We start from the raw sequence: 144,179 nt of genomic DNA, 5'->3' as shown, positions 1-144,179 counted from the left end.
TTAAAGAATATATTTAAAGTTACTAATATCTGTCAGAATATTAACATGATTACCACAGAGTTGCGTTTTATATTAAATTTCTAAATTTGCATTTCAATGTTCTTTAAAATTGTTTTTTTAAGACTTTCTACAAAACTGTGGTTGTTAACGTTTTTGTTATTTTATTTAAGTTTACTTTAAAGGAGTAAGAAAAATATACCTAATTATCGACGGTTACATTGGGGATTTGGTAATAGCTGTCTCAAAAACCTTGAAAATGACACCCATGCCGAAAAGATGTAAAGTTTCGTCGACACCATCTTGGATTTTAGTTTTGACCTCATATTGGTTAATAGATACCCCAAAAACCATGAAAATGACACCCATGACGAAAATATGTAAAATTTTCGTCGGCACCATCTTGGATTTTAGTTTTGACCTCATATTCGTTAATAGCTACCCCAATAACCATGAAAATGACACCCGTGACGAAATGATGTAAAATTTTCGTCGGCGCCATCTTCGATTTTAGTTTTGACCTCATATTGGTTAATAGCTACCCCAAAAACCATGAAAATGACACCCATGTCGAAAAGATGTAAAATTTTCGTCGGCGCCATCTTGGATTTTAGTTTTGACCTCATATTCGTTAATAGCTACCCCAATAACCATGAAAATGACACCCATGAAGAAAATATATAAAATTTTTGTCGGCGCCATCTTGGATTTTAGTTTTGACCTCATATTGGTTAATAGCTACCCCAAAAACCATGAAAATGACACCCGTGACGAAATGATGTCAAATTGTCGTCGGCGCCATTTTGGATTTTAGATTTGACCTCATATTGATTAATACTTATTGAATAGCTACTCCAACTCCTTGAAAATGACACCCATGACGAAAAGATTTCAAATTTTCGTCGGTGCCATCTTGGATTTTAGTTTTGACCTCATATTGGTTAATAGCTACCCCAAAAACCACCCACATTTGCAAATGTGTTTGCTACTTAGGAAAAGTTCATATTTAAAGATATAGGTAATGTGAATGTGTGGTAACGAATTTAATTTATTTCATTCCGACTGTTTCTCGGAATAACATACATTTACTAAGAATTGCTTACAATGCCGGGTTTAATATATTGCCGGTAACATATAATATTATGTATGATAATAATTCTTAAAAAAGTATTTTATACATTTCTTAAAAAGCTTCGATATTGTATACAATAATACAATTCATATTCAAATTGTTGTAAAATAGTCACACTTTTTTAAGTTGGTTGAATACACTAAAATACTTATAAGGATCGTACCTACTAATAATAGTAACAAAATGAATTTTTAAAGTTCCCAGTAATCTTCTGGAATCAATTTCAATAAAAATATAAAAAAAAATAATATCAAGTATGAAGATGGTCTATAAAATGGAATGCGCTATGTTTACATGAGCGCGATGTTCCCGCGAACCACGTGGCGACGTTAGATACCTAAATTTGAGTAACGCAGATTTGTGACAGCGTCCTTAAAACGAAATGAATAGGTAACACTAAATTACCAAATTATTATGTGCCCAAGTCTGTTGTAAGTTGTTTATGTTATTACTTACATCTAAAAATGGTCCTGTTTTAAACTCCTGTCTATGTTTCATCTTCAACATTATACCTACCTATATATATATACATAAAACGTAACAAAGATATAAATGACGCGATAATTTTAATTTTATGCCTGTGATACTTGCATTAACTATAATTCCGTTTATGTATAGTCTGAATTTACAAGCTAGACTCACAGTCTAACTCCAAGCTAATAATTGTTCCAACTACTCATTATTGTAAATCAAAGTTCTTTGACAGTAACAAGTAAAACCGAGTAAAAAGCATTATGATTCTCCATAAAGGATTTGCAACAATGTTGCTGTTGAAGCCAAGTCACTGCGAATACATAGATCAAATAAATAAAAACCTGATATCAAAACTGTGTTCAACGTTATTTCAGTGCAGTTGGTTCGGTTCTGGGACCTTATTCATATGCTGTTTTCTTAGAATGTGGAATTTAATAATAATGATTATGCGGCATTTTATTTAAGGTAGGGGAGACCGGGTACAAAAGTAACACTTTGTACTTTTGCCTTGATTTCTCACTGGGTGTTACTGTTATCATTAAATTAATATAACCATATATAAATTCAGTTCATATTCTTTACACTAGCGTTTCAATTTATTACATTATGTAGTGTTTTATATTAATAAACGAAATTTAAAAAAAAATCGTCAGTTGTTACTTTCGACCCCGTAAGCAGGTCGAAAGTAACACGTCGTGGGTCGAAAGTAACAAGATAAAGGGGTTGGTAATTAATACAATATTATGATGGTAAATCAACAAATTATTTGTTTAAAGACTTTGTATTAGTAAAACAAACCAACTTTTGTATTTTAAATATAATACTTACAAATATAATACAAAACAAATCGATAAAAAATATTCTTAGTTTAAGTAATGAGATTAATTAAAATCATTCTTTTATAATTAAAAATTCTACATCCTGCATCCATCCACAAGCATTCCCAGCTCCATCACAACCACCAGGACCCTCAGCAAAACGAAAAAAGCGGGATGTGTTCTCCTAGAGCATTAATGGCAACAGTAACAGTTACTAATTTTCCAGGCTCTGCTAAGGTTATGGCACCTATGTACTTGTTTAATGCCTTTTTATTCTACAATTTTGTTAGGTTTTGGTATTATAGTGGTCACCCCTGTCTCGTCCATATTCCAAATATCTTTTGGCTCAAATTGGTACCTTTCCCAATACCTCAGCAAGGTTAACAAAAAAAATTATTCACATTATGCTCGTTGATGGAGATAACCGAAAATAAACTGTAGAGCACTCGATTAAATAGTCACGTAGATCAATTTATTTGTTATTAGTAAATCTCGATCGACGCAAGGTAGCTGCACTAGTATTCCCGGCTTTTATTTTTTTTATAAATCTAATAATATGATAATATGGCAAATATTATATTTTTTGCAACGCTTCTAAAGCGCGTCACACACGGTGAAGATACTATAATATTTTATGTTAAGATTCTCTAATATAAAACGTATCTTAAGGTATCCGGTATCAGCGTTCTGACCATCATTTTTCTTTTTGTCATTGCGTACTAAGAACCGCCATCCTGTTACAATTGTTACAAATGATCCACAAAATTTCGAGTCATTTGTAACAGGATGTGACGTGTGCCAAAATCATCTTTCAAAACGCTCGTCAGCCGTGTCGGTAATTCCTCTATCTAGTTCGTTATCACGGCATTCTGTTGAAGTAAAGGTGTAAATAAAAATATACATAATCATAATGGGACAAAAATAACATGTTACTTTTGTACCCATAGGGCTATGTTACTTTTGTACCCGTCTATATTTTTGCCAAGACGTGCAACAAAACTTTAAAACGGAACGTGCTACATTAAAATGATTATGAGCAATTCACAATTACTCTAATCAAGAATGGATATGCAAACATTCAGATTTCTATCATCCTTTTAAGATTACGTAAACGTTTAATAAAAAAATGTCGAAAATCTTACTTTTGATTCGTGAAAACACGTTGTGTCCTGTCACACAGCCTAACAACGCGTGGCGCACGCGGCGAATGAATACAATTAAGGGGGGCACTCTCGGCTATCACCTGACAGAGGCTAAGCGGTGTTCGCCCATTGGATAAATCTAGAGAGCATTTGTTACTTTCGACCCACCGTTACTTTTGTACCCGGTCTCCCCTACCTATAGGTAGGTAGGTAACTGTTTGTTCGAGTTTCCAGAAAGTTTAATATTTCGTTATTTAATCAGACACTGTTTCATCATCATCATTATAAATAGAAATAAAAATTTTCACAATAAATTGTTCACCCTTTAAATTTTAACGTGTATTACCTGTACTGCTCATCTATTTCTATACACAAAAATTAATCAATCTTTTTACATCCCACTACAATTAAAAATAGCAGCAATGATATCGTATCTGTAACGGAACAAAATAAAACGACATATTTATCGGATACCTACTCGTCGTGGGGTATTAATCTGGAGGGTTAGAGGGCGCACACGTGTGGCCGGACGTGCGACACGATCTTTTGTACGGATTAACACTTCTAGCTGCTATTTTACACCCTACGACACGACTTACGACACGGATTATAACTAAACTTACTTTTAGATACTGATTAATTTAAATTGTACATAATATGTGCTCTATACATATATTTATTGTAGAACATTTTGATTTCAATGACAAATTCTTTATTGTTTTGTGAAATAAGTTATGAGGTAAATAAAAATGAGGTAGAGACAGCCAGTAAGTAATTTAAACAGCTATAAATATACTCTAATAAATCCACTTATTGAATGTGAACTGACTGAGGTAACACAATATAAAACGAAATAAAATTTCCATACGTTGCACCAACCTATTTTACTACGTCTTAAAAATAGTCGTAAAGTGTAAATGAGCTGACAAGTCATTAGTTAGCGAGACAACGTCTTAGTATAAACAGCTACTTGTTTATCCAACACTCTACACCTCCGGAACTACTTAACTGGATTATCCAATTTCGTCCGATCGCTTCACCTAGTGTTAATACCTTAGTCCTAGTAACGTATCTATTTGTGCATATTGTAAAGTTCAAGTTTCATTTTGGAAAAGAAAAGCATTTGTTTAACTTTATTTTTATTTTACGCAGTGAAAACGTATACATATTGAAAACAGGTATAAAATATAAATCATACTTAGTACAATTAATGTATTAAGTAAATATTACTTTGTACATTATACTGTCAAAAAAACAAATTGTAGGTATTTTATCTACACTAATATTATAAAGAGGAAAACTTTGTTTGTTTGTTTGTTTGTTTGTTTGATTGTAATGAATAGGCTCATAAACTACTGGACCGATTTTAAAAATTCTTTCACCATTCGAAAGCATTATCTCCAAAACTCTTCAATGCTACCTTGGAAGAAGTATTTAGAAGCTTGGCAGCTCGATGGCAGAACAAAGGTTTTAAAATCGGTGAGCATCGATTAACAAACCTTCGCTTTGCTGATGATATTGTTCTCTTTTCCTCCACAGCCTCTGAGCTACAAACAATGCTCGAAGACCTGAGCGATGCAAGCCTCAGGGTCGGACTTCAGATGAACATGACCAAAACAAAGCTTATGACTAACAGCACCAAAACCACCATCATTGTCGAGGGTGGGTCGGTTGCATATGTCGATGAGTATACTTACCTTGGCCAAATAGTTTCTTTTCAAGCAAGGCAGGATCAAGAAGTTGCCAAACGCATTGAAAACGCTTGGAGAAGCTTTTGGTCGATGAAAGAGCTGATGAAAGGAGACTTGCCTCTTTCACTAAAACGAAGGCTCATGGACATGTGCATCTTGCCCATCCTCACCTACGGTGCACAGACTTGGTCATTGACTGATCGCCAAAAGTCCGCACTTGGGGTTTGCCAAAGATCAATGGAGCGCAGCATTTTGGGCGTAAAGCTTTCTGATCGTATACAAAATAGAACGCTGCGCTCAAAAACACAGATTGTCGACGTAGCCCATAAAGCTGCCGAGCTCAAATGGAACTGGGCTGGACATGTTTGCCGAATGTCCGAAGAGTTGTGGGCAAAAATCACCACTATGTGGATCCCCGACAATGGAAAAAGGCTGCGTGGAAGGCCCAAAATCAGATGGCGCGACGAACTGGACTCTCATTGCAAGGAGTGGACAAAAATTGCTCACAATAGGAAAACGTGGATGAAGGGAAGAGAGGCCTTTGCCCAGCAGTGGGACAGCCATGGCTGAATAATAATAAAATAATAATAATTCGAAAGCTACATTATATCCACGAGTAATATAGGCTAGGTTTTATCCAGGAAACCCCACGGGAACGGGAACTATGCGGGCTTTTCTTTGAAAACGCGGGCGAAGCCGCAGGCGGAAAGCTAGTCTAGAATATAGATGTAGAGTAAAAGACCAAACCGTATCTATGTTTTTTACCCCGTGGGCGAATTAGGTATATCGATTATCGAACCTTATTTTTTGCATATATTTAATAAAAGTTTAATTTTTTATAACCCAGCACTGGGAAGGGTACCTACCATATTTTCACAGAGTTCGACGAGAAATAGTAAAATGTCAGCGCTACATTACTTCGTGCGATGAGTGGAGGCCGCCGAAAGCTCGTATTTTTTTCTTCACCTCGCCCAGCCCATTTCCTTTCTTCCCGTCGTTAAACCTTTGCCTTTTTTAATTTTAGAATTGTATGTAGATACATAAGTTGTGGAGATTGCCGACAACTTACAATCGGGCAATCCACCAACCTCATTTGATATAGAACAACCATAAACAAAACTAATTACACGCGTATTTCAAGTATGCATTACTCTCCTATGCTGCTGTATAAAAGAAGGCGCTGCACTTATAAAAACATCTTCAACAATATCATATTAATATGTTTCTAACGATTTCCTAATACTCAACATGCCTCAACGACGCAAGGCCATGTTTCCGCAAATCTGTAATTGTGTTTCGACTTTCAGTACACTACTATTTTTATGTCATGCCATAAAAAGTGTTTTAGGCGTGTTTATTGGTCTGGTTGCAATATGGCTGCATTTTTTATTAAATGGACCATTAAATGCGGAATATGTCTGATGTTGGTTATTATTTTATGGTTGAACTTAATGGATAAATAGTACCTAAACTATAATCTATTTCCTATTTACAGTACACTACAACCGTAGAATTAAGTTTACCTAATACCTACGCTAAAACCGAATAATACGTTGCTATCTTAATACAAAAAAAAAGATTTTTTAATTAGTAGAGCTTGAGCTCTACGTTAAAATTTACCTACTCGTATATTGCATGCGTTTAATAAGCGTGTAAATAATCCAAAAGCTAATAAGATGTGATTGAAATAACATGTAATAAGCAATTTTAAGGTAAGGGTGTGCTGAAGATGTAGACATTTGACGGTGTCTCTACATATGGTTATTTTTTAAATTAAATGTGCTGAAAAACTATGAACTTCTATTCTCTAGTTTAAATGAAAACCGTGTGTTGCACACGTATGTAATTCGTATGATAACATAGGTAAGTTATAATCTGTTTTATGAATTTCTGCGACAAAATCTTAGCTAATGGTAAGTAAGTATAACAAAATATGACTAATCTAAGTTCTCGTGCAATTGCTAGATACAGAAAAGAGTTATACACGGTTTCACAGTTTTATAAAGAAAGCAGTAAATCGCACAAGATTCCTGTCTTGCTGAATAAAATATAAATAATGAATAAATCGTGCTTAAAACTTTCTATTTGCGTGTATCTCCACAATTCTAGAAACTGAGTATTTCTTGTATTAAATACGAAAGTTGAAATTATTGTCATATCCATATAATTGACTTTTTATTGTGATTATCGGCTTGGAATTTATGTAAGATCGGATTATGTATTCCTCGTTTAACTATCTGTATAAATGAATAATTCCTAGGAATCACTCGTGAGAAGCGAGAAAACATATGTACGCACTTTAAACGGTATTTTCCATATTAGAATAAACTAGGTATTTCTTCATACATATTACATAGCAAAGTTACACAACTCCTCCCATTTATCATTCTTATATACATACGCCTTGGTTCAAACGGTTATACATAAAGTTTCATTTTGTATCCTATTTTTAAGGTTGTAAAAGTTATTTTGCAATCACAGAGGTAGAGATGAAAGCAGATATATAGGGGCTTCTTAGATCGCACATAAAGCTGTCTTTACGGTGAATAAATTAGTGCTAAAGCCTAATGGTCTAGTCTAGATATCTCTGCATTACGTGTTTAGTCGCAGTATATTCCCTTCTCAAGCATAATAAGATCTCTTTTATTTAGTTTGTATAGTAGCTACCTATAGATAGAAATTTGTTTTTATAGGTTACCTATATCAAGACGAAGGACTGTGTCCTGACTATAAATATAACACTTTCCTTTTCTAAATCAAATTGATTTATAACCGACTTCAAAAAAAGGAGGAGGTTATCAATTCGGCCGGTATATTTTTTTTTTTTATGTATGTACACCGATTACTCCGAGGTTTCTGAACCGATTTACGTGATTCTTTTTTTGTTCGATGCGGGATGGTGTCGAATTGGTCCCATAAAAATTTTATTCGGATAGGCCCAGTAGTTTTTATTTTATGAGCATTTTTGTCTGTAGGTATTTGTAAATTTTGGAAGTGCAAGTTTGAAGTCGGTTGTTTTTAACGCAGTTATCACTTGTTACAGGAAAGTTAAGCCACGAAAACTAATATATACCTACCTATCCAACAGAACATAATTCCTTCCATGGATTGAGAACACAATCGAAGCATTAGCTTAGAATAACATTAAGTACTTAGGGGCTCTACCTATATATTTTACCTCCTAAGGTATTTTATCACACATTGTTTCATAGTTTATTTTCTTATCCTCGATTTATGCTTTTTATAAAAGGAGGTAGCTAACTTTATAATGTATCTGTACCTAGTATATCCAATTTTCAACCGAAGTCGCCAAAAGCGATGGAACTTCTCAATTCGTAGCATATCTTTTAAATGTTAATATGTACTAGGTACTTATCTCTGCACAACATTTTGATATAGGTAAGGAATAAGGAGAGCTCACTATAGGCTGCATGGCTCCAGCTTGATGCTATTATGCTCTTAAGCTAGGTATAAGGTCATTGACTCTTGATTATATAAGTGACATTAGGTACCTACGTTATTCGGTCCTAATTTTTCGAGATAAGCTTAACCGTATAGAGAGGAAAGGAAAAGGAAAGGTAAATAAAAAGTCATAATTGTTCTTTCGTGCATCTTTATTTAAATACCTAAGTATATATTATTTACATAAATATTAGATTTTACGAATCTGCTTTATTCAATCTGCTTTATAATACAAACTGAAACTTATTCATGTAAACTCTTGTAAAAATAAGCAGAGAAGCACTATAAATAAAATATCTTATAATAATATAACAAGCTCTTGGATCAGTTTCTGTAACTTGTAAGCCAACTGTCGATCGCCTCTCGGACTAATTCTGCGGCACTTATTTCGACATACGTCATAAAGTTTCTTATATGGATGTATTCTTAATATACTTAGTGCAAGTAGCCATTAAGAGTCATAAAGATTAATTACATTAAAAATTACATTGATGGAATTCAATCTATTTTTTTATTTTCATTTAATATTCTTAAGTTTCGATTCATAAAGTTTCGGGTGGGCTTCTGAAACTGAGAATCTAGGTACCAAAAGTTCGTTTGAATTTGTAAAAGAAGGTTCAATAGGTACTGTTTTATGTATACCTACACATAATTTTGTTTATTAAAATCGTTTACTATGGAAGCGATTGCCTGTCTTTTATGCCTCTACAACACCGATTTGTATGAAATTTAAGCTGAAAATAGATGAAAAAACACGCTAATTGTTTGAAAAACATACTATATTTGAGGTGTAATGCTACAATTGCACGATTTTCAAGGGTGAAGTCACACACAAAGTCATACACAAACTTCAAAAATTAAGTGTAATATTATGTTTAAACTACAGCCTACCCCTAAACACTAATAATTTTTAGTTTCAGTTACGAATGGCGCATGATGAGTTCTAGGATATGAGGTACTAGATTTAATGATATAAAACTAAATTATAACATTTGATTCACAGAAAAACTCACATAAAATTGAATCTAGTTTTCCTCTCAAATCTTTTTATCCACCCAAATCTCAAACCTTTAATTGCACATTTCTTTAATCGCGTGGAATCTCCCAAATACCTCTATCCAAGATCAGCGAAGCGAAGATTGGCGATAGCTCTGTCGCATTTATGCAATGTGTTAATCCAGTCCTGATAAAATCGCACCTTTTTAGGTTAAAACAAACCACATACTTTGTGATGGTAGGGAATAGGGATAACAATTGGTTAGCGAGAACCTATGAAGTTAAGTTGTTGGTAGCTGCTTGAATATATATTCATTGTTATTGAAGTCGTATTGCAAACATCAACTGTGTAAAATTCACATACATAGAAAATTTACTTAATTTGTTATCTTTATACAATAAACTGAGATGGTCATAGCTATTTAAATAAATTATCACCTTAACGTACTCTTGGTTAGACTTGAATTTAAACGATTCTTCTGAATTCATTACACATAACTTTGTGAATTACCAATCTCTTCCTACAGAGCAAGGGCTCTATTTTATATCCGAGTCCCACTTGTCAGTAGGTAGTAGGTACGCACTACGCAGAGGACTATGGAGTACCTAAACTAAACTCATGATTGGTTCTATAAAACGGCTTTTAGTGTCGGGGTCGCTGGTATTGTAATAATTCCTAAACTTACCTTATAATTATGACAAACATATCATTAAACGTTTCTCTAGCTATTAATACATAAATCCACCTCCAAGCCACATGTCATAACCGTTCAAACAGATGCAATCGAAGTTTATCAACAAAAAGTCAAAGCGCGCCGGTGTCACCTCAGTAATTTATTATAGGAAAATATCCGTCTTATTAAGCTCCTAATGAGATTTCGGGTAATTAGGTCGGATTGGAATCCGGAACCGCTAGGGATGGGGCACATGTGTTTAGTTGGAATATTGTATTGTGTAAGGCGCTTATAAACGGACAGGGAAACGCTCGCGAACATTATGAAATGTGGTGATAGGTATATTTTGAACTGGCTCTATGGTGTTACAACTACAAAATGCTATAAATTTGAAATATACATCAAACTCAAACTCAAACTCAAACATTCATTTATTCAATTAGACTACTATTTAGTAGCACTTTCGAATCGTCATTACATAATTATTTTAACATTTACCACCGATTCGGAAAGCAGTGATCTATGGAGAAGAATCGGCAAGAAACTCCATAGTTGCTCTTTTAAAATCATGTCGATATTACATAATATGTAACTTATATCTAAATACATAATATATCATAATATACAAAGAACTATCCTGTGGTTTTTACGCGACAACCCTCCATGGGTTTTTATCGTCCATATATTCCTGAATACTGTAGTACGCTCTCTGAACTAGTACATTTTTTATATAAGTTTTAAATTTAGAACTACTAAACTCTCTAATATTATGAGGAATTCTATTGTAAAAGCGTATACCTTGACCCATAAATGAATTTTTAACTTTAGCTAATCGGAAAAATGGCATTTCAATTCTATTTCTGTTCCTTGTGCCATAACAGTGTCTATCTCCTACTCTTGTGTGTAAGTCGGCGTTTTTGTGTACATGCAAAATATTATTAAATATATACTGTGATGGTAGAGTAAGTATACCAGTATTCTTAAAGAGATCTCTTAGTGAGTCCCGAGCACGTAAATTATATATAGAGCGAATGGCTCTTTTCTGTAAGATAAATATAGTTTCTATATCTGCTGCCCTGCCCCATAGTAGAATTCCATAGGACATAATACTATGAAAGTAGCTGAAATAAACCAATCTAGCTGTATCTTCATCGGTGAGATGCCTTACCTTTCGGACTGCATATGCTGCTGAACTGAGCTTACCTGCAGCGGTGTTGACATGGGCTCCCCACTGTAGTTTCTCGTCCAATGTTAACCCAAGAAATACAGTCGATTCTGTAGGGTGTAATACCTCCCCGTTCAAGGTAATATTTCTGCTCAACTTTTTAACGTTAGGTAGTAAAAATTCAACACAAGTTGTTTTTTTGGCATTTAATAATAAATTATTAGCAGTAAACCAGTCGGATATGTGTAAAAGAGTACTGTTCACTTCGTCAACATTTGGGTCATGCCTATCCACATTGAATATTAATGAGGTATCATCTGCAAACAGAACTATTTCACACCTATCCTGTAAATAATAAGGTAGATCATTGATATATACCAAGAACAAGAAGGGTCCTAAAATAGATCCTTGTGGAACACCAATGTTAATTGACGCACCGCTAGAACGTTCTCCATTAACAACTACAGTTTGTATCCTATCATGAAGGTATGAGGCTATGAGGTTCTGAGCTTGTCCTTTAATCCCATAGTGATTAAGTTTACGCAATAAAGTACAATGTTCAACGCAGTCAAATGCCTTGGAGAGGTCACAAAATATCCCCAAAGCATTTTTTGAGTTTTCCCATGCCTTATATATATGTGTTAGTAGTGCAACTCCAGCATCTGTGGTTGAGCGCCCCTTTGTGAAACCAAACTGTTTGGTGTGCAGCAAATTATTAGAAACAAAGTGACTAGTCAATTGGTTTAATATTAACTTTTCAAAAACTTTACTTAATGTTGGTAAAATCGAGATAGGTCTATAGTTGTTACAGTCTTCTTGATCACCTTTTTTAAATAGAGGTATAACTTTACTAAACTTTAGTAAATTAGGAAATGTACCATAGTCACAACACCTATTAAATATGAAAGCTAAATTGTTTGCAATATTTTCTATTATATTATTAACTAAATTTACGGACATTCCCCAAAGATCACAAGTATTTTTTAAATTAAGTGTCTTAAATGCTGTAACAATATCATTAGCAGTTACGTGACGCAATTCAAATAATGTACTGCACCCCGCAACATGGTCCCTCAAAAAGGTCTCTGCAAGTATTGAAGACGAATTTAAATTATTAGTAATGCTAGCAGGGACACTACTAAAGAAATCTTCAAAAGCAAGCGCAACATCAGCATTTTTGTCAATAACCATGCCATTATTTACAAGTTTTATGGTATTACTTGATTTGCTTTTACCCATTTCACCATTAATAATAGACCAAACTGTTTTAACTTTATTATCCGAGTCGCGTATTTTATCCCTGATATACAAACGCTTCGCAGTAAAACAAACAATTTTAAAAGTTTTTGAGTAATTTCTAACATAACTAAGAAAAGATGGATCTTTATTATATTGCTTCATACCATATAACTCATAAAGAACAATCCTACACCTATGTATGCTAGGTGTCGCCCATTTACTAAATGGTAAATCCTTGGTAATATTTAAAGATTTAACTTTAAATATTTTTTCAAATTCACTATGAACTAAATTAAAAAGATTTTTAAACATTTCACAAGGATTATTATGACAGGATTGATCATTCAGTACGGGCAGGTTTTTATTAATATTATCTCTAAATTTATTAATGCCTTTTTTAGTTATAGGCCTAACATTAGTTCTTTTAAATTCAGGTAAGCAATCCCATTCAAAAACTACTTTCTGGCCACAGTGATCCGAAGTGAGTGTATTGAGAATATTTTTCTCTAAACAGATGCAGTCGCAGTATATATTATCAATACAGGTTGCAGAAGTAGGTGTAATTCGTGTGGGTTCATTAAAAAGTTTATACAGGTTAAATGACTGAAACAAATTAACAATTCGTGTTGCCGTTTGTGTTTGTAAAAGTACATCAATATTAAAATCACCACATACTATAACTTTTTTTTTACTCCTACTTAAACGCTTTAATATTTCTTCCATGACTGTCTCAAACATATTAAAGTCACTGGAAGGGGGTCTATAAACGCAAACAATAATGTAACGCTCCAGTTCAACACAGGACAGTTCAATGGTCCGTTCTACAGAAAGACTAACAATGTCAGTTCGTTCTTTGCATTTTACACTATTATGTACAAAAATAAGAGAACCTCCATGAATAGCATATGTCCTGAAGTATATACTTTTTAATTTATAATTATCAATATTTATTAACAACTGACATTGTTTAAGCCAATGTTCTGTTACACAAAAAACCTTAATACTATTATGATTTAAAAACAATTCTATTTCTAATAATTTGCTAGCCAAGCCTTGAATGTTTTGATGTACAATAGAAAAAGTCTGCTTAGCTGTTGTCTTATATACTAGTTTAAATCTAGCTTAGGGCTAGATTTTCTGTCAACACTAGGTTGGTGTATATAATTACTACTACATAAAATTATAGTAGATCCAGGGTCTGATACCGAACATGTACCAGACTGGTTAATATTATATGCTATTAACATAGCAAGTTCTCGCTTATATCTAGATGGCAGATACACTGTATTCTTTGTCAAAGTAAAAGATTTAATACACAAATTAATGTCAAAGTAAATAAATGCATCACAATGATGATTTGTTACATTATACAATTTTAAATTCATATTATGAATTAATCTATTTTGTTCTTGTGTCAAACCAGGTAGGTATGGCAATGTACACAACATAAATTTACATTTAGTCTTACTACTAATTTCCAACATTTTTTGAAATCCTACATCAATATCCTTATTTTTTACATCTCCATAAAGTATAATTACAATATTATTCTTATTAAAACTGAAATGGTCAAGTGATTTGATTATATAATTAAATGAACTGTTAGGAGTGCAAATATTAGTGACTTTAAGCCCTAAATTGTTGAGCATAGCGCCAAAACCCTGACCAATATTATCTGACAACACAATAATTTCCTGCTCAGAAAGGTGTTTAGTTTTACTAGTTGAAATTGTTGTCACAGGTTTTACACTATGTATGTCTGTGCAGTCAAGCTTATGGGACGACATTTGCTCATTGTTACTTTTTGAACACTGACATACATAATTATTGGTCAGCGACTCAAAGCTCATATTTTCAGTACTCAATTTAATTAAGTCATCTGCCTGTTGTATATGCTCGTTTATTTGTATTTGAGCAGCAGAATATTTCTGGTTGACATCATTTAACATATGACTTAAAGAGTCTATCTTCTCCTTTAATTCATTTGTTTCTACATCATACAAGATTTTATAATATTCTAGATCCCTATCTGGGGGCACGGTAGTGCCCCCGCCAAGACGAGCCAAGCGAACAAGCGAAGCGCACGGGCACTACCTACCTTTTCTCGAAGCGCTTCGACGTTTTTTTGAACCCTCATAACTTGGGTTTGGATTATGCTAGATCAACAAAATATATAATAGATATATTGTCAATAGCGGACTTATTGAACATATTAAGTTCTAATTACATTAGCTTTTATACTTCAGATTTTATTTATATCTAAAAAACGCTAATTTCGTCACTGACTCACTGATGATCATCAAAATTCTTAAGGTATTTCCTAATGTCCTAGAAAGCTGAAATTTTGTATGTAAGCTAGTATTAGCACACAAACAACAAAAAAATTATAAAACTTGTAACTTTTATCCCCCAAACCCTTAAACTAGGGGATGGGAGTTTGTATGAGACCTGTAATTTTAAATTAAATTTTGATGACGCTAGAGGTCTAATCTAATAATCTAAAACTTGGTTCCCTTAGATATATATGTTTATGTATAGGTACTCCTTGTTAAAAAAAAATTAAAAATTTAATCGACATAACTAGAAAATTTTGTTACAAACAACTTACAAAAAGAAATGAAATCCCACCAAAAACATTTTCATGTAAAATGTTGCCAAGACGAGCCCATTTGACTCGCACTGTCAAAAAGTTATCAGATCTCATGTAGAGCCAAGCTTCTAACACTACACGCCCTAACTCTACAAGGCCTAACTTCACAAACTCTACACCTTAGTCAAAATATGTGGCTTGGCCGTTCGTTACTACAAGTACTATTGTATAACACAAAAGTAATGAACAGTGAATTAATTTTTCACCTTACGCCGATGTGAATGTAGCGAAATGGCCAAGCCACATATTTTGACTAAGGTGTAGAGTTTGTGAAGTTAGGCCTTGTAGAGTTAGGGCGTGTAGTGTTAGAAGCTTGGCTCTACATGAGATCTGATAACTTTTTGACAGTGCGAGTCAAATGGGCTCGTCTTGGCAACATTTTACATGAAAATGTTTTTGGTGGGATGATATTTGTCTAACTCTTGAACCAGGTTTTTCTTGTCTTTCTCTAATTGAATTACATTTTTTAAAGAACTCTTCCTAACTATTGATTGGGTACGCTTGATAAACTTACTTAATCTAAGGTATTTTTTCAACTTCTTATGTGAAGAGAAATTGATTTTTTTAAAGTTTACAGAGCCACTTAACTGTCCACATTCAACTAATTCATCATGAAGACTACTTGGTGTGTTGCATTGCCGCTTGGGATTGTCCTCTTGCACTTCCATTAAGCTACATTCCAACTCAGCGATACGGCTAAGAGCTATCTCATGGTCACTAGAGCACTGCTGGAAGCTGTCCACAACGTCTTGGAGGGCTTTGCACTTGTCTTCACTACAAATGTATTTCATGTGTAGTTCAGCCAGCTCGGCTTTTAGAAGAGAGTTCTTTTTAATTATTTCTTGAATTTCTAATTCACTTTCATCCCGCTCTTGTATGAGTTTTTCACATAAAGATTGTGAAACTTTCAAATCATGGAGTGTAGCTTTTAATTTATTCTCCATGTCCTTAGCTACTGCCTTGCGGGTCAGCATGTTGTATTTTTTAGTTGCTGAAACGGATGAAAGAAAATGTATGAGATAATTATATTTGAATACTATTATGATAGTAGGTACTAAATGTTGATAAGTGTTTATCGGTATGATGTAGTAAGAGTAAAGAATAATATTGTCTGGGGCGATAAGTTTTTGTCTTCTAAATTGCTTCCAACTTGTCAAGCAAAGTGAGACGGTAACTTTTGTGCCAATGTATTTATTGTGACGTAGCTCATTAAATATGAGCGGTGTTGGTATAACAAATGAATGTAGGTGTTGTTTATAATTAAATATGAAATTAAAAAACTAGTACTCCCCTGGTTTATGGAAGATGTTTGAATTTGGATAACCGTTGACACGTTGACCTCCGCGTTATACAAAACGTTGCGTAGATCCCATAGGTGTGTTTCACAATAATTTTCACTTGTACAACAATGTAATGGTTAATAATTACTAATATTTTCTATTTAAGCACTATACAATTCGTTTTAAATAATTTTATAATTTAAAATCTAACAGCTGATGTTAACTTTGCTGTTGACACCACCATCCTAATAATATTACGGTAGGTAAGTGAAAATTTTACTACATAAATGATTCAATTCGGTTAACTTGATTCAGTTACAGAGTAGATTGATTATTCTTCGAGTAAATTGCAAATAACTAAATCTTTACAACAAAACTAGAATGTATAATAGAGAAGGCATTTAAGTACAAAACGATTCCAACGAATATTATTAGTTTACATTATCATTTTCTCAATAAAAACTCACAAAACGTTCGCGTGTAAGCAGCCTAAACCCCATAATGAGATAGCAAGTTATCAGTCCGGTCACGGTTTATCGCTGTTAAGGGTTTGTTTGCGCCTTGCGTCTTATTTCAGAAACGCCGCTAATGGCTCTTTTTGTGAGAAAATGCCCCAATTTGCATTTAAACGCAGTGGAGATGTTGGGACATGATCATTAGAAAGTACTTCTGCTTAGCATTTACGTGTAATAGGTGATAAATATTGATAAAAGGATGGTTTTAATTGAGTGAACTTTAATTTCATAAAGGATGTAATAAATAATTGTTTTACTATGTTATCTTATAAATCCGTAGGCAGGTAGGAATGTAAGGTTAGGTACCTATAGGTACAGTTTGCAATACGTATTTAAAATTAAGATACATTTTGTTGATATTGATTAATAGATACATTTATCATTTTATGTACCTACTTACAGGTATTATACCAGAAATTGTATATGATATAGGGTGAACTGCTATGAATAATGCTTTAAGTATCTACCTATTTACCTTCTTGTAGGTACCTAATTGCAATTTATGCCTAGAATATAAATTTTAACAAACTTTTATTAAATGAAGCTTACAGATACTGCGATTGTTTATATCGACAGTCTTTTTACATTAACAATTAACATTTACTGAAACATAACATTTAATTTTTTTCAGGCTTGTCTCGGAGTACCTAATATGACAAAGGGGCCGCTAACAGGCCGCCAAGGGCAGCTGCCAAATACACGAGCTTATGATTAACTACACACAATATTTGACAACTGTTTTTGTGATGCACTTTTTGCATACATTTTGTATCTATCTTGTCTTGTGAGATTTTGTACAATTAGCGCGTAATGAAGTGACGGTAGTGAGTTATAGAAAGTTTACTGTTAGTTTTTTTAAGCTAAATAGCAAATCTACTCTGTATTAACATCCAATAATGAATAAATAAATATTTGTTATTAAACATTTGTTTTATTGAACAGATATTAGGTAGGTAGTTACTTTCTTGATAAAAAATATCAAAGTCAATTATTAAGTTTATGAACATAATGGTCTAGCCTCCTAAGACCCCGCGTACAAAATTTTGTACAAAATAAAATAGTGTTATCTGACCCAGCTCTATAATATAGTTTAAAGTAGTAACCGCCCAGTGTACAATTTTTTGTACTTATTCTTTTGACAAGTATAGTTTTTTTCAAATCTTCCCGCAAATATTTTCACATGTCAAAATAACTTAAATAGTTTGTATTGTCTATGTTATCAACGCTGCCAACAAAAAAATAAGTATATTTTCAAAACTAGCTGTGATGAACGACGAAACCTGCCGCTCCCTCGTGCTAAGAGTAAGTTTAATCTCAAAATACTTATAAAATCACTAGTTTTCCCACGTCACTGTTAATGTTATTTTATACTATAAGGTATTACACACTATTAATATTTTTTGTTGCTGTATTGAATAAAGGTGATTCACAAAGTCATCAATTATTTTGTTCAATATTTTGTACATTGGTTCTCAGTATCAAACGTTAGGTATCTGCTTTTCATAGAGAGTATTTTTGTTTTTATTTTATTTTCTAATGAAAATGAGATTCTTCAGTGTCTAAATGAATAAGAATATGAGTCAGAAGCTGAAGAGGACTTTTTTGAATATAATAAGACAGATGACGAGTACATGCCAGATGGAAGAGAGTAATCTTCATCTTCAAGTTCTTCTAGTGAAGATGAACAGCCGCTTATTATTGAAGATGACAATGATGATTCTCCTTTTTGCGAGGATCAAGTCGCAGCAGAACACGAATTCTACGTCTATGTCTAAATGTCTACGTTGGACACGTGGTTGTAGTGGTGGAAGAAATATTATAAGCACTCGCGGAAGAAGGTAGTCGTGGGACTAGAAGTCGAGGACGCGTAATTTAATATTGCCTTAATAGAAGTTAAGCCTAAAGATCTCAAATGGAAAAAAATTGTTCTCTATTTAATTTCTATAATAAACTTTATTTTTTGTAATTTTGATTTATTATTTTCTTTGCTACATTATGATTTAAGACCCACTGTACAAAATTTTGTACAAAAGATAGAATTATAGAAGGTGACCAAAAATGTCCCATAGACACAGCTGGTATTATGGTAAAAATACTTTCGAAACCCTAAAAGGTATAGCTTCAAAATTACGATGTTTTATGTCTCTGGGTCTGACAGCAATAAATTAATTTGTGCATAATTTTGTACAGTGGGTTTTTACGACTACCTCTGGTAGTTCCGATCTGGGTCTTAGGAGGCTAGATATCAGGTATAGCTAACCATTACTGACTTAACAACGATGAGAGACAGGACGCCACAGTAGTTTATTCGACCTATTAAAAAAATATCGTCATTACCAACTGGTAATGACGATATTTAAAAATAACTATTTTAGCGATAAAACATCAAACATCTTAGTCGAAAAACTTCACAAGATAAAACTTCATACCAAACATCTACATAGATAATAATAGATACACGTAGGGATTATTATTTCTCTGGTTTAAAAGTTAAAACAGACGTGGAATATCTTTGTGCAAATACAAACAATAATGAAGTCTCATCACAAATCCCCAGAGATGCTATTAACTTGAAACTAGGTACTCTTTTGGGGATTTGGGAATATATTGTCTACATATTGAGTTTTATTGTTTTGAGTTTTACAGTTAAAATTAGTGCCCATAAATCACTAGATGATCACCAATTCACCACCATGGTACTATATCTGGATATCTTATTAGGTAGGTAGGTAGTTTAATTAGAACTATATTTTTAGGCATAGGTTAGTACCTACTGAAAATTTAATTTTATAACTGTTTTTGTTCAATATGATTTTCAAGTTTAGGGTAGGTAGATACTAGAAAAATAGCTAGGTCTAGAATTCTAGAGGAAGGATTTTTTCCATAGCAAACATAAAACAATTAAATTTCAAGCAGAAGAAAGCTTAGGTACCTAACTACTAAAAAATACCGCTAGGTAGGTAGTTCTTATTTGAAAATTTCTCATTATTATCCACCTATTTACTTAAAAAAGTGCGTTTAAATACCTACCTACTGCATTCGCGTATATTCGCTTCAACAACCATAGGTACTCATTGGCAGACGATTGCATCTTTTAACATAAAATTAAATGATATCCATTTTAATAGAAGAATGCAAAAGATGTGATGCGGAAAGATACCTATCTCATGTGTTACCTACCCACATTCTTTTGTTAAATACCCACGTACCTATTAGGTATCCTACATAATATATAAAATTACAATTTACAATAGATGCGATTTCTCACCTATATTATCATAAATATACCTATTTAACTGTAACAGAATAGAATATAGGTATCTACATAATTTCACTAAATTCAAGTTTATAGAAATATTTGCTGAAGTAGATGTTAAAAATATATATATTAAAAATAAGCATAAATGTTTGTATATGAACCCAGAAACTAAATAGGTACCTACCTAATTCCACTCAGACGACTCTTAAATAAATCTGACCAGTAAAGGGTACCTAAATAATTTCTACACAAAAATATACCTACCTAAAAGTATTCCGTCTATTGCTTTTGAATTGTATAACAGCTATGCGTTTATGGTCAAAACAAACCTACAAACTATAAAATAAACAACATTTACAGCGATTTCCCGAATTTAAATGCAACCACTCCAGCAATTAAGGAATTATAAACAGTTCCGAGGTTTTCCAATAGTGTCTAATTGTGTGATATCCTCATTAACGCTCCATTAGCATAAATAACGCAGACAAATCGTCTGTTTGTTTAACGATAGCTCAGGAACCGAGGAATGTACCGAATCCATTGAGTGTTGTTATTTGTGTCGCTGGGACGCCATTAACGGCCTTTATGAGTGCTTGAGATTCTATTGTTCGCGGTTGAAACAATATGCTGCTGAGTTTATTTCCGTTCTATTCATTTAGAAATGTTTTCACAAGTTCCTTAATTTTGGTTGTTGAAATGGATCGACATAATTGTCACAGTATTTTTATGGTATTTTCAGAGGTAGTTGCTGATGTTTTTAATGTGTTTTTATGTAAATTAATGTCTGTGCCCTACTTAAGTTATTTCTATTAGAATTAAACATAGTATAAAGAGAACTAATATCCCACCAAAAACATAAATGTAAAAATTGGAGCCGAGTTCAATCGTTGACTTAATTTGCCACAAAAATAACTGAGATCTAAAATGTGTGCCAAGTCCTGTAGACAGTCCAGAAATTTATTTACAAAGATGTATTAAGTTCTTAGGTGAACTGAAAACTCAATTGTTTTATTTTCCCTACAAACTAAACTTTTCCATTTTTCCATACATACAAAATTAATGTCATTGAAAAAAAAATTAAATACAGATAAATTCAGTATTTTCTGATTTTTTCCTTTGTACACTCACTATTACCTAGTTGATTACAAAAATTGAACTTTCTAGGTCATCTGGAAGTGGGTTAGGTTTTGCTTATATCAAGAGTAAGTCAGTCTAAAAATTGCGATTTTTGGACATTAGGTAATATCTACGCAACTGTTTAATCTATATTTATGAAATTAAAGGTTCTTGTTTATCTTGGGGTCCTCATTATATGTACCAAATTCGGTTTGTATAAGTTAAATAGTTTTCGAGTTATAAGGGGGTGAAAAGTGGCTCCAAATGTTCGGGTAAAAATACACACGGCTGCTGCTCGCCAGTTCTCTTCGCTTGAACTCGGCTTGACACGCTGCCGCGTGTCTAGATACTATGGTAGATATAAATTTTACCAAAACCATCTAGGTACGTTTTGAAATTAATTGCTCTAATTTAATGAAATCGGCGCATTTGCATTTGAATTATAATATTCAACATTTTTAAGTAGGCCGGCAGTACCTATAGAATATGTCCTACCCGCTCGGACCGCGGCTTCGCTCGTGTGGTGAAAAGAAATGATCACGGGAATGGGATATTTCACAGCCGCAAAAAGTAGCCTCTGTCTGTAGTATACTTACTATTTGTCTGTGTGTACTTACCTACTTGTATACCTACTACTACTATAAGACGTAAGGATAGTAAGCTGGGTTGTAGATAATTGCAATTCAATATAAAAAATACAATAGTAACCTAACTGTTATTTTTGAATATTCTCTGGATTTGCTTTAATGATTCTACTTACCCGACTACGGCGAAGTAAAAGGAGGGTTATGATTTCGTCTTAATAATATTTTGTGTAGCATACTTACTAGCGGCAAATGATGTATCGGACATAATATACTTAGTAAGAACTAAGAAGTAGAGATTGCTCTTTTGCCTCTTTTATCGACTTACTAGCAAAATCAAGATTTTATAATTATAGCTCATGTGTTAACCTTTATTGTAAATTGTAATGTAGAGTTTCATCCAAATCTGCCGAGTTGTTTTTTCGTGATAGACTGACAAACATATATATCTACATGCATCCATCCTCAGAAATTTTCGCATTTATTGCGTAGGATATGTAAGTAATATTTTTTTAAAGTCTGAGCAACTCTCATACAACTAACTGTATTCGACAAGATAGACTAATTTCTACTTTGAGTATCTAATTAATAACGAGATCGGAATTGTTTCCTCCTAGTATCTATCTTTCTTTTGTTATTTAGGTATAGCACCCAACCTTTCTCTATCTTTAAGAGACTAAAAAATTCTTAATCATCGAAATGTTCCAAAATAAACTCATGCAAGAAATAAAATTAAAACAACCATTCGATTTTGTATATTATATTTATTGAGCCCGCTCGATTTAAGCTGTAACAATATTCATGTAGATACATCATAATTAGGACGCCTTCACACTACACGATAACTCGCAGTGTGAACGCGCCTTTACAATACGGTCATTTACAAATTGAAGCTGTGATAAAACTATAGATTTTCCTTGGTTTTTATATATATATTTCCTAGAATATATCAAATAGATTCGCTTACTTACATACAATTGTCGTAAAAATGTGAAAATTAACCCGTATGTAAGCAAAACGAATCTTTTTATATAATGACACAAGGTTTTTTGCATTTTTGGTAATTTTACATTATTATTGATTTACATAATTATGAATTAAGTGGCATGATAATTATTTAATTAATGTCCCAATTACATGAGAAATCTGAAAGTGGAACATGTATATAATATCATTTAGGTACATAATATTTAATTATACTTTTTGTGGTTATTACTCAATTACAAATGGATATGATTATATTATATAAATATATAATTTGCTGTTTATATTATTATTTCACGCATGATCAGCATTGTAATTGTAATGTTTAATGATGATCTGAATATTATAAAATAAAATATAAGGGGGCGTTATTTCTAAGGGTACCTACCTAAGATATTTATTTTAAACATTTTAGTGAGACCCTTAAATAACGAACACCCCCCTTAATTTAGAATATTTAACCAATTGGTGATTATTTATTATCATTATTAAATAAATATTTCGCGTTTTATATGATTCAAGTTTAAAAACATTTCAAAATTCTTTAAGACTTTACAAAAAAAACTAGATTCTTGTGAGAAGCAAAATATTTATTTAATTCTGATGATAAATTCATATATCCAGTAAAAAAAAAACAAATTCCAACAATTACATGCCACCAATTATTTATTTTCATATTAAATCCATAGTTTTATAAATTGATAATTATACACGAGAGTAGTCGATTTTATTATTAATACATTCTTCTTGCTAATTTTTATTGTTTAATTAGGCAAATATTTTTTGTTTTGTTTATTAATGAATTATTTAATAGATAGTTATTTGGATATTATAAAATTATTAAAAATAAACTTAATATGAGGTAAAATGATAATAGAAAATTTTTACTGTTCTTGTTTTTTCAAAAAATCCCGATTTCAAATTACAATTTAACTCAAACAAGTTTTTAATTTTTATTTTACGGTTCTAAAAAACAAAAAAACAATTTGCCCAATCAAACAATTCGATACAATTGCATAAACGAGCGCAGAGCTGCGAGACCCGACGCGGTAAGGATTCCGTATTTACATTCGCGGTAGCTTTCGTTATTGCACATTCATTATATTAGATATACATGGAGTGTCGAATGCGGTTACGTTATTCAACTATTGATATTGATATGTGGTTTTAAGGGGCAGTGAATGTGAAAATATCTAGGGTTCTTTTGTTTGTTGGAAGAAATTATTAACTTATTGTGTTAAAAAGTGGATGATTTTCCGACTTCAAAAAAAAGGTTTTATATTCCACAATATTTATTTAAGGTATGAAGTGAAGTCATTTATCCATACAATTTAAACTTTACACGAATATATAATAATGTGGAATACCTACTGACATAATTTAATGTAAGTTTATGAGATGAAAAATATGACAAATCAATTGAAATTTGAAAACAAATACAATTATCTTGTATGGAACGATAGAAAAATATCGATGTCAGCGTTAGGTTAGTCCTACAGACTCTAGAACACTTTCTTCAAGAAATAGTCCTAAACGAAATAAAAATAGATATCTAGCTGTGCAGTACCTATACTATGTCCAAGTCCATTCAATATAACCATAGTATAAAATACTATGATATAACGCAGTATAGTATATAGTTGAATAAATAACGTGTAACAAATGATCATATCGTCGGTTCTCGCAACGCAGTATATTATCTAGCTACACTTAACTATGTACACTACACTAACTTAATATATCAGGTAATATGCACTATTTACATATGCCTACACTAGCTATGGCGCCTGACATGTGACCTCTCATTTAGGTAAGTTATAAGTAAATATATCACTGAATAAAACCTAGATATGAAAGAACTTTTAACGGATTAAAATCGGTTTACGTAATAGTTAAATGTATCCACCTATTAAATGGATGTAGAACCATGATTATTTAAAGAAAAATAAGTATACGTTCAAAGTCTATAATGTCTTAAATAAAGGTATACCTATAATATAGTCATAATACAAAGCTTTATTATTTTTAAATTTAATAATTTACTAGCTGCTCCGCGCGGTTTCACCGCCGTGGCTCCACTCCTGCTGGTCGTAGCCTGATGATATATAGCCTTTAGCCTTCCTCGATAAATGAGCTATCTAACACCGAAAGAATTTTTCAAATCGGACCAGTAGTTCCCGAGATTAGCGCGTTCAAACAAACTAACAAGTTTTATAATATTAGTATAGATTCAAGTTTATTAATAGTAGAAAATACTTCTATTTGATGCAAAATAACTATGTTGCCTTGAAAAGCGTGTTTAATCATTAATGCCTTGCCTTCATTTACAACGTGTTTTCATGTAAACATTTCAATAAAAACGAAACATCTATATAACAGAACAATTAATATATTTTATTTGTTGCCAATTGATAGAACAGATGCGTTCCTTACTGGTCGCTCGCAAAAAGTAAAAATGAAGACATTATTAAAATAACTTTAGGTAATTAGCATGGAATATCACCTGCGACTTATTATTCATTGATTCGGTTTGACCCCAACTGACCACTCGGCCAGATGTCGCCATTGTATTATAATTGTGTCACATTTAAATGATAACGTTTTGAATAAGGGACACATGGTGACATGATTCATGTCGGCTTTTTGTTTTAGCTTTGCGTTTTGCATTTATCGAGGCGTTTAAACGTTTAATTTTCGAAGTTTCGTATCACACACATGATCATATTATTTCGCAATTTCAGAAAACTCCATTCTCAGATTACTTTTTTTTTTCTCTAATCTTTTCAATCAATATCTACCTACCTACTACCTACGTAGTAAAAACAAATGAATGTATACCCAATATTTCATTATCTTTATAAATTCAGCAAATTTATAAAAAAAAGAAAAAAAATCTCAAATGAGAGATCACAGTTTAACGCCTAAATCACTAGACCTAAAACTAATGTCTTTTTACAGCCTTAAGAGTTTCCGTCCGCGACGCGTCGCAGTCGCAGCGAGTCGCAGCCAGTCACCAGTCGCACGTGTTTAGAACCAATATAGGTCTTTAGACGTGTCCTGCACTTGTGCTTCAAGACCTATGGAAGAAAAATATTATTAATTTCTTTTAAATAGTAAAAACAAAATAAATTGATTAATAGAAAAAACATTACAATGAAATGTTAATTTTTTTGCACATTGCTCAATACCATGCTCATAGGTATCTCAATTATACTGCTAAATTATAGGCTCACTAGCTTTCCGCCCGCGGCTTCCCCCGCGTTTGTCAGAAAAACCCGCATATTTCCCGTTCCCGTGGGATTTTCGGGATAAAACCTATCCTATATGTTAATCCAAGTTATCCTCTATATGTGTGCCATTGTAATCGGTTCAGAAGTTTTTGCATGAAAGAGTAACAAACACACACACATCCACACAAACTTTCGCATTTATAATATTAGCAGGAAGTAGGATAGGATATAATTTAGCAGTGGGTAGTTCAATGTAGCATTTTAGTTTTTACTTTTTACTCATATTTCAGAGAAAAGTAGAGACACAAGTTGATAGAGGTTTTATCATACCTAATCATTTTTTTAACCTCATAAAACCACTGCATTCTGAAAACCCATATCATTTTCTTTGCGTTTGTAACGTTAGAAGGTTTAATTTGAAAGTCATGTCCTTGAAGTTGTACGTAGTTGCTTCTACCGATTAAAAGTTATTTACAAACTTCGGCCTTACATAAGCACTAACCTCCGTATACTTTTAGCTGAATCTCTAGTACTATCTAAATTAAATTATTGCATAAATGTGTATGGACCTTGTTTGCTTCAACGTTCGCAACGTCTAATTCAAAGAGTGCAGAATGCTTGTGTTAGGTACTGCTTCAACGTCCCTCCGAGTTCACATATAACACCTTTTTTAAACTCCGCCAAAATGCTAAGCATGAAAAGTAGACAAGATCTATATTTGGCTTGTCTACTTTTTGACCTGTTTAAATCCAAGCGTCCTTCGTATCTCTACGAAAAATTAAGATGGAGAAAAGATCATGGTTTGAATCCAGTAAGGAGCGTAACTAACGTGCTGTCCATCCCCCGGCATCGATCGCAAGCTTTCCGTGGTAGCTTTAAGTACTGTGCGACGAAGTGTTGGAACAATATCCCTCCGCCGATAAAACAAGTGTGCTCAAAGGGCTCTTTTAAAAAAAAGTACAAAATCCACTTACTTAACACACAAATTCAAAAGTAGAATTATATTTTATATCACTCCGCACTGCACAGACTTAGGGCTGCCACTAAAAATCATTTCTTTTTCTCATTACATTTTACTTCTATACTATCCGATCTGTATTTTATGTATTATTTTTATTTATTCAAATTACTTTTATGTAACTATTGGTTTTTTAAAATTTAATAATAACTATATACTTACTTTATTTCTTCTATATATGCTAATATCTATAGTATTTATATTTTATGTTTGGTACGATGAACTTCCTCGAATGGGTCTTGGCAGAATATCAGCGTTATGGTTCGCTTAGAACCATGACAATGTGCTGAGCCAAGACCTTTTCAGGAAACAATGTTTTTAAAAATTTTTCTTTAATGTTATTTCAGATTGCAAATGTTTTTTGTTTTATTTTATTGTTTAGTATTTAAAAATTGTACTTAAATGTTTTCCTGAATAAATGTATAAATAAATAAATAAATAAATAAATAATATATTATATAACCTACGAGCTCAGCAAGTATCAAGAGTTTAAAAATATTCAAGAGATCTCTACATTTTTAAAAATTGGTAAGCACTGTACTTTTAAAAACACATTTCTCCAGTAACACCATTATATCCCAATATTAATGACCGCTCTGTTAAATCAAATAAACATGTTAAATATGATGTCGAGTATGCTGTATGTATGTCAGTGGGCACCTCGCGATCGGCTTTGATTTATGAGATTGTCTCGCGAGCGGCGGGCGGCTGATTGTTATAAATGAGCTCGGGCTATCAGTTCGATTCCCATCTGTTAACTGATCGACTGATACACGTGATTAATACAAATATTATGGGATGGCTCTACCGACTTATAAAAAAGAAACGTCATTTTTTTGATGATTTAATCGATATGTGCGTAGTTTTATCTTATGATAAAAGTATATTTAATTAGAGAAATATACATTAGGTAAATATTATATGAGATGTTTTGCGAAACGATCCATTGAGAATTTGTGTTTGTAGTTTATTATTTACCGCCTACCGGAAATAAAGGAAACAAAGTAATTTTACACAGATTGAAATTGCTAACTATAATTTCTAATATGTAGGTACTAGGTAGGCATGTATTTTGTATACGAAGGTACAATCTAAAATAATTACTCTATTTTAATTTTATTGTATTCATGGACCTTTTTTTTAGGTCCATGATTGGTGTATAAATTTTTGCTAGATCTTGCCATCAAAGAGTTGATTGCAAGATCTTGCAAAATTGTATCCATTAATAAGTTATTAACTTATTACATACCTACGTAGGTACATACTGTTCATACTGCTCAATACATAGTAAAATAAATTTACATATTACAATTAAATATGTACTGACCATAATAATTAATTATTTTTTTAAACACTAAATTGCTCGTCGCCATAAGTCAATGAATTTATAGTACCAGGGCAGCATACTTCGCAGGAGGTTTGTCTGCTAATTATATCTATCTACATAGCGAATAAAAACGACATTCCTTTATCATATTAGGCGCGAAAAAAATTCCTTGAATACATTCATCACTTCCTACGTTCATAATAATACGAGACTGCTTATTAATGGGCTATTATAACAGACTATTATTTCTGTTATGACTCAATAATTACCTATATCTTTATTCAGTTAGACACATTACCGATTCACAAGTCTACTAAGTACTTAATGGTAGATACAGTTTACTAGAAGGGTTGAACACCTATAACAAAATTTACATAATAGTTCCTATCGAACTTTATATAGGTAGGTACTACCTACCTAGGTACTTGCTTAAGTTTGGATTGAAGACTAAGTATTAGGTAGCTAGGTACTTCGGTAAATCGATTTTGTTCGTCCTTAAATTGCAGTAAAATTATACCTAGGTACTTAATTACTTATAGAACAAAATTCTAAGTTGTAAAGATAAATACCTACATGGAAATACCTAGTTCCGTAAATTAGAATAGTTAGGTACCTACCTACCTAAAAGAGCGCTTATAAAATAAAATTTTAAGGCCATCTATAGGTACCTAGGTATATAATATACCTGAGTAGGTATATACCTAACATTATCGACAGCTCCAAGAACATAGCCTGTAATGTGTGGACTGTTGAATTATCGATGATAGGCATCATTATTTAAGTTAGTTTTATTCACACATTCGTACGAAAGGCGACATCTATGCGCCGGATAACGAACACGAATGAATCTAAACTTTGCAATCGCTATTTCTATCGTAGTACAGTCCCCAATTAAAATAAAATTCATTTCCGTGGGACTCACCTCATTTTTTATTAAATTTTAGCTACTAGTTTTACATTAATGAATCTTAGGAATCAAATAATGTTTATTTAATTATCTTTCAACTGACACCCTTATTAAGTAATTCGGTCCAGTAGTTATCTAGATATACCGCACAATAGAACGGCCCGACGGCCACCTTTGCTACGTCATAGGTCCCCCCTCCATACCCCTAGGAAGTGACAACCGCACTTTTTATGTTTAGAAAAACATTCCGAAAGTGGATATCAGTTGTCCGTATGGCGGAGGTGAGTCCCACGAAAATCGTTATTTGAAGACTTTTTTACAAATGGGTCTCACTGCTCACACTATTGTGCTTCTGTGCGATTCGTGTTTGCGTTGAGAGCTTTTTTTTTGGAAATACAGATTTCCATTTATATTTTGACAGTAAATAATACCTATAAGTTGCTGCAAGTTCATTGCTATAGAAGCACATTTTTAATAGAACTGTCACCGCTATAAAGCCTGCTCAGATATTTTCACCTATCTGTTCAGGGTTTAAACTAACAACGTTTTTCATTTTCCCAAGAACAAAACCATAAGTTTTAATGCGCGCTAATTACCATCAGATTCCAATATCAATATCTTAATAAGTTCGCTGAAACGTCTCGACGTTTTTGCGGCGAACGGCGAGGCATCTTTTTATCTATCGATCGAAATAGACTACGTGACAATGGACGCATTCATTACGGGGGTGGTGGACAGTGGCGGGTAATTGACAATGCGTGATTTACCGTCCCTGGGCCCTCCCCGTGACCGGTGGACGACCGGCTCCCCCCGCGGCCGGCGGGGGACTGCGGCGCGCGGGCCGGCGCGGGCACTGGTCAGCGCGCCGCGATTGGCTGCCACTCGCCCCGCCCCACCCGGCCCCGCGCCCCTCCGCCCGCGCAAACCTCACCCGCCACTACTTCGCGTTTCTGAGAGCCTGGTACCGGCGATCCACCGTCGGATCGGACGCTCGGACGTAAAAATTCTTCAAATTCTTTGAGATTGAATGGATTTTTATTACTTGTTTAATTATTATTTAAATGAACTTAATTTTCTGTTATATGATTATTATTCACATTTTGATGTAAAAAGCAAAAAATAAAAATACAATTATTATTAAGATGCAATGCTGCTTTAATGGTTTAATGTGAGTAGGTACTTACCATCTGATTCGATTATTACATATTACAATTGCTTTAAAACATGTCGGTCTAGCTAAAGTAGGTAACAATAAGATGATAATATTTTAATTACCTAGCAGATACCTACCTACCTATAATGACTTAAATTGACCTAGGTCTGCCATAGAAAACGTAGGAATATTATTTTTAATTATACATCTATGTAATTAAATCAAACCCTGAGAACTCTAATTCAACAATCAAGATAAATAATGTTAACTGTTTAATTCGGAGTACAGTGCCAATCTTGCGTTCATCACGGCCCCGTTCACTTGGGAGCCGCCGCGTTTGGCACTATAGGTCAGCAGATTGGGATGGGATGCGGGAATTTTTTGCATCCTACCCTTGGAAGCAAGTCTGCCTTGCACCTGATCCTAGTGACTATGCTGACTCAGTTGCGGATGTGGTGCTTCAGGGAATGGAACTTTTCATTCCAAACTCTGTAGTACCCGTCGGCGGTAAGTCCCAGCCCTGGTATGGTCGTCCTTGCAAAATGGCTGCTCGCCTGAAGCAAGAGTGTTTCCATGCATGGGCAGAAGCAATGTCTAATAAGGATCCAAATGCTAGTGCTCTCAAAAAACGGTACAACTCTGCTGCCAGGGCATACAAGAGGAAAATATCCACAGCAAAGTCGGAGTTTATTGGCAGCATAGGCGAGAAACTTTTACGCTACCCTTCTGGGAGCCGTGCTTTTTGGTCACTCGCCAAAGCTGTCCAAGGAAACTTCTGCAAGCCCTCGTTTCCACCTCTGCGCCGGGAAGATGATACTTTAGCCCACTCCTCCAAAGAGAAAGCCGATCTTCTGGGTGCTCTCTTTGCATCCAACTCAACATTAGATGACAGAGGAAATGTACCGCCTACTATCTTGCGGTGCAAGAGCTCCATGCCGAATGTGCATTTCAGACAGAGTGCTGTGCGAAAAGCTCTCTTCTCTCTTGATACACATAAGTCGAGTGGGCCCGACGGTATCCCCGCCATTGTGCTGAAAAGATGTGCTCCTGAACTGGCACCGGTTCTTACAGAGCTGTTTCGGTACTCTTATAACACCGGCATTGTACCTGCCTCATGGAAGACTGCCTCAGTGCACCCGATCCCTAAAAAAGGCGATCAATCGGATCCATCCAACTACAGACCAATTGCTATTACCTCCTTGCTCTCCAAAGTGATGGAAAACATCATTAACAGCCAGCTATTGGGTTATCTGGAGGATAACCAGCTGATCAGTGACCAACAGTATGGTTTTCGTCATGGACGGTCGGCTGGTGATCTTCTAATCTTCTTAACTCACCGATGGGCAAGCGCTGTTGAGAGCAAGGGGGAAGCTTTAGCGGTTGGTCTGGACGTTGCAAAAGCCTTCGATCGGGTGTGGCACCAGGCGCTCCTTTCGAAAGTTACAGCCTATGGACTTCCAGAGAAGTTGTGCAAGTGGATTGCCAGTTTTCTTACAGCGCGCAGTATTCGAGTCTTGGTCGATGGATCAAGCTCTGACTTATTACCTGTGAACGCTGGCGTTCCCCAAGGCTGCGTACTCTCACCCACACTGTTCCTTCTGCATATCAATGACATGTTACAAATTAGTAACATTCATTGCTATGCAGATGACAGTACTGGCGATGCTTTATATACCGGCCGCACTAATATTTCTCTGGAACACGTCCAAGAGTACCGTAACATACTTGTGTCCAAAATTGAGACTCTCCTTGGAGAAGTCTCAGAGTGGGGTCGACAAAATCTTGTCCGATTTAACCCTGACAAGACACAAGTATGTCTTTTTTCAGCTAAAAAAGCACCATTTCTCACAGCACCCCTATTTGAGAACACTCCCCTTAGTATCAAGTCTAGTATCGGAATTCTTGGTGTCAGTATTTCTGATGACATTCAGTTCCGCTATCATTTGGAAGGCAAAGCTACACTAGCTTCCAAAAAATTGGGTGTCCTAAATAGAGCGAAGCAGTATTTCAGGCCTGAACATCTATTACTACTTTACAAAGCGCAAATACGGCCTCATATGGAATACTGCTCCCATCTCTGGGCCGGGGCACCACAATATCAGCTCCTGCCACTTGATAGCGTGCAACGAAGAGCCGTCAGAATTATTGGCAAACAAGCACTTACCGATCGGCTTGATCCTCTGGGTTTACGACGAGACGTTGCATCGTTATGCGTTTTCTATCGTCTGTATAATGGGGAGTGCTCTGAGGAGCTGTTTGAGCTGATACCTGCCGCGGAATTCCACCACCGTACCGCACGGCATAAGACCAAGTTTCACGCTCACCATTTGGACCTCTGGCGCTCTAGTACGGTGCGATTTACCCGCCACTTCATTCCGCGCACAACCAAATTGTGGAACAACCTGCCTTCGGCGATATTCCCGAACGCCTATGACATCGAGGCATTTAAAAAGAGAATATACCTCCACCTCAAAAAGTCGGCAACACATCTTCGGACACGTCTGTAGATGCCTATGGGCTGTGGAATTGCTTACCATCAGGCGATCCACATGCTCGTTTGCCTTCTTTCATATAAAAAAAAAAAAAAAAAAAAAAATAGGTAAGTTAATTGATAACGATCAAGTCAAATAATCCCGAGGATTTGTTGCGCATATCTAGATTTTTAAACATAAGTAGGTACCTAGACTACCTACCTATAGATACTTATCTACCAATGAATAAAAAATATGAATTGTGTTTCTTCATTTATAATAATGAAGTTAGGTACATATACTTACCTACATATACTACCTACCTAAGTCTTGCCAGTTCACAACTTCTAAATACCTATAGGTACCTACTTATTCTACAGTTCATCTTATCTCGTAGTTACAACAAATAATGTGTGAAAATATATACCTACCTATAAGTTGTAACATTATTGTCGGGTGACTAAATCCTAATTTAGGCAATGTTTAATTATTTATTTAGTCTGCTAAATACATTTCATATGCGACACACTCGTCTCGTAAATATAAAAAGAAACTCACATTTATTCCAAGTTAACTGATACCAGTCATGACATCGTGCGCACGCATCTATCAATCAAGTGTTTTAGACGCAGTAGGCCGAAATGCGAGCAAACACGCGATATAGCCACTAGTTATATGCGTAAATAACTCAATTCAAATTATATATTAGCAGGTGTTTATAACTTATTTAAGACTGTCTATTTTTTCGGGTTTTGTTTGTGTTCTTTGACTTCTTTGTATGTTATAAAGTTCATCGAAATTGTGTAAGTTGTTTTGGCACGATAACTTTAAAAAACCTTACAAATGTTATAGATATAGATATATCATAGGCATACCTACTGCATCCCATAACTAGGCAGGGAGGTATATTAATAACAAATTAAATTGTTTATTTTTTATAATTGAAGTATTTAAATATTCAATTAACAAGTTTATAAGAATGTAATTACATTGTCCGTTCTGTGGAATGCATAAAAATATGTAGAATTTGCATTTTCGATTCAATAATATGTACCTAGGTTCGGTATTCGTTACTTTAAATTCCTTCAAATCCACCGTTAATCAACCTAATTAATATCTACTTATAGAACGACAAAACAAATAATAAGCACCTACATATTAAGTATATTTGTCTGCCTATAAATACTTATTTATATTTTAAAGTACTTATTTGTGACATCCCTGAAACATTCTTAACAGACATATAATTAGATGTTACTTCTAGTTATAAAAAACCAAATGAATATATCACTCAAGTGCACTGCAGCTACTGTATATGCAACAACAATCTTTTATTTAATTTTAATTAACTCATTAATATTTTATAATTAATTATACCACCTAGAAGTAGTACTTCTAATATATTGGTTGGTACCTACTCTAGTGTAGGGTTGCCAATTAAACATAAGTACATGTTATTAAAAATACCTATTATATATCTTAAGATACAACCTTTTCTGCAGTTAAAGGCGAAATGAAAATAAATATAGCTTCCTAGTAATAAAAGTAAGAAAAAAAATGCGCATTAATAAGATAAACTAATGAAATTACATACTTTATTGTCACGATTCTTGATATAAAGTATTCTAAGTTTGAAAATCTGTCCGTTTAAAGTGGATCGAAAAAAATGGTGCCTTAAGAAGGCAGTTATATACAAATAAAAATACACGGACTAATATTTAGAATTGTGGAAACCCCTTATAGCCCAACACTTATAAATTTTCCCCAAACACCCATATTAATCTACCACCTCCACACATATAGGTACATTATTATATAGGTACATGTATGTCGGACCCTCACAAAGGGGACATGTGTTGTGGTATTTGTCAATACCGAGCCCTTACCCTTAGTCCCAACCCTTGTCAGCCCTTTATTTGATAAGGCCTCACAACATAATATAGCTAGCTTTGCTATAGAAGTGTTTATAGGTAGGGGAGCGGGGGGCTTGTTGTTACAGGGGTAAGAAGTTACACGCATTTTTTACCGGGATTTTTAACTCTTTGGTAGACGTAAGTGGACTCATTTGTTTCGTTATAACATCGTGCGTTGCAAAAAAACAATCAGTGACCCGCCGAGCGGCAAACTGTTAGGTTATGTGCACGTGTCTCGATTTCCATCAAGAAAGTAACAAAATCTTTTACGAAATTTTTGATTCCTGCTGTCTATATTTGTTATTCTCTAAATTTTTTTCACCTCGAACGTTCATAATGTATCAAGTTTTAATTTGTAATAGCGTTTTATTCTGCTATTGATATCCATTAATGGCGGCTTTAATTTTAATTAAAAAACATACCATGGGGCAGGTTGTTACAATTTTTCGGGGTAGGTTGTTACATGTAAAGACTTGCCTCAGACCTTGTATTATCGTTCATCTCATTGAGTATCATATTTTAGAAATGACTACGCTGTACTTAAAAATTAGAATAAATGGAAAGAAATTGAAGCTTTCGTTCCGACGGGCGCATTCTTGCTTTTTAAAACAATGGTTCATCTTTCAATTCTTTTTTAATTCTAAATACTCAATGTTTTTTTTAGAATGAGAAACTATAAAAGAAAAGCGGAAAGAGGTACAACTAGTCAAGAAGTTTATGAATCTGCTGCGGCAGAAGTACTGCAGAATAAAACGAGCATTCGTAAAGAAAGCAAAATGTAGTACCTACCTAGTAGATTTTAGTTTGACTGAAGTGCCAAGTTAAAAAAGTATAAATAATTTATTACAATATGTTAGTATTTACTGACGAAGTTTTCTAATTCAGTAATGAAAAAGTGTTTTATATAAGATTGAAGAAAGTTCCTGCCAAAGTTATGTGATTATTACTGTTAAAAAGTTGGAAAATTACGATATAGATATTATAATTGCTTATAAATGTTATACGACCGTTCAAAATAGTCTCTTTTATTCATAACGTTTTGAAATAATAAAAAATAAGTGATTTATTATTGTTCATTTTGTTTATTTACCTACTTTAACATCGTACCCCGAAGCTGTAACAACTAGCCCCAAGTCAGGGGTAAGTTGTTCCAATCGACTTATTTCAATAATTCTTTATTATGAGAAAAATTACGTTAATTTTAATATTTTTCCAATGCTATTCTACTAGCTGAATAGACATACTAATGATAAAAGCAATAAAATGTATACATTATTTGATAGCTTTTGTAATATTAATAATTATCTAAAAATTGTAACAACGTGCCCCCCGCTCCCCTACCTACCTAGCTATAGTTTTCAATTAAATATTGTCACGGATATAATACACTAGCTGTGCCCCGTTGATTTACCCGCAGTGCTCCGCTCCTGTTGGTCTTAGCGTGATGGTACATAGTCTATAGCCTCGCCGATAAATGGGCTATCTATCTGCTATCTAATACCGGTAATTTTGGTAGCTATTTAATACCGAAAGAATTTTTCAAATCAAGCCAGTAGTTCCTGAGATTAGCGCGTTCAATCAATCAAATAAACAAACAAACTTTTCAGCTTTAGAATATTAAGATATATACAGTTATTTTTGTTGAACTTAAAAATGTTGTCACCAAGTGCCTACCCATAAGTTTTTCTACCAAATATTTCGAGTCAAAGCCGCTACCAGTTTCTTCAAAAATATTTAAAAATAATTTATGCAGTATCACTGAAACACAAATGTATCCAAATTTATTTATACCGCGTTATTTTCCCCTTAAAATACATCAAAGAAAACCTTTTCTTATTGTATTTTGGAGATGTATGATAACACCAATTAATTTCCAACATTTATTTAATGCTACGCATATATTATCGTACTGATTTGGTTGTTAATTAACATAATAAAATGTTAATGAATTGTACACATTTTTATGCACGGTATAATCTGATCAGTAAATAGATCAGTTTATAAAATGTATAGGTACAACATTTTTACTACCATTAAAATCCGTTCAGTGGTTTTCGAGTGAGAGTAACAAGTTACATCCCATACCTACATTCTTACAAACTTTTGCATTTATATTAGGTACTTATTAAAATTTTCTAAAATTTATACGTTCGGTCCTACATGCGCTTACACGTATATGAATTACGATTGCATTTTCCATGATTTTGAAATGATGAACTTTCAAATGAAGATAATTAAAAAAAAAAATAGTGATCTCAGTTTCTAAAATCTAAAATTCTAAAACTACCTTCAGCCCTTTTACTTTCTTCTGGTGAAAACAAACGAAAACAACCTTACAAGCTTCCTCCATAAAACAATACAGAAATATAGATATAACAGATACAAGAAACGGCCTCGGGACAATTACAGACGGCCATTGCTCATCAGACATCAATCGAGGGGAAGAAAAGGGAGGGAAGGAATTTAATTTGGCAGAGGGCCGCGCAAATTAATTTTAATCGTCGTCATTAGCCGCCATCGCGTCCCTTTAACTTTGCCGCGCTTTTTGCCCGCTGATTCCGAGACTTAGCTACGTCCGTTTATCAACTGTTTTTGTTTATACTATTGTAGCTTGGGAAATTGTGATTTGTACACTAGTTGTTGATTATCGTTACGCAGGAATCGCGGGAACATTGAAAAAGCTGTAATTTTGTTGTGACACGGACCATAAACATCTTTATTTCAATTTCAAAACAAGAAAAACAATGTTCTCAGTATTAAATTCACAGTCATCATTTTTAAAATTAATTTCAAAAGAAACCAATAAGTATAATTAAACGTTTTTACAGTAGATAATAATATGAATTAGTTCACACCAGGAAAGTCTATTGGGTTTTGATTAATAAAGATGTATGCAAATTATTCTCATTACAACAATACGATTAACGATAGAAGAGCCGTTCATTTCAAAAGAGCCGTTGTCTAAATAATTAATGTTTTTTTAAACAATCTCGGTATTCAGACACATTTTGGTTAGCTACCTACACAGCAACAAAGACCATCAAAATTATTATAAGCCCGCGAAACTCACCCGCGGTTTACGTCAAGCCGGGATAAACATTGAACAAAAGCTCAGAGACACGGCTGAACCACAGGCCCCGCCCACAAACCACACAAACAACAAATCATCACAATTAAAATATCTGCGCTTCACGGAATGTCTTTGAATATTAAAATTCGTTGACGATGCACCCGCTCTTATTTATTGCCTCTCTCATCGCGTCTTTTGATTCAACATTAGACAGGCAGGAAGCGTGTAATCAGTCAAGACTAGAAATAATGCTCCAACACTAAAAGCAATTGTTAATAAATATCTCGTGACAAATGCCCCGTTTCACTTGGTTCCACATAAAACATAAATAACGCAGCATTTTTGTCGTGGCAATGTTTATCCAATTTACTCGCTAGCGTTTTAAGGTTACTACTATTTATATTGTGGACGCAAATAAATTATTTATTTAGTTCGTGCTTTGAGTGTCTTTTGTTTGATATTGCCGACAATATTTTAGGTCGTTTTCAAATCAAACTAATGAATCTTACCTGAGTTATTTAAATAAAAATTTTAATCATATTCCAGAAGAAAAATCGTCATATTATTTATTCAAAGGTAAGTATTTCAAAAATGCTGCAAGGCCCTTGCCAGTTGACAGTTGACACTTTCAAATATTTTGCATAATGGTACGGGAGCTAGCAACGTTTAAAAAAAAGTCATTTTAGTATAGTTGGGTTTTTGATATACTGTTTCTCTTGCTATTTCGGTTAGAGTCCGGGTTGTCTGGCTGGCCGCAGTGGTTGCGTTTATTAGTGCGCATCTTATCTGCACAGGAAAATATCCCTAATTTAAAGTCATTTTTTAACGCGTAATTTTTAATCTTTTGCCTTTAGATAGATCCATCAGACATAATTTTTTTATTGCAAGACGTTTTTTTCGTTGTAAAATAGGTGCCATACGCAATTTTTATTTCAAAATAACTAAAATGTCATCGAAATAAGTGAAATTACATCAACATGAGTCCGCTTAAAAGGTAAGTAATAACTTTATTATTTATATTATATTATCCTTTTTTAATACTTATATTGAATAATTAGTAAACTAATATTTTTAATAGATGGTTTCATATTTATTACACTTTTGGGTATAAATATGAATTTGATGATATTTGTATTTTCTAGTGTTTGATTTTACGCGAGTATTATACATTTTGAAATTAAAGACTTGGGAAAATAATACAATGAATAAATCGCGTTTAAAATCCGTTAAAAAGTCTTTAATTTCTTGATGATATTTGGTTTTTATCAAGTTTACATTAACGTCCTATTTGAGTTTCGTTGAGAAAAAGGAGGCGATACGGTAGATTGTTGCAAAAAAACTGTAAATAGTAAAATGAATATTATATATAGTATAAGTAACACAGTGATTACTTATCCTTCACTGGGACTCATGTTGATGGAATTTCACTTATTTCGATGATATTTTAATTATTTTGAAATAAAAATTGCGTCTGGCACCTATTTAACAACGAAAAACACATCTTGCAATAAAAAATGTATGTCTAATGGATCTATCTAAAGGCAAACGATTAAAAATTACGCGTTAAAAAATGACTTTAAATTAAGGATATTTTCCTGTGCAGATAAGATGCGCACTAATAAACGCAACCACTGCGGCCAGCCAGACAGCCCGGACTGTAACCGAAATAGCAAGAGGAACAGCATATCAAAGAACCAACTATACTAAAATGCTCACTTGTCAACGTTGCTACCTCCTAGAATATAAATTGTTACCATCTCTGATTCATTCCCATTCACCACTTTTATACAAGAAAGCCAGTATTGTTAATTACGCGCATTTTTAACTAACAAGATTTTCTTTTCCCCTTTACTTTTAACCAACACAAATCTCGATTCATTAACTCATACCGACTAGTCAAGACCCATTATACTCCTGTACGCATATATGTATATAGCATGAATAATATAAATATATGAAAAGAGTAGTAGTGGCGGTTGAATGAGATTCAGCGGAATGTAGGCAAAAAGCGGGCTGGCGGGTCGCGGCAGGAATGCTATGGAATTACCTCCGCGGTTCGCCTGTCCGCGCAATTATACATGATTATACGCCGCTGTTTGGCTGTGACATACGGATTATATGCGATTATCTATTGAAAAATCTATTATATAAACTTCTTCCAATGTGAAATCTATGTAGAATGAATCGCCGAAATGTATAAACGCGCGCAAGAATGACGAATATGTTTTTGGGTAAGTCAGCGTCAGAATATGCCGGAGTGCAGTTTTTTTTATAATAGGCTTTCATTTTGAATAAATGAAAACTATAAGTACCTACCAAGAAAATATAAATTACTTGCTGATTCTTTTCAATAAAATATGCTACTTATGTTCAGAATTTTTTAAGAAATTTCCGTCTTTTTAACGGAAAACCCTGATGGCGGAACTATTTTTGCCTTGATTCAGTCTAGCCTTCGTCAGTATAAACCGTGTGCTCATTGGCTACAGGTACGAGTGCATTGAGAACAGCACTTATACCTATATGCAAGAATGAATGTACAGAGCATGGCGCTGGTGGTAGGAGCAGAAGAGCACTTGATTCAGAAGTCAGAAAGCGCACAGCAGTACAAGGAACACTCTTTCATTTTTTTGAAGTGAAACTTCTTTAGGTGTGAGAGTAAAATTTCAAGGTGGCGTCATGGCAATACCGTCACGTCATGAGTAAGGCGACGATTTTGCTATCTTTGAATCTTGCCAAAGTTTCACTTCTGACACGTTTGCTCTGCACACACGCTCTTTTTCTTGAGTCCAGCATACCAGGAGCGCAGCGGTTGCAGGGAGCACGTACCTGGCGGCGGGTAGGAGTAGGGCGAGCAGGCGGCGGGGTCGAGCTGCGCGTGGTGCGCGTGGCCCCACTCCACGGGCTTGTACTGCGACAGCGAGCCGCGGCCCAGCAGCAGGCCGCCGTAGCCCGCCGCCGCCATGTTGTGGTGCGCGGCCGCCGCGTGGTACTCCGCCGCGTGTCTGTGCGCCGCGTGCCCGTACCTGCACACCACACATTATTTTATTTTATTTCAAGCCTTAGTTCCATTAACAATCAATAACATTTATATCCAGAACTCTTTATAAGCAAAATAATCAAATTTAATAAAATTAACATTTAACCTAAATGAGACCAAAAGTCGGTCAACACAATCCATTATAGAAATCACAATATAGACAATCGACATTTCGCGTACAAATTAATCCATTAAATAATTTCTATGATAACGTTACTTACCCAGCATAATGCTGATGCCAAGGGTCATAGTCGTAGAGGTCGAGTCCGGCACACGAGGGTCCTGACGCGGCTGCGTTGAAGAAAGATGCCGGCAGGTTGCGGGATGCCATCGGGACCGCCTCTGTACGAAGATGAAAATTGTTATTTAGGTAGATCACTAGAAGATACTAAATTGATATACAGGTGTAATTGAAAGGTAAGTTACATTAGATACTTAGCAAAACGTTTGGGTACTAGAAACTGTTTATCTTAAAGTTACAATTTATTATATTGTATTACAAAAAATAGATTTAATTTTATCAAAGTACATATTATAGTTAAAAAATCCCTTACCCTAAACTTAAATCTGCAAAGGACACGGATAATAAGGTACGATACAAAAGACGTCATTTAAAAAAATATTATAAATTATAAGAACTGTTACTGTTGCATACAATATAAATAAAAATTTCTTAATATCGCATTTTCCGTAATAATTATGAAGGATCTTTAAATCATTCATTAATTCCTTACTACGCAGTAGGTCAAGAAATTCAAAAGAATCGATTCAAATGATATGCAGATAATAAATGAAAGGAAGATCAAAGAAATAGACCTAATTAAAGTGGGAAACATTCTTGTGAAAAATAGAAATGTAATTTATCCGAAAAATCTTGCCGATGTAAATTAGCAATTAAAATATTTCTTCCATAATTTTTTTTCCAAATCAAATTAATCAAACACGATTTCATGGAAAATCCAAATATATTCCACCGAATTTTCCTGGCTCCCACAGCGGTTCCAAGAACATAGTTATTGTCTCAGCGGCTCGCCTTTGATCTGTTAGATCGTGAAATCCATCAATATTGGCAGCTCCGAATAGAACGAGATTCAAGATAAGGATTTGTTGAAGTATTGAAAATGTCGGGCCTTTTTCATTCGTCAAGAAATGTAGATAGATAAAAAAGGCAATATGAAGCTGTGTAACATTTATTTATTTGTTGAGTGACTCTAGAAATACGTACATTTGACTTTCCAAGAAAAAACTTAAAAAAAAAAAAGAAATACTGATTCATAAGCAAAAATGAAAACACTAACAAGAGTTTAACAAAATGGTCATCTGAAAAGTGAATTACAAACATTATCTTTCTTATTCACATCATTACATAATCGCTGACTAACATTCACGTAGTAAATTGTCATTTTTAATTTTATTTCCACGCATGTCTTTCCTGGTCAACGCTCAGCTCCCACGGCTCGCATTCCCGGAACGCAGCCTTATTTTATTGTCCCATCCGAACCCCGCCTTTGATCTCTTATCTCGACTCTTTATAGTGTCAACTCGTTCTATACCTAATAGTGTTTATTTTTACCACGGACGAAACAATCCGCCGCTATTCTTTTACTTTTTCTTCGATTAACTTCGGTTTTCTTGCTTTATCTTTATCTGCGGAATTCACTTCATGCTCCGTGGCAATTGTTTCATAAACACGTACAACGAGACTTTAAAAGTGAACTCCAGCGTTTATTTCTGAGGCCACTTTAATTATCTCAAATTAGAAGTACGTTATCTTCAGTTGCATCTAACAATCAGTTGTTAAATTTATCTTGAAAATGTGAACCACTAAGGCCGGAAGAAACTATTTAAAGAACACGAAATAATATTCTGAAAAAATGTACTAGGAATGCTGTGTTTTACATCATCGCCAATTACAGCGTTGAAAACGCCATCAAAGCATGGAATCTAAACGAAATACTGTTAAATTGTTAAGGGCCAACAAAAGAAATGTAATGTTTTAGTAATGTATTCGCGCTGAATAGCATCACGAAAGGGCCCGTCATTAGCGCTGCCGCAGCGTTCCTTTTTGCCGGCACATTGCCGCAAAGCCCAATGGAGCATGGAGCGTTTTTGCCGCGCGGCTCCTTTGCCGCACATTTAAGTGGCCCTTTTTCTGATCTAATAGCAGATATGTCCTCGAATTCGACCTACTTTTTAATCAGAACCGGTCCGCGTTGCGTCATTCCGATCGCTCGTCTCAAACATTGCCTAGATTCGCGAGTTCACTGCAGCACTCAATATCGAGCGAACAATGGGCAGCCAAATGAAGTGCTGCAAATGTACCTGTGTAGTGAAGGGTTGCGGCGCTGGCGGGCGGGCGCGGGCGGGGGGAGGGGGAAGGGGCAGCGGGAACCGTGGAGCGCTCTATTCCCGCAATTAAAGCGAAGTTTAATTAAGGCAGACTGATTTATCTAGTGGGTTGTTGGTTGCGTTGAAGCTATTCCGCGAAGTGAGTGTTTTTGCGGACGGTTCGCAGTATCGGCGGGGGAGGCAAACGGGTCGCGCGGCCAGAAGAACAAGCGTGGCGGGCCAGGTGCGATCGATACTCGGAAACGGGAACAGGACTTTACCGGCCTCCGCACTCCACACTCCACATACGTAATGATTCACACGGCATGCCTCGTTGTCGTTCACAACGCTCGCTGGATTCAAATATGATTTTTATACTGGCAACATTGTAGATGGATACGTGCTGTTTAATGGATTTTCGAGAAAAGCATCGTTTTTGTACGGATTACTGTTAATACAATTTATTTAGCCTTTAAACAGTGAAATAAGTTAATACGAAAATATTCAGTTCAAAACATGTCATTTAATCAAAGGTTACTTAAGAAATAGATAATTAATGTTGAAAAAAGTTTATAATAATTAAAAGTGAAGTCATTAAACTCTAGTAAACATCATTATACAAATGCCCTATTCGTATCTTTGTTTTTATACAGGTTTTAATGACTACCGCTTCTAGCCCCTCTTTAGCTGTTTCCACTATACACAAAAAGTTCAATAAATAATAAACGAAAACTGCAGCCATAACTCGTACAACCCCAAATTGGATTACCAGCCCCGCCCTACAAAAAACACCTCCCTAAGTCTACACTAGGGACTGACGAAGATTTAAGTCAACTAGATATCACTTATTCTTAAATCGCCAATTTTATTATTTTATTATATAATACCTTGCCATCTCATTAACAATCATAATTATCTAACACACCTACTCAAAAACACAACAAAAAAAAATCAAAGCACAGAGATGGACTTCATTTTCCGATAACGGAAATCGTCGATTTTGTAAGCGTGACCATCACTAATTTACCCGTAAAATATATAAACTATAATTTATATTCAAAAATTAATATTAGCTTTTATTTGCATATCAAAGAAATATTGTATCAGCTACGTTTTTTGCAACGTTTTCAAGTCAAGAACTTGTAAAAAAAAACGTCTCGAAATTTCCAGTAAAGCAGAAAATACGCTTCAGAAACCAGATAGATTGTTTACTATTATTCCCATAGTTACAGTTATTATATAAGAGTTGATTTCAAATAGCCAGTTAAAAGAAGTACATACCAACGTTACATTGAACAAACTGAGAGGTGAGCGTAGCAAGTATGGCATAGCGACGGCTTTTTACACCGCTGTGTGCGACATTTCGCTAGCGCTTCTAGTTCTTTAGGTCGGTGGACGAAATCGCTTACTTTACGTTTAATTAAATACTACGATAGATTGACGAGGGATTTATTATTTGGGGATAGAACCGCAATACACAAGTGGAATAACAAGTAGCTGTGGGAATTTCTTTTCGTGATAGTAGAAAATAAAGAGGGTATTTTTATTTGAATAGTTGAACTTTAAACATTGAGATAATAGTACTACGTATGGAGGAGACACCACGAACAAAATCCGTGCGCCATTTTTTTGCTCTAAGTTTAAAAAACTATTATCTAGTTAGGTACTTACCGATGAAAGTTATTCCTTTGCACTTTTCCGTATTATTTGTGCAATATCGTAACACACACGAAGGCATATTTGATGCGTTTCACTTTAAAACAAATAAAAAATGAGCGTGCATTTACGCCATATGGCGTATGTTGAGCGGAACATAAGTGATGTAGGCGGTGTCGTCTCCATATAATATATTATATCTCAATGACTTTAAAGTGTATCTTGTACTTTAGAATTGCACTTTTTTGGTTATTATGAAAATCTGTTCTTTATAAGATTAGGTATATTATTCTAAGAACACTTTTAATAGAAAAGGAATATTAAAAATTATAATAGCTCATTGTTCTGATTTAAAAACCGTTCATTATAGTTATGTAGTGGTATTTTTTTTCTGTGATACCTAGTAGCTTTCCATTTCATTTCTTATCATTTTGATTATAATCTCTCAGGCGAGGCAATTTTATTAACGTTAATAGTTAACTATAAAGGTTAACGATGGACACGAGGACAATATAACCTACCCTATTTTTACTTTTTATTGACTTTTTAAAGATGGCTTATCTTCTCATACTATTTACTAGCATTCAGCTTTCATTCTTCATACTATTTACTAGCTGTGCCGCGCGGTTTCACCCGCATTGCTCTGCTCCTGTTGGTAGCGTGATGATATAATATATCCTGTAACCTTACTCAATAAATGGGCTATCTAACACCGAAATAATTTTTCAAATCAGACCAGTAGTTTCTGAGATTAGCGCGTCCAAACAAACAAACAAACTCCTAATATTAAGTATACCTAGACTATAGGCAGTATCGGTAGGCGTTAGAAGTTAGATTATTGTGTAAAAATTGAAAGTACACAACAACAACCTATATTTTTACACAATCGCTAATATAAATTAAAAAATACAGATCCTGTCGTAATAAATAAATTCTTATATAACTTTTAATTATATATTTCGTGACTATAATTAACTGTTTTAATCAAATTACAGAAAATAATCGCAAGAAGAACTGAACGTTTACCGTTAATTGAATAATTGAGGAGTAATCACAAGGTTTTGTGCTAATGAAATATTATTTTAAGTTTTAATTTATTTATGAATAAAGACTAGATATATAAGCGCTAGAAATCAAGCGTTTAGTTTTTTGCACGCGAATTCAGCTCAAAACCGTTTGCTGTTGTGAATTGTGACGTAAATAAATAATAATTATTGTATTTAAAGATATCTAATCATTATTTTCCTTTAATAAGAGATTGGTATTTGAAGACTTTCAATAAATACAATTTTAAATCATATCGAAACATAATTATTGTTTTTTTTATGATCAATTTAAAGAAATATTTTGTACCTAAAAAGAAGAGTGTGTGTACTTATTTATGTACACGCGTTAGAAGTTATATTTCTTTGGCGTATGGAAAAGATACTAGAATATACAACTTGAACATAGTTATCAATTTTCATACCACCTAGAACTAACTTCATGCTGTTAAATTTAGGTGTCGGTGTGCGCGCGCATCGTAAAAATTTACTCTCATCATTTTTCTCCATCGCGCCAAAAGAAGTAAAACTTCAATAAAATGTTGTCCGATATCAAAATCAAATCTCATGAAATTTAACATGATTTTTTATTATGTTTACACTAGCTTTCCGGCTTCCGCCCGCGTTTTCAAAGAAAAGCCCGCATATGCCGTTCCTATGGGATTTCCGGGGTAAAACCTATCCTATGTTACACTCTATATGTGTGGTAAATTTCATTGTAATTGGTAAAATATAAATAATGAAACTATTAGGTAAAATATCTACCTACACATATAGTTATACTAGCGGTCCGCCCCGGCTTCGCCCGTGGTACATATTTCGCAATAAAAAGTAGCCTATGTCCTTTCTCGGGTATCAAAACATCTCCATACCAAATTTCATGCTAATTGGTTCAGTAGTTTAGGCGTGATTGAGTAACAGACAGACAGACAGTTACTTTCGCATTTATAATATTAGTATGGATTATTACCTTTATTATGTTTCAGAAGCAATATCTATTCCTGTCAATAAAGCATGAAATTAAATTGATGTAGGCTAATATATTTAATGAATTCTAGATGCTAATGCGCACATCCATAAATATAAAGACCGTATTGTTTGGTCCATTGATTTTCACACTAATAATTGTATGTTCCTGACTATGTAACGTCTTTATATTATGTATGCAAAGTTTATGTGCAAGTGATTTCTACTGCCACTTTTTTTGCTGACCTTATTGGGTAATAGCTGTTTAGGTACTAGGTAAGGTTAGCAACAAAATCAGATTTATAGTTTTTAAATCGGTTGCTCTTTGAAATGTAAATTGTTTAGGTAAGTATTTTAGTGTATAGTTAGATAAAAGAAAGAAATGCAAGTTACAGCAGGATCTAAATAATTTGTAAAAAAATATATATATAAATCGCGAAATAAATATCCCAGTACAAGCCTACATTATCTTAAAATCAACGTATTTATTGTTAATTACGTTTGCCGTTTCTAATTTATTGTATTTGCAGAACTTCCATATACGGAAGATATAAATGCTGCTCTAATTGATCTGCATTACGCAACTGCACATTATTCACAAGGTATAAGAATACCTGTTCGTTATATTTATTTTATGAACAACCTTCTCGCCCGGGCTGCGACCCTGGTAGTTGTAGGTAAAGAAATTATCTATTAGACACAAAAAAAAACATGATTACGTAACTACGTGATCACGGTAATTTTTAAGTTAAATTATGTAAAAAAACAAGAAATATATACCTACTTAATTTAAAAAGAAAATACTACATTTTCTTAATTTTTATGTAATTAACCCATTTTATAGACGAATTTTATGACATTCATCTTAAATACGTAGGTACTTAAATAACAATCTTGTAGGTACCCAGTATTTAAATATGTAGAAAATTAAAGAGCGACTGCACTTCACTACCCACTATCTCATGTTTTTGCACAACTAAAACTTACTCTAGAGTAGTTCTTTTTTCGCATTCGTTTTAACGATTTAAAAATTCATGTGCCATAGATATAAATATTCAACTGCTTTTAATGTGATTCAGTAGCAGTACTTCACTCACGGTAAGTCACAGTACAAGTACTAACAATAATTTATGTATGAAATGCTAAACCCGCTTTACTACGGAGACAAACACGCGACATTTCCTCATCACATAACATACATTGCTGATTTTATATAGACCAGTGAATGCACTTGATTTTAAAAAGGTAACATAAGAAGCAATGTAAAGCAAATAAATTCTTTATATGAGATAGATCCTGACAACCTGACCTGACCTGCAACATTCACCAATTAAAGATCAGCGTGGACGCCGCATCGCCGCTTTAACAAGATGTTTTCAAATCGACCGGTTATCAAGCACTATCTACAGAAATAAATAAAGTTTGTAGCGTCAATGAAACAGCTTTTTACTAAACGCTTTTAAGTGTGTTGAAAGTTTTGTCTCTGTCTAAATAAAGGGTGTTCTGTAACTGGAATAAATCCCAATATTATCAAGTGTAAATAAGTAAATACATACGTACGCATGCATAAGGATCCCGCACAAAAACACGCCCTAGTCGCAAGCGAACCTTATTCCAACGTCAAGACATTTTGAATTTTCGAGCTACTGCTACGGACCGACCCCTCCGCAAAAAAAAAAAAAAACAAACAGACATGTACAAGACATTAATTGGAAACAATTTAGATGTGTCTTAAATTTGTCGCAGTTATTAAGTGCCAAATCAGGCAGAATAGGATAGGCAGAATCAGACCAGTCCTGACCTACACTCCACAAAAGAGTCAACGAGATGACGAATTAAATATTTTTTTAAGCAATCAGTTATTCTAATTTTGTTTCCAATCATTGTTATGGATATCTTAATGGTTTGGTAATATTCGATTAGCTTTTTGATGATTTCAACCGTACTGGGCTACTAACTTCACCATCACATGCGTCGACCTGATTCGTCCAGTCCAAACACAGTCTCCCAACGTCACCACAGCAAAAGACACATCAATGTCCAAAATATTCCAGAAAAACCCATCTAATTCTCCAAGTCTAAGGCGATTAGCGGCTAATTGCTATCAGCTCAGCCTACCAACAAAAAGAAAAATCCATTGGTGACGCGTGATCACATTACAGGTACATGCAGGTGTCAGTTTTCATCGCGTTACGGAGAAGTGCATCATAAAAACTGTTACAATACTAGCTCATGTAATAAACATAACTCGATCAATCGGTTCGCGCGAACCTCTCCCTTCTTCATATATCACGAATTGTGCATTTTTTTTACAGATATTGCTATGATATTATTGCATTGATTTTTCTTGTAATGTCTCATCACTAAGTTGTTAAGTTTGTAACGCTATTGTAGAGGTACATATTATAGTGCCTCTACACTCAACAGTCTTTAATGTTAGCGTAAACCGTAATATTTTATATCTTGCGGACTAATTACTGCAAAGTACGTTACAAAAAATTCTTCTGTTCTCAAATTTCAAATTATAAAAGATGACATTTTATGTATGTTTCAAGGAGAATCAGACCAGTCCTGACAGGACATTCTTATATTTATTCTCCTCAGTACCTAAATTATTACCACATATTACCAAGTACAGTGCAGTTAGTGGTGTTTTCCAACCATTTTACCTAAATTCTAAATTCAATCACCATTGACCTGATCAAAGTGGCGGAGAGCCACTGGAGTCAGGCTGCTGGTGATCGGTCGTTATGGAAATCTTTGGAGGAGGCTTAGTACGAGATCCCACAGCAGGATGCGTTCATCGATTTATTGCTAAAACCACAATTTTACGTCCTAAAGGACAATGGGAAACAAATGTATGGAGTCTGGGCCCACCCCGCAATAGTAACATGTGATATACCATTGCATAGGGCTTTTTAAGCGGAACATTATTTATTATTACAACTATGGTCAAATGTAAGTACTTTCGGCGTCTTAAAGTATTTTAATCTAACTTATTATTTACGGATTTTTATAAGGTACAATGGTAATAATACACGTATTTCACTTTAAATAAGATTTATTCGTCGTCCTGTACATCGATAACAATTACATCGTTTAAAAAAGCCGCGGGGGCCAGGAATGGTTGATATCTCCCAACTCCTAGGTACCAAATCAAAGATATTATATGAGCGCAAGTACCTACAGTTTGCCGTCCGGTCAAGCAGTACAATAATATTGTGTTATCGCGTTTCTTCCAACTTGGTTTCGATCAATTAATACGGTAAATTATAATATAATTATTACGGTAATTAATAATTTACATGAAATACGGTTCTAACACTATTCGGTAATATATTGAAGTAAACTACGATAATTAATTGCAGGGATTGGGATCACTTTTATGACAGTATAACTCCGAAAGTACTGACTTTTAACCTTTGATGTAATACTAAGTTTTATTCGGTATAAAAATACCAATTCATTCATGAGTTTCTCACTTCTATTGAGAGGTGGGCCCACCATTACTCATTGTCCTTTAATTTAATTAAAAATGCTTGCGGTCAAATTTTGACTGGCAAACTAGTCGATATATATATTCTCCTAATTATAAATATACATAAAATTTTGGTTTTAGCAATAAAATCTATGAACACACTAATCCTGCTGTGGGATCTCTAACTATATCTCCAGCAGTGGACGTCCTGAAAGGCACGAACGAAGGAATCACGATTGCCAGCCTGTAACAGCACTCACCCTTCGGCTTGTCAATGGACAGCGCCCTGGCGAAGTGCTCGTCCACAACGGCGGCCACGTCGCCCGAGTAGTGCGTGAACACGACGCAGTTCGCGCTGACGTACTGCGCGCGCGCCCGCCCGCCCGCGCCGCACTCGCCCTCCGACTCGGACGAGCCGCCGCCTGCGCAACATTCACATTTATACTTCATAATTATAACACATAAGAATATACATAGAGCGAAACATAACAAATGCTATATAGAATACATATGATATGCTTTAATACCGTCACAGAATACATAATAGTAGCTAACTTATCGAAAGAAGAATTAGTGTAAAGTAGACCACATGGCTTACCAGCAGGCGAGAACGCAGTCAAACCCAAGTCAACCCTATGGTTCATAAAAATAGCTCACAACGTGTCGTGATCATTAAAAAGATCCACATCGCGAAATTTGTGTAATGGTTCTTATGAAAAGATAATTGTGCCAATCATAGAAAGAGCACATAGCTAAATTCATGCCGTAACAGACCGGCTATGTGAGCACGACGCGTTGTGGCAAAGAAGAAATTGAACCGCTAGCACACCGCTAGGCTAGACTGTTACTTCAGTAGGAAGGCAAATTTATTCTACTTTTTCTGTTTTATTTATAGGGACACTCCACGCTACCTAACATGTATAACAATATCTTAACAAGCATGACACATCATGCTAGTACAGAATATAAATAAAATACTTTTTATACTCAAAACAACATGACATTTGAATAGCTTCTTTTTCTGCGTTTTATATACCTATGAGTGAATTACGATGTAACTTATTACAACATTTATTTGAACGAAAAATACATTATGGAACATTTTACAGAAATGTATTTTCCACAAACAACTTCAAATTACAATACCATTCGAAAAGGAAAGTTTCACTTCTGACTTGACTTTATCGAGTTATGTCAACACTAATATCTTCAATGGCTCATGCTCCATGACGCAGCAGTTTAAGAAGTTACTCAAATTGGCGACGTTGCCGTTTGGCAATGTCGCCAATTTGAGTTGGTATGAGAAAACGGTTTCGTCAACAAATGAGCCATAACACACTTTTTAAATAAGTAATAACTGTTTCAATACGCAGAGCTCTTCTTCAGGTCAATAAGACGTATAGTTTCTGCAACAATTTATACAATACATGGACAGCTTACCATCAGCACTGGTCCGTCCATGCGCGGACAGGTCCTCCTCCTTGGTCCGCAACCGGGGCGAGTGGTGGGGTGCGTGCGCGTGCGCATGATGTGCATGGTGCGGGACCCCATGCGCATGATGCGGCAACCCGTGCGCGTGCGGCGGGGAGCCGGGCGACTGCGCGCCGGACGATGCCGAGCCCGAGCTGAGCGCCGCGCCGCCCACCGCGCTGTACTCATTGCTCGCGCTTTGCACGTTCAACTGGGGAGGATAACACATTTAGTTGACGTTGTAGGATGGTCTTTACACCGAACAGACGTTTTGTTACAATGTTAAATTGAGAAATCTTATGCTATTGTGGGTATATTCAGGGCGACTTTTCATACAATGGTAATTTCTTTACATAAAACCTTTTCATATAATGGTAAACTTATACCTCCCTGGTCTGTTTGGAACAACTAGTAGACAGGACAGTTCATATAAATTTTAATAACCATGCAATTTCAGGTTAAGCAATCGAAGAACGAAAGAACTTTGAATCTAGAAAGAATCTAAGATTTCCTATAACAATCTAAGAAATACATAAAGCTATTTCTAATAACATCAATATTAATAAAAACAATCCCCAGCTCCATTCCATTTGTCATTACTCATTAGGAATTGAAATTACCCTGTTCTTCACAATTACATTAAAACACCCTATTTCCATCGTAATTATTATGTACTTTGGTGTTTCCAACGTTTCTTGTTATAAGTTGAATATTTTGTTTTTGTCAATTAATTAATATCTTATTCTACTATCAATAATTGAGCGACAACACAAACGCGATCTTTCTTATTTATAAATTACAATATTGTTTATAAATTACAATAATGTTTATAAATTACAAAACTGTTTATTGGGAGGCGGTTTGCAATTTGTAATTTCGTCGTAATATTTATTATTCAATGAGATTAATGCAGTTGGATGCAAAAACAACAATGAGTGGAATAATCCCTGAGAACTGCGCTAATCAACGGGTAATGTAAGTACTTACTAATTCAATTAGTGAATTACAATATTGTCGTGTTCTTTTTGTTCGATGATGTTGCATGTATTTATGGGTTGTTCGCTCGGTTTTCATTTGACGCGATGTAGTGTTGTTTTACGAATTGTGTTCAAATTCAAATTGAAAATGATTTATTGTGATTCACAGCAAATTGTAAACAAACAAGTTTAATAATAATTTCTTAATACAATACATAAACGATTAGACTAACATAAACAGAAGCGGAAATTGAAAAAAAAATCTTACAATTATTTTGGAAAATCTCGAAGAGGGGAAGCTTACTTATATTTATGCATACTATACTGAAACTAAAATTGTTATAATTTAGTATTTATTTTAATACATAGAACGATGTTAATTAAAAGTTTATCTTAAAAAGAGGAACGATCTAAAATGGAGATAAAATCTTGAGCAAGACTCCAGTTAAATGCAAACAATATCACGCGTAGTAACCAGTTTAAAAATTATAGCTACTTAAATACATTTAAGGCAATGTTTTTATGAACTTGTTTTTATGCAGTTATTAATTTATCTTGGAAAAAAATTACAAACGCACATATAAATGACGCGCAATCAGCACTTAGTAGGAAAAAAATAAATACGCGTACCTACTGATTGAATTCCCACGACTTATGTAATTCATGAATTCATATTATATACGCTTAGTGGATATTGCTATTTTTTTAAAGCAATATTAATAGATAGAGCTATTAATGTACCTCCACTAAAATAAGATATTGATATTCAGCAAAAACTTAAGAAAAGATGTGCGTAAAATAATTATATTCCTTATTATTATTACCCACTTTTTGATACATCTACACGATATTATTAACGTGGAATATCGTGGAATTTATCCGTAACAACAGACGATAGCACCTAGTTTTCTTTTGGTTTAAAAAATTAACAGCTGTAGGTTAATGTGATGTTCACTGGAAATCATAAATCATTGCAGAATATCAAAGTGCTTCGATTTTTCACTTAAGTTATTTGTGGTCTATTAAAACCTGAGAAACGAACCACACTATGTAAAACGTCTATTCACATTGTATTACATTGTCAAGGAACAGTTGCGCAAGCGAAAAGACCACAAGAAGTCACGGTTTCCTCAATCACATATCGATACACATTCTAGTGTCACTTGATTTTAGGGTTGCCACTTGACCATAAAAACTGATAGTTAATGTAATCAGTGGATAGATATGGGGACTAAAGACTAATTTTATTAAAACCGAATTCCATTATTTTTATAAAGTTTTCTGTGATTGAAAGATATCACTTACCTGAGTTAATTTGTTCAATTAGTTTTTTTTTATGTGGTAGGTGTGGTTTATTTGAGTATGGACTAGGTAGGTATCTAGTATTCTACCTATTATATTTCACGCGTAAATCTTTACTTTTTCTCGTTTAGCTATAAGAACATTAATTCTCTTCTATAGTTTTATAACGATTAACGGTAACTATTTTATTTATCAATAGAGAAATAAAGACGCATTAGCATGCAATGCAAAATAATAATAAAATATATATTTTTGTCAACCCTACATCCAAGGACCGTCATCTTCATAAAATATTAATAAATAGTGACAAGTTAACAACTTCTTTGATTTCTCAAGAGAACCTTACTGTTGAATAAAATCAACCATTCCATGTAATTGTAGATGCAATGCAGTATTTATTTAAACATGGATAATTCATGTCGTTATGCCATTATTACATAATTATTGCAATTTTACAATTTAAAAGCTTTTATAAATAAACAATTATATGCTTTTTTAGAAGGTAGGTACCTACTGTATCATTGCAGTAAGAATACAATTAATTTTAACCATTCTATGAGACAATATTCGGAAATTGCTTTTATTACAATAGGGTTGCCAATTGCCATGAAAACGTTTAAAATAGTTACTGTTAATAATATATTATAATAATACACCGTTAGCATCAAATGATTCAACATCACATAATGAACAAGTTAAGAATTAATTAATAATATGCATAATAAATGAACACTTTTACAACATAGAATTTATCTAATAATTAATTAATTAATTATATGACACAAACACAAGAAATCTCCGTTGATTCGCCGCCACTTGTTGGCGCCAAGATTAAATTACCTGCACATTAACCTGCATTCAATTTTAATCAAACATATTTTAAATCTAAATTTATTGTTAAATTATTAATCGTAAGATTATGTAAATTAGAATGCTACATCACTACAAGTTGGATGTATATTGTATACCTTCGGGTTATCAATTAGGAACAAAATATAATGAAAATTTTAATAGGGCTCACTATAGTTTTTTTTCGTGCGTCAGCACAGTAGTCATCCAAGTGGGTAAGTCAAAAATCTAAACAGTTTTATAGTTTAATAATTCCAAATTGCAACAGGTTTTCATATGATTATGAAAATTACCAATGGGTTCATTCATCATAAGATTTTTTTTAACTTTATTCCAAGTTCCTTATTAGAACGAGCAAACCCATAGCGGGTAGTTAGTACAGCAATAAAACTAATACATATTTACTAGCGCTAGCAGCTGGCCGGTTATCGCCAGATCTCGGTATCAAATATCACAGTTAATGAGCTGTTATCTTTATGTCTCAAAGGTGCGACCCCGCTCACCTAGTTTTCACTTTCTTGTAGTTATTTGATAGAATGATAATATTCAGGTATTTACGTTTTTAACGTGATGATAATATAGTTTTTAAATTGTTGGTTAATCTAGTAACATGTAATGTAGATGGTCAACATATTTGTTACTAGCTGCGCTTCGCGGTTTCACCCGCGTGGCTCCGCTCTTAGTGTAATGGTATATAGCTTATACCTTCCTCCTACTAGCCTTCCTCGATAAATGGGCTATCTAACACCGAAATAATTTTTCAAATCGGACCAATAGTTCCTGAGATTAGTGCGTTTAAACAAACGAACAAACTCTTCAGCTTTATAATACTCAGTATAGATAACAATAGTAACTTGTATATTGAGATGGTTTAGATTAGTCTTTTTCATTGCACCCAGAACAGCCTGGTTGCATCATGCGATCATGCATGCTTGACTGTTGACAAGCTATAAAATCTAAACAATATACTATAAAATCTGTACAATAGATAATTAACTAACAACTATTATTACCTACGCATTTCAATTGCGAATTAGTTTTAATTTACACTTTTTATAAACTTAAATTTATTTAAGTAGGAAGGTACATGTAAAAAAAACTAGACAAGGAAAATTTAAAGATGTATTTTTTTTTATTTAAATGTTCAAATTTCGAAACACGGTTAGATAACAAGTTTATATTCGTACATTAATTCGGTTTAATTGCTCCTAGCACACAATTGGGCCTTAATAATAATAAAATATAATATACATACTACACATTCATATCATTTATCTTATTTAAAACTGATCTAGATAAAAATTGTAACATTATCACTTCAATCTCCGTAACTTAATTAGGGCTCAACATACTTTGTATAAAATCATAAAATGGTCTATTTTAACATTACATAGATTTATAAAACAGTTCTCGTACACGCAGTAGTGATGTATCACATATGCAAATTATTATGCAAATATAGAATTGTTTGCGCGTTTACATGTGCTATTTAACGTTTTGTCTCCAAGTCAGACCATCAATACATTTAAACACATAGTTACACACGATCAGTATATCACGGTCGGAATTCGCGTGTTTTAGTATGAAGGTATAAATTTCTTAATTGTTTCCACTACGCGCGATACAACACTTGGTAATGTAACGGTATTTACGGAATTTTGTTAAACGTTAATAAAATATGCGGATCGATTAAGATGTTTCTGTGTGTTGGTTACATTTGTAACGAAATATCGACAAGTGTGATAAGATGTTGTTGTGAAATATTTTCAGTAATTTGAGTAACGAAAAGATAATAACTGCAGCATGCAGATGTAACATTCGAACATTCTTCAGTCGTTGGATTTTTTTTCGTTCAACAGGCATTTCTTTACAGTTAATTTTCCTGACTTTGGTAACATAATACTTTTAATAGTAGCAAACGCCTCTGGAGAAAGATTATTAGAAAACTATTAGAGAACGTTGCATTTCCATACTTTTACATTGGTCCATGTAATATTTAAACTTTTGAACTAGGTACCTACCTAAGTGAGATTTTATCTTTTAGGTGGGTAGATTCATTTGTTTGTGTGGTAGATCTTTTTCTCAAATTTAAAACTTGAAGACACATGGACAATGGTACAATATGCCAAGATAGGATACAATAGATAGGTGTAACAATATCATTTTATCATTTGCTTGACAGTATTTGAACAGTTAGTTTACCATAATATATGATTGCTTATGACGTAGCTGAGGCAACTCACCCGATCGTACTGAAAGTGCGGCGCGTGGTGGAAGGATCTGGCGGCGCCGCGGCCGTACAGGTAGGGGTAGTAGGCTCCGTACATCACCTCGGGGCAGCTCACCGCCATCCCGGCCGCCGCGCGCGCCCCATGCCCCCCGCCCTACCGCGCGCACCGCTCCGCTCGTGCCCGCCTGGACGCTGTGGACGGGACGTGGATTAGTACCAGGGTAACATATTATACAGGGTGTCCCACTATTGGTACTAAGCGCGAAGGGACTTGTAGTTTTGCATACACTGATCACGTAAAAAATACAACAAAATTACATCAAAAAATGTTTGCTACATTTTTCCTGAAAATCCATGTTTTCTCTTCTAGCTTCGCGCAAATACCGCCTCACTAATGTGAGCATTTTGTCTATGAAAATATAATCTTAAACGACAGGTCACGTGCTGTTAACAAAGCTAGGCGGGTTGCTTGTTATGAGTGTACACATAGAGTTTTAAGAATTCATCTTTTTTAAAAAAAACTGCGTCTGGAATTTTAGGTATAAGAATTTGTAGGTGCTCAGCGTATGCAAAACTATAAGCTCCTTTGAGCTTAGTTTACCAACAGTGGGACACCCTGTATAGGTATATGTAGGTATATACCTAGCACTTTTGATTCTTTATATTTTTAACACAGATAGCTAGCTACTAGTTATTATTTTGTGACACAGAGAAGAGCCGGCAAGAAACTCTACACTTGGTTTATTAAAATCATGTGCATTTTATATTATTTTTAATAGGTATTAGATATGTATTTAGTAAGTTGGTAAGTAGGTACCTACACGTTTAAATTACGATGACATGATTATGATGATACGGAGAACGTTAAAACTTAAATTGCAAGAAGAGAGTTCGATTCACAATTGACCATACAATATGTAGGTACCTACTAGGTACGTCTTTGTCAATTTAAAATTGTGATAACAAGATTTTCAAAATATACCTTATGCATTTAAAAAGTTAAAAGATACACATGTAGGTAAAATTAGCATGTTTGAACTATCTCAAAAAAACGGTGTTTTCAATTTTCATTGGTGTTTATAGCTTATACTTAGAGATTTATACAATTTATAATACTTAGAGACAAATAAACTCCCTAGAGAATAAATGGATAAAATAGGGAAATCGGTTAAGTGGGAACTTCCTAAAAAATTGGATTTTACCTAGGCAGGCTATTATTATAACTTATAAGTATAGGCTTAAATTACAAAAGTAAATTTGTTGTATACAGATATCTCAAGTGCTCAATTGATTTGCATATTTATGGTAGATGAGAAATAAAAATATACCTAGGCTAGTAGGAAGAAGTAATGAAGCTTTCTGATGATATTGATTCAGTAGTTAATTTTTTTGTTACAAATGAACCAAGATATTTTACACTTCATAATATTAGCATTTATACTAACTATGATATTAGTATACATAATGTTATTATGTTAGTCATTTTAGTTGAGAATACAATAGGGAAAGGAGGAAATCAAAAGGAGAAGGATCTTTTATTATTTGTAATTACTAGCTGTGCCCCGAGGTTTTCCCCGCAGTGCTCCGCTCTTGGCCTTTAGACAAACGTACGTAACGCCATGGAATAGAAACTGCTAACGCTAATTATTGACATAAGCTCATGACATTTTGGTAATGGTTCGGTCACACTACCAACGACGAAGACGACCACGACCAAAATTCCAATCTTGCCGAAATTTGTTCAAAATCAATATTTAAATCTCTCGTCATTCTAGTACTCGGAAATAAAAAATTTCGAGGTCAATTAATAAAAAATAGGGTTTTTTTGCGATTTTCGCTGAGACGATAAGTTTATCATACTTGAATCACCTGAACCAAAATTGTAGATCATCTAATTATCTATAAAAAATGTTAAATACATTTTTTTCTAGGAGCCACCGTTTCTATGAAAAACCTGTTTGTTTATTCATTGATCTCAAAAAAAATGTTTCCAAACACCAATACGACAGGAAATTCTTAAATGTCATTTTAATTATGTTTTGCACAATTTTATTTAATTGCGACTGGTTGAAAATTTTGTTCGTGGTCGTCATTGTCGTTGGTAGGGTGACCGAATCCTTAGGCAAAACATCGTACGCTTATGTCAATTTCTATCGATAGCGTATTCTATTCCTTGGCGTTTTGACATTCGTCTCGGCGCTCTTGTTAGTCTTAGCGTGATGATAAAATAATGTAACGCAGCGCTTATCATTCCCTCTCGCTCACACACGGCCGTACGGCATGTAAAAAAAATAGGGAAAAGTAAATTAACTGAAATGTATTTGATTATCCCTTTAATAGTTTTTATTATAAACTAGCGGTCCGCCCCGGCTTCGCCCGTGGTACATGTTTACGTTTTCTCTACATAAGATCCATCCTCGTACTTCAAGAAATATAATAAAAAAAGAATTATCGAAATCGGTTCAACACATTCTGCGATTCATTTTTACATATAAAGATTTACAATGACAATTATATATTTGCGATAGTAAGTAGGTAGGTAATGTTTTATTGGAATTTTACAAAATATGTTCTTTGGGAAAAGTAGTTCAGTTTTATGGGCTAATTACAAGTATTATGAGGATTTTGTTGCATTATGTATACGTAAATATGATAATTCATATAAATACACAAATACCATAACAAAGAAGTTTATCAACAAACAATTTGAAATAATTATCCATTTACGATATTTTTATTTTCTTTTTTTGCTGACCCTACTATATGTCAGTGTCGGCTTTGGCCGCCATTGAAGATTCGTTTCTTTATTGAATCGCTCTTATATAGCCTTCCTCGATAAATGGGCTATCTAATCTAACATCGAAATAATTTTTCAAATCGTCCCAGTTCCTGAGATTAGCGCGTTTAAACATCTTCAGCTTTCTAACATTAGTATAGATTTGTAAAATGGAATGGGCTGGAATTTTATAATTTCAGTCATCATCTCGAATATAGGGAGCGCCCGCGCCGTTCGTTGAAAACCGTGTCAACTCTACTTTATCTTAAAATCGACAAGTGATAACTGCGTTAAAAACAACCGACTTCAAACTTGCACTTGCAAAATTTACAAATACCTACAGACAAAAATGCTCATAAAATAAAAACTACTGGGCCTATCCGAATAAAATTTTTATGGGACCAATTCGACACCATCCCGCATCGAACAAAAAAAGAATCACGTAAATCGGTTCAGAAACCTCGGAGTAATCGGTGTACATACATAAAAAAAAAAAAAAAAATATACCGGCCGAATTGATAACCTCCTCCTTTTTTTTGAAGTCGGTTAATTAATAGGTACCTATTATTTTTCAATTTATACATTCGAATCTGTTAAAAATCGGACTAAATTTAAACTTTTGAGGAGAATAGTAAAAATTTGTTTTTTCTGTAGATATTTTGACTAGGTAGGTATATTCAAAAGCGAAATTCTAATTGAATATTCCCCATATACCTAGGTAATAAATCCCCGTGCAAATTTTAAAATAAAACGAAATTATTTGATAAACAAGCACATATAGAATATACATTTTTAAATTAATTAAATAAAAGTAGATCCACCCGGTAGTCAAAGTTCGACCTTCTAATTCTTACCACTGGGGCCGGGCCGACCTCTAGTTCCCAGTGAGTTTACGCCGAATAGATACCATAATTAACCATGGCTGGTTATTGCAATCATAAAAATATGAATTTGCCAGTCAGTTGAATTCACGGCGTAAACTGTCTGGAAACAAGAGGTAATAATACGGCCCCTTATCTGTGTTTCACAGCATGCATCGCGATGTTAACATACGGTCTATAAATCTGTGTCAAATTATGTATAAGGCTTATATAATATTATAACCAACTTAAAAAAATGGATGAGTGTTTGTTGAGACTTCTAAATTCGACCGCAGACCGTACCTACATATCGATATTGGTAGGTACCTAGGTATGTAAAATATTTTTTATCTATAGACCGTATCTACCTATGTGTTATTCCTAATTTTGGAAAAGGTAATTTCAAGGTAATAGAAAAACATAATCTTAAATTTTTTACCTAGGTAGGCAAAAGTAAAATAAAGGCGAAGTCGGTGTTTAATATAAAACCTTTTATTTGTTAAAAATAATTTATTAAAGTCAATATTTATTTTGGGTCTTTATAAAGCTTTATGGAAGGTTTTATGGTCTGGAGGACATGCGTGTTTTTCAGTTGACTCGTAAAAATTTAATACGCACTTATAATATGGTTGACACTAAATTTTGTGCAACCGAAAACAATCAAAGTCGAAATATTATGCATTAACATTTTATGAGACTGATCTTCGAAAAACTATTTTTACGATTCGAAAATTAATGGCATCAAATGAATGATTTGCAAAGATGTGATTATAAATGTCATTAAATATCTAACTAGTATACGATTGTTATACTTTATAGCTCTTAATGTTGTCTACAAAATTAGAAAGCAAGTACATCCAATTATACCCTTCAGAAACCCGCGTCAATAATATCCCAGCACTGTAGTGTTATTTAAACATGATTATCATATTATCTACACTAATATTATAAAGAGGAAAACTTTGTTTGTTTGTTTGATTGTAACGGATTGGCTCATAAACTACTGGACCGATTTTAAAAATCTTTCACCATTCGAAAGCTACATTATCCACGAGTAACATAGGCTAGGTTTTATCCCGGAAATCCCACGGGAACGGGAACTATGCGGGTTTTTCTTTGAAAACGCGGGCGAAGCCGCAGGCGGAAAGCTAGTAATCTATATAGGTAGTTTTGTATTCACTATTCAGCCGTCAAAATCCGTCGTTTTGAACATAGATACTAGCATACCTAAATAGGGATATAGGGACAGAGAAAGCGACTTTGATTTATATTATGTACCTAGTAATTATTATAATGAGTAGGTAATTTATTGAAATCAAACTACTCATTTCCAGCTCTTAGCATTTTCAACCCTTCATTGAATTAATAATTGACTGAAAACTCATTACATTTTCTTACATATGTATATTTACTATTGAGGTAAGTATTGTTATTTATAACTTAAAAGCGTTGATACATTTTCACCGATTACAATTCATCGTAGGTATTATCATGAAAGTATAGTTTCAGGAAACTTTAATACATAACAAAAAACTACCATTTTAAACTAACAATTTATTATCTCAATATGTTTATTTAATTCACACAAGCGTGCAGTAAATAAGGTTTTCTACAGGCTTGTAACTGGGAAGCGAGTTATTTAAACTGGTTCCAGTCGAAGCAAGTCATCGCGGTACAAACGGACAGTGTTGACAAACAGTAGCTTTATGTTACATGTACCTAGGTATTAGTTGCTAATGATCAAAGCAGATTTAGGTTGGATACTCTAACGAAACATAAGTACGAATTAACGTACCTAAGTAGGTACTAGCTGTGCTCTGCGGTTTTACCCGCAGTGCTCCGTTCCTGTTGGTTTAAGCGAGATGATAATATTATATACCATTTATCGTCGAAGGCTATTGGGTGCCTTCCTCGATAAATGGGCTATCTAACACCGAAATAATTTTTCAAACCGGATCAGTATAGTTTCCGAGATTAGGTATAGTACGTACAAAGAAAGAAAGAAGTTGGACGAATCCAGATAAATTTTGATTGACAGATAAATTAGCAAAAAACATTTATGCGATCTAAGAACAGGAACAGCAATGACCTTTATGTGTTTTAATGATATTTAAAAAAAAAGAGTGTGTGTACTTATGTAGATACACGCGTTAGAAGTTATACTTCTTTGGCGTATGGAAAAAATACTAGAATATACAACTTAAACATAGTTATCAATTTTCATACCACCTAGAACTAACTTCATACTGTTAAATTTAGGTGTCGGTGTGCGCGCGCATCGTAAAAATTCACTCTCATCATTTTTCTCCATCGCGCCAAAAGAAGTATAACTTCAAAAACGCTTAACCTAAAAAGCCTGTTTTATTTTGCCTGACCAGTCAAATTAAAAAAAATATATATTTTTTTTAGTTTTGAATAAAAAGCTCGTCACAATATGGCGCTTAGTCGATCCAGTTCAAGTTGCATTGAATTATGCACGTCTGTTAAGCTAGAAAGGTCAAGTCGGCAGAATCACTCGTATTAACTATATCTCAAAATTTAGTGCTATTTTAGTGCTGATAACAGATATTTGGTGCTGTGATAGGGGGACTAAAAATGAGAACACTGCTAACTTTTCATTAAGCTAGCAGTGACCGCGCTGTGAAACAGTTGGAGCGAGGGACACATCAGCTAATAATTTAGTGCTCAATTAGAGCTGCCTGTACAAGCATACAGATTTTTTTTTCAGTTTTTAAGTATAGATAACTGACATAACGATACGAGCAATCATAGAGCTGAAAGATAAAACAATACTTATTAAACATAGCTCCGTCATAATACAGAAAAACGCCTAACCTACCATAACAATAATTTATTTAATAGCTTACATGTGGATTTTCATTAATTAATCTGAAGGAAAGTTACAACCGAAGTTATCCCCTCTCCATTATTCGACTTTATGAAGTTACACATACAGTAATGATAAGTTATTAAGTACATATTAGTACCTATATTAAGATAAGTTTATACAATTGGAACCTGGATTTGAAAAAAATATAAGATATTTTCAATTTATTTTTTATCAAATAAAATAGAGTCGGATTGAGAACTTCGTCCTTTTTGGCGGTTAGGTAGATACTACCTAAATATAAAACAATAAGAAAACTACATAAAGACGTGAAACGGTAGATAGGTATAGTTACCGTTAACTTATAAGTTATCTAGGTACCTATGATTAATTTTAGCATAAAATAGCGGAAGCATCGACATGCAGCTAAGATACCTATTAGGTACCTACCTATTGTGATATTTTTTATATAAGTATGTATTAATTATTAAAATAATATGATGGTACGTACTAGGGATGCGCCGAATACCGAATACATATTCGGTATTCGGCATATTCGGCATCTTTTTTACTATTCGTATTCGGCCGAATTATTCGGTTTAGGTGCCGAATATATTCGGTATGAGTATTTCTACTTTCTTGGCTATAGAACTAAATAAATAACTTCATATTATGAATGATTTATGTCATACTATACAGTATACACAAGTCAAAGAAATCCTATGAGGAATGTTTGAACCTAAGGTATACAGGGTGTAATCGTTAAGTGTGCACAGGCGATACTATAACGCGTAACTATAACAGATATCAAAAAACCTTAAACTCATATTGAAAGTACTATACCTAATGAGTAAAATGACAATAATAATTTTTTAAAAATAAAACGAGAAATATCCAAAAATGTTACATGAAACGCTCCCATACATTTAGTATGAAATATGACTATTTCAAACATTTAATATTAAAGGTTTTGCTTTGTTATTTGGTGGCGGGCGGTGAGGTAAGGCTCGCTCGGCACCGAGCCGGCAGCTACTTGCGACCCGTTAGAACCGGTTTACGCATCAAAACACGTCAAAACATTGAACCGAATAATTCGGCCGAATATTCGGTTCGGTAAGGTTCTAACCGAATAGTATTCGGTATTCGGTTATTCGGTGAAACCACTATTCGGCGCATCTCTAGTACGTACCTACTAAACTAAATAATTAATTTCAAAATTATTTAATGTTCTCTCATCTGTGATTATGATTATTTTATGCTACAGAAATACTTTAAAATCTAGTCAATGAAGTCGTCTTTCCTTCCTCTTTCAATAAAGTTGGATTATTCGGATCAAAATTTGAATTAATGCTATAATTACTAGATTTATCTGAAACATTTCTGACAAGCTAAAAGCTAATACCTACCTAAATACTTTTAACTAATAGAATTTAATTGTATAATTCATGTAATTATTATAAAGATTAGATTTGCATAAGAATTAGAAGATCGTTTATCTCAATTACGGTTAGCAGACTTAAATGGTAGGTAGGTATAACTACCTGTAGGTAGGTATTAACTATTCTGTGGTATAACATAGAATACTTTATAATTAAAATACCTATTTACTTTGCTTCTCATGTAGGTACCTACCTAGGTAATTATTCTTTAATTAGCACTTTAAGCGTTGTTATGATTTTACCCGATTTAATACCTATATTTTCGCTATTTATGTTTATTATGTAAGTAGCTATCTGTAGTACCAACCAAATGACATGAGCCGAAGAAAAGGCAACAAAAAGCCATACCTACATTTTTGTAAACTTTCGTGTTTATAGTAAGTAGGTAGGTACCTAACTATATGTATATAAATAATAATATTTTTAAACCATGCGCTCGTTATAAGTATTTACTTTTATTCAAAAAATAATGCAATTTAGTTTTACTGATAATAAATTGAACAGCCATAATACTGGGCACCAGGTACCTATATGCCTAAATCTAGATAGGTAGATATTATTGAGATATCCAGATTGATATAGATATCCTAATATATAGAAACGACACTTGGTTATTTGAAACAGATCTAACACTAGACTGTTAAGGAAGTCACTGACCTTTTTTGTGCGAAATAATTTCTATAGGTAATTTATTTAATTAATAATGCCCTTTACGTCAAGTCATTAAAAGTCATTAAAAGCCTTGAAGGTACCTACCTAGTTTCCACGTTTCTGGAATTGAACTTTAATTACTGTTAGTTAGGTACCATTTTAGATTAATCCTTAGTATAAAATGGATATATTACATACCTAGTAAGAAACTGTGTTTGTTTGTCCTTCTTTTAGTTCGTAACGGAGTGAGGAAGTTTTGAGCCTTGAGGCTTATAATAATATTATCTAGGTACCTAGGTATATGTTCCTAGCTTTGCACAGCGCGACGGCAAATCATCGCAGTTGTAGGCATCTCCTTGAGTTCTTTCACCACGCGAGCGAAGCCGCGGGCGGAAAGGTAGTAGGTATGTACTACATACCTACTAACTATGTACCTAGTTATTTACATACATTTTTTTAAGAGGGAAAATCTTTCAGAGATGCCCACATGTATCTACATCCTACCTACCTACCAAAATATTATGTACTTTACCTACCTAATGAAAACCCTTCTAACAATCGAAAGTAAACCTAAATCATTCAACCTAGCAGATAGGTTACATACCTACCTACCTATTCAATTACTATAATTTATTATTTATATTAAGTACCTATGAATTGAAACCTATAAATTAAAACGACAGAGCCACAGTAGTCAGTACCTACCTAGGTATTAGGAAATATTTTCCTAATATCATGTAATACTGTAATAGCGCTAAATAAACTTTGTGCGTTTTAAAGGAACAACATGAAGTTTATAGTCAATTTATGAGTAGATACCTATTAAAAAAATGGAAAATAGGTACCTACCTAGCTAGGTACTTAGTACTCACCAAGTATGATACAAATTTAAATAAATGGACACTACTACCATACATAATAACAATGATTTGGGATTTTCGGTGTTTACCTACCTAGGTCCTAATCAACTTATTGAGTTTACATGAATAACACAAAATCTTTTTATTTATTTATAGCTGATATCTATGCTTTCTGTGAATCACGTAGGTATGTATGTTGCAAGTAGGCGCCAAACTTGGTAAAACCCAGACCAATCAATAAAAAAGAATTCCAAGTTCCAACAGCTGTCTTTTTAGTTTATTTACGTTTGATATACAATTTGTTAGAGAAGTATAAATTTAAATGTCGTTAAACCTCTGCACAAGACTTACCGATACCTGCTCATACAACTTATAAATTCCGATAAGAATCCGATAGGCGCTGATTTATATTTTCGGCATGTTATTATTCACGGCCGATAGGATCTCGAGCGGGCCGCTATAGCGACTCGCACGTGTAATTACCTTCGTATCTGTGTTACGGTCACTCAGTATCACAAGTATCACTCACTACACTGCACTGGGGGTCAGCGGTCAACGGTCGGAGGGCACTGTAACACGCGCGGTGTCGTTCGGCTCGCGAAGCACGGAGCATTCACGCGAAGAATGCGTTCAAGGCGGCGCGCCGCGCGATACTGGCGCGGCGGGGAGAGGCGAGGCGGCGGCGCGCATTGGCCAGGCCGGCCCACCGCTCGCCCCGCCCCGCGCCCTCCCCGCCCCCCGCACCGCACGCCCCGCACCCCTCTCGATAACATCGCGCGCTTTTTGTCGCGCGTTTATCGGACCTCTGCCGCCGTTTGATGACGGATAGTATAATTGGCCATTTGCGTCTAAATGTAATAAATTCCGAATTGCCCTCAATGAAAGACGATTGTAACGCTGGATAATGTTTTATGAATGCCGTCATCTGTTGACTTTTATATTCTTGAACAATACAGCCACAATACCTACCTATCGGTCAATTAGGGAAAGCTGGCATGTTCACAGTACTCACACTTATGCAATTTCACTTAGGTACAGTATGTTCAAAAATAAATGCGACTCTAGTTTCATTTTAGACTTGAATTGTAAAATGGGTGTGTTGTAGATAAATATATTATGCAAATATAATTATGAAAGCTCTCATAATTTACCTGTAAAATTATACTTTATAAGTAAATCAATTGATGAAGTTAATTATTTATTCTAATAATAATCAATTGGATAAAAGTATTAATAATCATTCAATTATCAAATAATAATTAAATTTCAGGTCATAAAAACAATACAAATAACACGTGCGCTCACTCCCAACACACGGATGGTTGTTTTGATAATGATCAAAGACTACTATGTATATACGGACAATAATGATTTAAATAACGGACGTCTTCTGCAGTTGCGGAGCAGTCTTGTCCTGACTTTAGTCGAGTAAAGATATCTAAGAAATATTATATTTGTAGAAAGTACGTAATACCTACCAATACGCGCTGACAAATATGTGTTACATGTTTATTGTATAATTTTCACACTATTGGTTTTAAACTCAAACTCAAACATTTATACAATTAGACTTCTTCTAGAAGCACTTTTGAATCGTCTTAGCAGTTTAACAGTTTTAACATTTACCACCAATTCAGAGAGCAGTATCTAAAGAGAAGAAGAAGAATCTACTTAATCATACCTAATCGTAATCTTCTACTTCACTGAAACTTTCATCGCTCGAAGAACTCGCCGTCGGAATTTCATAATGTTATTATAAATGAGTCAGTGTAATTATCTACTTTTGGTTCTAATTGAATATATTTTTCCTCATGTTCTCGCGTCTTTCTCCAAACTTTCTAATTATTTTTTTTAATAATGTGATAACTCTGATTATTAATTAGTAATTTGATTTTTGAAAAAAAAAATGCCGATTTTAGTCAAAATTTATATTTTTCTAACAAGATCCTTATCATCCAAATTTCTACCTTGGTGAGAAAAATTGACATTTCTAATGAAAATGAACAAAAAATTAAATGATTTTATTAAATACTGTAAAATAGTCTATAATTCTTCCATTTAGGTACTGTATCACAAAATTCTTCATAGATTTTTAGATATTCGTAGGTACTACACCAATTACATCACCCTGTATTTATAAACAATTGCAAAATATGACACATACATAGGCCGGGAGATACTGACACAAAATTTCGGGTCATTTGTAACAGAATGGCGGTTCTACAGAGGTCTTATTACGCAATGACTAAAAGAAAAATGATGGTCAGAACGCTGGTACCGGCGGACTTGTCGCGTGGGCGTTAGTCGAACTCGTCGTATAAATAGCGAAAGTCAAACGATTTGTAACACAAAAATTTTAGAATTTACCGATAGCCCATAAAAAAGATGTAGTCCGCCGGTACCAGCGTTCTGACCATCATTTTTCTTTTTGTCATTGCGTACTAAGACCCTTCTAGACCGCCATCCTGTTACAAATGACCCGAAATTTTGTGTCAGTATCTCCCGGCCTAACATGTGCAATGTGTAAATGTGTTGACGTTCCAGCTCTTCTTAGGGCCGATTTTTCAATGCCCAGATAAACAGCTAGATAGACTTTATTCTTCAGTTAACAAAATATTCAATTTTTCAATAGACGAATAGGACTTATCTATCGAATAACTACGTTATTTGAGGAATAAATCTATCTGCTGCTCCAACGGCCAGATAGCGTGCTATTCGACGATTAGACGTTTGAGTTGACAACTGACGCGTCAAATTTGGGATATTTTCGTATGTAATAACATAGAGCGTAGAATTTTTTCAATTAAGCCTCTTTCTATAAAATAATGATCAATTAAAATCATATTGAAATTGATGTTTTTGATAGTACCTACTGATGATCATGCCATTGAAAATTTGCCGGACGCTGCCTTTATGTCGTTTCCATCGTAAAATATATACATTTTAACACAAATTTAATCAAAACTCTTTACTCGAATCAAAACAATAATCAACAATCATAGAACACAAGATAAACTTAAAATGCACTCCTGACGTGAGTTATAATGACGGTTGTTTACATATTGCAAGTTGACTCTATCCCGCTCTAACCTGACTAATTTAATATGTTTGTTTCGCCACTCCCAGAGCAGAGCTGCCAATATGGAAATATTTGGTCAGATAGTTATTCATCAAATAAATCACGATTGAAAAATAGGCGAGCCGTTATGAGTTAGATAAGCAATTGAATAAATCTATTCGAGGGGTAGTTATTAGACTGTTTATCTGGGCATTGAAAAATCGGCCCTTAATATATCAATACAACAGCTAGGTATGAGGCGTAACCCGACTAATGATTTTAGAATTAGTTTTTTTTGTTAGACCGAGATTTACAAAGGTTGTTATTTTTTATACGAACGATCTTATTTTTGCGTTTTATGCTTAGTTAAGGGGGGTTAGGCGGTCAGCGAAAATTCAGCTATTCGGGCCTGAGGTACCTACCTAAGCGGTGAGGGGGTCCGCGTTTAGTATGGAATCAACGTGCTCGAAACTAAAAATCGTAAGCGCCATTCACATTTTTTATCAAAAATTGAATGAAAATATTTAGAAAGTAAATATGTACTAAATACCTATGATATATAAAAGAGCTAGATACGTTACCCGCTCTCTATTTTGGCAAGAAAAAACTCAGGTAAGTGCCCGAGTTTCACTTAGTCACGCACCATTCAGCGTCGTGGCTGGACGTTCTTTTTGTATTTTAATCGGCAGTTGTTATTACGAAGTACATGAGTGAGACATGTATTATGTCTCGTGCATGAGAGTGAAAGAGAGAACAACTGTATTGGTGATAATGCGTTAGTAAGTAGGTATGTATTAATTACGCTGTTTTTTAGTGTAATGATGTTGGCGTATGCCGCGTCTACTAGTATAATAGGTCATTGCTAAATACCTATGTAGGTACCTATTTGTTTTTTATACGAATTATTATCGTAAAATACGGTTGTAATGAGCATTTATAGGTATGATAATTTAGAGGTAGGTAGGTACTAGGTACCTAACTTCAGGATTTTTTTTTATCAAGCAAAATTTTTCCAATCGTGTTTTGGAAACAGTCATCCCATCACACATAGACCGTACGTTTTGAAATACATTCTGAAATTTCAGTGCGAAAAAACTTAAATATTTTCAATTAGGTATCCTAGCTCATAGAAAACAGTCCATTTTGCCGTGTTCACCTATTAAGGGCCCTTATGCACTGTGCAGTTTTTCTTATGAAGTTAAAAATAGTTACAACAACTAGGTAGGTACCTAGGTCTGTGAATAGGTACAGCTATCTAGGTAATAGGTAGGTAGATAGTGTAATACCTGCCTACCTATAATTGTGACTAGAACTTTAAAGCGTTATTAACTTAAACAGACTACATAACAACCACCTATAGCTACCTATGTAGGTATCTACGGTCTACCGTAGGTACCTATCTACGTAGAAGCCGATTCGACTCTGATTTCATTGTGAATGCTTTATATTTGCCCCCTATCTCAAAAGCTACTGAAACTATTTCGATGAAAAATCCAGAGCATACCTACCCTTAACAACTTATCTACTTTAAATAATTTTAATCCGACCTAGGTACAATCCAAAAACTGCGAAATTCTGTCAATATTAGATGACGATTGTTTAATAATTTTATGTGTAGCTAGATAGGTAGGTACACACACAACAAAAAGATTTCGTCCTTTTTCGCATAGTTAGACGGTTAAATTGGGTGCACCGTGCAAGGTAGCCTACCTACGGGTTTATTCTAGGTAGGTACTAGCAGATGCGTCCCGCGGTTTCGACCGTAACTGAATTTTTCCTTTTATTAATCCTAATATTCCTAATATTCATGAAATATTATCAGGTACCTAAGTTAAAGTAGGTAGCCTAAGTTATAAATCCCACCAAAAACATATGTAAAAATTGGAGCTGAGTTCAATCGTTGACTTAATTTGCCAAAACAAGAAAATATGAGATCTAGGTAAATGCGTGCCAAGTTCTGCAGACAGTCCAGAAATTTATTTACAAAGATGTATTAAGTTCTTAGGTTGACTGAAAACACAATTGTTTTATTATTATCCCTTAGAGAACAATGTTTATTCCAAAATATAACTTTTTTATTTTGAATAATATAATTATTTTCACAAAGCAAACAACTAATGACCTATTGAACCCCATAATTTGATGAGGCTAGTTTTTAGAACCTCACAAAATATAAACAGTATGTAATATCTGAACGAAATATGTACAATGTTACTAGGTAGGTAGGTACTGTACCTATCTATTGGTGACAAAATATCAAATAAAAAGGAGTCGCAATCTGGGATCGATAATCGATTTATTTGGTGACAGATCTATTTATGAGCACAGAGCACAGAGCACAGTTTTATTGGTTATCGATCTCTTATTTTACACATACCTATATTACCATTAATTTGATAATTCATACCTGGGAACAATTTTTGTTTATCTGAGAACAGAAATATTTCGTGGAGATAGATCTAGGTACCTATTTATTAGGTGATACCTACAACTTGATGACAAATATACTTAAATATTGGTGATAGAAAATACCTATTAAAGTTCCCATTATTATTTATGTGTAGGTAGGTATTGTGAGAATTCAAAAGCGGTCCTAATTTGAAAATGATTCCATATTTTTTTAAACACTCAAAGAGTAGGTAGGTTCCTACCTAGGTTACAAAAAAATAACAGTTCCACATTGAGATAATATTACTATTAGTGTTGCCCAAATTCAGTCTTGGTCTTGCAGTCTTGGTCTTGTTCTTGCGTTTTTGCAAGACCAAGACCAAGACTGACCGTGCAAGACTTGAGCAAGAACAAGACATAGCCTGCAAGACTCTTGCGTCTTGCAGCTAGGACTTTGATTTTTCGAATTTCTTATCAAATCTTCAGTTATTTATTAATCTGCTTGATCTTTACCATGGCTATGTTAATTCAAGCTCACAATGTTCCAATTGTAATACGTTTTTCTAAGATTTAAAGTAAACTTTAATAAATAGTAATACCTAGACTAATAGGTAATTGCAAGACTTGCAAGACTCTTGCTGCAAGACCAAGACCAAGACCAAGACTGAGAGCGCAAGACCAAGACCAAGACCAAGACCAGGTGTATTGGCGCAAGACCAAGACCAAGACCAAAACCAGGTGTATTGGCGCAAGACCAAGACCAAGACTGGCTAAGTCTCGTCTTGTTCTTGCATTTGGGCAACACTAATTACTATGGAGGAGACACCACGAACAAAATCTGTGCGCCATTTTTTTGCTCTAAGTTTTAAAAATAGGTAACCCGTAACATATTGTTTATTATCTACTTAGTTAGGTATCTGGTACTTATCGATGAAAGTTATTCCTTTGCACTTTTCCGTAATATTATTTGTATTATTTGTGCAATATCGTAACACACACGAAGGCATATTTGATGCGTTTCACTTTAAAACAAATAAAAAATGAGCGTGCAGTTACGCCATATGGCGTATGTTGAGCGGAACTTATGTGATGTAAGCGGTGTCGACTCCATATGTTGATGTACTATCTCAATGCAGTTCCAACAGTTTTGGAAAATCATTAAATATCTTATAATATAAAAATGAATCGCAAAAAGTGTTGGTAAGCGCATAACTCGAAAACGACTGAACCGATTTTGTTAATTCTTTTTTTATAATATTTCTTGAAGTACGAGGATGGTTTTTATGAAAAAAAAACATAAACATGTAGTTACCACGGGCGAAGCCGGGGCGGACCGCTAGTTTATATATATAAATAGGTAGGTACCTACCTACTTAAACACAATAAGTAGGTACTTCCATGAAGCACTATAACTTAAGTTTACAATACATCGTTTTACATTTTTTCCTTTTCTGGGTGGACAATGGCGGGAAAGATTTTTTATTCTTTTTCTATTTATTTATTTCTTGTAAAAAATTAATTAGGTAGGTAGGTACCGTTATTACTTATGACGCGTGCACCAAAGAGAATACTGCGTGCACTTTTAGGTTTTCCAATTTTTTTTTATATTATAAGATAATTGCCAAGTAAGCAAAACTTATAAATTATTAGTCCTTATTATCATGATGAACAAAAACTGTTACTTATGATAAAATTAATATTATTAATTAATAACTATGAACAGTAAAAACTAAAAGATTGTATGGATACTGTATGGATACAAATAAGGACACTAGCGCCATCTATCTTCAAAGAAAGACGTTACTTTTATCAAAATATCCACACTACTTTATTGAAGCCAACGATTTTAATTATGCGAGGAGCTTTTAAAATGTTTAGTTATTTAACTCGACTGATTACATATTTCAAGTTCTTTAAATTATATAAATTTTACATGCTCAGAATTATTATTCTTCAGCATACATATAATCTGTGGCAAGCCGTTTGACATTAGTGACTGAATGTCACGGTGATGACATTGACAATAAACACAAGTCGGCTGAGAAACTGTTGCTGATAAAATATTCGCTTATTTTTTTTAACAAAAAATGCGTTCTAAATGCAACGAAAATAAAAGAAAAATAACTTGACAGTGCTATGAATCCTTTAAATATTGCAGAATGGTCACCAGACCAAGTGGCGGAATGGATGTCGGGTAAATAGTTTTTATAGTGTTGTCGTCTCAATGGTGAGTCATGTAAGTTTTGATAATGTAATAATGTTTTGACGCAGGTTTGGGGCCTATGGTCGCTCAGTATGCGCCAGAGCTGTTAAGCAGAGGTGTAAATGGAACTAAACTGTTGACGCTACGATGTGACGATCTTGAATATCTTGGTATCAGGATCATTGGCCATCAGGAGCTGCTGCTAGAGGCTGTGGAGCATTTGCGAAACTTTGTACGTATAATCTTGCTTTATGTAATACTAGCTTTACCTGATTATGCATTTTGTTCAGTTAAATCCCATTCAAGAAACCTTACTAAGTAGGTTTTAATTACACAACATGTTCATAAACATTTCTTATTATACTCTAATTATATCTATAAATAAAGCAACAGAGCATTAACTTTATGTAATAACAAAAGTTATTCAATATGACCATGCTTGAGTATAATCGAATAATATAATAATTCTATTAATTTTGTGATGTTTATCAAAATAAAATCATTATCTTCACAAAGCATTGCTACACCACTTGTTATCTAGTATTTTCTGCAAAGGTTGGTTTTAATTTAATTACAAATGAAAACATTGCAATGCAGAATATGTAAACAATATACTGTATATAAATCAAGAGTTTATTGGATTTTTTTTAAATGTAATATAGATACAGCAATTCTTAACACTTCTTTCATACAAGCTTGAGTAATATTCTGATATGGAGCTGTGTTATCTTTCAATGTGTTTAAATAAAACTTAATATTTAAACTACTAAATATGTATCTTTATTAAAGGCATATTATACTATGCTGTTGTGTAGTTTTATCCTTGTTTGGGCCACATATGTTATAAATAAATGATATACATTCAAATATCTTTATTGCATTATCATCATGAGTAAACTACACAAATAAACACAAATTCTCGCATCAATAGTTATCTGCCATTACACATACAGATTAGTTGTGCCCCACGCTTTTACCTGCATTGCTCCGCTCCTGTTGGTCTTAGCATGATGATATATTATAGCCTATTTAGCCTTCTTCGATAAATGGGCTATCTAACACTGAAATAATTTTTTAAATTGGACCAGTAGTTGCTGAGATTTGATAAGTATATAATTTATTTGGTTTTAGACAAAGCGGTTGGAAAGTTTGTATTAGTTAGGTAGTTTGTTAATATATGAAAGTAGAACTATCTTTAGTGACGGCGTAGTAAACCTGGTGGATTTTGACCTGTCATTCAATTTCAGTATATTTTCATAATTTCATTTCACTCTATTTAAATATTTCAAGTTATAATATACAATCAAATATGCCTTTGATCTACTTAATATCTATACTATTATATAATTGTAATACTAACACTAGAATTAGATATTACTAATACTATATGGGCTATGTGGCCTGAAATAAATGAATTTTATTTATTTATAAGTTTGATATTATATCCCTATTATATCCCTATCTACCTATAACTGGCAAGAGATGGCGCAGGATAGAGTAAAATGGAGGCTCTTATTGTCGGAGGCCAAGACTCACTTTGGGTCCCTGCGCCACTCCAGTAAGTAAGTAAGTAAGTAAGTATTATATCCCTATCACTTGCGGCTTCGCCCGCGCAGTCAAAGAAAAACCAGCGTAGTTCCCGTTCCCGGGGGATTTCCGGGATAAAATCTATCCTATGTCCCGGGGAAAAAGAAGCCTATGTCCTTTCTCGGGTAGCAAAATATCTCTATACCAAATTTCATTCAAATTGGTTCAGTAGTTAAGGCGTGATTGAGTAACAGACAGACAGAGTTACTTTCGCATTTATAATATTAAGTATGGATGTAGAGTAGCGCTTCTGCCTTTCTTGATACTTTTTACAATATTCTTATATATGTGTGTCCGTACACCCTATTCCAGCACTATGAGATATCCCGCGAGTGCGTCCAGCAGCTGGCCCTGCGCGTGTCGGCGGCGGCCGCGTCGCTGGCCCGCGCGCTGCGGCAGCACGCCGACGCGCGGCTCGAGACGCACTCGCTGGCGGACGTGGCGCGCACCGTGCACGCCGTCAAGCCGCTCGTGTGCTGGCTCGACAGGTGGGAGTGTGCACGTGGCATTATGTCAGCGCTGCGAGATGGTGTGCAAGTGTAGCTCGCTAGATAAATTACTTATCACTGGCATAATATTATGGGCTTCTGAACAGTGCTATTTGACAGTTGTGGATCGTAAAACATAATTTAAGGTTGTGACAGATAAAATAATAACAGCGGCAGTTACAACTGTTTCAAAACATAGCTGAATTTAAATTACTCTTTACGTATGTGAAACTAGGCTTCCGCTTGCGGCTTTGCCCGCGATTTCAAAGAAAAGCCCGCATAGTTCCAGCCTATGTCTTAATCTGGGTCTTCAGCTACCTAAATACCAAATTTCATTGTAATCGGTCCAGTAGTATTTGTGTGGAAGAGTAACAAACATCCGTCATCCATTCATGCTCATTCCTTACAAACTTTCGCATTTAAAATATGAGTAGGATATTAATTCACAAAAAACCAAGTTGCAATTTACCAAGTTTAAAGAACAGGAAATTGTAATAAGACAAAAAAAATAACAAAAGATAATTTTGAAATAATTTTTATTTATTTGTAAAATAAACACATCCACTTTTACCCAGATGGCCGCTATGTTCCGGCGCGCCGTTAGCCGAGCGCAAAGCAGCGCTGCTCAAACTGTCACTAGAAGCAGCTACATGTGCGCAGCGAGACCGGTTCGCGGAGCAGCCGGCACGGGCTGTGGCCGCGGCTGCTGCTGCTGCTGCGGCTACTGCTGATTATATTATACAGGTGAGTTTGGGGTTTTAAGTAAAAAAAAAGCTTGTGTGCTGAGCACATGTGTCAGAAGTAAAACTTATGTGGTAAGATTCAAACATACAAAATTGTCGCTTTACTCCATGACAGTATTGCCACAACGGAATCTTGAAATTTTACTTGAAATAAATAAATTTTCTGGAATTTGCACCACTAAAAATTTTATTATAGTTTTTAAGATAAATTCAATGTTGCTACAAAAATTATTGAAAACTTTTGAAAACTATGTACTTACACAATTTTTTTAGTTTGATTCAATAGGCATGGTATGGTGGCATGAATGATAATATTTTATTCATTTTAAATTGAGTTTTTGTAGCTTAAATAAACCAACTTCACATGTCTAATGCCTACTTATTTAACCCATTGAGCCCCAAGCGGCCCGATCGGTCCCAGACACAATAGACTTTCTATTGTGTCTGTGGTACCGGGGCCAGAGTTATTAAAGAAGCATGTTATATAACACCATCTGTTCCCCAGGACGTGTCCGACCCAATGATCCTGCAGCCCGCGTGGGTGGACACAGTATCCCTGAAGCAGAACGGTCGAGCGCTGGGCTTCCAGGTGGTGCCGTCGTTCTGCGGACACCACCAGCTCGCACACATACGGTTCGGTTCTCCTGCACATGCTTCCGGACACGTGCATGAGGGGGATGAGATTGTGCAGGTGATATTCAAATTCAAATTTATTTATTATTAAACATACATACATACAATAATTACAATTACAATTTATTACAATAGGTATACAATTAATATTCATGTAAAAGTATATAAATAAAAAGGCTACCAAAACAATTATTTATACAAGCCAATGTTTCCCTAGCTAGGTTACTGGGCAACCTGTGTTTAGGAGAAACAGCTTGCCTCTAAAATGAATACACAAAAAGCCTCTTAGCAAGTACTTAATTATTATAAATTAAAATTGGTTACAATAGAGAGTAAGAGAAAATAAATAGATATATAGATTTATTCCTTGGTTTGGTGAACCCGGCTTTTTTTGTGTGCTGTCTCTCGCCAGAAGGGCCTAGATACTACATCTTAATGCGGACGCGTGGGTGAAAACCTGGCTGTGGAAACATTTTATTATACTTGAGTAGGTGCCATATAGATTTAATTGTTTGTTTTGTTGACACGATTGTGGAGATTTTGTCATATTTTTTCAAGATAACTGAATATAAAAGAAAACTTTTTAGTTCAGTTTAGTTTTATAGCATTGAAATGTTTTATCATTATTGACAAAAGCCGCGTCGTGATCGAATTTTTTTTATTCTTTAAATATGTATATAATATATTTTTACTTAAAATAAGTAAGTCATTTGCGTTCATCTTCAAATGTTATCTGTTTAATCAATCATTTACAAATAGAATAAAGAATAGAGATTCTTGTAGAACTCCTTTGAATGGAAATGGAAATTTTCTTCAGAAATTGTACTTGCGAATTGTTTCAATTGGATTATGATTTTGTCCATAATGCCATATAGATAAAATAAAGTCACGCATAAAATTAAGTCACGCAACTGTATTTGTGATCGTGCATTTCAGATACTTTTAGAAATAATATTTTATTATCCACTAAATCAAATGCTTTGCTAAAATTTACATGTAATCGAAAAGTACTTATGATTATCATTGAAATGTCTGATTTTGATATTATTTTTGCGTTGATTTAATATAATAGTGCAGTAATTATTCTTAACTAGACACTCCAAAGAAAATCAGACCGATGAGGCAACTTAATAACTTTTAAGACTCTGCAATTCAGTGGGCTTTTCGCTTACAGTTTATAGTATTACTAGCTTTTCGCCCCGGCTTCGCCCGTGGTACCCTACATGTTTACGTTTTTTTTCATAAAAACTATCCTATCTCTCAAGTTGGATCGAAGTGCACATGGTGTGCGAATTTTATTATAATCGGTTAAGTGGTTTAGGGGTCCATTGAGGACAAACATTGTGACACGAGATTTATATATATTAAGATAAATGACTGAACTATTACTCCATTACATCACAACATAGTATAAAATAAAGTCGCTTTCTCTGCCCCAATGTCCCTATGTTCCTTTGTATGCTTAAATCTTTGAAACTACGCATCGGATTTTGATGCGGTTTTTTTAATAGATAGAATGATTCAAGAGGAAGATTTTTGTATATAATTTATTAGGTTTTAGATAAAGCGGGCGAAGTCGTGGGCGGTAAGCTAGTTTCTAATATAAACAACACCCCACAGGTGGGCAACACCTGCGTGATAGGTTGGAGCGGTGACGCAGTGGAGCGTGTGTGCGCGTCCGCCGGCGCTGAGCTGGTGCTGCGGTTGCGGCGACGCGGGGCCAGGGCTTTGCCCACACCGCCGCTGCACGCACGTGCGCCCAGGCGGGCGGCCAGGTTGCGACTGCCGCCGTTACATGCGCATCGGCTGCACAGGTACACACACACTCCAACTCAAACATATTATTTTATTAAGCTATTGGGCGTTTTTCCATTACAGAAAGGAAGCAAAAATGTATGAAAATGTATGGCTCGCTTTTTCACTTACCGGCGCCGGCGCCGGCACGGCATTGAGTCCTGCCGGCGCCGTCGCCGTCGCCGGGGTAGCAAGCTTCCCACTTGTGCCGGCCGGCAAAATTGCATGTGTATTGCATATTTATTTGAATTGTAGCCGTGTGAGTGTGTAACTGCGCGGGGCGGGTAGGAGGGAGTGGGGCGGAGGGACCGGGCGTAAACCGGCATCGACACCGGCGCAATGGAAAAACGAAGTCCCGGTGCCGGTACCGGTCCCCGACAATGTCGTTGCCGTGCCGGAGCCGGGCCGGGTAATGGAAAACGCCCATTGCATAGCTTCTATCGCGGGCCTTGAGCGCGGGGACCGAATCGAGAAATTCCGTAACGAAAAACCTCACGCTCCCCACTCCGACGGGCGGAGGTGTGGCTTGAAGGCATAACGTGCAATAGCGCAACCGCCCCAGTCCCCTAGTGACACACGTATTTTTTTTTCAGATACGAGCTAGAATTCCCAATTTCCGAAGCCCCACCGGTAGCAGCAGCACGTGAGCCGGAGCCCGAGTCGGATGATAGTGAGCCTCTATCACCTCCCGCTTCGCCCACACAACTGCATCTTGATAGAGCACGGTGAGATAACTGTGAAATTTATTATGTAGTTGGTATTTTTTTTAACATTAAAATGTAGGTAGATAAAAAAAAGTTAATTTTATACTGTGTAATGTGTTATTTAGTTGCGTGAAGCGCTGTTTTTAAGCATAATTGCATAAAATTTACGAATTTTTGTACTATTACGTCATTTTACCTATTTCTACACTAATATTATAAGGAGGAAAACTTTATTTGTTTGATTTCGATTGTAATGAATAGACTCATAAACTACTGGACCGATTTCAAAAATCCTTTCACCATTCGAAAGCTACATTATCCACGAGTAATATAGGCTATATATTATCACGCTAAGACCAATAGGAGCGGAACCACGCGGGTGAAACCGCGCGGCACAGCTAGTGTCTTATATAGTGCACGTGAAATTATAACTACTTTATCATTTCTAGAGATATTTTGTTGATTCTTTAATGTATTTTTAATCCTATCGCATTTGCAAATGGTTTATATTAATTGAGTATATTGTCGTAAAATCGTAACAAAAACTTTCTTTCGCATTGATAAAGTAAGTATTTATTAGGGATTTTTATAGTACATAATATCTCTCTTAACATAACTTGAAAAAGTCTTTTAAATAAATATTTCAGCATGTACCCGCCAAAGCCGCAGACCGTAGTACAACGTCGGCACACGATCAGCTGCGGCAGTCCTGTGTCCAAACGACCGCATTTGAGTATAGAGCAGGTAATTAGTTAAACTAGTTTTAAAGTACATAAATTCAATTAATCTGACTTTTCGTTAGTTATTGAGATCATAAATCCATATAATCGAATGTATTACCTATACACAATTTAATTTTATCCATGGTAAAAACGTAGATTTTGAAGTGATCGTTCGTTGAGTTTCGTTCGTTGAGTAGATCTTTAGTCGCGTTGAGAGTAAAATTTCAAGATAACGTCATGGAAATACTGCCACGTTATGGAGAAGGCGACGATTATGGTATCTATGAATCTTGCCAAAGAAGTCTCACTTCTGACACGTGTGATCGATATAGACGCTCTTTTTTAGAATGTTAATGTAATGGAACTATAAAAATATTTAAATCTGTATTAATATAGTATCACTATAGTCATTAGGTATTTAAATATTTTTTTTAAACTTTTTCTTTTAGTTCTGGCAAGAGCTACAACAGCAGAGATGGGAACATGGCACACATGATCCTGACGATTCTACGCTATACAGGCGTGATAAGGTATTGGTTTTATGTATTTTGTTTGTTAATCGTTTAACTATTATTTATTTATCATAATTCATAATTCGTTATTGACGATAAACATGGTATAAAGATGTTACATTTGTTTTAGTTACAGTAAGTACAGCATGTTTAGCCGTTATTCAAATAAAGCATGAAAATTTTTACTTATTACAAATAATATTTGTCAATTTATTAATTGTTTATTAAATATTTATCGTGACTTTTTATCGTTTAACATTTTTGTTTTACGATATTAATACGGTTTATTTAAGTGAAACTCTTTTAAGCGCGTTGAGACTTTGAGAGTAAAATTTGAATGTCGCGTCATGGCAACACTTCCACCCCAATGTCGTAAGGCGACGATCTTGATATCTTTGAATCTTGCAAAAGAAGTTTCTCTTCGTAGAAGTGTGCTTGGCACACACGCTCTTTTTTCATTTCACAGATCATAATATAATTACCAAATTGCGTAAAAATCTGTTAAAAATAATTAAATTTCTAACCTAAGACATACACGTTTTATTACATTTTCAATTCAGAGTAGTTCATCAAAATCTCCATAACATGTCTATTTATAACAACCCTACTACATAATTTATGACCATTTGCAGGCGGTATCGTGCAGCACGGGGCTGCAGCTGTCCCCCCGCCCCCGCACGTGCCTGGGCGTCCCCCGCCTGCCCTCCCCCTCCCCCTGCCCCTCGCCCTCGCCCCGCGGCAAGCTCGACAAGAGCCACTCCACCCCCGCGTACGACCTCGACCCCTCCCCCCTAGAGACCACCCCCCTCGCACCCCTCGTGGACAACCCCATACCGGAGTCACCCACCACCCCCACTGTGAGACACAAGGGTGAACAAGATGCTAATAATAGTGATAGAGACGTTGAAACTAATGAAAATGGTGAAGATGATGAAAATACGAAAATAGCAGCTCAAGAGGCTGAACTTGAAGCAACTAAAGATGAACAAGATGAACAAGATGCTCCCCAAGACTTATCGCAAGAAGTATCTCAAGATGTGTCTCAAGAAATATCGCAAGATGATGATATAAAGCATATAGATGATGATGCGAAGTCCTTGGATGATACGCCGATACCAGTGTTGGAGACGTTGAATACGGTGCTGACGGACAGGTTAGGACAAGAGGAGAGGGTTAAGTAAGTATTATTCATTTTAAAATATTAGTAAAAATATTTCTTTTATACGACTTTTGCTCTTTTGGTAAAATATAGCAATTAATTGTCTGTATGTTAACATAATCTGTATGCATACCATTTTTTTTTATCAGTACAGCATATTTATAATACTGCATGCGTTATTTTAATGACGCTTGTTTCGCTATATAATTTCGGCTCTATCGTTTATGATACATGTGTTGTCATTTAAAATAACAAGGTAAATGTTTTAAAACGCTCCCCATATTTTTCCAGATTCCCAAAACCGCGCATCACAGAGCGCTGGAAAGTATCCGACGTACCTCCGGAACCTCCCCCACGCCCCCCCACCACTCGCCTCCCTCCCCCTCCCCCACGAGACCACTACCCTCCATACATCCCTCCACGCGAACCAACCCTACCACCCCGAGAGAAAAACACAAAACCAAAAGAGTCAATGTCCCCCCGGGATTTGAAAACTTCCCCGCACAGGGATATATTCGAACGGGACTCGAAAGTTCGAGATTCGAAGATTCGAGATTCGAAAGTTCGAGATATGAATATCCGCGACTTGAGTCGGTCGCCGAGCAGGGAGTGTAGAGAGACGTGGGAGCCCTTGGGGGATGGGCCGGTTTCTCCCCTAAGGGAGTGTCCAGCCCCGCACTACCCCGTGCTGAGGATGATCCCGCGACCCGCGGAGTGCAGGGATGCCAGTCCATTGAAACCACTGCGCCCGGGGGATGCTGCGCAGGTCTGTGCCGTTTTTTTTTCACTAATGCGCTAATTTATGAATGCGAAGTTTTGTCTGTGTTAATGTTTGGTATGTTTCAATACTTGGGTTTGATATATAATTGGATTTGTTGGTGATAAAATTGATAGTAGAAGTTAAAAATCCGATTCCGTATGCCAGTTAATCCATTGCAACTGTTTGTATTCAAGTATCTTCTACAAAACCATAGAAAGTATATATTTTGTATTATTAACAAAATTGTCGCTCGTGGTGACCGTAACCAGTGGATAGATTTAGGAAAGTGTTTCTACGGTTATTATTACAGTATATTTTATAATATTTTCATGCACTACCTTTATTATAATTACTTACTAATTAGGTCGCCCGACATGTTTTAATATTATGGGTATTTTTTACAATATTTATCAGTAAAAACTGCTCTGCCAACCAACTGGACCTAATTTTAAGTTTTTACATAATATAGTCGTGTTATTTATCTTTTGATTTCGAATTACAGATATCAGTACCACTGCGTCACATAACGAAACACGACATCAAACTAATATCCAACGAGCGCAGAGAGATGCCCCCAATCAATGGAGAACCGGACCCCGTACCAAGCAACCGACGTGACGACACGACATCACGACGGGACGACACTCTGGGTAGAAGGGACGATACGAGAGAGAGGCGGGAGGATAACATGGTGGGGAGGCGGGATGGGGACATAGTGATGGGCTCAGCTAGTGACGCGTCGTTGGATATGCACTCGCCCAAAACAGCACTATCGCCCTCCGCTAGTGTTGTGCGAGGGATCTTCCCGTCGTCTAAGTCGAGGAGTTTGAAGAAAAAGAACTCGATTTTGGCGAGTGAGTATAGATTTTTGTTTTGAGTTGATTAAAGTTAAGGTTTGTAAAATAGTTGCCACAATATTTTTTTAGATTAAGAAATTAATTTCATTGAATTTATGTTCTGTAATTGACACTCAATCACTGGTTTCAAGGATAACTATGTTTACACTTACACCCTGTATAACTCTTATCAATTTGTTTGAAATGACAGCTGTGACGTCACATTATAATACTGAATCGATCGTATTTTTTGATTTCATAGAGCATTGTAATGTATGACGTCACAATATGGCACGGAGACGATACTAATTTCGCACGTTGCAATGTAAAGTGTTTGTGTTGTGTCACAGTGATGTCACATTACTATGCTGAGTTTATCTATACTAATATTATAAAGCTGAAGAGTTTATTTGTTTGAACGCGCTAAACTCGGGAACTACTGGTTCGATTTGAAAAATTCTTACGGTGTTAGTTAAATGGGCTATCCATTTATCGAGGAAGGTTATAGGCTATATATCATCACCATAAGGGTTCATACGCACTATGCGGGGAGCCACATTGCGGCTAGCCGTCCGGCTGACCGCAGGATGCGGTTGAAGAACCGTTGCGATTTGCGGTCATGTCGATCCATTTCAAAGATGGACGTGGAAGAAGTTGCAGCTATTTACTACATTTACACACGTTATGTAAAGAAGAAAAGCAAAGAAAGAAGTACTGGGCGCATCCTTATTTGCAAACACGAAATGAGAGCAAGCATTTTGCAACCACGTGCATACACTCACTCAATTGTGGGCAGCCGCAGACTGAACCGCACAGTGCGTATAGCATCCGTCCGGCTGGCTGTCACTCGGGCCGCATAGAAATGAATATTACGTACATAATTGTGCTTGCGGTCAGCCGGACGGTTAACCGCAATGCGGCTACCCGCATAGTGCGTATGAACCCTAAGACCAACAGGAGTGGAGCAATGCGGGTAGAACCGAAGGGCACAGCTAGTTCCATTCTAATGTATCATAGGATAATGTGTCGTGTTACAGAGCGTCGGTCAGTGAGCGCACGCGGGCTGTGCGCGCGCGGCGCGGGCGGCTGGGTGTGGCAGCGCGTGCGGGCCCGACACCAGCAGCAGCCGCGCTGGGCGCACCGCTACCTGCTGCTCACGCACAACCTGCTCTACGCCTACCGCTCGCCCGACGTGAGTGCACACACCGCACTGCACTATACTACACTACATTACAATACACTTTACTACACTACGTTATAATACACTTTACTACATTACGTTATAATACACTTTACTACAATACGTTACAATACATTTTACTACAATACGTTACAATACACTTTACTACACTACATTACAATACACTTTACTACACTACGTTATAATACACTTTACTACATTACGTTATAATACACTTTACTACAATACGTTACAATACATTTTACTACAATACGTTACAATACACTTTACTACAATACGTAACAATACATTTTACTACAATACGTTATAATACACTTTACTACAATACGTTACAATACATTTTACTACAATACGTTACAATACACTTTACTACAATACGTTACAATACATTTTACTACAATACGTTACAATACACTTTACTACACTACATTACAATACACTTTACTACACTACGTTATAATACACTTTACTACACTACATTACAATACACTTTACTACACTACGTTATAATACACTTTACTACATTACGTTATAATACACTTTACTACAATACGTTACAATACATTTTACTACAATACGTTACAATACACTTTACTACAATACGTAACAATACATTTTACTACAATACGTTATAATACACTTTACTACAATACGTTACAATACATTTTACTACAATACGTTACAATACACTTTACTACACTACGTTACAATACACTTTATTACACTACGTTGCAATACACTTTACTACAATACGTTATAATACACTTTACTACACTACGTTACGCTACACTACGATAGGTCATGTCATAAATCAATACACGCTTCGTGATTTACATTACTTGGACTGAAACGCGTGAAGTAGCATCACGAACGACGTGTCACGTAACATTACATATGACTTCACACGTGACATAACACCTGTGACTTGACATCACGCACGTGATCACACCTGTCAACACACATTAGATCAAATGTAAAACCACAAAATATATTGTCACACATGAACTCGCACCTGTGATATAACATCACCAACAACATTACTCATTATATCATAATATAGATTATTTTAACTAATAATGTAACAAATTCCGCAGAGCTCCCGCGCGGACTGCATGATATACCTCGAGGGTTGCACAGTGTGTGCGGCCGGGGAAGTGAAGTCCCGAGCACACGCGTTCAAAGTGTACCACACGGGCACCGCTGTGTACTTTGCGGCGGCTTCAAGGGATGCCATGTTGGCGTGGATACAGCTCGTGCATAGGGCTACGTTGCTGCCGTCCAGCTTGCCGCAGAATGTGAGTTGGATTGGTCTTTCGAGCCAGATACATAGTGTCCTTTGAAAAAATAAACTTGGAGTAAAGTTAAGTTTACTATTATTTCTGTGTTGATTTCCATATATATCAAAACTAGCTTTCCGCCTGTACCTCGCACGCGTTTTAAAGATAAGCCCGCATAGTTCCCGTTACCGTGGGATTTCCGGGTAAAACCTAGCCATGTTGCTCAGTGAAGATGCAGCTTTCCAATGGTGAAGAATTTTTGAAATCGGTCCAGTAGTTTATGCGTGAAAACCATACATGCATACATAATTACAAACTTTTCCTCTTTATAATATTAGTATGTATATCAAAATCATTTAAATTCAGTCACAAGAATTAAATACATAGTTTGTATTGCAATATGTATTTCGTCGCTGCTTCTTGACTCTTTCTGTTTAAATATGAGTACTTTACGTGTTGTCCTTCGAGCAAGACGGGATAAATTTAACATAAACGTTTTTAGTTCGAGTTCAGTGCATCGAAACACTATACTTTTTTCTATACAAAACAGAGTTTTTTCATTTATTTAATTTAAATTATGATTTGCATTGCAGACGGACTTCAAACAGTTCTCAGAAACAGATTACTCAGATACAGAATCCGATACAGAAAGTTCGGAAAGAAGGGAGAAAGACAGGGAAAAGGAGAAAGAGAAAGAGAAGGACAAGTCCAAGTTTGGCTCTTTGAAGAAACTAACTCAACGAAGTGGTCGGAGTGAAAGTCAGGAGAACGTCAGTCAACCAGCGTCGAGTTTAGATAGAAAATATTTACGATTCTTTTCAAGGGCTAAAGCAAAAGACGACACTAAAAATACTAAGGTAAGATTGAAAGCAAGCAATTAAACATTTTAAATATTACTGATTATTTTGAGAAACCATCATTCTGGATTCATCTTTCATACCATTGAATTAGAGCTTTTATATCAGTTTAATATAGATTGTTATAGGCTTGCATAATTATTATTATTCAATAAAAACTGCTTCAACGGCGTTGTATAAACCGTTCATTAAAATTTACACATTTTATTCTTGATAGTAATATTGAAAGTTAATTGTATTATTGTAAAACTCTGCTTTATACACGCATAGGCAGAGTTTAACTTCGGACAGCTTTTGAACGTATTATAGTTTATGTGTGTGAAGTCCCATGTCCCCAAGGGGTAAGGGGCAGATGCATTATACGTACATCTGTTTCACTGATCGATTTTCTTTAGGGACAAGTAGGTGATCAGCCTTTTGTGTCCTACCAGACCGAGTTATTTTTTTTTCTTCGTCTCCACCGGGAATAGAACCCAGGACCCCTCAGTGCTACGCTCACGGGTCAACCACTGTACCAAGGAGGCGGCATTATAGTTTATGGATAACTGTATATTATTTGCGTGTCAATGGCTAAACCACAGAATACATAATAGTAGCTAAACGCTACAGAACGGACACTCTCCGCCTCCCGCCAAAATTAAACACTTACCTCACCCCGCACGATCAGCCATGTTATGGTACCCATTTCCCCGCAAGGACGATACCAACGACGTCTTTAGACGAAACGCAACGAAGATTGACAACATTAATCAAATTGACTTAAAGCAATTTTATTATTTTGGATTTGTGATTATCGTTTTTCGTAGAAAATGGTTAGATATTGTGCTGTTTACGGATGTATTTCATCATAAAAACGCGAATTTTTTTTTACGCTAGTCACAAATGTGCCAACCATAAAGAGTTTACACACACATTTGCAGTCTCTACAGTGTGACTGTCAAAACTATAATTTTGTATGGAGTGTCCGGGGTGTGGCTAAACTATAACACTTCATATCACTATTGTACACTTTCAGAGCAAGCAAGCCACCCCCACCCCCACAGAGCAGTACCGCAGCTACCGTCGCGCGCCCCCCTCCCCCTCGCCCCCTTCACCGTCCCCTCCCTCCCCCCCTCCCCCTCGAACCAAGCCATCCCCGATCAACTACATACACGCATCGAACCCGAATCTCCTCGACTTTGAGAAGAGCGACTTTGTGGCGAGACCGACGATACAGCCAAGGCCGAAACATAAGCCGGAGAAGTTGGTCGGATTTGTGACGCTAGAGGAGTTCATGCTGAAGAAGCAGGAGGAGGAGCGGCGGCAGGTATGTGGAAATTAATTATATAATGAAAACTATTTTTTGGTTATAGACAACTAGGTTTTCGTCCACGGCTTCGCTCGCGCAGTCAAAGAAAAACCCGCATAGTTCCCGTTCCCGTGGGATTTCCGGGATTGCGTCATTTTCCCGGGATAAAAAGTAGCCTATGTCCTTTCTCGGGTATCAAAATATCTCCATACCAAATTTCATGAAAATTGGTTCAGTAGTTTAGGTGTGGATTTTATTAAAAAAAAATTGTATGGGTGTTTGTTAAAAAAAAAGAGCGTGTGTGCCGAGCACTCGTTTCAAAAGTGAAACTTTGTCAAGATACCAAAATCGGCGCTAAGTATACGCGTAAGTAAGTAGGCGTGACGGTATTGCCACGACCATTTCAATTTTGAAATTTTATTCTCAACACGCCTAAGAAAGTTTCACTACACAAATAAAAAAAATATAGTAAAATAATAAATTGATTAAATTACTTATAAATAATATTTCATTAATAAGACTTATTTTAGAAATTATGCTTTTGAATCGTCTTAACATTTTTTTTATTTACCGCGTATTTGGAAACATTTTATACTTAAGATCATGTCTATTTACATTTTTATGTTATTTTCTCTATTCATTATTTTTATTAAAAAGAAAAATACACGTTCAATATCCTACTAAACTAAAATTTATATTACAGGTATATTCAGAACGAGTATTACTTGGTGTAACCGAACGTCGCGAACTTCAACGGCGTCTCGACCGCATAGTGCCAGATGTGATATACGGCGAACTGGACCCACAGCATGGCCATTCGCATGCACAGCATGGTCAGCATGGACATGGTCAGCATGGACATGGACAGCATGGACATGGACAGCATGGACATGGACAGCATGGGCATGGACGCCCGCATAGTCCACACCAACCGCACTCGAGGCCTGCTGGCGATGGGTATGTGTTTTGTTTTATTATAACTGCTATAATAATTCTATAATAGAAAGTACAGCGTACAGTAAATTACAATAAAAATAAGTATTAATGGTGGAAATAATAAGCTAGTTGATAAGAGTTGGCAAAATGGGGTTCTAAACCAAAGTCATGAATTAAGTTGACAATTTTATTTCGAGTAGTCTACACATTATAAGTTTCTGATGTTGGTTCATCCAAAAATAACTGAATAGATTTTGACCATTACCTGTTTTTGGCCATGGTTTTGTCCGCAGATAAACGTGGTCACGTGGCACGTTATATTTACATAATAATATACACACTCTCCTGATAGACAGCAATGGTAACAATAAATAATTATTTTTTATAGATATGAAAAAATCGTATTTCCCGATGAGCGAACGGACAATAACCGACAAGAATCCTTTAGAAAAAAGGAAAAGGTGAGCCTGTTTATTATATTTGACCGATTTAAAATAAAATTAATTTTATTCGAGTTTTTTTGCTAATTGTTTTATAAAAGTGATGTTTAATTATTTATTTTTATTTATATGTTTTATTTCCAGGTACATTTAACTGCATCGACAAATTCTGGACAAACACAATCTACGACTGAAAGGTAAGAATTATTTTTGTTGTTATTAAGTTCAAGATTGTTTTGTACATTTAAAATATTAATGTTTTTTTTTTACTTTTTAGTACGGGTGGAGCGAGTGTGTCTCGTCTAAGGCTTATGTTTGGAGGAAGACAGGTATGTTAATAAATATTTTTTAATGTAATATAATAAAAATATTCTATTGAATGTTTTAATGAATAGCGATGAAAAATTAAATTATTTGACATTTAAAAGTTTATTCCGTTTATGGAGTTAGTGTCATTATTTTTGACACTAATTTTCACTTCAACTGACACCTGCAAAAGTGTTACTTATTTTTGTTTCGTTATATTGGATATTCGCAATAATATAATTACACTATTGTATAATATGAATATTCTCATCAGCAGTAGCAATATAACTTTTTTACGTGCCTAAGTGTCACTCCAATTTTCTTTACTTAATTTTTTTTGAATATTTATACTACTTTAATGCTATAAAACTAAACATAAGAATAAATATATATATGTATACATTAATCTTTTCCACTTTATCATTGTTATAATTAATGTAAAACTACTGTCACATTAATTGTCTTATTATTGGTATTCCTTTTTATTGGCGTATTGTTTTGTTAAAGTTAAATAAAAATATTCTAATACAAATAGCTGTAAGGAATCTATGTATGTAAATAATAAATAAATAAATGATGTATGTATGTATATGCAGCAGGCTGGTGAAGAGCCCCGTACAGGCCAGTACCCGCACCTGCAGTGCCCGCCCACCTTCCAACCAGAAAGTTATTCTTTAGCACGCCTCGCGCCGAGGCAACCCTGAGGCATACACCGTGAGTTTTTTGGACTACTTTATATCGTGAACTAGCTATGCCCCGCGGTTTTACCCGTATTACTTCGCTCCTATTGGTCATAGCGTGATGATATATAGCCTATATGTTGATCCGACCTGTTCGTAATATTCACGCAAAATTTAAAGTAAATTCATGCAGTACTTTTTGAGTTTAGCCCGGATATACAAAAACACAAAACTTTAATTTTTGGCTTCGATATCGATTGTAGTTCACGCCCCAGGTATTATTTTACAAAAATATTCGAACTAAATGGCACGACATATTCTGAACAGGTTTAACCATATTACGAACAGGCCTTAATTATCTTTAAGCGTAACATTTTTACAAAAATAGATTATACTATAAAAAAAAAATATTTTTTTCTGTTTTCAGACACTTCGGTGCTAGGAAGAAGAAGTGCACGGAGAAGGAAAATTAAGGACAAACAAAAAATATTAATAATAATGATCGATATTAACGAATTTACTCATTAACATTAACAGCTAAACATATATCGTTGACTATTTGTAAATGTTTTCATAAGACGAGATTAAATGGAAGTTTAATTGATGTACAAAATAATTCAATTTTATATAATGGTTAACATTTTAATCCTGTATTCTGTAACTGTTTTATGACCTTAATTTGATACACATGTAACTTATTATTTGTATTTTAATTACTATAATGTAGATAATTATTTAATGTCTTCTTCGAAAATAAATAAAAAAATGTACCTACTAACAATACAAGAATTTTAGGACATTTTTTATGACTTACCAGTTGGCTTGGTTGGTAGTGGTCAAGTCAAAGGTCGTGGGTTCGATTCCCACCCGGGGCAAATATTTGTGTGATGAATATAGATGTTTGCTCTGTGTCTGGGTGTTAATTATCTATATAAGTATTTATTTAAAATGATATATGTATGTTTATCAGCCATCTGGTTTCCATAACACAAGCGAAAGCTTAGTATGGGGTCAGATCGTGCCGTGTGTGAAAATTGTCCTGAAATATTTATTTATTATAGTTCGATTTATATTAGAGCTTATTCTACAGGCTGTTCTTAATTCAATAATGTTTTTTTGTAAATTGATTATTATAACGTGTATCAAATTACAAGTCATACACTATGTAAGTATATAAAACTTAGAAACTTTCACCATCTCCTAGAGCTTGGTATCTGAACTATATCATCGAACTATTACTATAAAACTAATGTGGTAAAACTGAAATTTAGTATCAAATTTACTAAAATAGGATAACAAAAATAGTGTAAGTTACTGTTTGTAGGTAATGTTTCATTTTTGAAAATATAGAGAGAAAATATGTAAAAAAAACACATTCGAATTCATTCAAATTTTAAAGCACTTTTATCACCTTAATTGTATAAGAAGTAAAGAACATAGAAACGTTAATATACAGATATAGTAAATAACAATTATTGTAGAAACAATATATTATAGTGAACTAAACCATTAATAGCTTAATAGATTATAGAAAAATTGTTTATCATATAAAGTAATTAATTCTTTATGTCATATTCTCGTTCTTGTTAACTTAAACTTCAGTTTTACCACAAACCAACAACTACGCACAATTATGTACATATGAGTTTTAAAATGTACATAGAATTTAAAGAACACCTAAAGGTTGTGTTTACAACAAAATTTTGATAGAAAAACTTAATATTCATATTATGTCTTAGTAAATTTTATCGAATTAATTACGCACAGTAATTCAATATGGTATAAATTATTCAATTGGTATTTTACAATAGTTGCTGTAGCGTTTAAATGAATCTAGTACTTCTATATTACAAATTAGAGTTCATTTTTGAATAGAATTCGGATAGAAAACAATATTGTACATAGTTATTGCCTATAGACACATTGATTCGCTATCTCACTCTCACATATGGAATTTACCAATCGTCGTCTCACTCACACCTATGTAATGACACTCGTTGTGCGAAACTCAAGTTGTGCCAATAATGAAGCAATTTAAAATTGTGTTGTGAGTTTGCGTTTTGCAAATTTTGATAAGATTATTGAAAATTAACGAGTTTGTTACGAATTATAATATTTTGTTGATATTTTTATAATTGTAAAACTTCCAAGCTATAAAGTTTCAAGTAGGCACTAATTTTTGTCCTAAAATGATTATGAATATTTAATGCTATGTAGGTATGTTTATTTGGGTCGATATTTGTATTTTAAAAGGCACTGAGGCATTTTAATTGAAATGGAAATGAAAAACTGATTTTTTTTTAATTATTTTCCAAAAAATGACACAAAAGTATTTCTTTTATGGATTTGTAGTTAAATATAATATGAATTTTTATTTACATTTGTAACTAAGGAGTTCAGTGGCCTCTAAAGCAACGCTAAAAAGCCCCTAAATGTTAATAATATTTATATGTAAGTGTAAATGAAAACTATGGGGTAAAATATATGAATGTTATATCTATTTCTATTGAAGCCATGTAGTTGTTTTTTTAAATGTCGCTTTGTAAGTGTTTGAGAAAATAACACGATTGGTGCATGTGTATCTTAATTTTTGGGTCTTCAAAACTGTGATGTTTTAGCGGGAAATTGTTAGTATTCATTGAACTATGTATATATGTGTTTCCTAATGTAGTTTAGAATTTATTTGCGTCGTCGTAACTCTCAAAATTATTTAATTTACTAGCGGTCCGCCCCGGCTTCGCCCGTGGTACATGTTTACGTTTTCTGTCTATAAGAACCATCCTCATACTTCAAGGGATATTATACAAAAATAATTATCGAAATCGGTTCACGCGTGATGCCGTGACCAAGGTTTCATTTTTATATTATATAGATTTAGTGACTGTTTGATTGAAATTATTCAGCCGACGGTCAGCAAAAAATTAAAAAGGAATTGAGACCAATAATAATTTGTATTTATTATTTCTATATATTTCATAATAATAGTACACTATTTTCCTAAAGTATCACAGTTTTGAGATCGCTAGGTAAGGCTACGTTATATTTTGACTGGCAATTTGGTGCATGCGAACACTGGCGTCCAGTATATATTGGTACTAGGTTAGGCTGGTATATACTTATATATATATTTAGTATGTGCTTTTATATTTTTAACGCTAAATATTTGCTGGACTGTCGACTTTGAAATTCTTGATTGACTTGATTTTTTATAATCCGTGCTAAGAATGGAACGATTTTGAATTGTTAGTGCGAGACAGAAATTTGATTTTGATTCTTTTATGACACGGGTTATACTTATACGTTCTTACATAATAGCTTGAGCTTTAGAATACGTTCAAACTTAAATTGAAGTGATATTAAAACCCTATAACGTGCGTTTAAGTCATATTAATGTCTGATACAAATATAAAAAAAAATCTTATTGACCCTTACTAATTATTGATGAATACGATTCCTATTATGACTATAATTCCATTCCTTTTTCCCCACTATACATATACATAATATTATGTAATAGGTATATATCTATAAAATTTATCAGCGTTTTTAATATATAGTATTTATATTTTAAAATAAATGTTTCAAGTCGCAGTCCATTTGCTATTCGCTAATCGTTAAGACTTAGTCGCGCGGACGACGATGCTTCTTTTAATGCAATTTTGCATTTTTTTCCTAATAATAATAATATTATGCTCAACTATAATTATTTGCCAAGGTTGTAAATATAATAATTGTTGGGTATACGAACGCGTTGACAATGTATTAGATGTCCAATGTCTATGTATTATTATATGAATTATATTATATAAATGATAATATAAAATTTATTGTCCGTATTTAGAATTGGTTTTGCATTTGTCGGTGACACGGTTAAATGTGACAATGTATGATTGCAATTAATTTTTAATTTTTCAATCATCCATTTTTATTGTCACCGACTGCTCGTACTAAAGGAATTATTTGAGCTTTTTAATGTGAATTAGGGATTTAATGAAAACTTCTTATGAAATTGAGTGTAGGGAAAGTTATTTGAAAGTTTTTAAAACTGTTTTATAAGATATTATGTGACATAGGCGTAGTCGAGTTCCTGTTTGTTTGTAATTTTTGCTTATTTAAAGTGATTTGATTGTATGTAATTTAATTTGGTTTAGGTAAACTGATTGTTAATTGATTTGACTTATTCCATTTTGGCCTTTTTTATTTACTTATAAATTATCAATTTTAGACGAACTCAGTATTTTTAAAGACCCATGTCAAGAGTTTTCAGCTTTGTAACAAATCCTAAGTATTCATAAGTAACATATCAGTCTCAAGTAAAATGAAATCAATTGCAAATGTTTTTTTTATAAAATACTGCGCCTATGCTTTTATTCGTATAATTTTATTATTGTGTATCATTTGTATTCCTTTTTTTTTCTTCTAATTTTAACCTTTGACTTGATATAAACGTCTACATGTATAATTATAAATTCTCTTATTTATTTTTTAATTATTTCATGAAAAATGTTTTAACGGCCTATTCGTCTAATCTATTCCCTTCTTCTGCCTTGTATTTTTAACGGCCTAAAATGTCTAAACCCAAAATTTAGTTTTCAGAAATCTAAGTTTAAGCCAATTTAAGTTCTAATAAATAAATTGAAATTGATTATGCATGTAGACGTTTATTCGTAAAAAGCCGAAGAGGCATAAGTAGGTAGATATCGAATGATGTTGGCGGTGATACTCAGCTTTATGGTAGCTAGGAACTAATGCGTTAATCTCCTTTCGCGCCATTTTGTCGACGGGTGACGTAACGTTACAGATTATATATTGATTATATATGATTTTCCACAGATAGTTTTAAATGTTTTATTTCTTATGAAGATGTTTTAAAAGTAAGATATAAGTAGAATTTTTATGTAAATGGTAATGTGGCGTAGATATTATTTGATTAAATGCAATATTTTGTATTATACATTTGTATTTGTATAGATGTAAACATTTCATTTCTATTTTGTCACAGAAATAGAAATAACTATTTGTGTTGCCACCTATAAATAATAACTGAGATATTACTTTTTAATTTATGGTTCTTTCGGTAAATGTACTTATTAATAGTATTTATCCTATATAAATAATTTCTTTGTTTTTTTATTTTTTTAAATGTGGCAACACGAAATAGTTTTAGATACATTTTATCACAGCTCATCTAAAATAGCCTATCAATAGTCAACATAATTCCAAGTCACCCGTCTTTTAAGAAATGGTTGTTAATATAATTATCGAACATTGTGAATCAATTTTGACGAAAGATAAACTTGACTTTTGTTTTAATAAGTAATTCCAGGCACTTTCTTTTATAAATATAATACCTATACTTTAATGTTATGAAATTCTGAGACATTATTTGGATGAAAACTATCAAAATATGGAATTTAATGTACTATAAATTATGTACTTTTAACACATAAAATTGAATTAAAATCATTAATGATTGGTCTCAGAATTTCATAAACGAAATACATAATGTTCTAAGAACTATCATTAGATATTTTTATACATCCCCTGTGTATACGTAGGTAAATTTTAATGTATTGGAAGTTGTAGTATGTACGATACATGTATGAAATCAGTTCAATTATATACTGAAATAAATAAATTTTTATATACATTGTGTTTTTATTATGAGCCCTTGAACTATCTGTTTAATCCTTTATCTATACAGCATTTGATTAGAAAAACGCATTATAGAAAAATTATGCGAGTACACAATTTTTGTAGACAAAGCGACAGTGCAATTTCGCCGGCTAGATCATAAACTAACAGTTTTTAGAATATTACGGTAACTGTTAAAGAGAGTCGTTAAGGTTTTACCAAATATAACTTTACAACTGCTGGATGGATGTTAGGATGAAAATTGCAAAAATATAACGTATATGAAAAACTTCCAAAAAATGTCTTCCCGGTCGGATCGAGGGCGAGCAGCTAATCTTAATAGTAAAGTAAGTCTTAATTACATTACTTTTTAACTCGAGAACGGCTGAACGGATTTTAGCAATTTTATTTTATGGATTTGTATCTCCTTGAATCACGCTTGAATAAAAAAAATGAGAACCTTATAAAAAAGCCTATCCGAGTGAAGATACGAGCAGAGCCAGGGCGGCCCGTATCACTTTTTTATATAGGTAGGTATAATAGGTGAATACTGTATCTACATATGTAATAATAAAGTTTGTTAATTTTATTTAAATTATCTCGTATTAACTGTCGACCAAACCAATTGTGGTCAAACTTTGTTTAATCGATGAGTCCAATTTATCTGCCCTTTATTTACAGTGATAATGACAAGGTGTAAAGTTTATATAATTGCCTCAATTGCCTTTACATGTGTAAATGTACGCTCACACATTTTCCAATTTATTATATGGATACAAAATGTACCAAAATAGTCGATTTTAACACGAAATGTGTACCTAAGTATATTTTCCATCAATATTTTATGTACAAAGAAGCATAAATTCTTAGTAGGTAAGTATCTATATTTTATCTAGTTACTTGAAAATAATTATTCAAATTACTTCCACGTTAATAAAAATGGAGTCCACAGCGAGAACAAAAGAGTGCATTAAATTAAAACCTGATCCCGTCGTAATCAAGTTAATTACTCTTATTAATTAATATGAGAAGAGATTTTATGAACTGGTGAACGCTAAAACGGCTCTTTATACGGAATACAGATTGCATTACTTCGAAGTGTAGGTAGATAATAATGTTATTGTGACATTCAATTTTATTCAGTGTTTAGTAGGATTCAGAAATAACATTTTTCAAATTATTTATTTCAGGCCGGTAACTTTTTACAACACTTATTAAATGTTTTATAAGGATTACACAAAGGTACTTGCTTAAATTGCAATAGTCATCTTTTATCAACATAATAATAAATAAATAATGATAAGAGATATCGTATGGTAACTGGTAAGTAGGCATCTACCTATGTAGGTACTTCAAAAAAATAGGTACATAATTATAATGTAATATGTCGAATGTACCTACAAGTAGGTACCTATATACAGATTACAAACTTACGCTAGGTTCTTATAAAAATAAATTGCCTAGAATCTAGATTAACGATTCTGCCTTATTAATCATAAAGTTAATTTTAATTATTAACGTCATAAATATGATTCAAAAGACTAATTACATTTTGTACTTCGCCCCATCACATTCAGCCATCCCATACACCGATATCAAAGAGCCAATACACCTAAAAGGAAAAACGCCGTCAGCCTAAAAAATAAAATAGTGCTGAATGCACACGTAAGCGCAACCCGGCCCGTATTAAATATTGAAGCCGTATCTTTGTGTCAGGTGGGCGAAATATATCCCATGTATTGACTTTTAGTGGAGCTCGAGCGTTGCGAGCATGCCTGATGGTCGGCATTACGGACCCGAAGTAATGGCGCTATAAAATACTACGTCTGTTTTTGAAGGTTAATATGTTCAGCGAATTTGTATAGGTGTTTGTGGATTACCTACCGTCGTTTTGGGGCGATTCGATTTTGTTGCTTTGATGTTAAAAAATTTGGAAGTAAAAATAAGCGTGACGTGAAAGAAATGCCTTTTATTTTTCCAATAGGCAAACTGTTAATAAAGCACTTTTAAAAATATAGGTATGTTTATGGGGTGTACAATTGAACATTGCATGTAGATGGGTAATCCTAATTGCAACGTATCTAACTATGCAATTGATGAATAAGTATTTACTATACTAGCAGATAACAGATACTCATGTTCCTAGTAAAATGTTCATTATTTTCATGTACCCTAGCGCTATCATGAATCATGACGTTGTTTTTTGCAGATGTAAAGCTAAAAGAAAATACTAACCAAAAACGATTTTCTGTAAATAAAGCAACCAAATATTTTAAAATAAAATTACTTAGTCATATGAAATTTAAAAAGTCCAATGAAATTTCCACCTAATGGTGGAAATTGCGTACGTAATCGCAAAAACAGCAACACTCCATTCCTCAATAATTCCTGAAAATAAACAGACGCTTAGTTAAGATTAAAGGATAAACGTAGGTGCGTTAAATGCTATCTCTAATAGTTTCGGCTCACAGTGAATAGAGCCTCGTGAATACTGACAGGAAACATCCAAATTGCATCGGATTGCGACACGAACTGTCGCTCTTAATGAGATCCGATTCATGCCTCACTTAAATACTTACTTGATACATTTCACAGATTCAAAACATGATGTTTTTGGAATTTTTCGATGGTTGTTTAGGAGGATGAAGGGATTGTGTTTGATCGAAATCAGAAAATTTTGAAAATGTTTTGAAAAAGTTTTTTTTTTTTAAATAAATAGCTCTTTAGTAATAGTTATAGTTATGGTTATGGTAATAGGTAGATATAGTTACTTATTAAAGTATAGTGGTTATGAATATATCATATCTATATCTGCTATTTGCGAGCGTTTTACTAACATTAGTGTTATTTCCTTAACGGCACTGTTTAAAATCAATGTTTCCTACAATAAGAGTCGGCGCAAACGGGCCACCGACCAGAGCCACTGGTAGCTATTAGGTAGTGTCTCTCTGTCATCTTCAGTCTATTATAACTTATTAATAAAAAAAATATTTCTTAGGCCTTATTTTACTCACCGAGCGAGATTAATTGACTGTAATAATAGTAGTGGGATTAAAGCTCGTAAGCATTAATTACCCTCTTCATTGAAATTATAAATTAAGAGAAGAAGGTTAATATAGGTTTCTAAGAAATTTTCAATCAATTTACTTCAGAGGTTCTAAGTTGAAGAAAAACTAGAAAATTGTTTTCCCAGTTACGGCGAGTTTGAAGTATTTTTAATTTGTTATTAATTAAATCTGATTCCAAGTCTTTATTACATTGTACAGTGTACACATAATATAGACAATGTTAAAACATTGTTACACTTTTATAGGTATATTTTGATAACCTAATATCATAAAACTGAAAGTTTATACACTTAAACTTTTAACTACACGTTAAATTGTTTTTATTTCTTGCACAACTATTACCAAAGAATCTTTTTTGATAATATTAACTATAGCTTATAGCCTACCAATATAACTTGATAATAAGGATGTTACTCTTTCACCCAAATTTAATTGATCAGTTCTGTGTGAAGTTTTGGTACATAGATAGATAACAAATTAAAATTAAGTGACATAATAATTTACATGCTGAACGGCTAAACATGCTGGAAAACTTAATTGTAACATTCCTGTATACCGTGTTTATTATATACCAAACTAGATTTCCGCCCGTGGCTTCGCCCCCGTTTGCAAAGGAAAACCCGCATAGTTCCCGTTCCCGTGGGATTTCCGGGATAAAAACTATCCTATGTGTTAATCCAAGTTACCCTCTATATGTGTGCTAAATTTCATTGTAATCGGTTCAGTAGTTTTTACGTGAAAGAGTAACAACTAACAAACATCCATACAAACTTTCGCATTTATAATATTAGTAGGTTAAATGAATTTGAATCTTGTACAGACGGAATTACCAATGACAGCACTTTTTATTCGGTCACTACGCGATTGAATTAGTCGAAGATATATCAACTGGCACAGTTAGGTACATATTATGTATAGGGTATTTATTATTCTTGTATGCATGTATGATATGTAAATAAAGCTAGGAACTACATAATATAATGTATATTGTATATTTTTTCTTTTTCCTATATATAAAGGTCAGTATATACCGAGAGAGAAGCATTCAGCGAAAGCATGAAGACACAATGTTAACCTTCGGCATACAAGGTGGGGTTATTTTAACCCCTACACTTTTAAATTGCGTTGATTTTATATTAAAATGCAACCAAATAACTTAATTTTCACAGTAGCTGAAGTTTAAATATTACCGCGTCGAATCACAGCGTTGAATCAATACTACGCGCGCCAGGGTCGTGTGAGCACGTGCTCAAAGTGGGTCCCGGGCGTTTTTTACCCCACGTTGTATGGGACGTTGTCAAAAAAGTATGTACCTACTTCTGTGTTTTTTTGTTATTTAATGCTACAATTAGTGTTTTATTTATACTTTTTTATTTTTATTGTAGGTATAGATAGTCAATATGAATAATAATATGCAGGATGATCGTATTGCGGCGGCCTTATTGGAAGAAAATAAAACTTAGTCGGACGACGAAAACTTTGGGCCAAGAAGTTCCAGGACCACCGCAAAAGCAACCAAGAAGGTCTCAGCGATGTTCTTTCTGTCCAAGACACAATAACACAAAGATAGGAAGACTCTGAACGGATGTTTCAAATGTAACGCCGCCATATGTAAGGAACATATGCGAATTTGATGTGTAAAAATTGTACTATTTTAGATAACGAGTAATTTCGCTCAAATAGTCATAAAGAGCCAATTATTGTTATTTTTTTATAAATCCTTATTGTCTTATTTTATATAAGAAGTAAAATAATTAAGTTAAAAAAGAAGAAATATTTTTGTTGATTTTTTATTTCGATTTAATAACATTTTGTTGAATGCACGGAAAGGTTACGTGATTTTTAAGTTTTTTTTAATAATAAATGTTTAATTTGATACTTTTTGTTTTTTATTCATTAGCTTATTAATGTACGTAACAGAAAAACCCATTCAAACTTATTGCACATGATGCACACATAAAGTAGAGACAATCTCTAATGGGGTTAGTTTAACCCCACGTTGTATAGGTGAGGAGTTTTTTTCACCTTGTATGCCGAAGGTTAAGCGAGACACAATACATACGAAGATTGTAACTGTAATAAGAGCGACATAAGTACCTAAGTCATATCTAACTTTTTTAACCGACTTCATTACTTTATACCCTTCCCAAAAACCATCCAACACACTGTAACGTCCAAAGATAAAAAGTTACTCACCACTACGATAAACAATGAACATGTCACAAAGTAAACAGCTGTTCCATGAGTTAGGGCCAGGGCCTCCCTCTAGGAAAGGGAGGGGGTAATTTATGAGTCATGCGGGAAATTAGCGAGTGGACGTCGTAATGAACGAATTGTAGACGTTAGCTTCGAATTAGATATAATTGTTAGTTAATATGGGGAAGACTTTTTCAAATGAGCTGGTTATTTGATTGTGAGAACCTAGAGGTTAGGAGATAGGTTCTTGTATGTATTTATGTGTTTACTTTCAGGATTGATTGTAAAAGTACCTAAGGAAAATATAAAAAATCGTGATTTCAAAATTACGACTGTACCCCTCATAATAAATTTCCAAAAATATATCACAGTTGTTATAGATTATTTTTATTTAGCTGTTATATCAAACAAATTACACGTCTAGTAATAAAGACGTAAAATAGATAGCTATAAGTAGACGCAGGGAAGGTGGAACAATCGTGAAATGCGCTCTTATGTGAAGCGCGGACCAGAGAGTAGAGAATGTTGGAGGCGCTACATAATATTATCAATAGTCATTGAAATTTTTTCATCGATAAATATTATTTTGTTTTTATGTTATATCAATAATAGATAATAATAAATATTTTATAACCTTATGCTATTAGCTTGTTGAGAGTGGAAAATGTTTTTTGTGTTCAACAAAGTTTTATTATAAAGTGCTCTAAATTGTAAAATATGCAGTATAAATCGTATTAACGTAAAAAAGTTTTGAATCTATACTTATACGTTAAATGTTGAGTATGAATTTTATCGATTGCGATACGCTGTGAATGTCGAATTTCTAACACATCTACATTCCATTTTAGGATAAATACTTACTTACTATTAATAAAAGCACCTCCACATTTCGCATGCGATGTTCGCATAACTATGAACACATTCAGCGGCTCATCTTGTGAGATGCACATTTGCACCTCGACGCGACCTCTTTGTGACACCTTTCACGTTATCATCACTCGTGTTCTTGTGCGCGTACAGCCGGCGACACAACTTTGGTTCTGATGCTCAATTTGGGGTGCATTTTTATTTTTCGTCCTGTTTTACTTTAGGTGATGATGTGTGAATAATGTAGAGATTTTTGTCTTGTTGGTAATTTTATATTGATTATGATTGTGTTAATTCTTTTTACTGTTATCTTTATAAAATAAATAAGAATGACGGCAGTCTATGTTTTAAAAAAATCCATACTAATATTATAAATGCGAAGGTAACTCTGTCTGTCTGTCTGTTACTCAATCACGCCTAAAGTACTGAGAAAGGACACAGACTACTTTTTTTCGCAGGAAAATGACGGGAACGGGAACTATGCGGGTTTTTCTTTGTCTGCGCGGGCGAAGCAGCGGGCGGAAACCTAGTTGATTATTAAATAATGTGTATATCAACCATAAGTCAACTAAGAAATGTTTTGACTTACCTATCTGGGACTTCTGTATTAATACTCTAAATAACCAATAGACAAACAATTTACCAAGTTGAAATATGAGAGTTTAAAAGATAGGTAGGTAAATAAAATAGGATACATTTAGAAAGCCCACATGTTTCTCGTGTACTTTAAAAAACTAAACAGTTTCCCCAAACTAGCTCAACAGTATTCTAGCTGTAAAATTCAAATTCGAACGGACAAACAGTGAATGGATTACAAACAATTTGCATTGGTACGATATTATCCCGGGACAATTTGGCTACCAATCATTTCCACTAGAATTTCTAACCCCCCCGGGGAAAATAAACGCTTTGACGAGCAACTATAAACTGTGTAATTACTGATGTTATAAATTGTGTATAACACGTTATGGTGACCGAAGGGAAACCCTTTATCTTGAAGTCCCTTGGTGCTCGCTTGGAACTCGACATAATATGTTTGTATGGATATGTACTACTATAAAATAGATGGATTGTTTAAAAAGCTTTGTAATGATTAATGAATCACACTTTAGTCATTTATGGTATTGTTATTTAATAATTTATGTACCTATCTTGAATTAAGATAGCGTTTCCCATTGGACATTAATACAATGTACATTACTTTGTGATAATACAATCGTAATAATATGAGGTAATGTATCTAACTAACAATGTAAAACGTTTATCATATCTCAATAACACTCTACATCATGAATGTTACAATTAACATATTATCTGTATCTATCGAAAGATTTATTGTACTAAGTACCTAATCCTGAATTTTGATACGGTAATAATGTGTTATCGTTTCTCTTTAACTATCTTATCAATCTCACACTCCACTACTCTACTTTAAATCTATAGACATACCGTATAACGAACTTTTCAACGCGACCAGGGTGAGCAGTATTTCACGATAAATTAAAGGAAATAATCTAGTTAGGTGTTAAAAAGATTTCTTGTTCGGTAGTGGCAATATCCGGTGGTTTCTGTTATCCCGTAAACTGATCGGTTAAATAATAGATAAGGTGTTGGATAGCCGTAAGGATGTAAATCTAAGACAGCTTAACGACGACATAAATAGCAGCGAAGCCGCGGGGCAGCGCACAGCGAATAATTTACGATTTAATTGCGCGCCATCTATTAGTGGAAAGCGGAAGTACGTTTTATCTTTAATTTATTATAATGCCACTGATATTTACCCTTATTTTGGGATTTGTTATTAAAGAAACTATTATATTTGTTATTGTAATGAACTCTTCCGTTATCTGAAACTAACCAGTATTTCTTATCTCCATATATACATATTCCTAATCTAACGAGATTTTCCATCCAAATATAAAATCATAAACAATATTTATACGACATTTTTTAAATCTTAATTTAAAACATCATACCATTTAATTATTGAAAGCTTTATTGTTTTAAAATATAACAAAATTACATTTACGAAATGCGATAAAACACGTGGGAAAACTAATGCCAAAACGCACCAAAACATTAATAACCCCTCTAATAAATTCCACAAATTTTTCGAGATCAAACCAGCCTCCGGATCCCCATTAAAATAGTATTATGTCATATTTTGACATTGATAGCTCCACTCATATTGGACATTTAATTCTGCTAATGGAAGCTAGATGTTCACTTATTGAAAGGGGGCGTATTGTCAACTCGCTCGCTATCCGACAATACCGTACGAAATATTATGAGTTATACACAAATGTATAATTGCTAATGGATTATAATTGTGTAGTGTACAATGGTTATTATATTAGCTTTTAAGATATTTGACAAATAACTTATTGTATTGATAAAGATGTTAAGATTTTTTGCAACATAAGAATGAAATACGTATTATGCGGTATGCCTTTGTATCTAAAGCTTTGTTATTATGTATTTTATCAATTGGCTACATATTTATTTATTTCATTTATGTAATGTTTCTATAAGGTCGTCTGTTTCATGTAAAATTGATTTAGAATGCTATAAAACTTCTTATTTCTTCTCGCGATATTCTTGCGATGAATGGAGGAGTACACACGTAGCCTTCGCAATCCATTCCATCAATCTATTTCTTTCCTTACCACTGTAAAATATAATGTGCAGGAGTTTGTTTACAAGCAAGCTCTTTTGCTCGCTATAAAAAAAAAAAAGGACGTGTGGCACTCGGGGACTGCCGCGGTAAAACTATTGCGTGCTATGCCTTCAAGCCACACCTCCGCCCGTCGGAGTGGGGAGCGTGAGGTTTTTTCGTTACGAAATTTCTCGATTCAGTCCCCGCGCTTGACTCTTGAGTCAAGGCCCGCGATAGAAGCTATGCAATAGCTTAAAAATATTTATATATTTTAGCTATAGCTTTAGAATACACACCCCTAACTAGACATAAGAGTGGCGTTTGTCTGGCTGGCTGCATCTCGTCGCCATGTTTGCAGCTCGGTATAATATAACTCAGTTAACACTGTTGAGTGGCCTCTTTGTTGTTAACTGTACGTAGATATTATATTATTATTATGTGTGGGAATTAGTATCGGTGGAATTGTGATTGATTTATATGTATTAAATTCAAATTCAAACAATGTATGTTAAACTCTAGATTTGTTTGAGAAGCCATTTGAATTGTCTTATCAGATAATATTATATAGGTACATATTATACATTATACATTGACCATTGGATCAGAAAACACTTTCTGTACATGAAGGCCCAGCAAGTAAAACAGTAGTCGTTTTTAAAATCTTGTGAATTAAATATTGCACAAACCAGCACTCTATTTTTTGCAGCATTCGAATGTTAATATTTTTAAGCATGTAACAATATCCCGTATTTTAAATCTTAATATATATATAAATCTCGTGTCACAATGTTTGTCCTCAATGGACTCCTAAACCACTAAACCGATTATAATAAAATTCGCACACCATGTGCAGTTCGATCCAACTTGAGAGATAGGATAGGTTTTATCCCGGAAATCCCTCGGGAACGGGAACTATGCGGGTTTTTCTTTGAAAACGCGGGCGAAGCCGCGGGCGGAAAGCTAGTATACCATATGTATTTCCATTGACATATGGCTTCATTTGTTTTCCATGCTGTGCATCTGAAACACAAAAGCGTCACATAGCGTCACCGCGGTGGCCAATATTTATGTAGCACTTGTTAAATTTATGGCTGAGACAATGTTGCGGCGGTTTTTTAAACGCTCCTGTCGTTTTGTTATCTGTGCCAGTATTTATGGGCTTTGATTGTTACGTCAATAGGTTGTTGTATGATGATATCGGATGATATGAATAGACTCTTTTACGACTTCAACAGCGTAGACACAAGAAAATATAGGCAAATAAATTTTACGTTCACTAGTAGGAAACTTATTTCTTAAATGACAAAAAAATATAGAGCAAGTTTAAACTTTTGGTCTACGATCTATTTCACAAAAATCAATACTTAAAATAATAATCAGTCTCATACTTAATAAGTCATTTCATTACATTTATCCTATCCATAAATTAATAAATAATACATAAACATATTGCCTACCTATCTATTCACTTAAACACACATAACATTCGTAGCAGCGCAGTAAACATTAGAATTAAGCCAAACATCTCGATATGACGAGCTACTTACGGCTTGAGTGCGAATCGGTTATGTAACATGTATTATTAATACCTATAATAGATAGAGCCTGTCACATTGATGTACGTAACTGAGAGCTTGATCACATCTGTTTATGTGGGAATGCCTTCATTTCATTGCTTGCTTGAAATTACGTATAGTTTAGAAATAATTATTTATCTTTTAGGCAGGGACCAGAGTGAAGATTTAATTTAATCGATATAATACCGTAACTATGTAACTTCTATAATAATTAATAATTATAAATATATGTATAGTGAATAAAATGGTAAAGATATTTTTTTTTCTGGCAATCTAGGGTAGAAGTGAAGATTAAAGTTTATACCGCAGATGCGTGTGGGCAGTGGGGTAGATGCGTTTTAAATTTGGTTCGGCGATCAATAATTATTTTAACGAATAAGTAATTGCCATAAAATCTCGATTACATACGAATATTTGAAAATTGTTTAAATCTACTCAAAAGCGTTAGGTAAAATGCTTTCTATGTATTATTTAATAAAAGTTAAATATTTTCCAGACTATGTACAGCTCGATAAAAAAGTTTTAAAACAAACAGTGTAATTATTCCATTTTACCATTACGCAACTTCCAGGTCATACAACTTCAGACATTAAAGTTACTGCGGTTATGGAAAGTTGCAGTTAACTTCCGCACGGAACAAAGTAATATTTACTAGTTCCAGTAATATATGAGAAACTTTTATATTTATAAGACTAGTGCTCCTTCATAAATTATTCTTAAAATCATATTGGAGAGCATTGTAAATATGTTGGCTTTTAAATTGAGCTTTCGTTAAGATATAATATAAGACGTCATTTTTCAAGTTATAGTGTTTCTTTTTAGGCTAGAGTGGTTGGGTCCTCAAAAATATTATACCAGTAATTTATTGTCTGTCTAGGCATTCAAATATGTATATTTGTCATTTGTCTAGTTTCCATTATGCAAACTTTGCTCAGTTTGGGGCTAGAAAGCGTTGACATGTCTAGGAATATTTATTAGTCTGTGAATGTACCTTAGATAAGGTCAACTGCGCAGACAGACCCAAATCTTAACTGTTGATGCCACCAAATCTGTGCTAATCATATAAAGCTGTATAGTTTGGTTGAATTTTAAACAAAACTGCTTCGAATTGAACAATATCATGGTTTTGGTAGCGTATTTATAGTGGGAAGATAATATATCGTAGTACAATTTAACCAAAAAGAGTGGAAAAACAATATCACATGTTTCAAATGCCGGTAAAAAAGGAAAAGCTTATTTCCTCATAACTGATATAAGCTGAACTTTGATTTAATAATATAAAACAATAACCAACACAATAACACAATGCCCATAGATACAGAACGTTATAACGCCATAATCTTCTAACATCGATACCGATATAGCTAATCCGTGTAAACAGGACCGGTGCGACAGTCACAACCTTCACGGGATTTGTTGTATTACGCTCCGTATTTGGTACAAAATATCCGTACAAGGCGTGAATAGGTTGATAACTCGACTTGTATGAATTTTTTTTTAATTGAAAATTGGCATCTGGATCACTTGCTTTATATGGTGAATAAATGACTAAGTCGACAGGTCCGTTTTTAACGCACACACCCAACTTGTGAATTTTTGAACAACTCTCTACTAATGAGTAATAATATGACATCTGAAGATATCAAAAATTTATTTGATGAATAATTGAATAACTGAATATGTAAAGTTAAGCCTGCCATTTATTTAATGAAACTAACAAAATAACTCGAGATATTTAATTAATCACGCTACCCATATTTGCGTGTTCAGTAGTACAAATCGAGTTGTCAACTTATTACCGCATCAATAGAGCGATATATTATCTGACAAGTAAACCTATTAGTGCAGTCATTTTAGGAAGTTCACCTCAGAATTCGAGATACCCAGCTGTACGTCTATATATACTTGTATATTAACACCCTAAAAGTTGTCTCAAAACCTACATATGGTAGGGTGTAAGTGTGTATTAAATTTCAAGGTCACAAAAATCGTTTTTTTGGAAATATCTCATTTCCTATGGGTTTTTTGCTATTTGTATTTATTTTCAATATTGTAGAATAGAAAATTCTCTACAAATTTTGTTTGAAAATTTTTTTTATACGATGAACCGTTTTCGAGTTAGAGGGCGGAGAGCGCGCGGTCACAGCATCATTTCAGATCAACCGGAACTATCAATGATTATAAATATTTGTCAATTTTTCTTAACTATTATATTATATTTTATCATGTTTTTCCTAACTTATCCACTTTTTATTCAGTATTAATTTATTTAACACTTACCTGCCCATGTACCTAATTGCAGAATTGTTAATGAAAATATAGGAATTTATACAGGGTTACCGGGAAAGTCGTACAGAATATTGAAGGAGGTCATTTCTGATCGAATTGGTCCCATAATATGGTATCCGAAACCTAACCGTTATGGAGATATTGAATTTTAAAGATATATCATAAAAATCTTTTTCTTTTGGCTTTTCTATCACTTTTTTTGGATTGGAGCTACTAGGGCCCGGTTTATTTATGTTTTCAATTAGAAGACATGCCAATTAATAAAAATGACCAACAAAAACTGAACCTTTTACTAACAGCTTCATAAAACTGCTCGACAACAGTTGAAATTAAAGGATTTCCACTAATTGTTTATAATTTTGAAGTCCTTTTATAAAAAAAAATGTATGGCACTTATCCTGCAAGTAATTTTATAAACTTTTACGTTTTTTTAGCTATTCAAAAAGGTATAACACTTGCTATTAAATAGGCCAAACATTGACAAAATAACAGTTAAGTAAGCCAAGACGAGTCAAATTTCAAACTGGTCTTCATTATCGTCTTCAACGACATTTGCCTCAAGTTCTTCCATGATTTCGGAGTCAAAGGTTCCATCTTGGTTAATGTCGCTCTGATATGGTAGAGCATTGAGACAAGCTTGCCCATTACATTGGCCACAAGCTAAAGAGCATTGCAAGCCCGCTTTCCTGCATCCGCATCGCGAACCACAACCACTCTTGCAGTTGCAGAAAATTGCATTTTCAACCGGAGGCATCGGTTGACCTGAAATGATGCTGTGACCGCGCGCTCTCCGCCCTCTATCTCAAAAACGGTTCACCGTATAAAAAAATTTTTCAAACAAAATTTGTAGAGAATTTTCTATTCTACAATATTGATAATAAATACGAATAGCAAAAAACCCATAGGAAATGAGATATTTCCGAAGAAAGCGCGATACAACCGATTTTTGCGACGGTGAATACATTGACAAGTCGTCGGTGAACGACTTGATATGTCTGTTTTTGTTATGATAAAAATCAAAATAATTAAATTCTATGTAATAATCTGAAACGTCGATTCTTATAAAATATAATGCAATGAAAAAAAACAAAAATACAAAAAAAATGGATTTACCAATAAAAAAGTAAACTTCAAAAGGCTGCCCTGTAAAGTATGCATTTTCGACTTGTCAACCTATTCACGCCATGTACGGATATGTTTGTTTAGTTTCATGCAATTTATTGGGTCTGTTGAAGATCTAATTATATCGACCGGCCCGCGAAGGCGCAAAAAAAACCGAAATTTACTTTAAATTATTTATTGTAAAAAAAATTACATAATAAATTACTCCTAACTTAACCTACGTCCCTCCCGTTCGATGTTAGAACTAAGAGTGCCCGTCCTCCTTGGCGGGGTAGCTGCAGCGTCGCGGTGGCGATGATTGCCGCAACACTCTCTGGAAGCGCAGGTGTGCGCGATGTCGCAATTCCTAACAGGTGCAGCTTCTTGGGTGGCCCCATGCATCCTCTAATCTTATATGTAGGTACATAACACCTCCCTCCTGAAGTTCAGCGATTATTGGCGGGCAAGGCTCGTTAATATCGCTGAAATTTCACCCTCCGCCGATTGATGTTCTATTTCTTCTTTTTGGTGGATTCTGAAAATCCTGATCGTGTTCTGAACGTACGTCACACGTTTCATCAGAATTTTCAGGTGCGTCTGTCTGTTCGTAATGTACATAAGGTTCATATTCCGTACAGTAATATTCATTATTATAATAGTTATCCTCATAAGGATATAAATCGGTACAGTAATATTCTTCGTTATCTATATATTCATTATGATTCATCTCCCTAGTCTTAAAGTAATTACTCGGGGGTGGATTATCAAATTTTGACCAATCATGAGCGCGTGCAAAAGGTGTTGGTGGTAAAGTCTTTGTAACGTAATGGCTAACGCCACTCATAGGATGCGGTTTCGGTTGCGCGGGATGTTTAGGCTGTAATCTGAACGTATTGCTCTGCGGGTTATAGTTAGGGGGTGCAGCGCGGAAAATTTGCATAGTACGAGTAGGACGTGCTGGTCCCTGTGGTTGATTAAAATTTCGATTAAAATTTGGTGGCTTAAATTGCGGTCTGAACGAATGTAAAGGCTGTAGTTTAGAAGAGATAGGTTCACTAAAATCATTATGTCTATAAAACGGTTCATTCGAGTACGGCATTCTAAAGGGTACGTGGGGTTTCCTATCAAAAGTTTCATTACGTTGTTGAAGGTATAAAGTGCTTTGTTCTTCATTCACGTATTCTAATGCTTTTTCAATGGTTGCGGGGCGCATGCAACGTATACGTGAGCCTAACGGATCTCGTAGGCCACGTAGGAAAGCCTGTAGTGTTAATTTTTGATACAGGTCCCTTTTTGCCTCACGAGTAGTAACGACTGTTTCATGTAATGCTATATACGTCATTATAGTACTAAAAAGATGTTGACATTTTTCGTAAAACTCTTGAGGAGAGCTACGACCTTGCGTTAATAAGGCTAAATCGTTATAAAGGGCGGTCTCATCTCTATGGTCAGAAAAGTTATTAACTAATACGCTTTTGATACCGTGCCAAGTAGTAGGTATACCGTTTGCATTAATAACTCGGGCTGCAGGCCCAGTGATTTTATTTAAAATACCATTACATAACGCGGCAGTTTTTAAAGTATTTCCGGGATCTTTTTCTATAAATTCCTCAGCCAATTGGTCACTTAAATGTATAAATCTTGTTAAAACGTTAACATTACCATCGAATTCTGGCAAAAGCCTAAGTGCATTAAAAATTTTATCCAAATCTGACATTTTAGATTAATTTCCTATACTTATAATATAAAATATATTAAATTAAATTTAATTTATTAACTTCGTTAAACTAATATAAAAAAATAATAATCTTTACCTAATTAATATATCTGAATTATGAAATGAATTAATTCGCAAAATTTGAAAATTAATTAATTCGTAATTAATTAATATTTAAACTTATTAATCTTTTATCAACCTAATATCTATATTTGAATTTTACAATTTGATTTTGTAAAATTCGAAAATTAATTCGCGATGAATTAATATTTTAAACCTACGCGCTACAGTTCCTCGGTTCCCGTGAATGGGTAATCTAGGAAAACTTACAAATCTAGGAATGGCAAGTCACTAAGAGAATTAGTGTACTTACAGGATTTTCATTTCGGCCTTTCTTGCAGTATCAATGTTCGGATACCCTTCGCGTTGCGGCGGCCAATAGATGTAGGTTCTTGGTCCCCGTCGTCGTCCCTCCGATGGAATGGCAATTCTCGATGCTTGTAGTTTCGCGTTCCGAGAGACGGCTCTCGAGGATCATCCACAAGACTGCGCCAATTATATCGACCGGCCCGCGAAGGCGCAAAAAAAACCGAAATTTACTTTAAATTATTTATTGTAAAAAAAATTACATAATAAATTACTCCTAACTTAACCTACGTCCCTCCCGTTCGATGTTAGAACTAAGAGTGCCCGTCCTCCTTGGCGGGGTAGCTGCAGCGTCGCGGTGGCGATGATTGCCGCAACACTCTCTGGAAGCGCAGGTGTGCGCGATGTCGCAATTCCTAACAGGTGCAGCTTCTTGGGTGGCCCCATGCATCCTCTAATCTTATATGTAGGTACATAACAATCTGGTGTTATTTTTTGTATGGATATGTGAAATATTTTAATGCAAATGCAGCTTTGTAACGTTTAGGTTTAAAGTGTTTTTTTAACTATATTTAGGTAAACACACGATAGCGTTATCTTCTTACGATCATTCGTATCAATTAATTATTTCTTTAATTATAAGCGCCTCTGTATAACATCTAGTTGGATTAGTAAATTCAATGTTTATTTTAAATGGACACAAATAGCGCATTATATGAATAAGAACTTATTCCTTTAAGTCAATACAAAGACGAACTGTTATTTATTGGGCCTGTTCAAGCTGCTTTGAATGGAATGAAACGGCAGGAAATAGAAAAAGTTCGACTGCACTGTGTTCTGGATTACTTTAAGATTTACATTGACGTAGTTCTGGTAAAGTATACATAATATGATGTATTATAGTATAAATCTTGTAACAGTCTCTGTATATAGTTGAAAAAATTAAAATTATTGATTGTAATTATTAATGGTTTATTACACTATAAAAGTGTTTTAAAATGCAACATTTTTGCCTTTTGCAACGAAATTGAAGCCAATAATCTAGTAATAGCAATTGTAGACTATTCCTACATCATAGTCAAATTACCAAAGACAATGGAGTCAAGGGTCGAACTTGCTATCCAAACTTGTAGTATCATAACAAATTGGTCGTTTCTAATGGACTGGCCAAGTTTGAGCCCGATGGAAATTAGCCGCTACAAAGCGCTGCAACTTTTAATCACGTCTAGGATAGCGATTCAATTACAAAGCCGCGGTCTCGGGTGTCGCGGGTTTTTCACATTTACAATCTAAAGAATTCATTACGACATTTCTAGGAAAGCTTTAGATGAGAGTTCTTTATTTTTATTGTCTTTCGTTTAAATAATTTATTGATGAGGCATGAATAAATGTTTTTACGTTTATGTACAGGTTATTTACAATACACTTAGTACATAAAGATGTAATACTAATGCATATAATAATCCATCCATTACAAAAAATATATATACCTAAGCTAGACGTATTGCTATTTATGACAAAAACAACAAAGTTAACAAAATATGCGAAATTACACCAGCAACTTTCACAGAAGTAATATGTATATAATTTTATATGAGAAATAAGGCTAAAGTTGGAACTTAATCCTAACTTGGTCAACTAGTGGAGCAGTAAAATATTCACAAGTTAAGTCAAGTTGCCGGCTAAGTGGCGCTTAGCTCAACATTCAATGAACTTTCGGCCTATACTTGATATGAATACCTACTGATTTAATTAAATATTAATTAAGTTTTATAACTTAATACCAAAGTCTAATTAGCATGTAGCTTATGTGAAGTTTCAAGTTCATTTTGTAATTACTCGTAGTTAATGTGAAGTTTTGAACGTTGTTATCCATTTTTAATTTATTTTCTATACAATAAATAAAATTGAATTCATGAATTGAGTGTTTGTTATTTATTCAATTCTCGTAAAAACTTTCCTCAATAAATGTATTTATAAGGTAGGTATCGTACAGTTGTCTATCTATCTGCCTGTGTGTTCTTTAAGACAACTGCACCGATTAAGACAGAAATGTAACAATTATAATTGGTAACAAAAAATAACACTGGCTCACACACCCTCAATCAATACTTTTTATAACATTGTCTATATCTATTCAAACAAAAGGCAGATAAAAAGACAGAACTGGAGCGATCATCTCCAAGTTACTGACAGTTGCGACCACGCTAAGAGCGATGTGTCGTTGTTAGTGATACGAGTGGCTTATACAGTAGTGTAGTTCTTTGTGTGTGCTAAATCTAGCTCGATTGATGATAGACGTATCAACTTTTAAACTATGACTTGCCATATAGAAGTATATAATATCATATTATAATCAATAGTAGGTATTTCTTTGATGTAGCGGCGAAAGAAAAGTTCACAAACGCAGAATAAAAAAAATATTTTTTAAACTGTGTTAGAACCATTTGCATTGTAGATATACAAAAGTTTACTAACTAAGTGAACTAACGAACTTACCTTAGTTAGTTCTGTATAAAGTAAGTGTGTGTAAGTAACCACACCTTGCCAAAAACGGCTTGGAATAGTTTCCAATAAACTTATTTGATGGGATTTTTAAAACACACATAAAAGACCGTTATGTCGGTTTCTGAGATACGTTCGGTGACGACGCCATATTCAGTTGGACGTTTTAATTTGCAGCTATCCTCTGTGACATATGACTTAAAAGTGATTGAGGATTAGAAGGAAACCTAGGAAAAGCCTTTCCTTAGTCTCTAGAGCTCGAGCAACTGTACAAAATGGAACATCATACTGTAAAAACACTGTTTCTCCGCAGCCGATCTGGGAGGTCAATAATTATGTTTTAAAATTTGTGCCGAAGCATGCTCTACATCATTTTATAATTATTAAAATTATAGAAAATGCTCCAAAGAAATAAACATCGTACATTAAAATAAGACACTTAATTGATGTCGACATCATAAAGTATTCATTAATAAGTCATCATTCGTAATAATAATTTGCCAACGCAGATCATCTTTTAATGTCTATAATTTTATAATTTTATATAAATTCACATTTCTTTTTTAACGTCTATCACAAATGATATCACCCAATAGCTTTCAAGAACAAAAAGGTATCCGAGGAGCGCTTGAAAAACACAATACAGGCGTCTGTCAATAAAAAACAGAGTCTCCGTCAAGTGAGAGGAAAAAGTTAATTTCCCGCCGCATTATAAATTCATGAATGCTTTGTGTTCCCCAAAATAAGTTGTTTGTTTGGTAGCTGCGAAGTTTTTCCCGGATCAAAGCTACTGTAATTGGTACCTTTATGCCTATTCAAATTTGCCTTTTTTACATTTCCCGGCTTTAATGAAGTCACTTATCGCCTGTGTTAATATTTACTCGTGCAAGGATTTTGAAGTAAGAAAACTACGTGGTGTGGTTTGAAGCGGCTATGTTGTTTTTATTTCATTATGCGTTAATTTACACGAGTTGTGAAAGATTGGATTATATTTATATGTAGAGTTGTTCTCTACTTCGTTCTATTAGAATTAATACATTTATATTGTATAACGTCAGATGTTGAAAACAGTAAGAAAATGTGAGAGTAAACGATTTAGTTTTCTATTGTTAATTTAACATATTAATATTTTTACATACATCATCAATCGCATATAACCCGAATTATTTCAAATAAAAACACATATAGATAAGTAATACAATAATAATACTTTGATTAGGTATTACCAACAACAATATTAATAATCCAATTTATTTTTTATTTAGAAATGTATAATGCTAAAATATAATTACCAAGAATTTCGTCATTAAATATTCAAGACATTGACAATTGTCGCACAAAAACTCAGGAGACAGCGACGTCCGGAACGAAATTAGCAAATTACACAAATGTCATTCAAAGTTTTCGTTACACCTCTCCGAGGATACAAATTGTGAGATACGTCTGTATTATGTATTCATTTTATAAATATAAAAAAAAAATAGATATGAGTTTTTTTCAAACTGACACTGGCGATTTAGATCTTATTCTTTTTAACACGCAATGATAAAACACACTTTAATTGTTATAAAATCACTGTTGAATCATTAAATTATTATAACTACCCCGGTAAACTGAAAAAAACATACAGGCTGCTTTTATCTGGAATCATATATTTTTTATTCGAGTCACAGGCCGAATCACAGAGCCACCATAGAAATATGAAAGTGTACACAGGTGAAATGACTCCAAACAGACAAACCGACCCACACTTTCATTGCAATTCCCTGTTTGTTTTCGATTCGAGAACAATCTATTTGCTGGAACGTGGAAGAAAATGAAAGAGATTTAATTTTTCCGTGAAATCTATTTTCTCGACACGATATAGTCACCTTATTCCGGCTCGAGAAATTATAAAGCAAAGCAAAGACAGCATTTTATTAAAGTTGTTTGTTGTTCGGCTTATAAACTAGCGGGTTGCGGGCTGCGGGTTGGGAGAGAAAAAATTGTGAACGATTTTATATTTTCAATAAGAAACGTTGATGATGTTTGCCTTAGTGAAGATGATGATGGGTGCCTTTGATGGAAAATGTTTTTCTGTGTGTAATGTGTTTATTGGTTTTGAAAAATAATATTAGATTGATACTGATATTTTTGTAGATCGTCTGTTTGCAAGTGTGTTATATATGTATATCCCGTGTTCCTTTCCTTCACTATTTTAATGTATTATCAATCTATTTATCCTATTGCTTAAACACAGGCATTTTAATAGATTTGCACAACTTATTAATTATAATGATTTTTCAAAAAATTTGTGTAAAAATCGCCAATTTAGTGTCGTCAAAGTCACTTTAGTGATGGATCACCCGCCACGTGCATTCGATATTATGCATCTGCTTAGTTGTAGCGATTTTATTATTTAGCGCTCGCCGCGTCTTATTCCAAGTTTAAGCTTTATGCCGATTTTAAATTGAGAGATATTGATAAATTAGGTAATCTATAATAATTAAATAATTAGATAGGAGAAGGATAAGAGATATCAGAAGTGTACAGGGTAAGTTTTATTACGAAAAAAAAAAACATCAGGCGAGATTGTGTTCAAGCGCGTCCCCATTCCCAATAAAAAAAGAAGGGTAAAGTTTTCTATTAGACACATACTTTCACATATTTATAAATTTTAATTTCTCGTGTCGGTTTTAGGAAATTTATGTGACTGTACATAAAAAAGCTAAAATTTCAGTCTACTAATGAACTAAATATAGAATAGGTGAACGTTAAAAACTACTTGTGTAGTTTGAATTTCCATATACATAAGTAAGATTTAGAACGTAAACATATTGATCTAATTTGGTTCAAGCGTCATTTAAATCCACAATTTATCCTATCTCTACCTGCATACAATTCAGTTAAAAATGCATTAGACAAACATTAAAACTGGCAACTGTATAAAAAGGTTTATCCCAAACGCTAGGAGCTCGGAACTTCGCAACTATCGAGAGTAGCATTAACATTTAAACGTATATTTTTCCAGAAAACACCTCTTAATGTAAGTACAGAATAATGCGAGCAGTTAGCAGCTAGTTTGAGCTGAGTACACTCGCGAGCTAATTCCTGCCATTAATCATTTGAATGTTGCTCTTACTTGTCGCTTAATCCGTACACTCGCTTACATAAGTGCTTACTGATAAATTCATTAGTTATTTATGTGTGAGTACTTTATGGAACTGATGTTCGGATATATACATTAAACTCGTCGTCATCGTCATTATCGACATTTCTTAACCATATTTGTTTGATAAACGTTTATAGGAACTGCATGAATTGACAAATAGAGAAGCAGCGTATAACATAGAATTACCATTTTTAAATCATTTGGGAATTTACTAAATTATTTATTTCGTCCGCATCATAGTTCCAATACGTTTGAATGTGACTATTTGTATCATGCTAATCCTATGAGTAAACATACTACACAGCATATTTACAAACTATGTTTACTAAACTAAAAGACGCGGCGAGCGCTAAATAATAAAATCGCTACAACTAAGCACATGCATAATATCGAATGCAGTAAAATACACTAAACAAATATATCTCAAATAATAAACCATCTGTATGTTACGCTCTTTCCTAAGCGAATTATCCTACTTCCATCCAGCATCTTAACACTTACAAATTTCACTACTTAGTTTACAAAACGATGAATGTGCATTATTAGCTGCTAGAATTGCAAAGTGAATTTTCTTTGCGACTGTAAGACGTAAATAAATTACACGTAAAATATAGCGCGCTAAGTAAACTATGCACCTTTGTAGCTTTATTTATTAGATATTTTTGCAATTACGAAACGAAATGTTAAAGTAAACTTTGAAATGAGCATACGAAATTTAACTAAATGTTGGAATTTTGGATTCGATAAAGATATTGGTAGTAGGAGTGGGTAATGCAGCTAATGCCGACCTCTCTCTAGTAGTCTATTATGCAGGTATTGGTGTATCTACAGAACAACTCTTATGGTTTTGTATAAATTTTTTTTAATCATTCATCGAACCGAATCTAACAGTACTGTAAGACTATTAATAAGTTTGCCTCGTTACAATTAAGGAAAAGGTAGCAAAAGACGAGTGAAAAGAATTGACTCCGAAAAATAATAATAAAATGTAAAAATTTTCCTTTTAATGTTAAGAAAATTAACAATATGTAAATAATAAGGTTCGATGTTCCATGTAAACGCTGTGAAGCGCGGCTTGTTACATACATAAATATAATTGAATGAGAAATGTTTGTCTACTGCTAATAATTACGAAACGCTCGGGGCTCCTCACATTGTTTACCAAGAACACCGTAATAAATGCATTTTCTGATTCTTCTTTCGATTATACACCCTCCTCCACAGTTTTAGAGTTCATTTTGGTTGAAACGAAAGGAGAAAATGTTGGGTGCATTATTCTTTTCATCTCGATAGTGACGTAATATTGTATTAGTTAATGTGACGCGTTTTGTTCTTAAGATCTCATTAAGATAGAGTATTCCAGCATTATTCGTCGTTGGCTCGGGATTTAAATATTTTTTATTATCACTGTGAATATTCAATGCAAGTAAGCGAGCTTGGTTTTGAGGTATTTTTTAATATAGGATTACGTTTTATATTATGTAGAGCTGCACATTTCACTTTGAATTTTAAAGCAGAAGATAGATAGGTACCTAATAATGAAATATTCGGTAAATATACCCACGCCTACTGTGATTCACAAGTCACTTAATTGACCACTATCGTCTGCTTGCAAACAGACGAAACCATATATTTATTTCATTCAAAGTAACAAATGAAGCTCACCAGCAAAGAGTTTAGGTATGCTATGAACTTTGTCAAACGTCACACTTGGCCATAGAAGTATGAGGTATTCGAGGCACAAATCTGTGACGTCACATCCCGGGCTCAGACCGATAGCACTTGCCTGTGGTCTAAACGATCGCCGTGTCAAGCCTTGCAGTTTGTATACATTTGTACGGATAAGCCTACGAGATATTGCCGTATTAGATGAGACGTATTTTGTGCTATTTTGTCGACACGATATACATTGCCGGCTTTGTAGCAGCTAGTGAAATTTCGAAGTGGAAAGTGCATTAATATAAGTGTCACAAATAATTTGGTACGTCGAGTCGTGGCAGTTTTATTGCGATGTAAGGGTGACGTTGTACCATAAAGAAATTCTCCTTCAATTTACGTTATGAAGGTGAAAACGAAATTGTGTAAGTGGACAGTATTCAAGTTGAAATAAATACCTATATTTTAATAAAAACACTAAAGCAAGTGTCTGTTAACTTGTTCATTGGTTCAAAGATCAAAATAAACACCAGTGTAGCAAGGTTACTCATTAAACTCATTATTAGCACAATAGCAAACTTTTATTCAATAAAGACTTTTTCTAAATAGTGCAAATAACTACAAACAAACAATAAGTGATTACCAGCTTCAATTCCTTGAAAGTTATCATAAAACATTATATTATCAAGTTTGTAATTCCAGACCTAAGAACACAGCCACACTATTACATAGCATAACTAAGATCCCAGTTCATAAAGTTCTAAATTACACGTCATATATAAAAATGAGTTCAGTGCAGTTAATATAAGAAGCATGCGACGTTCATCACGCAGTGGCAGCAACAAATGTCATTATTTAGAGACTATGTGACCTACGCGAAGGGAATGGGCACGGTTTGGCTGCGGTTCGGATGAAAATATGAAGATAAACGTTGTTAATAAGTGTTGAAATGCGTAGTTGAAGAGCAGTTGTATAAATAGTGTGTGGAAAAAATATATATAAAAATTATATATATACAGGCCCTGTGCCACCCAATTAGCATTTTTTTGTTTTCAGGTAGTTGAATGAAGTATAGTGTAGATAAAACCAATTTCATATACTGTTAATGCATAAAAAAAGAATATTGAGTTAAGATCCTTTTACTGGCAATTTTTCTAATACTTTTAAGTTGCTTGTTATCTAGTTGTTTTAAGAGTTCAATGTAATCTCGATAGAAGTCTTGCTGGAGTGCTCGACTTAGTTTAATTTTGCATTATTGAATTGTTATTATCGAGACTGTACACTCGTCCAGTCTGCTTAGCAAAAATTAAAATTTTTACAGCATTAACTATTGAAATGTGTGTTATATCTGTAAAAATTGTGTGGACGAACAATTTTTGTTTTACTTACGACATAGACTTTTCGGTTGATTAACAAACAACATTCTTTTTGCAGAACTGTTTAACTAAAGTTTCATACAGTTTCATTTAAAAACACAAGGCGTGTACGTCCGCAATATACAGCTGTATGTTGTCAAGTGTGGTCGTAGAGATACGTGCGGCAATCAAGCGGGAACGCTCCAAATAACGAGCCCGCACCCGCGGGGGACATTTTTCTCTGTATTTTCCAGCTTATTACTACGTTTATTAACATAAGGGCTGCGTTTGTTTTATGGAACGAACTCAATTCCAGCCTTAATATACAAAACGATGATGTACCTACTCTAAAGATGCCATCTATGTGCGGAGAAATTATAATTTTCCACGTTTTTCGTCTGTGTCTGCAAATATTGTGTAACTTTGGTATTCCGATTAGAAAAAAGCTCTTCAATTCGAATATAAGTAGGACGGGAACCCCTATTAGAAGTTGACACAATAGACCAATTATTATTATATTTATAATTATTATTTTATGTTAATCTTTCCCGTAAACAAACACAGTGCCTTACAATCAACAAGGTCAATATAGTAGAGAACTGCTAATAGTGCATCTAAAATCATTATTGTTTTGTATCTCAATATACTGCAATATTCAACACATCCCCTATACTTTACGACATTCGGCATCCGCGTTATCTCAATGTATACACAGTTTAAGACATCCAGCAAACAACTTCACTAAACTTACTATTGAGTAGAAAAACTTACGGCGTCGACACCTAGATTTCGTTCACACCAAATATATCACCTATACCTTTAAAATAGGGTTTAAATTCGCGATCACAGCACTGTTAGTTTGTAAGGAATTAAGTGCATTACATATTCGAAGCGCAGTTCGCGTTGGAGGTATACACGACAGCTGAATGTTAAAGTGACACCGTCTTAGTTTTATTAAACTATTGTTAGGAGCACTTTACACGATGATAAATGAATTCGTTTTTCTTTGTTCAGCTCGAGCACGTCTTATATTGTAAATGTTCTGTATCAAACCTCGGGAGAGTGAGCAGGCGTGGATTCACGAATTAATTGAGGAGGAGGGACCAGTTTTTGCGACCTTTTTGGGGTGTAAATGTACTAGAATGTGCTGGGATAAAAATCTACAGTAATATTAATGGGGATGCTTCTGGGAATGATGCTGTAGTCAATGGTTTTGATATGTCTTTTGTGGAGAGAAATCACTGTGAGTGAAGCAGGTAAGGTTGAAACTGTAAATGATAACATTTCGTACTCATATTTCATGATTAAGAAGATCTGTTAATCTTGAATCAATGACAGGCAGCTAACATATTATATTGAACAGCACAGTTCCTAAGTAGGTACTATATTGATTCTGATTATGAAGCTCCTCTAAAGCACAATATATTCATTTTAAACGAAACATCTTCTATGGACATCTATAAGAAGTATTAAACCATAGAACACATCTAGGATATTTATAACATACTTATATCTCTTTAATACTACCTAATTCATAAACAAAATGTGACAATTTTTTTTTAAAGATTTAAAAAAATACAACTACGTCCAATAAACGACTTATAACCTTTGCTTACCCCTAGCAAGTGAAGCCTCTCAATCAATTACCGAAAAGCTCGGAAAGGGTAATCGCGTTGATTGCCAACTTGCTATTGAGTCGCTTCCGAGCGTAAATCGCTCACAATGTTGCTCAAATCCGCTAAACGGCCCGACACTGCTTAAACTGTGAACTTGGAAAAAAATTCTGCATTATTGTTGCCTGGAAAAATGGAATAATACAAAACAATGTGAATGAGATATATTATAACACCACCAATGTATGACTTGTATAAATTATTATGAAAATCATACACTAACAATAATATATTTAATTGAAAAAGTTCAATAAACGTAGCAATAAATTCTATGTTATCTGTAGATTTTCAGTGAAGTTGAGTTTCAACGCATTAAAGTGAGATAAAAATTTGCATCGCATTACTTATGCTTTATGCACTCACTACCGACACACATCTTTTTTATCTTTATAAGTTGATGAAATTTCTATATAATTACGATCAAGATCATGAAAATATAATGTTAAAACTATTCAAACATACACAACACACAAGGAATTGTTACAAAAAATATCCTCAACATTTTTAACCGACTTCAAAAAAAAGGAGGAGGTTATCAATTCGGCCGGTATATTTTTTTTTTTTTTTTTTTTTTTATGTATGTACACCGATTACTCCGAGGTTTCTGAACCGATTTACGTGATTCTTTTTTTGTTCGATGCAGGATGGTGTCGAATTGGTCCCATAAAAATTTTATTCAGCTAGGCCCAGTAGTTTTTATTTTATGAGCATTTTTGTCTGTACTCGATGACTTAATTGGAATGTAGTAAGTAACTTTGATTCACTTCCCGGTAACCGATTGAGCTGAAATTTTGTATAAGTGTGTAAATTGGATAGCGATGAAACATTATCATGACATAGAGCTGATTTGATGATGGAATCGGAAGGTGGCCATAGGAACTCAGTAATATATTGACTCAACTTTATCGAGTTTGGGCTCGTTTGATTCGTGTTGAAAATTACACTAAAAAGTATTAAATAAAATTAACTGCGTTAAAAACAACCGACTTCAAAAACGGAAAAGTAAAAAATAAAAAAGATTTGATATTATTAATTACTACATATTATTTAGATGTGCTATTTATTAAATAGGTTTGAAGTCGGTGCCAAACACTAAGCACTTAGTATTAAGCCCGTGCACCGACATCAAACCTATTTAATAAATAGCACATCTAAATAATATGTAGTAATTAATAATATCAAATCTTTTTTATTTTTTACTTTTCCGTTTTTGAAGTCGGTTGTTTTTAACGCAGTTAATTTTTACTAACTAAACTCAAACTCAAACTCAAACATTTATTCATTCAATTAGACTACTATTTAGTAGCACTTTCGAATCGTCATTACATAATTATTTTAACATTTACCACCGACTAGCATTCATCTACATAATTGATAAACAAACCTATTATTATTATTAAATCAACAGTAAACGTTCGCAAGTCCACACTATACGTGGTGGGTATTAGCGCGAAGGCTTTATTTCAAGCCGAACGACCGCGACGCCCTCTGCCACATTTTTCCGTTTATTAAGCTAATTCTCGGATTAGGCCTTTGAGTGTATCGATGGTAATAGTACTAAACAGTTATTGACATAGTTGTTATTTATATAATATGTATAAGAATATTATTATATTTATAGATAAGGCTAGTCATTTTTGATGAATATTGAGTTTAATTTGACAATTAACACAATATTAATTTTGTTAGTTCTGTGTATATTTTTCTGTTGTTTAATTATAAGGGTTTCGCTTTCAATATAATATTATTATTTTAGAGAAAAGAAGACGAAAGGCGGTTTATTTCCTGGCAGACTACTTTTTTGTCAGTCCCTTCGATCAAAATTCTTCTTTCAGTTCTTCACACCTTATACACGAGTTTAAGCGGTGGTCCAGCGTCACTCGATTTTGATAAAAGCTATGGAAATCGTGTAAACAATTCCAGCCAAGATAAGCTGGAACGTTGATGCAGTTTTGTGCAGTTAATTACCGAGCCCGCTATTAGCATTTAGATTAAACAAATAAATGTGTTTGTGACCTCACCGCTTTATCGTGCTCTTCTGATATGCCTCGCTACCGGTGAACCGGTACACACCGGTATGCAAATCGGTATATACCGGTTTGGATTGGTTATGTCATGATACCAATAACTCAACATTTCAAGGTTAGGTTAAGTTAGATGGTAAAAGTAAATTGATTTTCTTTAAATGATATCTTAAAGTAGTATCAATTATTATTTTTTCTAAAGGAAACGAAATGAATTGAATATTGTTTTGAGGTAATAAAGTCAAGTTCAAATTTCCTTATCCATTTTTTGTTGTTACTTTATAAGTGAGGACTTACAACATGGGGTTTTCCAGGTTTAGTGTGTATATTGTAATAGACGATAATTAAAAAAAAAAACCTGTGCATCATGTGCTTCATTCAAAAAAAACTTAACTAAATAAAATTCTAACACACTATTGCACCATCAATAAACAAATGAGATTACAAACAACACAAACAAAACTTGGCACTCTGTTTGCGTTAAACATTAATGCTTCTATTATTGGCTAAAAGTACATCGAATGAACTTAGTGCCACTTCAGTAAGTCTTGAATAATTAACTGCGCCATAAGTTGTTGTTTAAGACGCTCCAACTATTAAGCGACATGTCGGTTTGAACTGAACCTAATCTTTACAAACCCTGTGTTAGACTTGTGCTTGCACTAACTTATGGCACTAACTTTACTATATGTAGACTATAATGGTAAGTATCTGTGACGTAGATACGATTTATGAGCAAAGAAGATCGTTCAAAATTAAATAAAAACAGTTGTTTACGGAACGCCGCGGCCGCTTTAATAAGATATGAAAGACGTGGCAGATTCATGGACAAAAGAACTAATTTTTTGTACCTAAAAAAGTATTTCCGATCGAATTTATTTGTTAAGAAACTGAATGAATTTTAACTCAAATAAATAAATAATTCAACGAGACGAAGTAGTGTGAAATCTGTACCTAAACTGTAGCCGTAGTCACTTCTTAGTATTGCATCATTATAGACTAATGTTTGTGTAACTAAGATCTACTTAAATGTAAATGTAATTAATTAACTTACTGTTTGAGAGGATCTCTTTCCATTAGCAAACTGCACATATATTATCTATTTCCATTTGTTTTTAAATTATTTCTTTCTATAAATGATTTCTTGCTTTCTTGATTGTCATTTGCCAAGGCAACATGTAATAAATAAATATATTATGATACATAATATTTAAAATAGCAACTAAGTAACTTTGTTTTCATAGCGATTGTGAATCAAAGCATATAAGATATTATGTACACGAAGTTACATTCATATTTTACAGCTACAATATATTTGAAGTGAAACTTCTTTATCGGGGTTGGAAAAAAATGTAGTATAACATTTTTTCGTTACGCGTAATGTTTTTCCGTTACGCGCCATCTTTTTCTTATCCCTACCACGCGTGATTCGACGTTTTTCTGTAAAGTTGCATATAGTAAATTATTTTTTGAAAAATAAGGTTATAAAGAAGTTTCACTTCTTACATGTGTACACTAGTACACGCACATATTTTATTTAATTGCAAAAACAACCATCGTCTATCAATACAACAACATATTTATGAAACAGCTTACATCTCTAATTCTTTAAAAATACACAAGATTTTACAGTAGCCGTGTGTACATAATATCTACGCTGGGAGAGGGGGGGGGGGGGGACAGGGAGGGCGAATAAATTTAGGAGGATTTATTTGCACTTTACCTATATTTTATTCCCCTGACCCGCGATGCAAGTTTAAACATTCCTGGGTGTGTTTACATAGTGCTCTGGATACTCTTCATTATGTTCTGTTTGGTTTGTATTGTTTTGAGAATGTGTATTGTGTGTGTATTCGATTAGGAAGGGTTGGTAATTAGAATGAATATGATATTTATTATGAATAGTTTTTGGTCGTATTTTAAATTGAATGAATGAATGAAAACGCTTTATTGAACCCCATTACAAATAGGTAAAAGACATACATATATGAGAGACATGCACAAATGGCGGCCTTATGGCTTAAGTAGCCATCTCTTCCATGCAACCATACACAAGATAGGTAAAAAACATAAAATCATGATAGAGGGTGGCCGTGGTAAATTGGTACTTAAATGAAATATATTAATTGTAAAATTATTTCATCAACATAATGAATGAATGTTGTAGCCTTCAAAACTTACAATACGTCTTTGTATACTTTATTATTCTCATGAACGACATGAGTAACGTTAATATCATGATTTACGTTATTTTAATAAACATTTCAAACCTTACAAAGATCGAAATGTTTGTTAGCCCCAATAACAATGGGCGTATTCAGAAAGAAAGCTTGAAACTTATAAGCGCTTATAAGCGCTTATCGGCGCTTGTCAGCGCTGGTAACCCGCGCAGGAAAATATATGAACATGCGCCGATAAGCGCTGATCGGCCGCGGCGCCGACAAGTTCCGACAAGCTTCAACAAGCGCTGGTCGGCGCTGAGCGCTGCCATATAAAATTTGTTTTCGTCTGCTTCAACCTGCTTCCTTTGTGTAGAACGAACCAGCATTGACAAGCGCCGATAAGCGCCGATAAGCGCTTATAAGTTTCAAGCTTTCTTTCTGAATACGCCCAATAACATTTATTTGCCCATACATATAGTTATACGTTTCCGCTATTCACATAGACATTCTGAAAATATGATATTGTTCAATTTACCACACCAGTGACTAAACATAAATCTGAAGTGGCTCGTTATAAAGTTTTGCTATTCTAGTAGCTTGCAATTAACGTTACCTCTTTCCAACTAATTTGCGTCGCTGGCTCAAAGCAAATTGGTTGACTAGTTATTGTTTCATAAATAATCATGTTTTAACTTTCACTTTACTGGTGTTTAATGGGAAATAGTTGTTAGCGGACAAAAATACTCGTTAAGTTAGTGGTGTACAAAATGCTGAAAATATACATGATATATTTAATACCGTAATACTAAGTACATTTCTTGAAACTCATGTACAATGTTGTTACGTAGTAAATAAATACCTAAGGATATATTAAGATTAATCAAACAAATAATTGTTCCTGACACTCAATGAGAGTTTTAAATATACGAGAACTGTTTCCTACCCACTTCACCTTCCTCTAAACGTACATAAAACCATCTCAATGGACAATCATGATATTCTATTGAATAACCGTACTCAAATCAGTTTATCCCTATAGGTTGATGTCATTGTGAGAAATGTATTATATCAATGGTACATAGATGCTCAAACCTCAAGCTATTGTCGTTCTTAAAAATATTAGCATAAATGTTATTTTTATAAATTGCCGTAATTAATATTTAAACTAAAATGTTACCTTAAGTACTATAAATTACTACTACCGTCTACTACTGACTACTACATTATTCAACGTTGTTTTAACAGGCCGAAAAATTGTCTACCATTTTCTGAACACGAATTTATAGTCTAACCTAAGTCCCGTTTCTGTACAAGGACTGATACATTATCATAAGTTATATTACTACATTATGCACGGGAATATTGTGAAGTTTTATAGAGCCATAATAAAATTTCTGGCAACATTCTACATGTCAAAGAGCTCGCTGCCGCGTGACGTAGTTCTGCCGACATTGAATTTAGGGTTGCCATCATAGATATTGATGTACCTACTATTAAATTTAGCATATTGGTCCAGTAGTTAAGAAATGAGCTTAAAGACGAGGGATTTGGAGCGGATGAGTTCTTATTGGATAAAAAAAAATTGTCTTGCTCGGGACAAAATCAGAATGACTGAAAATTTTAAAGTAGTTAATTTTCTTGATATAATATTTTTGAAATAAATCATTGATTTAAGCATTATATTGCAATTTTATTTCATCGGCATTATTTCATTTTTATATAAACACCAACAGCATTATAGGGTATCAGAAAAATACTACCACAAGCAATTATTTCGAATGCTCCTTTAACCTTATATCTGAGTATATGAGTATATGAGTGACAACCCTATGTTGGGTCGGCAGGTCCACACGGGATAAACGCCCTTTATTCAATTCCTTATATAATAAACAGTTTACAGCGCCGTCCCGCCTCGATATTTGATATTCGCTATTGTATCGATCGGTGCATTGTCAATCTTCATAACAGCCACCGGTCCTGCTCATCTTGCTTGTTTCTCACTTTACGACCACGATATGTTGGAACGATATTTTGTAATATATCAAAAGTGTCTGCACTGACAGTTTCATACTAAAAATATTTTGCCAAGGCTAAAATAAAGGGTGAGATTTTGACTACTTAGGATTAGGATTGATCTGTGACTTTTTTTACAAAAAAAGTCTAATAGAATCTGTGATGCTATCTAAGCTGCATATTATTATGATTTTTTTTATTTCTACATTACAATTTATTGCTTTGTCAAAATAACTCGCTATACTAATCAAGCCAGTTTATAATTGCCATTGACATATTTTTGTTACAATTCACTAACATCAACAAAATTTATCGTTTGTTGTAAACTTGGTTAAAGTCAGTAAAATATTATCCGTAACAATACGTTCAAATAAGAAACATCTACTATCGAACTTCATAAGAATAACATCTTCAACGCAAGTTCTAACATTTCGTTTAAACAATTTTACAATCATTTCCAATAAATCTCCATCTGAAAAATGATACTTCTCTCTATATGGAAATGAGATCCGCGACACAGAGCTATCTGCTAAAATTGGCTAAAATAGATAGTCGCAGACAATTACACGATCGATATCGATTATAAAACCACACATGGATATGGAATTGCTAATGAAACTATATTTAAGCCTTATACCCGCCACATGCACTTTAGTACAAAAATATCAGTCCTATCCATGTCCTATCGATGGTATACTTTGAAACTTTCCCAATATAGTCTTGAAATTTAGTTTTCTTTTATGTAGAATCGATATTATACTTTGTTTGTTTAAGATATTTGCAATACGTATGATATGTTTTCATTGCTCTTCTTTGTGTGATTTTATAGTTATCTATTGTTGTAATATTATATTCGTAAGCGAAGTAAGATATCGTATTTTTAAAAATTAATGCAACAATTAATAGTTTAACATGCTGGAAATTTTAATGCCCTCACAGAGCGAATAGCTCGTAAATCAGCTCAGTCAGACCCGCCTGATGACGATTTTGAAAAAAATGTAGGTAGTTTGAATTAACACTAGATAAAATATTAATCTCGATATTCCTCCAATTTCATCTAACCTAGTACCCAAGACGGTACATCATGAAGTTAGTACAATACGTTTTGCTCACACTGTGGTTGAAATAAACAAATTAGTCGCGCGAAGTTCGCGCACTCCACGGTTAATATATATCAGTGAATTTGTTCAACTTTGCATTGTCTAATGTGCTTACTAACTTGGAACTTTAATGAATTAGATTAATTAGTATTGGGTAGACGTTTGCGAAGTTTTGACGAATTTACTCGAGAGCGTGTGTGTCATTAAGGAATGAAGATATTATGGATAATAAAGAAGAATAGCAGGGAAAAGAGTGTTCTGGCTCAAAGGCAGATAGCTCAAGGCTCATTGCGATAATATGGATTTATAAGGAGGAGAAGAAAAACAGGAATAATAACATTAAGCACCATACTAATACTTGTCTTTTGCTCACCATAAATAAGTATATATTAACCTATTTTGCTGAAAAATGAAGAATTGTAATTAATTGATCAATTTATAAGTGCTTGATTATACCAAAAGCAAAATTAAAATAAACTATGAAGCCGATAGTTTTAACTCCTACTAGCATAAGGATAGCCAATAAGTCAGTCTTGTTATTTGTTCCAGAGTTGACAACATGATTATTTTCAATACTTTACTATTAATTTATTGAAAGTAAAGTCTATAGAGACTCTAGATAATGCATCAGCTAGCTTCGTGTAAGGATATCTAAATAATACACTTTACAATATTATATTGAGGTAAAGGCGAGGGTGAAATAACGAGGTATTGTGAATGCCGCGAGCAAATTTCAACACAATATATCGATATTAACTTGTTTAATTAGACGAATCTTTAGCTTGTTATTTGTGTACGAAAACATTATTCTTGTTCATAACTTTCCCCTAACTGTGAATAGATTTTCAACATTACCCGTAAGGTTCAGTCAAAGTTTAAAAAACTATAGAAAGTGTGGAATCTACGTACAGCTTATATAATATCTGTTTAAATTGAATAAATAAAATGAAATTATCTTTATTAACTCTTTTTAATATTATATTATTAGGTTACATTATTATTTAATTTAGGGCCGATTTTTCAATGCTTGGATAAAACTTATTCGTCGAATAATGTATAAAACTACCATTTTAAAAACGTATTCTAATTGCCCGTACTTGACAGTTTACGTGACATTTTAATATTATCGTGTAATACTTTATTGTACGGATAAGTTTTAGCCAAGCATTAAAAAATCGGCCCTTAATCACACCTATTATTCATACGTACGTACACACAAAGTAAAATCTGTCATAATCTCAAATACCAACAATGTCGTATTCTATATTATCTTTCCCTTCACATAAACCACCATACAGAGTATGCATAAAGTTTGAAAAGCTTACAAAAATAATCTGAAATCGGGGGCGAACTCGTCGCAAAGTCCTGTTTACACGGATTACCGCAATAACGTTAAACTAAGCAGATTAAACCGCCATGTAACGTTTACTTATGTTGGTTTTGTACTGGAGTTCGATAGTAGGATACGATAAAAACTACAAAGTAACTATTGAGATGTAATTGCAATATTGATTTAGATAAGATTTGCTGGTGTGGCTACAGTTTAAATCGAGTGAATGTCTTGCAGACGACTGAGACTGTGATGACTTTTCATTAAATACCTATAGCTGAAGACCACTGTTAGATTTGAATAAATTAATATAAAAATTAAAAATTAAAAAAAAAAATTGAATATGTGAACGGATAGCTTGACAGATGCATAAAAATCTCGGAAAGTTTATATTGTAGGGAATAAATAAGCGAATAATAATATATTATTGTGTTGTCTCAAAACTTAAATGAGAATATGTTAGCAACTGTACCTATTTAAGTATGTATACCGTGCAGTGACAGATTCAAACAAGAAGCAATACATTTAACTCGTAGCGTCTGTAACAATTCTGTTATTCCGCACTAAGAAATAATCGAGCACTGAATATCTCAGTGTACCTGCTGGGTAAATACAGATACACCATGGACATTTATCTAAACAGAACACCTACGCTTACCCGCATGCGTACAAGACGAAGTTGTTATAATACAGGGCCCTCTGCTAAGTTATGAGACCCTGGTACATAATATTTACTAAAATATGGTCATAGAAACCACAATAATAGCTTTTATGAAATAGGCTTAAATAATATAGAACGTTTGATAACATTGTTGTGGAATAATATAATCTTCGACACTTGACATTTCTTAACTTTTCTTGAAAACAGGCAATACCATATTGCAACGCTGTTACCTTTTGCTACATTTTAATTTTAGGTTTTATGTTTACAGTCAGGTATTCTGGATTAAGAACGGTTGATCTTTTATCAATTGCTATTAAATTGGTTCTTCTATCGAAAAGTAAAATATTTCTACAGAATTTATTACAAAATTTTCTCCCAGTACCAAATACGTCTCTGTACTAAAATTCATCGTGTGCTGCAGTCCTTCCATTTGCTTTGTCCATCTCACTGAAGCTACCATAGTCTCAATTAATCAATATGCCCATACAAATAGTTGTCAATGGACACTACTGATTCAGATAATCATCGTTACTGTTGATTTATACCTGTTCTGCTTTGTTATGAGGTACAGCTCTTTCAATAGGTTGATGGTGTGCGAAGTGTATAGTTATTATACGAATCGTTTTATAGTATACAGTTTGTAGAAACATTAATATTTACAAATCAATGGATCGATTTTTAAAATTCTTTTAGAAATTTAGGTAATTACATCCTAATCGAGTAACTTGGTTCTTTTACACTATCATACGTGTGATGAGAATATACGATCAATTACGCACGTTTATTTAGAAATATCAAATTTAAAAACGAAAGTCAATCTTTCAGTACACATTTTAAAGCCATTAAAACGTCTGAATTTTATAAATTCAAGAGTTAAGGCCGACTTGTAATCAATAATGACATAGCGCAATGAATATTAAACGTACAGCACGTTTCATTAAACGATTTCGTGATTTACGGTGGTCCATCAATTACGTACGATTTACATACAAATGGTTATCTGGAATAAAGACCAAAATCCCTTGAAGCGGTGGAGTAAGCATCCAGGTAGGGACTTACAGTATTTATATCTGTAGGTACAATAATTAAGTATTCTAGTAATTTTCTATAATATGATATTTTAAATGGTTATTTTAATTAATGTTGTGTAGAAGTTTCTTTCTAATATATTATTAGATTAGATAAAGATTCATAACTTACTTTCCGCCGACTTCACATTTGTCCAATTGACGTGAAACTAATGCATTATACAACTTAGGTACATTGTTTGTCAATCCATTTACAACACAAGAAAGAAGAATTTAGAAATTAGTGTATCTATCTCCTGCTATTTTATTTAAACTTTACGTTCCTGCTTTTTCACAGAAATAGTAAAAACAACATTAAGCAGCTATAATTCATCGCGAACGCATTGAAGGCGATACATTTTTAATGGTGAATAATTACGTTTTTTCAATTACGTCGTTACCGTAATAGTGGTTGAGCGAAAGTCATTAACAATTTATTGGTTTCATTCATTGTTCGTCAATTGGATAGTGCAATTGGCATTTTCCAGTTTTGCCTTTGAAAAATGAGCGTAATTGTGCTATTGTTACGGTCCTAATTGGATAGTTTGCGTTTGTTTTAATAATTATAATTTGACTTAATTTTCGATTATGTTTGTTATGTTAGCCTTTATCGTTTATTTTAAGGATAATAATTAATATTAATGTTTCTAAAATACCGGCACAACCTTGCAAGTAATAAAAATTCAACAACATTCACAAAATTAATATCTACAAAGTTGTGAACCCACTTTGTGACGTAGACAAAAATATACCTACCTAAACAATTCTGACGGCACGATATTTCTTACATCTGCACTTTCGAGTTAATTTAATAGCTAAATACCTGTTACCTGCCACGCTTCACTGTGCCACATTGTAGTTGAAAGGAGAGAAAACAAATTCTAGATGAAAAACGTAGGTATTTGAAGTTTTTTGTAAAAATCTTGCTCAATCCATGCGGAACTTTTTGAGTTTTTGACCAACTATTATTCTACTATTTCACAATATAAATTTATTACAATAAGGACAAACAAAAGATCACAATTTTAATAAAAAACGCTGCGTGCAACTTTGCATATTAAAGTTGTTGCAATGTGCAAGTTGTAGTGCACTTTACTCTCTAGTTCCCGAGATACGGAGTAATATTGAGTTCAACAATAAAACTCAAGGGCTGCTATGATGCCTATCGGTCTTTACGAATGCCTGTTATTATTTGTACTGCTCAAATTGTATGTGGATTTATCGAGGGCAAATAATATTCCTGGAAGATATTATAGGTGCAGGTTGCCATGGTTACATTGTGGAGAAAGTTGGACTCAATGTTCACGATTAAATTAAAATAGGTATCTAGCCTTTTTATGACCGAAAAATATTTAAGTTTGGTAACCAGTTATCATAAAAAAAAACAAAAATTGCTATAAGATATTTACTCTTATATAATGAAAAAAAAACACTAAATAAATATTGTTTAAACGTGTTTAAAATCGTAAATACATAGTTAATGAATATAAGAACAATAGAGATAACCATCTTTATAGCGTATTACAAAAACGTAAGCGTGCTGTGTACTAGATCAGCCACAAAAGTAAAGTAACGCAGATTGAAAAGTTGTTTTAAATAAAATACTAAACAATCCAACTTTCAAATATTAGTGTATTTGAAGTGCGTAAACTTAAACATTTAAACGTTCAAAAAGTTGAAAAAAATGTATGTACCGTACCATTCCACCAAACCCACACAAATGAATACAAGAACTACGCAACCAGTCGCATCGCATAAATCTGACAGTGTGTATGCGGTGTGACGTCACACGGTAATCCGCCGCGTTTATTTCAACTCGTTGGCTCGTTATTGGAAAAACGTTTAAGTAAACTCGAGATAAAATATTCGCGCTGTATTGTGCTGGTTTGCCAATTATTTTATTTATTTATCTAGGCTAGTTGAAACTGTTCCGTTTATTAATATCTGTTATGGGTTGTTTGGAAGTTTCAACGTTTTGTACGTCTATTTGTCATGCTATAATAGTTTCTTTGGCAAATCATATTTATGTGAGAACCGTAATAGATAAGTTAAACAAACATCTAAGAATTCAAAACAATATAAAGCATTATGTTTAATGCCCGGGCATATACTTAGCCCGATTTTGTACAACAATAAAAAACAAAATGGCCAATGACTATAATTTGGAATAAGATAACTTCAACTGAGTTACACGACCTATCCCTGTTGCTCTTTCTTTGCAAAGGACGTCTAGGCACAGAACTATGCGTCTAGGTTCTCGGCTGGATACTACTTTTATTTGGTAGAAATTCCGACTGCATGCATAGCACGCTTTACGTCTTCTTTTTTGATGAGAAATGACAAGAACTACAATATGGGAACTTTCAACAGAAGTTAACAGAAACTCTGTAGGAAGACGTCACTAACCACATAGATATCGTCACAACTTTCCATCAGGTGGGACTGAGTCTATCAAACGTCTATTTATTTACCTTAAAAAAAAACTTCATGCTGTTGAAGGAGTCTCAAAATACGGTCCAGACGATTTTGAATTTATTATTTACGAACATTCAATGATAAAAGTCGTGTAGTACATTAAAAAGTATCATATGTATTGAATAATACATAGATGATATAACATTAAAAAATATTATGAACCAATAAATGCATTTAAAAACAATTTCCATATCACAAAGTAGCCCAAAAGGTTAAGTGTACCACACACTGTAGTCTGGCTTAGTCATTAGCATTTATATTGTGCCCGCTCCTTTAAAAGCTGCACTTTCCAGCTCTTATTGCGGGTAATTCTTAAAATAGGAGATAATAATTCACCTGTTATTTTTATTTCTTTATATTTTATCGTGACGTAGAGGAATGTGCAAGAAACTGGACTAAGAAATGTTTGTGTAAACTTGAGTTAGATCATCAGACATCGTATGATATCACATCGTAGGTAGGTACCTATTCTGGTTCTTCGCAGTGCTTCTCAACAACGTTTCAAATATGAAATAAAAAATAAAATGTTTATTTACATAAAAATCATCGAGTACAGTAATACAGGATGATGATGATGATTATCAAAAATAACAAGTGTGTCAATTTGTTATTAGTTTTGACCATTTTCGCATTTTTAAAGAGCTTGTTAAATCATTCAGAATTTATAATATCAACACTTCTAGACAATTTTCAAAAGAACTGCCCGCGTAGAGGGAAACGAACTTCGATCCTAAAAATAAATACGGAATCAACATGAAAAATGATTTAAGATAATTCGTCCAATTAATCGGAAGCGTACAAAAAGAAAAAAACTTCATATTTCATTCATAGCGTTACGTATGAAATTAATCGAGCGGACGGGATCGAAATTCACAAAACAATTTAAATCGAAGGGACCTCATTATGGACGATTATTGCGATTATTGTTTTCTATATTTCGTGCTTTACGTGAAGCGAAATTGATTTAAAAGTAAGAAGCCATATTTATGATTGTCAAACATTGAACTAAAGAATGATTGTATTCGTGTAAAAGTTAGTTTTCTTCAATTTTAAGGAAGAGTTTTAGTGAAGTTTTCTGCAAGCAAATTTTTGAAATCAATACCTACATAACATGTAAATCGATTGAAGAGATATATATGTATATTAGAGATTATATATTCGATTCTTTATAGGTGTTGATTCTTCTTGATTCTATGTAAGAAGATGCCGATGGTCACTGGCGAATAAATTAAATAAATTGGTTCAAGGATCTCAGTACGACACCTAATCCCAAATTGAAGCATTACTAAATATTTTTTCGTCTATGCTGATTGAACTTAGTAATCGATTACAATATTTAAACTCATACCAAATTTTAAGTAAATACAAATGGGTACCTGATGAAAACATTGCTATCTCCTTGTAACACTAAATATCCAAAGATAGCATCGTTTTCCATGAATGTACAAGCAGTGAACAGTGAACTGTCGAAATTGACGAGTAAAATACTACGATTACCGGCCAACATTCACCAATTATTTTTAATAGGTCGATATTCGCGGATTGCATTTGCTTTATTCGCCCATTACATGTTAACGGCCAACTGAAAACGTAGATAAGTGACATGTGAAAATTGTCGTGGTCTGTTTGTCGGATTTTTATTTTAGCAAGATATAGTATATTCAATCGACTTCAGGAAAGAGCAAGGTGGTATTGGTTGTATTTTTTGTGTTTGGTGCTTTAGAAATGAGAAATTTATAAATTGCTTTTTGGAATAATACCTAACCAAATAGATATTATTAGGACTACCTATTTGGTAGACATTTTGTTAAGGCGTAGAATCAAAGGGTCTTTAGGACGACTCTCGTTCGGAACTTAAAGAAAAAATGTCTGGTAGGAAACAGAAGGCAAATCATCTACCGTGTTCGTTTTTACAAAGTTTTTACAATAAGGATTCTTTCATGTAAACAAATTCACAAAATTAAACTATTGATCTCTTATTTGTATAAATACACAAATGACAGTCATTAAAAAAATATTTCAATACAAATTACCATAAATATGACATTTTATATGAAAGTAAATGTGTTGAAAATTCTCTTCACAAATACAGAACCTAAGTGCGCAGTTTAGCTAAAAACTTTTTGTGTAAACAAAATCTAGATCTTTCGGAAGTGCTAAGTAATCTTGAAAATTTTTGTTTGTCTGGAAATTCTTTAGAAAGAATATGAAAGATGAATTTTTATCTAGATTTATAAAAGTGAACGTGAGTATATTATTTTCTGTCATAGTGTATTTGTGTTGTGTTTAAAGATAATGTATTAGTGTTCGGTTGTTTATATTATACTTTTCAGGGCTTATTGAAAACATTAATAACATTACGCAACATTTTGTTCGAAGGAAGTTCTCATTTATTTGATTGTTTTAAAATAGGTTCCATATTGATACATAGATATTTTAATAATAATGTGTAAATTTAATTAAACTCTAGTTATTGGATATCACAAAGAGATAATTAAATATTATAGTTACTACGTTTTAATTAACTTAACAGTATCTCTGTGTATATTCTGTTAGTAAATATAATAAAATATGTTATTTCTATAACTACAGAGGCAGATAAGCTTTCCATAAATGTAATCAGTGTCTCGTGTTTTTTCATTATTGAGTATACATTAGATGGTAAGTTAGTAAATAATGAGATAAAAATATATACATTAGGTATATGATGATCTATAATGTAAGGTAACCTAATTCTCTTTAATCAACAAAACAATTAAAAACATTCTATCACTAATAGAAAAGTATATTAATTTTCGCGGGAATATCTTGTATTGGTCCTAACCTTGGTCCTAACAATGTCATGAGGCGCAGCTTGTAATATCACGTTAAAAAAATGTTAGTCGTAGATAAATAATCAACATAATATTGAATAAACTTACCCAATAGACGATATCCTGTCTTAATATCAACAATACAAAAGTTACATACAAAAATTTGCTTTTATTTCTCCGAAGTTTTCGGATATTCCGATTTTTCCTTGATACCTACCTTGTTTAAAGATTTGGTCAAATTAGCTCGGATATATACCATAGTAAGACGTTTTTATTATAAAAATATTGTGTTTATGATTAGGTACTGTTAATTGGTATTTAATTAAAACTATTTATTGAATAAGTCTATTTCTTTAATTAATTTTTAAGCAGAAATGTTCGATTAATATATAGCATATAGCATTATATATATCGATTAATAAATAATATTATATTATGATGTTTCAGGATGACCTCGCTATTTCACCAATAAAAACAAAGAATATGTGTTTGTAATACATTTAATAAGTTTAACTGCCTAGTTTTATAACAAACTAGCTGTGCCGCGCGGTTTGACCCGCGTGGCCCCACTCTGGTTGGAGCGTGATGATATAATATAGCCTTCTTCGATAAATGGTCTATCTAACACCGAAATAATTTTTCAAATCGGACCAGTAGCTCCCGACATTAGCGCGTCAAACAAACAAACAAACAAACTCTTCAGCTTTATAATATCAGTATAGATTATTTAGAGAATAAAAAATATTTTTATACGAGGACTCCTTTTTCTGAATCTCATGTGGGATATAGGCATTACAGGTTGCACGGTATATTTCTAGGCACGTAGGTGAGACCTTCAGTGTTTTGAGACCTTTTATTACTTTCCGCCGGGAATCGTATCAAAGACCCTGTAACTATGAAACGTTTAAACTATTAAGCTTTTTTAGCAAGGCAAGCAAAAAAATTTTTTTGCTAGTAGCCACAGCGAAGCAAAGTAATGGTTCGATCGACGGGATATTTTTATTTTTTTAACTGAATGAATGAGTGAATGAAAAATTGTACGCTATATAAGATTCATTTTATAAACTAAATAAGTTTATCAATGTACAGAAGGCTGCCTTATCGCTGGCAGCGATCTCTACCAGGCAACCCAGAAAAGACTGCATCGTATAGAGATAATAAACATTTTTCCAATTTTGTTACGTGTTTATTAATTCCGCTTGTGTGTTACATGTTGAATTAAAAGCTTAAAGATTAAAACTATTTGTCCAGAGATGTTACAAATACTAGTTATCTTCATGTGGGTTTGCGCGGCGCAGGGTCACTTTGCGGTGGATTATTTCGGGTACAGAGGGGTCAAACATATATGTTATATGTCTTGCGAAACTCCTACGAGTAAGTTTAGATGTGTTATGTATGTAGTAGGAAGGTAATCTATTTAGTTTTAGCCAAATCTAGAAACTTATTCTTAAAAGAAATATCTTTACTAAAAAAAACATATTATGTACTTACTTATTTTATCACCGAAAGATTAAGTAAAAAAAAAACTTGATACATATTGTAGATACAATGTCAGTAGCCAATTCATTTATAAAGAACAACATGCGGGTATCTGTGAAAAATATACACAATGCAGACGATTATGACTTGCAAGTTTACTTAAACCAATGGACGGTGGAAATCGGCGTGTTCATAGAAGGGTCATGCAATCAAACAATAAACGTACTTGCACAGGTAAGAAGGTATGAGTTTCATGAATTTTTGTTACAAACCATACATTGAGGTAGAAATAAGACTCTTTGATACGTATTTAATAGTAGACGAATTTGAATGCTGAAATTTCTTACGTAGGTATGTTTTATCGCAATTAAAAGAAATTTTAACACCGAAAATCTTTCAGTTTATCAGGGTTATATCGATTCTATTTAAAACGTTTGTAAAGGTACTAATTTGGCATGACCTCTACGCATTTTTTTATGAAAATGGCCGATACATAAATCGTAGTACAAATTTTGCGTTGTTAATTATATGTATGACCAAAATCAGTACCACTTTGCAAGTGTTTCGCATTCGTAACGACATGTACAATTTAATGACACATTACAGGCGTCGAGAGGCGCTCTGTTCGATGCGTCGCATATTTGGCTCATTGTGGATAATATCGATGGTAATGCGACGGTAGATGACGCTCTGCAGCGGATGAATCTTAGTGTGGATGCTGATGTCGTTGTTGCTACTGATATGGGTATTTGTGATTTTTTAAAAACATAAAAGATACGAGGAATGCCCCCAGTAATATTAGGCTAAGCTTCTATTTAATAACTAAATATATACAACATTTGGGTACGTTTGACTTTGATGATAGTCTGAGAACGTATTAAATAATTATTGTCTGTTTCTAAACTACACAAGTGCCATTACTGACTGATATTGACGACGACGATATAATATTGACGACGCAGTTGGTGCAGTGGTAAAGTAACTGCCTAATGAGCCGACGGTCCCGGGTTCGATCCCCGGTCAGGGCAAATATTTGTGTGATGAACTCAATTATTTGTTCTTGGGTCTGGGTGTTATTATCTATATATGTATTTATTAAATATTATATTTATCGTCGCCTAGTACCCACAACACAAGCCTTAATTGAGCTTACTGTGGGAGTAGGTCGAATTGTGTAATAATGTCCTATAATATTTATTTATTTATATGAAAATAATAATCACATAATATCAAAACGCCCATAAAAGGCCCGCTTTCAATATCCCACTTACCACAAGTTTAGCTAAGCCCAATATTAATGTAATTCAATTACTAAAAGGAAGTATTCCAAGAAAAATATCATGCAAACGTGTATATGAAACTACAATGAAAATTGGTAATAGTAATAGTCGTTCAATTTTATTTCATAGGGGACCGTTACGAGCTAATGGACATATTCAACTTCGGCAAGATCCAAGGAAACAATTTGGAAAGGAAATACCTCGGAACTTGGAGCGAGGAAAGCGGTGAATAATTCATAGATAATATATTCAAAGTCCTATACTTTCTCTGATTCGTGTTTCCCAATTTCAGGTTTGAACGTTTCGGCGAGCACATTCAAATATTATGATCGCTGGGATTTCCACAATTTGACGCTGCGCGCCGTCACCGTGGTTGGTCCCGATATTATACAGTTATACAGACTTGTGCCGAATGGCTTTGCTCCAATCTTCATTTGGATTTCTGGCTTATGTTATTGTTGTTTTTGTTATAGTACCTTCATATACACACCGTCATTAATATCAAAAATTATACCGGCCGAATTGATAACCTCCTCCTTTTTTTTGAAGTCGGTTAAAGATGTACATGATTATGTGAATTCAAAAATCCAACTGGAGTTATTAAAAAAAAAACTATTTTGTTTAAAAACAGATTTATTATGTATGTTTTCTTTATAGTTTACTTTATATCTATCCATCTTCTTCATAAAACGTTTGTCGTTTCCCGTATACTTAATCTATATAAAATAACGTTTTCAAAGTTTGTAATTTTTGTAGATTTTGATACTCTTCAATAAAGAATTTATTTATGACTAGGTTTTCGCCCGCGGCTTCGCCCGCGCAGTCAAAGAAAAACCCGCATAGTTCCCGTTCCCGTGGATTTCCGGGATTGCGTCATTTTCCCGGGATAAAAAGTAGCCTATGTCCGTTCTCGGGTATCAAAATATATCCGTACCAAATTTCATGAAAATTGGTTCAGTAGTTTAGGCGTGATTGAGTAACAGACAGACAGATATTACTTTCGCATTTATAATATTAGAGGTAGTATGGATTAAGTCAAACCTACTCAATTTGAACTACACGTTGATTACATTGAATAATGTATCCACTTTCAGGTTCTAGGTCGGCCTAAAGCCTTCGAACCCGAGATGTTAACCAGCTTGAGTTATACAAAGGGAATATCGGTGTTTACAAAAACCGCTGCCCAGGTCCTTCAGCCTATCCGAGAAATACATAACATGCGGTGAACTGGGGTTTTTTGTTACATTTTTAAGTCTAATGAAATCTAAATTTAAATTTCAGTACAGTATTCAATACCGATTGTTTCTTTAAATACCTATGTAAATTGAATAACTATAATATTGACTTTAAACGTTACTCGACTCGTAAACGTTATTTTACAGATTTAATTATACAGTAGTTGGGCGTTGGATTGGTACAGTCACCAAAAATGCCTCATTAGTGAGTAGTACACTTTTACGGAATATTTTCATTTATTGCTTCATTATAAAATCATGTATTTATTTTTTAATGATTACTTTATCGTTTAAAGAACATTTTTTTTATTTCTAGGCAGTGATGAACACTCTTTACTGGCATGAACAGGACATAGCGTGTACTTCTGCTAGAATCTTCTCGAATTGGTTAAATTGGGTCGATATTTGTCACCCACCTGTGGGGAAAATAGAGTAAGTTCTGAATACTTGTTACATTGTTTGAGTTACAAAATTTTGTTCATTAGAACGCTTGCCTCGCTCTCTTGCACTTAATATCTTTACTATCCTATAACAATTTGAATTATATTTCGTTTGTAATATGAAAATAATATACATTAGATACTTCTTTATCTCCTTCTCAATTCATTCTGATATTTAATGAAAAACTAGTTTTATGTGTGACTATGGGGCGTTCCTATTTAGTGCACTATAAAATATTATTTAAATATTATTTATTGGCTGATATTATCTAGGTTTACTCCATTTTTTGTTCAGACATAAAGTACATATTTAATTTATTACAATACAATACAATCTACAATTATAATACGCCCACATAATAATTTTCCCAGATCACGTTTCTTCTACCTCATACCAGACAAAGGTATAGGCAACTACGAGAACCGTTTCCTCACCCCGCTATCCCCCGCCGTGTGGTGGTGTGCTGTCGCCGCGGGTATATTCTGCGCGTGTGTGCTTGCAGTGTCCGCAGTTGTGGAGAAGCGGCCTGGGCCCGCCGTGTATGCTGTGTTGAGCGTGCACGGCGCGGTTTGCCAACAAGGTTACCTATAATCTATACATTAATATTATAAAGCTAAAGAGTTTGTTTGTTTGTTTGAACGCGCTAATCTCAGGAACTACTCCGATTTGAAAAATTCTTTCGGTGTTAGATAGCACA

At 34.0% G+C, this 144,179-nt stretch overlaps 4 protein-coding genes across 6 annotated transcripts in view; 2 read left to right on the top strand and 2 right to left on the bottom strand.

Annotated features, from left to right (window-relative positions):
• Positions 1–14,380: 14,380 nt before the first annotated feature.
• On the bottom strand, positions 14,381–16,953 carry LOC123692598. The gene is made up of 3 exons (XM_045637360.1): positions 15,847–16,953; positions 14,611–14,819; positions 14,381–14,389 (listed from the first exon to the last, which is right to left on the bottom strand). The coding sequence occupies exons 1-3, from the start codon at positions 16,412–16,414 to the stop codon at positions 14,381–14,383; spliced, it is 786 nt and encodes a 261-aa protein (XP_045493316.1). The 5' UTR covers positions 16,415–16,953.
• An 8,947-nt stretch (positions 16,954–25,900) lies between these two features.
• On the bottom strand, positions 25,901–67,653 carry LOC123692506 (protein vestigial). 3 transcript variants are annotated; one of them, XM_045637261.1, is made up of 7 exons: positions 67,500–67,653; positions 57,617–57,795; positions 52,216–52,456; positions 51,036–51,197; positions 41,526–41,646; positions 41,094–41,290; positions 25,901–26,255 (listed from the first exon to the last, which is right to left on the bottom strand). In XM_045637261.1, the coding sequence occupies exons 2-7, from the start codon at positions 57,722–57,724 to the stop codon at positions 26,206–26,208; spliced, it is 879 nt and encodes a 292-aa protein (XP_045493217.1). In that variant the 5' UTR covers positions 57,725–57,795; positions 67,500–67,653; the 3' UTR covers positions 25,901–26,205. The 3 variants fall into 3 exon arrangements, with proteins under 3 accessions (XP_045493217.1, XP_045493219.1, XP_045493218.1); XM_045637263.1 differs by having other exon boundaries at positions 67,374–67,510; XM_045637262.1 differs by lacking the exon at positions 67,500–67,653 and adding an exon at positions 67,368–67,493.
• Positions 67,654–74,503: 6,850 nt separating this feature from the next.
• Positions 74,504–92,151, top strand: LOC123692596. Its single transcript, XM_045637358.1, has 22 exons — positions 74,504–74,656; positions 74,734–74,897; positions 76,565–76,740; positions 77,316–77,484; positions 77,989–78,174; positions 79,737–79,930; positions 80,504–80,635; positions 81,262–81,358; positions 81,786–81,866; positions 82,481–83,025; positions 83,299–83,773; positions 84,270–84,621; positions 85,641–85,795; positions 86,899–87,099; positions 87,675–87,938; positions 88,954–89,244; positions 89,930–90,183; positions 90,551–90,623; positions 90,747–90,799; positions 90,880–90,931; positions 91,505–91,622; positions 92,016–92,151. Exons 1-21 carry the CDS (start codon positions 74,599–74,601, stop codon positions 91,610–91,612), a joined length of 4,080 nt encoding a protein of 1,359 aa, XP_045493314.1. The 5' UTR covers positions 74,504–74,598; the 3' UTR covers positions 91,613–91,622; positions 92,016–92,151.
• A 48,499-nt stretch (positions 92,152–140,650) lies between these two features.
• The window catches only part of LOC123692549 (ionotropic receptor 75a-like), a 9,473-nt gene continuing 5,944 nt past the window's right edge, over positions 140,651–144,179 (top strand). The window contains exons 1-7 of the mRNA XM_045637307.1: positions 140,651–140,760; positions 141,936–142,031; positions 142,099–142,178; positions 142,901–143,028; positions 143,189–143,246; positions 143,358–143,473; positions 143,854–144,062. Coding sequence (XP_045493263.1) covers positions 140,694–140,760; positions 141,936–142,031; positions 142,099–142,178; positions 142,901–143,028; positions 143,189–143,246; positions 143,358–143,473; positions 143,854–144,062 — 754 coding nt within the window. The 5' untranslated portion in view covers positions 140,651–140,693. The remainder of the gene's footprint in view (positions 140,761–141,935; positions 142,032–142,098; positions 142,179–142,900; positions 143,029–143,188; positions 143,247–143,357; positions 143,474–143,853; positions 144,063–144,179) is intronic.

Source organism: Colias croceus, chromosome 6 (genome assembly GCF_905220415.1).
Source record: "Colias croceus chromosome 6, ilColCroc2.1".
NCBI classification, from domain to species: Eukaryota; Metazoa; Arthropoda; class Insecta; order Lepidoptera; family Pieridae; genus Colias; species Colias croceus.
The sequence above is the reverse complement of the archived record's forward strand: the minus strand, read 5'-3'. Positions and strand labels throughout refer to the sequence as shown.

Coding starts and splice junctions, on each gene's coding strand:
- LOC123692506 (XM_045637261.1), bottom strand. CDS start 57,724: ATGGCGGTGAGCTGCCCCGAGGTGATGTACGGAGCCTACTACCCCTAC. Junction 41,647..51,035: donor GTCCATTGACAAGCCGAAGG/GTGAGTGCTGTT, acceptor ATCTTCGTACAG/AGGCGGTCCCGATGGCATCC. Junction 26,256..41,093: donor CTACTCCTACCCGCCGCCAG/GTACGTGCTCCC, acceptor TTTCTTCCATAG/GTCTTGAAGCACAAGTGCAG.
- LOC123692598 (XM_045637360.1), bottom strand. CDS start 16,414: ATGCTGACCCGCAAGGCAGTAGCTAAGGACATGGAGAATAAATTAAAA. Junction 14,820..15,846: donor TCAAGAGTTAGACAAATATC/ATCCCACCAAAA, acceptor CCGTGCCCCCAG/ATAGGGATCTAGAATATTAT.
- LOC123692596 (XM_045637358.1), top strand. CDS start 74,599: ATGAATCCTTTAAATATTGCAGAATGGTCACCAGACCAAGTGGCGGAA. Junction 85,796..86,898: donor ACGCCTACCGCTCGCCCGAC/GTGAGTGCACAC, acceptor CAAATTCCGCAG/AGCTCCCGCGCGGACTGCAT. Junction 90,932..91,504: donor TTATGTTTGGAGGAAGACAG/GTATGTTAATAA, acceptor ATGTATATGCAG/CAGGCTGGTGAAGAGCCCCG.